Raw genomic sequence first — 144,179 nt, 5'->3', positions numbered from 1 at the left:
GTCCTCATCATCTCCATCCTCAGTATCCCACAAGTCACCTGTGTCTGATTCCTGTAGGACCATCACTGGGTCCGTCGTGTTGCACAGCTTCTTAATGTGACGCACCTTCCTGGACAGCTTGCTCTTCTTTTTTTCCAGCTTCTGGATCACGTCAAGAAACGAGAGGGAGACCTGCTCTGCCTGCCCATGGATCTTATCCAGGACTCTCTGCTGCAGGTCTTTCAGCTTTTTCCTGAGGTCTCTGAACAGGGCAATGACCCTCTTTCTTTCCCCAGCTGCTTTCCCTTGTACTTTCTTCCTTTGTTCCTGCAGGTTCTGGACTGTTCTTTTGAGCATTTCTGACCTTGTCATCAGTTTTGGCAGACCTTTTCTCAGTTTCTTCTTCATCATCTCGGAAGCCTCATCCAGAGCCTCCACCTGGTGTCCCCGATGTTCTCCAACCAAAATACAGGAGCCACAGATACAGGTGGAGTCCACAGCGCAGTAATACTTCAGTAGTTCCCTATGGACGGAACATTTTCGGCTCTGCAGGGAAGTGGTGGGGTCACACAAGACGTGTTCTGCTGACTTGCTGTGGACTCTCAGGTGGTTGTCACACAGAGAAGCTTCACACATCAGACAGGATTTCACAGCCGGTACAGGAGTGTGAATACAGTAGGTACAGGAGATCCCGATGTCCTGGTCTGGATGGGTAGACTGGAAGTTCTCCACTATGTTACGTAGTTTCTCCTGATCTGGCTGAGCTTCCTGTATGTTATCCACTAGATGACCCAGTGTTATGTTCTCCTGCACTGCAGGCCGCTCATGGAACTCTTCTCTGCATTCAGGACAGGAATAACCTCCAGTCTCCGCCGGAGTATCCAACACACGGCCAATACAGTCCCGGCAGAAGTTGTGTCCACATTTCAGGGTTACCGGATCCGTAGAAATGTTCAGACAGACGGAACATTCCAGCTCATTCCTCACGTCAGTAGACGCCATCGCTGAAAGCAGAAGAGAGATATTTGAAAGTTAAACTCTGACAACCGGGAACCAGGATGGCCAGTTCTGTACATGAGGCGGAGACTTGTATTCATGAGAATCCTCATACGGAGGTACTGAAGTAACCCTTCGCTCACCGCTAGACACGCCATTACCTGATTCTAACAAACGTTTCCCAGGAAGCCTCTAGGGTGGTCACATGACAATACAATACGGTAAAAGCTTCTCAGAGGCTCCCAATCCTCAGTACTGACAAATGGTGAACTGAGAGGCCTGAGAAGCAATATTCCCAGGGGGGGGGTCCTTCTGGAGGAGTTACCAGATAACTTGTGTTTCCCCAAGTCACCCTCCAGGACAGTCACGTGGCAGATAAAGATGTATACCTAGAGAGGGGACACTCTTGGAAGGATGGAAGGTCAACTTTAATCTTTAGCAGAGGTGCTTGGACGTGACCAGGTGGCTTCTTTGCTGGATAGTGGCCATTTGTCCTCTCAGCCGAGGAGATAGAAACCGACCACGTGGAATAAGCAGGTGTAGGGCAGGTGTAATCTGCTTGCTCCATTGTAGGTTTCGCTCAACTGGTGCGGTGTCACAGCTGGAGAGGAAGTCAGGAGAAACCTGGTTTATGGGCAGCGTTCCAGTTGGCTAAGCTGCAAACAGGTGCGAGGGTACCTGGCTTCGCACTGGAGCTCCACTTTAGATGGGAAATGTGAGCTCCACTCTAGATGGGAAAGGCGCCCTACCCGGCCAACTGCGTCAAAGCCAACCCTTCCCCGGCCAACTGCGTCAAAGCCATCCCTTCCACGGCCGACTGCGCCAAGGCCAGCCCTTCCCCGGCTGACTGCGCCACGGCCAGCCCTTCCCCGGCCAACCTCGCCAAAGCCAGCCCTCCCCCGGCCAAGTGCGACAGCCCTTCCCGGCCGACTGCGTCAAAGCCAACCCTCCCCCAGCCGACCGTGCCAAAGCCAGCCCTCCCCGGCCAAGTACGCCAGCGCCAGCCCTTCCCGGCTGACTGCGTCAAAGCCAACCCTCCCCCAGCCAAGTGCGCCAGCCCTTCCTGGCCGACTGCGTCAAAGCCAACCCTCCCCCGGCCGACCGTGCCAAAGCCAGCCCTCCCCGGCCAAGTACGCCAGCGCCAGCCCTTCCCGGCTGACTGCGTCAAAGCCAACCCTCCCCCGGCCAAATGCGCCAGCCCTTTCCGGCCGACTGCGTCAAAGCCAACCCTCCCCCGGCCAAGTGCGCCAGCCCTTCCCGGCCGACTGCGTCAAAGCCAACCCTCCCCCGGCCGACCGTGCCAAAGCCAGCCCTCCCCGGCCAAGTACGCCAGCGCCAGCCCTTCCCGGCTGACTGCGTCAAAGCCAACCCTCCCCCGGCCAACCAAGCCAAAGCCAGCCCTCCCCGGCCAAGTACGCCAGCGCCAGCCCTTCCCGGCTGACTGCGTCAAAGCCAACCCTCCCCCAGCCAAGTGCGCCAGCCCTTCCTGGCCGACTGCGTCAAAGCCAACCCTCCCCCGGCCGACCGTGCCAAAGCCAGCCCTCCCCGGCCAAGTATGCCAGCGCCAGCCCTTCCCGGCTGACTGCGTCAAAGCCAACCCTCCCCCGGCCAAGTGCGCCAGCCCTTCCCGGCCGACCGTGCCAAAGCCAGCCCTCCCCCAGCCAAGTACGCCAGCGCCAGCCCTTCCCGGCCGACTGCGTCAAAGCCAACCCTCCCCCGGCCAACCAAGCCAAAGCCAGCCCTCCCCCGGCCGACTGCGTCAAAGCCAACCCTCCCTGGCCAACCAAGCCAAAGCCAGCTCTCCTGACTCGAGTGTTTCCCTTACCAACGTGATTAAAAAAATCAACTACATAATAAAGACAAAATTAAAGCCTCCCCATCCCTCCCCCCCCGTGCTCATGCGCAAATGCGAACACGCATGTAGGTTGTGCACACATATGTAAATGGCGATCGCACCACACGTGAGGTATCGCCGTCAGAGATCAATCATTCTAACAGCAGCCTTCCCGTGTAACTCTGAACGGGTAACTCAGGTGTATATAGCGCCCCCTACAGAGAATTCTAAATGCCGTAGTTTGTCACCATCCCACGGGCGTAGGCAGCTTTAAACACGTTTGGCGCCTATTTTCTCGCCGTAAAAATCATCTTTTATATTTTATCAAAAATATTGGGTATTCTGCGGTGTTTTGGTGCACTAAAATTCATGAAAGTGCATTTGAAAAACCGCCACGCAAATACCGTACGACAAACACACGTGGAACACCCACCCTTTTATTCTCCAGGGCCTCTGCTAAGCCACCAATTCTGTCCTCTCTCTCCTACGGGGAAAAATTATTTTTTTGCTACAATATTATTTAGAACCCCCAAACACTAGAACATTCTTTTTTTTGACCCCTCCTGAGGATTTACCGCCCCCTGTTAATGACCACGCCTTTTTTTGCTATTTGGCGCTGCACTATTTCAACTGACAATTGCTGCGCCCAAACAAAATGTATGTCCTTTCTTTCACACAAATAGAGCTTTCTTTCCATGGCATTTGATCACCTGTGGTTGCATAAGTGTTCACACCCTTGCACTCATTCTTTGGTGAAGCCCCTTTTGATGTGATTCTGGCACTCAGTCCTTTTGGGGAGGAGCCTATCAGCACAGCACATCCTGACTCGGCAATATTTGCCCGCTCTTCCAAATCTGTCAGATTGTGTGTCATCTCCTGCGCACAGCCCTCTTCAGATCCCCCCCACAGATCTTCCATCGGGTTCAGGTCTGAGCTCTGGCTGGACCATTCCAGAACTTTCCTCTTTTTCTGGTGAAGCCATCCCTTTGTGGATTTGGATGGATGCTTTGGGTGGTGGTCATGCTGGAAGGTGAAGCTCCTCTATGTTCAGCTTTCTAGCAGAAGCCGGAAGGTTTTGTGCCGATATTGACTGGGATTTGGGACCGTTCAGAATTCCCTCCACCTTGACTAAGGCCCCAGTTCCAGCTGAAGGAAAACAGACCCAATGCATGATGCTGCCACCACCATGCTTCACAGTGGGTATGGTGTTCTGGTGATGGGCAGTGTTGTTTTTGCGCCAAACATATCTTTTGAAATTATGGCCACAAAGTCCATCCTTGGTGTCCTCAGACCAGAACATTTCCCTCATGCTTCTGGGAGACTTCAGATGGGTTTCTGCAGAATGTAGCCGGGCTTGGATGGTTTCCTTCATAAGAAAAGTCTTCCACTCTCCCCCATCGCCCAACATATGAAGAACACGGAGATTGGAGTCACATGGACCACACAGCCAGAACTTGCCAGATATTCCTGCAGCTCCTTTCATGTTGCTGTAGGCCTCTTGGCCGCCTTCCAGACCAGTTTTTTTCTCGACTTTTCATCCATTTTGGAGGGACGTCCAGTTCTTGGTGATGTCACTGTTGGTGAGGTCCCTGTCGGTGATGTCACTGTTGGTGAGGTCCCTGTCGGTGATGTCACTGTCGGTGAGGTCCCTGTCGGTGAGGTCCCTGTCGGTGAGGTCCCTGTTGGTGATGTCACTGTTGGTGAGGTCCCTGTTGGTGATGTCACTGTCGGTGAGGTCCCTGTCGGTGAGGTCCCTGTCGGTGATGTCACTGTTGGTGAGGTCCCTGTCGGTGATGTCACTGTCGGTGAGGTCCCTGTCGGTGATGTCACTGTTGGTGAGGTCCCTGTTGGTGAGGTCCCTGTCGGTGATGTCACTGTTGGTGAGGTCCCTGTTGGTGAGGTCCCTGTCGGTGATGTCACTGTTGGTGAGGTCCCTGTTGGTGAGGTCCCTGTCGGTGATGTCCCTGTCGGTGAGGTCCCTGTTGGTGAGGTCCCTGTCGGTGAGGTCCCTGTCGGTGATGTCACTGTCGGTGAGGTCCCTGTCGGTGATGTCACTGTCGGTGAGGTCCCTGTCGGTGATGTCACTGTTGGTGAGGTCCCTGTTGGTGAGGTCCCTGTCGGTGATGTCACTGTTGGTGAGGTCCCTGTCGGTGATGTCACTGTTGGTGAGGTCCCTGTTGGTGAGGTCCTTGTTGGTGAGGTCCCTGTCGGTGATGTCACTGTCGGTGAGGTCCCTGTCGGTGAGGTCCCTGTCGGTGAGGTCCCTGTTGGTGAGGTCCCTGTCGGTGAGGTCACTGTCGGTGAGGTCCCTGTTGCGCCATATTTCCTCACGTTGATGATGACGGTCCTCACCGTGTTCCATGGGACATCTAATGCCTTGGCCATTCTTCTCCCCGTCTCCTGACTGATACTTTGTAACAATGAAATCCCTCTGATGCTTTGGAAGCTCTCTGCAGACCATGGCTTTTGCTGTAGGATGCGACTAAGAAAATGTCAGGAAAAACCACCAATATGGAAGAAAAATATATTCGAAATATATTTTTAAAATATCCTTCCCAAATATATGGTAATATAAATTTTTAAAATATATTTCAAGTATTTAATATAAAACTATTTTGGCCATATTCAATATAGTTAAAAATAAATACAATTTATATATAAATAATATTTTTCAGATATTTTGGAATAAAAAATCGTATTTCAACATTATATATATAAAATATATATAATATAGATCACGTCGAAATGTGTTTTTTATTACAAAATATATGAAAAATAATGTTAAATACATTTCAAATATACTGCATGTCCTTAAAAATACAAATCGACATTTTTGGAACGTATTTACTAATAGATGTAGAAATGATTCTTTTTATATGTTAAAAAAAAAAATCTGAAGAATATATTTTAAAAAAATATATTTAAAAAAATATTTTTCATATATTTTATAATATATAAAAAAACGCATTTCCACATGCAGTATATATATATATATATTGTAGAATTTCAAATATATTTTTCTTCCATGTGGGCGACGAGAACAGCTGAACTGTATTTGGGGTCACATGATGGCGGGCGAGTACTGACTCCTATGTCACATGATTGTGGATGTGATTGCTTCATTCTGAACACAGTGACATCCCCAGTTATAGGAGGGTGTGAACACTTATGCAACCACACTATTTTAGTTTTTAGGTTTACAGTTTGTTGTTCAGCCGAGTTGTACAATTTCTGGGTCACATTAAAGGTGAAAAGAGTTCTGAAATGATTTATCTTTGTCTCAGATTTTTACATCGCAGAAACCTGCCAGTTTACTGGGGGGGGGGGGGGGTGAAGACTTTTTATATCCACAGTAGATACTGCGATTTATGCCATTTTTTTTGCTATATGGCGCTGCGCTAGTTTCACTGACAATTGCGCGGTCGTGCAGCGCTGTACATAACATTTACATCCTTTTTTTCGCACAAATAGATATTTCTTTCGGGGGGTATTTGATCGCGGTGCGCTTTTTAGTTTTCCTGATCCTGCCAACACTGCGGCTTTGTGTGCCAGGTACAAGTGATGGCGACCTACTGACACTGCACGTGCTGGGGGAGGGGGGGTAAGCGTAGGGGCTAAACGCAGGTGCCGGGGTTGATCCCGCGAACGCTGCGTTTCTGGGGACGCTATACTAATGTGAACACTGGATCTGATGACAGATATTGGTCCGTTCAGACACTATACTAGCAATGGAGGATTATTGTATGAGCGTCTTCCTGGCAATCAAGGGGTTAAATGTGAGGAGTGGTGTACTGACGGGCAATCTGACGCTAATACAGAGATCAGCAAAAAATCTGTACATTGTACTAGTGACACCGAGGACAGGGCAGTGAGGGGGGATAACAAGGGGGGGGGGGGGTCAAGGGGTTAAATGTGACGGCGGGTGTCCTGTGTCTGTGGGCTGCTTTGTACTCACATCTGTGTTGACTCTTCTCTCCCCGGGACGGAACGTGCGCAGGGAGATTTCATCATTTCCTGTCCTGTGTAACTGCCAACCCAGGACCGATCGTCTGACTTGGGCCGGACCGGGACCGATCCTCCGACTTGGGCCGGACCGGGACCGATCCTCCGACTTGGGCCGGACCGGGACCGATCCTCCGACTTGGGCCGGACCGGGACCGATCCTCCGACTTGGGCCGGACCGGGACCGATCCTCCGACTTGGGCCGGACCGGGACCGATCCTCCGACTTGGGCCGGACCGGGACCGATCCTCCGACTTGGGCCGGACCGGGACCGATCCTCCGACTTGGGCCGGACCGGGACCGATCCTCCGACTTGGGCCGGACCGGGACCGATCCTCCGACTTAAGCCGGACCGGGACCGATCCTCCGACTTGGGCCGGACATCACTGTCCTAAATCGGATGATCGATCCCTCGGGGATCAGATCGGGGCACTTGTGGGTCGATGTGGCGCTCCCCCCACCAATACCGCAGCAGCGTGAATCACTTCTATATACACAATTTTGCACACAGGGGGGCGCCATGCAGCAGTAAATGTACTGTGGGCGGTCCTTAGGCCCTAGAGAATAAAATGGCGGCTGTTGCGACTTTTGTTTTTTGTGCGGCAGTTTTTTCAAACAATTATTTTTTTTGTTAAATAAAAAAAACGACACGAATGAATTTTAATGCACAAAAACCATCAGAATCCCCAAATGTCCGGGAAGATATAAGAAGATGACGTCACGCCGAGTACACAGACACCAAACATGTCACGCTGCCAATAAATTACGCACACCCGTGGAATGGTGGCAAACTGCGGCACCTCAAAGTCTCCACCGGCCTTGCTTTAAGGGCCTTTATGGGTTACCAGGTTTGAGTCACATGAGACGTGTGTGTGGGGGGGGGGGGAAATCACATGAGAGGTGTGGGGGGGATCACACGAGAGGTGTGGGGGGGGGGGGGGAAATCACACGGGGGTGTGGGGGGGGGGCTAAATCACATGAGAGGTGTGTGTGTGGGGGGGGGTCACACGAGAGGTGTAGGGGAAAAAAAAAAAACACAGGGGGTGTGGGGGGGGGTAAATCACGCGGGAGGTGCGGGGGGGGGGGGGGAGAATCACGCGGGAGGTGTGGGGGGGGAGGAAAATCACACGGGAGGTGTGTGGGGGGGGGGAAAAAATCACACAAGAGGTGTGGGGGGATCACACGGGAGGTGTGGGGGGGAGAAAGCAAAAAAAAAAAAAAATCACACGGGAGGTGTGGTGGGGAAAATCACACGGGAGGTGTGGGGGGGGGGGGGAAATCACACGGGAGGTGTGGGGGGGGGGAAAATCACACGGGAGGTGTGGGGGGGGGGGGGAAATCACACGGGAGGTGTGGGGGGGGGGGAAAATCACACGGGAGGTGTGTGGGGGGGAAAATCACACGGGAGGTTGTGGGGGGGGGGAAAAAATAAAAACACACGGGAGGTGTGGGGGGGGGGGGAAATCACACGGGAGGTGTGGGGGGGGGGGGGGAAAAAATCACACGGGAGGTGTGGGGGGGGGGAAAAAAAATCACACGGGAGGTGTGGGGGGGGGGGAAAAAAATCACACGGGAGGTGTGGGGGGGGGGAAATCACACGGGAGGTGTGGGGGGGGGGGAAATCACACGGGAGGTGTGGGGGGGGGAAATCACACGGGAGGTGTGGGGGGGGGAAATCACACGGGAGGTGCGGGGGGGGGGGAGAATCACGCGGGAGGTGTGGGGGGGGGAGGAAAATCACACGGGAGGTGTGTGGGGGGGGGGGGAAAATCACACAAGAGGTGTGGGGGGATCACACGGGAGGTGTGGGGGGGAGAAAGCAAAAAAAAAAAAATCACACGGGAGGTGTGGTGGGGAAAATCACACGGGAGGTGTGGGGGGGGGGGGAAATCACACGGGAGGTGTGGGGGGGGGGGAAATCACACGGGAGGTGTGGGGGGGGGGGGGAAATCACACGGGAGGTGTGGGGGGGGGGAAATCACACGGGAGGTTGTGGGGGGGGGGAAAAAAAACAAAAACACACGGGAGGTGTGGGGGGGGGGAAATCACACGGGAGGTGTGGGGGGGGGGGGGAAAAACAAAATCACACGGGAGGTGTGTGGGGGGGGGGATCACACGGGAGGTGTGGGGGGGAAAAAAAAAATCACACGGGAGGTGTGGGGAGAAAAAAAAAAAAATCACACGGGAGGTGTGGGGGGGGGGGGGGGAATCACACGGGAGGTGTGGGGGGGGGGGGGAAATCACACGGGAGGTGTGGGGGGGGGGAAATCACACGGGAGGTGTGGGGGGGGGGAAATCACACGGGAGGTGTAAGGGGATCACATGGGAGGTGTGGGGGGATTACCACTCTCATGTTCGCGATGATACCTCACGCGTGATGTGATCTCTGCTGACATACATGTGCGCAACCTACGTATGCGTTCGCCTCTGCGATGGGACGGGGGAGGGGCTTTACTTGTTTTTGTTTTTACGCTGCCCTTTAATTTTTTTGATCACTTTTATTGTGAAGACGGAAGCAGCCGGATGAATTCTGCAGAGTTTACAGATCTACTGTCAGCCCAGATTCAGCCAAATGCAGCAAAGCTGATTGGACGGCTTCACAGTACAGATGGATAATGATCCAAACACACTGCAAGAGCAACCCAGGAGGAAGGAAAAGAAGTGGAATATTCTGCAATGGCCAAGTCACCTGACCCCAACCCCACTGAGCAAAACTAGAGGCAGAAACACCCACAAAGAACAACTGAAGACACCGGCAGGTAGAGCCTGACAGAGAATCAGACAGGAGGAAACCCAGACTTTGGTCATGTCCATGGGTGCCAGACTTCAGGCAAAGCATCCATCCATGTCTCCATCCATCCATCCATCCATGTCTCCATCCATCCCTCCATCCATCCATGTCTCCATCCATCCACGTCTCCATCCATCCACGTCTCCATCCATCCATCCACGTCTCCATCCATCCCTCCATCCCCGTCTCCATCCCCCCACATCTCCCTCCATCCATCCACGTCTCCCTCCATCCATCCATGTCTCCATCCATCCCTCCATCCCTGTCTCCATCCATCCATGTCTCCATCCATCTATCCACATCTCCATCCATCCATGTCTCCATCCATCCATCCATGTCTCCATCCATCCATCCATGTCTCCATCACCGTCTCCATCCCCCCATCCATGTCTCCATCCGTCCACGTCTCCCTCCATCCGTCCACGTCTCCCTCCATCCATCCACGTCTCCATCCATCCATCCACGTCTCCATCCATCCACGTCTCCATCCATCCACGTCTCCATCCATCCATCCACGTCTCCATCCATCCACGTCTCCATCCATCCACGTCTCCATCCATCCATCCACGTCTCCATCCATCCCTCCATCCACGTCTCCATCCAGGTCTCCATTCATCCATGTGCTTAGCTGGAAAGCCCCTCCTCTTCCCATGTAGACTCCTAGGATGGATGACATCATTTTGGCCTAGACCAGACACCAGGAAGTGACTGAAGAAATGTAAAGACCAGGAAATGCCCCCCTCCCCCATTGATGAGGGCAGGATGGGGATCCCCGGAGTTCATGATGAGGGAGGAACAAAGTTCACAGGCGCTGGGACCACCACCAGGGCCACAGATGGCGGACTGAGGGACCCCCTGCGTGTTCTGTCCTCCCCGACAGCAGCTAAACCTCCCCTCCCCCCAAAATTTTACTGGGATAACCCATCCCCCGACCCATCCGCAGGGCCACACTGAGTGCAGCACATCCCAGAACTTACAACCTCCTCCATCCGAGGTCCCAGCAGGACCAACACATGGGGAACATTACCAGGACCCCCAAAGAAGAAGGGGGCACCCCGATATTACTGTCCGGAACATGGAGCATCGGGGCAAAGAAACCAGAACAATGGACTGGACCCAAATTATCTGCTGGTTCAACTGGGTGGACCATCCAACCAGAAGGACCGGACCCGACCATCCAACCAGAAGGACCCGACCCGACCATCCAACCAGAAGGACCGAACCCGGCCATCCAACCAGAAGGACCCGACCATCCAACCAGAAGGACCCGACCATCCAACCAGAAGGACCCGGCCATCCAATCAGAAGGACCGGACCCGACCCGGCCATCCAACCAGAAGGACCGGACCCGACCCGGCCATCCAAGCAGAAGGACCGGACCCGACCCGGCCATCCAAGCAGAAGGACCGGACCCGACCCGGCCATCCAACCAGAAGGACCGGACCCGACCCGGCCATCCAACCAGAAGGACCGGACCCGACCCGGCCATCCAACCAGAAGGACCGGACCCGACCCGGCCATCCAACCAGAAGGACCGGACCCGACCCGGCCATCCAACCAGAAGGACCGGACCCGACCCGGCCATCCAACCAGAAGGATCGGACCCGACCCGGCCATCCAACCAGAAGGACCGGACCCGACCCGGCCATCCAACCAGAAGGACCGGACCCGACCCGGCCATCCAACCAGAAGGACCGGACCCGACCCGGCCATCCAACCAGAAGGACCGGACCCGACCCGGCCATCCAACCAGAAGGACCGGACCCGACCCGGCCATCCAACCAGAAGGACCGGACCCGACCCGGCCATCCAACCAGAAGGACCGGACCCGACCCGGCCATCCAACCAGAAGGACCGGACCCGACCCGACCATCCAACCAGAAGGACCGGACCCGACCCGGCCATCCAACCAGAAGGACCGGACCCGACCCGGCCATCCAACCAGAAGGACCGGACCCGACCCGGCCATCCAACCAGAAGGACCGGACCCGACCCGGCCATCCAACCAGAAGGACCGGACCCGACCCGACCATCCAACCAGAAGGACCGGACCCGACCCGGCCATCCAACCAGAAGGACCGGACCCGACCCGGCCATCCAACCAGAAGGACCGGACCCGACCCGACCATCCAACCAGAAGGACCGGACCCGACCCGGCCATCCAACCAGAAGGACCGGACCCGACCCGGCCATCCAACCAGAAGGACCGGACCCGACCCGACCATCCAACCAGAAGGACCGGACCCGACCCGACCATCCAGCCAGAAGACCGGACCCGACCCGGCCATCCAGCCAGAAGGACCCGACCCGACCATCCAGCCAGAAGGACCCGACCCGACCATCCACCCAGAAGGACCCGACCCGACCATCCAGCCAGAAGGACCCGACCCGACCATCCAGCCAGAAGGACCCGACCCAACCATCCAGCCAGAAGGACCCGACCCGACCATCCAACCAGAAAGACCCGACCCGACCATCCAACCAGAAGGACCCGACCATCCAACCAGAAGGACCCGACCCGACCATCCAACCAGAAGGACCCGGCTATCCAACCAGAAGGACCCGGCCATCCAAGCAGAAGGACCGGACCCGACCCGGCCATCCAAGCAGAAGGACCGGACCCGACCCGGCCATCCAAGCAGAAGGACCGGACCCGACCCGGCCATCCAAGCAGAAGGACCGGACCCGACCCGGCCATCCAAGCAGAAGGACCGGACCCGACCCGGCCATCCAACCAGAAGGACCGGACCCGACCCGGCCATCCAACCAGAAGGACCGGACCCGACCCGGCCATCCAACCAGAAGGACCGGACCCGACCCGGCCATCCAACCAGAAGGATCGGACCCGACCCGGCCATCCAACCAGAAGGACCGGACCCGACCCGGCCATCCAACCAGAAGGACCGGACCCGACCCGGCCATCCAACCAGAAGGACCGGACCCGACCCGGCCATCCAACCAGAAGGACCGGACCCGACCCGGCCATCCAACCAGAAGGACCGGACCCGACCCGGCCATCCAACCAGAAGGACCGGACCCGACCCGGCCATCCAACCAGAAGGACCGGACCCGACCCGGCCATCCAACCAGAAGGACCGGACCCGACCCGACCATCCAACCAGAAGGACCGGACCCGACCCGGCCATCCAACCAGAAGGACCGGACCCGACCCGGCCATCCAACCAGAAGGACCGGACCCGACCCGACCATCCAACCAGAAGGACCGGACCCGACCCGACCATCCAGCCAGAAGACCGGACCCGACCCGGCCATCCAACCAGAAGGACCGGACCCGACCCGGCCATCCAGCCAGAAGGACCCGACCCGACCATCCAGCCAGAAGGACCCGACCCGACCATCCACCCAGAAGGACCCGACCCGACCATCCAGCCAGAAGGACCCGACCCGACCATCCAGCCAGAAGGACCCGACCCGACCATCCAGCCAGATGGACCCGACCCGACCATCCAGCCAGAAAGACCCGACCCGACCATCCAACCAGAAGGACCCGACCATCCAACCAGAAGGACCCGACCCGACCATCCAACCAGAAGGACCCGGCTATCCAACCAGAAGGACCCGGCCATCCAACCAGAAGGACCGGACCCGACCATCCAACCAGAAGGACCGCACCCGACCATCCAACCAGAAGGACCGCACCCGACCATCCAACCAGAAGGACCGCACCCGACCATTCAACCAGAAGGACCGCACCCGACCATCCAACCAGAAGGACCCAGCCATCCAACCAGAAGGACCCGGCCATCCAACCAGAAGGACCCGACCATCCAACCAGAAGGACCGGACCCGACCATCCAACCAGAAGGACCCGACCATCCAACCAGAAGGACCCGACCATCCAACCAGAAGGACCCGACCATCCAACCAGAAGGACCCGGCCATCCAACCAGAAGGACCCGGCCATCCAACCAGAAGGACCGAACCCGGCCATCAAACCAGAAGGACCGAACCCGGCCATCCAACCAGAAGGACCGAACCCGGCCATCCAACCAGAAGGACCGAACCCGGCCATCCAACCAGAAGGACCCAACCAGACCATCCAACCAGAAAGGCCCAACCAGACCATCCAACCAGAAGGACCCAACCAGACCATCCAACCAGAAAGGCCCAACCAGACCATCCAACCAGAAGGACCCAACCAGACCATCCAAACAGAAGGACCCGGCCATCCAACCAGAAGGATCCAACCAGAAGGACCGGACCCGGTCATCCAACCAGAAAGACCCGACCCGGCCATCCAACCAGAAGGACCAGACCCGACCATCCAACCAGAAGGACCAGACCCGACCATCCAACCAGAAGGACCTGGCCATCCAACCAGAAGGATCATGTGACTGTGCGGGAAAAGTTCAAACCTCAGAAGCTGGAATTGTCCTCCATAATACCCACCTATCAGAAGAAGAGGCCAGCCTCCTATCAATGTTCCTCCTCACACGTGCTCCTCAAAATGGAGTCTGACCTCCCACAATGAACCTGTGACTCCAGAGTGAGGCATGATGGGAGGACAGGAGCCTGACATGGGACAAAACACCGGAGAGGAGGAATCTGCAGAGCGGACACTAGAGGGAGCTCAACACACCAAAAATGACCACAGAGCCTCAGTCATTCCCCATACTGGAGGCCGGAGATATTATATACTGGAGGCCGGAGATATCATATACTGGAGGCCGGAGATATTATATATTATATACTGGAGGCCGGAGATATTATATACTGGAGGCCGGACCCTCCTGCGATGATCGGGTGGGTCGCTGCAAATCGTTGGACACTAAATACGTTCGTCCACAAAATCGCTGCTTCTGATTGAGTCTCATCACAACCTCGGCGTTTTCTGTCCCTCGCAGTGCTGGAGACGCACTTTGTCCTCCATCACAGACCCAGAATAAAGAGGCCACTGAGCTCAGCTACACTCACAGCGACTGCAACACGCATGACAGCGACTTCAACACGCATGACAGCGACTTCAACACGCATGACAGCGACTGCAACACGCATGACAGTGACTTCAACACGCATGACAGCGACTGCAACACGCATGACAGCGACTTCAACACGCATGACAGCGACTTCAACGTGCATGACAGCGACTTCCACCTCCACAGGCTTGTTCCCGTGTTTCTTATGGTTCCTTGAAGCTCAGCAGACGCCCCGAATGTGAATCCTCTACTTGTTCTAAAGAGGCCCATTAGATCCCCCGCTCAGTATTACCCCCCCCCCGGGCTCTGCTGATCCCCCGCTCAGTATTAACCCCCCGGCTCTGCTGATCCCCGGCTCAGTATTACCCCCCCCCCCCCGGGCTCTGCTGATCCCCTGCTCGGTATTACCCCCCGCTCTGCTGATCCCCCGCTCAGTATTACCCCCCTAGGCTCTGCTGATCCCCCGCTCAGTATTACCCCCCCGGGCTCTGCTGATCCCCCCCTCAGTATTACCCCCCCCGACTCTGCTGATCCCCCGCTCAGTATTACCCTCCCAGGCTCTGCTGATCCCCCGCTCAGTATTACCCCCCCCCGGGCTCTGCTGATCCCCCACTCAGTATAACCCCCCCGGGCTCTGCTGATTCCCCGCTCAGTATTTCCCCCCCCCGGGCTCTGCTGATCCCCCGCTCAGTATTACCCCCCCCCCGGGCTCTGCTGATCCCCCGCTCAGTATTACCACCCCGGGCTCTGCTGATCCCCTGCTCAGTATTACCACCCCGGGCTCTGCTGATCCCCCGCTCAGTATTACCCCCCCGGGCTCTGCTGATCCCCCGCTCAGTATTACCACCCCGGGCTCTGCTGATCCCCCGCTCAGTATTACCCCCCTAGGCTCTGCTGATCCCCCGCTCAGTATTACCCCCCCGGGCTCTGCTGATCCCCCCCTCAGTATTACCCCCCCGACTCTGCTGATCCCCCGCTCAGTATTACCCTCCCAGGCTCTGCTGATCCCCCGCTCAGTATTACCCCCCGGGCTCTGCTGATCCCCCGCTCAGTATTACCTCCCCAGGGCTCTGCTTATTCCCCGCTCAGTATTACCCCCCAGCTCTCCTGATCCCCCGCTCAGTATTACCCCCCGCTCTGCTGATTCCTCGATCAGTATTACCCCCCGCTCTGCTGATCCCCCGCTCAGTATTACCCCCAGCTCTGCTGATTCCCCGATTAGTATTACCCCCACTCTGCTGATCCCCGGCTCAGTATTACCCCCCCCCCCCGGGCTCTGCTGATCCCCCGCTCAGTATTACCCCCGGGCTCTGCTGATCCCCTGCTCAGTATAACCCCCCCGGCTCTGCTGATCCCCCACTCAGTATTACCCCCCCAGCTCTGCTGATCCCCCACTCAGGATTACCCCCCCGACTCCTCTGATCCCCCGCTCAGTATTACCCCCACCGGTCTCTGCTGATCCCCCGCTCAGTATTACCTCCCCGGACATTGTTGATACCCCGCTCAGTATTACCCCCCCGGGCTCTGCTGATCCCCTGCTCAGTATTACCCCCCCCAGCTCTGCTGATCCCCCGCTCAGTATTACCCCCCCCCTGGGCTCTGCTGATCCCCTGCTCAGTATTACCCCCCCAAGCTCTGCTGATACCCCGCTCAGTATTACCCCCCCGGGCTCTGCTGATCCCCCGCTCAGTATTACCCTCGGCTCTGCTAATCCCCCGCTCAGTATTACCCCCCCCCCAGGCTCTGCTGATCCCCAGCTTAGTATTACCCCCAGCTCTGCTTATTCCCCGCTCAGTATTACCCCCCCGCTCTCCTAATCCCCCGCTCAGTATTACCCCCCGCTCTGCTGATTCCCCGATCAGTATTAACCCCCGCTCTACTGATCCCCCGCTCAGTATTACCCCCAGCTCTGCTGATTCCCCGATTAGTATTACCCCCACTCTGCTGTTCCCACGCTCAGTATTACCCCCCCGGGCTCTGCTGATCCCCCGCTCAGTATTACCCCCCAGGGCTCTGCTGATCCCCCGCTCAGTATTACCCCCACTCTGCTGATCCCCTGCTCAGTATTATTCCCCTGGCTCTGCTGATCCCCCGCTCAGCATTACCCCCCGGCTCTGCTGATCCCCCGCTCTGTATTACCCCCCCGGTTCTGCTGATCCCCCACTCAGTATTACCCCCTCGACTCCTCTGATCCCCCGCTCAGTATTACCCCCGGCTCTGCTTATCCCCCGCTCAGTATTACCCCCCCGGCTCTGCTGATCCCCCACTCAGTATTACCTCCCCCGGGCTCTGCTGATCCCCCACTCAGTATTACCCCCCTGGGCTCTGCTTATCCCCCGCTCAGTATTCCCTCCCCCCCGGGGTCTGCTGATCCCCCGCTCAGTATTACCCCCCTGGGCTCTGCTGATCCCTCGCTCAGTATTACCCCCCCAGGCTCTGCTGATCCCCCGCTCAGTATTACCTCCCCCCGGGCTCTGCTGATCCCCCGCTCAGTATTACCCCCCCGGGCTCTGCCGATCCTCCACTCAGTATTACCCACCGCTCTGCTGATCCCCCACTCAGTATAACCTCTGGCTCTGCAGACCACTCGCTCAGTATCACCCCCCGCTCTGCTTATCCCCCGCTCTGTATTTCCCCCGACTCTGCTGCTCCCCCATTCAGTATTACCCCCGGCTCTGCTGATCCCCGCTCAGTATTACCCCTGGCTCTGCTGATCCCCCGCTCAGTATTACCCCCGCTCTGCTTATCCCCTGCTCAGTATTTCCCCTGACTCTGCTGCTCCCCCACTCTGTATTACCCCCGGCTCTGCTGATCCTCCGCTCAGTATTACCCTCGGCTCTGCTGATCCCAAGCTCAGTATTAACCTCAGCTCTGCTGACCCCTCACTCAGTATTACCCCCCGCTCTGCTGATCCCCCGCTCAGTATTACCCCCAGCTCTGCAGACCCCTCGCTCAGTATTACCCCCCGCTCTGCTCATTCCTCCACTCAGTATTTCCCCTGACTCTGCTGCTCCCCCATTCAGTATTACCCCCGGCTCTGCTGATCCCCCGCTCAGTATTACCCTTGGCCCTGCTGATCCGCCGCTCAGTATTACCCCCGGTTCTGCTGATCCCAAGCTCAGTATTAACCCCGACTCTGCTAACCCCTCGCTCAGTATTACCCCCCGCTCTGCTGATCCCCCGCTCAGTATTATCCCCCGCTCTGCTGATCCCCCGCTCAGTATTACCCCCGGCTCTGTCGATCCCCCGCTCAGTATTACCCTCACCTCTGCTGATCCCTCGCTCAGTATTACCCCATGCTCTGCTGATCCCTCGCTCTGTATTACCCCCGGCTCTGCTGCTATTCCCCCGTTCAGTAGTCCCCCCTGCTCTGCTGATCCACCGCTCAGTATTACTTCTGGCTCTGCTGATCCCCTGCTCAGTATTACCCCCTGCTCTGCTGATTCCCCGCTCAGTATTACCCCTGGCTCTGCTGATCCCTCGCTCAGTATTACTCCCCGCTCAGTATTACCCCTGGCTCTGCTGCTCCCCCGCTCAGTATTACCCCCGGCTCTGCTGATCCCCCGCTCAGTATTACTCCCGGCTCTGCTGATCCCCCGCTCAGTATTACCCCCGGCTCTGCTGATCCCCCGCTCAGTATTAACCCCGGCTCTGCTGATCCCAAGCTCAGTATTAACCCCGACTCTGCTGACCCCTCGCTCAGTATTACCCCCCACTCTGCTTATTCCCTGCTCAGTATTACCCCCCGCTCTGCTGATCTCCCGCTCAGTATTACTTCCGGCTCTGCTGATCCCCCGCTCAGGATTACCCCCGGCTCTGCTGATCCCTCACTCAGTATTACCCCCGGCTCTGCTCATCCCCCTTTCAGTATTACCCCCCGCTCTGCTGATCCCCCACTCAGTAGTAGTGACCCCCAGCTCTGCTGATCCCCCGCTCAGTAGTAACCCCCAGCTCTGGTGATCCCCCACTCAGTAGTAATCCCCAGCTTTGCTAATTCCCCACTCAGTAATAATCCCCAGCTCTGCAGATCCCTAGCTCAGTATTAACCCCCAGCTCTGCTGATGTACCACTGAGTAGTACCCTCAGCTCCACAGATCCTCAGCTCAGTAGTAACCCCAGCTTTGCTGATCCCCCACTCAGTAGTAACCTCAGCTTTGTAGATCCCCAGATCAGTATTACCCCTACCTCTGCAGATCCCCAGCTCAGTAGTACGCTCAGCTTTGCTGATGTCCCACTGAGTAGTACCACCAGCTCTGCACTCTGCAGATCCCCCGCTCAGTAGTACCACCGGCTGTGCAGATCCCCAGCTCAATAGTTACCCCCAGCTTTGTTTATTCCCCACTCAGTAGTAATCCCCAGTTCTGCTGATCCCCCACTCAGTAGTAACCCCAGCTCTGCTGATCCCCCACTCAGTAGTACCCTCAGCTCTGCAGATCCTCAGCTCAGTAGTACCCCCAGCTTTTCTAATCCCCCTCTCAGTAGTAACCCCCAGCTATGTTGATCCCCCGCTCAGTAGTAACCCCAGCTCTGCTGATCAACCACTCAGTAGTACCCCCAAGTTTGCTAATCCCCCACTCAGTAGTAACCTCAGCTCTGTAGATCCCCAGATCAGTATTACCCCCACCTCTGCAGATCCCCAGCTCAGTAGTACCCCCAGCTTTGCTGATGCCCCACTGAGTAGTACCCCCAGCTCTGCTGATCCCCCGCTCAGTAGTACCACCAGCTGTGCAGATCCCCAGTTCAATAGTAACCCCCAGTTTTGCTAGTGCCCCACCAAGAAAGCGACACTGGGGGTCATTTATGAAGCAAAGCAAACACAGCGTGTGAACAGCACTTTATTTAGTGACGAGGGGCTGCGATTGGCATTCAGAGCTTTAAAAAAGCGCATCCAATGCCAAATGTAAACAAAGCCTCACTGCGCTCAGTACAACCCCATGGAATGGAATTAGCTTCGTTTTTCCAGCTCCGCCCCAACACGTTGCGTCTCTAGTCACGTGACTTCTTCAGGGATCCCATCAGTCGTTGCAAGGAGGGGGGGTAACAAGGCACATCTTGTACCGAGCACTTTATCTCCAAGGACGATGTTTTGGTGGATGATGGACAGTTCCAGACCCTGTTTTATTTATTTCTATATGGATACAGGAGATGATGGTTGTTACCTCTTTAATTATCATCGGTGATCATTGCTGTCTGATGGTTTAGATACTTTTTACACTTTGGGGTCTATTCATTGGACGAATGTCGCCAGCATTCCCCCGCCCACCACCAACACCGACTGTATTTGACCTAATAGGTTGATTTCCTTGGATCTCCACCTCCATCTAGTGGCCATAATGTGCTATTTCCCTTAATTGAGGTATTTCGGGGAAGCAAAACAAATTTGTGAGCAAACAGGTCACTTTCCAGATGGTTTGACCCCACCATCCAGCCCCGAACCCCCTTGTTTTTATCCCTATAGCAACGTCAATCCGCTGACACTGACCTCCAGGAATTGGGACCCCCGAAACAACGACTCCGGTATCAGCCGAGGAGTCCGCACAGCAAGCCGCAATCACACAAAGGAAAAGATCTCCAAAGTGCACGAACCCTTAAAAATGTATGAAATCACAGACAACGCAATTACATGGCAGTGACGTCATCGCGCATGGCCGCAGTCTGGAGGGTCGTGTGCCATTTGAGCGCACACACAGCGCAATTACATGGGAATGGATATACATAGAGCTCAAATGGCACACACCGCTTCGGAGTTTTGCTGTGCGTGATGACGTCACGCTGGATGGTTGAACTGGATGGACATTTGTCTTTTTTCAGCCAGACTAACTATGTAACTGTGCGCGATGGCGTCACCCTGGGTGTTACTTCCTGGACAGCTTGGTGCTCAGGATCCTGTTATGTGCCATGGTGGGTAATCTTATACAAAGCCTCATAATGACATCTCTGCCATTTCCACTTTGACATGAAGACGCAAGTGTGCAAAACATCAGGTCGGCGTCTAGGCAGTGATGTCATTGTGCATGGCCGCAGTCTGGAGGGGTGTGTGCCACTTCAGCACACACACAGCACAATTACATGGGAATGGATATACATAGAGCTTAAAAAGCACACTTGGAGTTTTGCTGTGCGCGATGACGTCACCCTGGGTGGTTGAACTGGATGGACATTTGTCTTTTTTCAGCCAGACTATGTAACTTCCTGGACAGCTTGCTGCTCAGGATCCTGTTATTTGCCATGGCGGGTAATCTTCTACAAAGCCCTCATAAGATGTCTCTGCCATTTCCACTTTCCCCTGGAGATGCAAGTGTGCAAAACATCAGGCCGGTGTCCAGGCAGTGACGTCATTACGCATGGCCGCAGACTGGAGGGGTGTGCGCCATTTGAGCACACACAGAGAGTAATTACATGGGAATGGATATACATAGAGCTCAAATGGCACACTCTGCTTCTGACTTTTGCTGTGCACGATGACGTCACCCTGGGTGTTACTTCCTGGACAGCTTGCTGCTCAGGATCTTTTTATGTGTCATGGTGGGTAATCTTATACAAAGCCTCCATAAGGCGTCTCTGCCATTTCCGCTTTCCTCTGAAGACGCAAGTGTGCAAACACCAGGTTGGCATCCAGACAGTGACGTCATCGCGCATGGCCGCAGTCTGGAGAGGTGTGTGCCATTTGAGCACACACACAGCGCAATTACATGGGAATGGATATACATAGAGCTCAAATGACACACTCGGAGTTTTGCTGTGCGCGATGACGTCACGTTGGGTTGTTGAACTGGATGGACCTTTTTCAACCAGACTAACTATGTAACTTCGTGGACAGCTTGGTGCTCAGGATCCTTTTATGTGTCATGGCGGGTAATTTTCTACAAAGCCTCATAATGATGTCTCTGCCATTTCCGCTTTCCCCTGAAGACGCAAGTGTGCAAACACCAGGTCGGCGTCCAGGCAGTGACGTCATCGTGCATGGCCGCAGTCTGGAGGGGTGTGTGCCATTTGAGCTCCATGTATATCCATCCCCCTGCAGGAACACAATAGCACAGCGGGGGAGATCGCAGCAGCAACATCACTTGCGTTGGTATGGCGATCTGTCAGTTTTTTGTTCCCCTCAGCCCGTTTGGGTGTGAATACCCACCTTTGCACCACTGAATGTTCACAAGCCGAACGTTTGAGGACTTACTGAGGTGCCTTCATTATTACTCACCACACCAACATCATATATGGTGGGGGGCGGTGGACATGAGCTATGGGGGATGGAGGACCCCGGTTATGGAGGATGGATGACCTCGATTATGGGGATGGAGGAGCTCAATTATGGAGGATGGACGACCTCGGTTATGGAGGATGGAGGACCTCAGTTATGGGGGATGGAGGAGCTCAATTATAGGAGATGGAGGACCTCAGTTATGGGGAATGGAGGACCCCAGTTATGGGGGATGGAGAACCTCAGTTATAGAAGATGGAGGACCTCAGTTATGGGGGATGAAAGACCCCAGTTTGGGGGGATGGAGGACCTCAGTTATGGGGGATAGAGGACCCCAGTTATGGGGGATGGAGAACCTCAGTTATAGGAGATGGAGAACCTCAGATATGGGGTATGGAGGACCTCAGTTATGGGAGATGGAGGACCTCAGTTATGGGAGTTGGAGGACCCCAGTTATGGGGGATGGAGAACCTCAGTTATAGGAGATGGAGAACCTCAGATATGGGGTATGGAGGACCTCAGTTATGGGAGATGGAGGACCTCAGTTATGGGAGATGGAGGACCTCAGTTATGGGAGATGGAGGACCCCAGTTATGGGGGATGGAGAACCTCAGTTATAGGAGATGGAGGACCTCAGTTATGGGGGATGGAGAACCCCAGTTTTAGGGGATGGAGGACCTCAGTTATAGGAGATGGAGGACTTCAGTTATGGTGGATGGAGAACCTCAGTTATAGGAGATGGAGGACCTCAGTTATGGGTAATGGAGGACTCCAGTTATGGGGGATGGAGAACCTCAGTTATGGGGGATGGAGGACCCCAGTTATGGGGGCTGGAGAACCTCAGTTATGAGAGATGGAGGACCTCAGTTAAGGGGGATGGAGGACCCCAGTTATGGGGGATGGAGGACCTCAGTTATGGGGGATGGAGGACCTCAGTTATAGGAGATGGAGGACCTCAGTTATGGGGGATGGAGGACCCCAGTTATGAGGGATAGAGAACCTCAGTTATAGGAGATGGAGGACTTCAGTTATGGGGGATGGAGAACCTCAGTTATAGGAGATGGAGGACCTCAGTTATGGGGAATGGAGGACCCCAGTTATGGGGGATGGAGAACCTCAGTTATAGAAGATGGAGGACCTCAGTTATGGGGGATGAAAGACCCCAGTTTGGGGGGATGGAGGACCTCAGTTATGGGGGATAGAGGACCCCAGTTATGGGGGATGGAGAACCTCAGTTATAGGAGATGGAGAACCTCAGATATGGGGTATGGAGGACCTCAGTTATGGGAGATGGAGGACCTCAGTTATGGGAGATGGAGGACCCCAGTTATGGGGGATGGAGAACCTCAGTTATAGGAGATGGAGGACCTCAGTTATGGGGGATGGAGGACCTCAGTTATAGGAGATGGAGGACTTCAGTTATGGTGGATGGAGAACCTCAGTTATAGGAGATGGAGGACCTCAGTTATGGGTAATGGAGGACTCCAGTTATGGGGGATGGAGAACCTCAGTTATGGGGGATGGAGGACCCCAGTTATGGGGGCTGGAGAACCTCAGTTATGAGAGATGGAGGACCTCAGTTAAGGGGGATGGAGGACCTCAGTTATAGGAGATGGAGGACCTCAGTTATAGGAGATGGAGGACCTCAGTTATGGGGGATGGAGGACCCCAGTTATGAGGGATAGAGAACCTCAGTTATAGGAGATGGAGGACTTCAGTTATGGGGGAAGGAGAACCTCAGTTATAGGAGATGGAGGACCTCAGTTATGGGGGATGGAGGACTCCAGTTATGGGGGATGGAGAACCTCAGTTATGGGGGATGGAGGACCTCAGTTATGGGAGATGGAGGACCCCAGTTATGGGGGATGAAGGACCTCAGTTATGAGGGATGGAGGACCTCAGTTATGGGAGATGGAGGACCTCAGTTATGGGAGATGGAGGACCTCAGTTATGGGGGATGGAGGACCTCAGTTATGAGGGATGGAGGACCTCAGTTATGGGAGATGGAGGACCTCAGTTATGGGAGATTGAGGACCCCAGTTATGGGGGATGGAGAACCTCAGTTATGGGAGATGGAGGACCCCAGTTATGTGGTGATGGAGGACACCAGTTATGTGGTGATGGAGGACACCAGTTATGTGGTGATGGAGGACACCAGTTATGTGGTGATGGAGGACCCCAGTTATGTGGTGATGGAGGACCCTAGTCGGGTGGTGATGGAGGACCCCAGTTATTTGGTGATGGAGGACCCCAGTTATGTGGTGATGGAGGACCCAAGTTGGGTGGTGATGGAGGACCCCAGTTATGTGGTGATGGAGGACACCAGTTATGTGGTGATGGAGGACACCAGTTATGTGGTGTTGGAGGACCCCAGTTATGTGGTGATGGAGGACCCCAGTTGGGTGGTGATGGAGGACCCCAGTTATGTGGTGATGGAGGACCCCAGTTATGTGGTGATGGAGGACCCCAGTTATTTGGTGATGGAGGACCCCAGTTGGGTGGTGATGGAGGACCCCAGTTATGAGGAAGGACTATAAACATTGAACTTGTTCCCGCTGGAGGAGAGAAGCGTATGAGGAGACACGGTCACAGTCTACAAATACTTGAATGGTGACTCCGGCATCGGAAGGCTACTATTCAGTCTCCAGGACAGGGTCACCCAGCGCCCGCGGCAAGAATCCAGAATTGCCCCCCCCCCCTCCCCCACCAGAGTATGGGTGTACCACCCTGAATGCTTCTCTGCACCTGGGGCAGCTGCCCCTCCTGCCCACCCCTTGTCCCTGCTGATCATTAGGACCTTGCACTGGGTTGGTGACAGAGTGGGGTGTCATGTGATCTCTGACATGTGACTGGTGCTGCATCGGGTGTCCTTCACATGGTTGGTCAGCGTGTGCGCCTGTCCCGTGTCCGAGAACTTCCTCGGGTTACTTTGTTGCAGACGTGACAACACGCGTGTGCATCCTCCAGCGGGCAGGTCAGTGATTGGAGATGTTACAATGTGATTGTAGAAGGTGAATGGAGCTCACATGAACCCTCCGACACCATCAGTGACACCATCTGTGACCTGAAATCCCCGACATGAGGGGGAGGAGGAGGAGGCGGAGCTTGGCAATAAAGATTTATTATCACATTATAATACTCTGTTAGTGATGATTATCATAAAGCTTTAACTCTCTCACTGCCGGGAGCCAATGGAACGTGGCCCCTCCCCTGAGGATGCCAGTCTGCACAGGACTGCGGGGGTTGTGTTGTTCTGTACGCTGCATCAGGCCCTGCCAATGGGGTGTACCACCCTACAGGGGGAGGGGCAGACCTCATACCCTATAGTCACCCTGCGGGGGAAGGGGCAGACCTCATACCCTATAGTCACCCTGCGGGGGAAGGGGCAGACCTCATACCCTATAGTCACCCTGCGGGGGAAGGGGCAGACCTCATACCCTATAGTCACCCTATGGGGGGGAGGGGCAGACCTCATACCCTATAGTCACCCTGCGGGGGGAGGGGCAGACCTCATACCCTACAGTCACCCTGCGGGGGGAGGGGCAGACCTCATACCCTATAGTCACCCTGCGGGGGAAGGGGCAGACCTCATACCCTATAGTCACCCTGCGGGGGGAGGGGCAGACCTCATACCCTATAGTCACCCTGCGGGGGGAGGGGCAGACCTCATACCCTATAGTCACCCTGCGGGGGGAGGGGCAGACCTCATACCCTATAGTCACCCTCTGGGGGGGGAGGGGCAGACCTCATACCCTATAGTCACCCTGCGGGGGGAGGGGCAGACCTCATACCCTATAGTCACCCTGCGGGGGGAGGGGCAGACCTCATACCCTATAGTCACCCTACGGGGGGGGAGGGGCAGACCTCATACCCTATAGTCACCCTGCGGGGGGAGGGGCAGACCTCATACCCTATAGTCACCCTGCAGGGGGAGTGGCGGACCCCATACCCTATAGTCACCCTGCGGGGGGAGGGGCAGACCTCATACCCTATAGTCACCCTGCGGGGGGAGGGGCAGACCTCATACCCTATAGTCACCCTGCAGGGGGAGTGGCGGACCCCATACCCTATAGTCACCCTGCAGAGGGAGGGGCAAACCTCATACCCTATAGTCACCCTGCGGGGGGAGGGGCAGACCCCATACCCTATAGTCACCCTGCAGGGGGAGGGGCAGACCTCATACCCTATAGTCACCCTGCGGGGGGAGGGGCAGACCTCATACCCTATAGTCACCCTACAGGGGGAGGGGCAGACCTCATAACCTATAGTCACCCTGCAGGGGGGGAGGGGCAGACCTCATACCTTATAGTCACCCTGCAGGGGGAGTGGCGGACCCCATACCCTATAGTCACCCAGCGGGGGGAGGGGCGGACCCCATACCCTATTGTCACCCTGCAGAGGGAGGGGCAAACCTCATACCCTATAGTCACCCTGCGGGGGGAGGGACAGACCCCATACCCTATAGTCACCCTGCGGGGGGAGGGGCGGACCTCATACCTTATAGTCACCCTACAGGGGGAGGGGCAGACCTCATAACCTATAGTCACCCTGCAGGGGGGGAGGGGCAGACCTCATACCCTATAGCACCCTGCAGGGGGAGGGGCAGTCCCCACAAACTATGGTCACCCTGGAGAGTGAGGGTCAGACCCAACATATTATAGTCACCCTGCAAGGGGAGGGACAGAACCCTCATACTATGGTTGCCTTGCAGGGGGAGGGGCATATTCCCAGTCTCACAGTTCCCACCACTCACCCTGCAGTAGGAGGGGCATATTCCCAGTCTCACAGCTCCCATCAGTCACCCTGCAGTAGGAGGGGCATATCCCCTGTCTCAGAGTTCCCACCACTCACCCTGCAGTAGGAGGGGCATATTCCCAGTCTCAAAGCTCCCATTAGTCACCCTGCAGTAGGAGGGGCATATTCCCTGTCTCCTAGCTCCCAGCAGTCACCCTGAAGTAGGAGGGGCATATTCCCTGTCTCACAGCTCCCACCACTCACCCTGCAGTAGGAGGGGCATATTCCCTGTCTCATAGCTCCCATTAGTCACCCTGCAGTAGGAGGGGCATATTCCCAGTCTCATAGCTCCCATTAGTCACCCTGCAGTAGGAGGGGCATATTCCCTGTCTCCTAGCTCCCAGCAGTCACCCTGCAGTAGGAGGAGCATATCCCATCTCATAGCTCCCACCTGTCACCCTGCAGTAGGAGGGGCATATCCCATCTCATAGCTCCCATCAGTCACCCTGCAGTAGGAGGGGCATGTCCCGTCTCATAGCTCCCACCACTCACCCTGCAGTAGGAGGGGCATATTCCCAGTCTCATAGCTCCCATTAGTCACCCTGCAGTAGGAGGGGCATATTCCCTGTCTCCTAGCTCCCAGCAGTCATCCTGCAGTAGGAGGGGCATATTCCCAGTCTCATAGCTCCCATTAGTCACCCTGCAGTAGGAGGGGCATATTCCCTGTCTCATAGCTCCCAGCAGTCACCCTGCAGTAGGAGGTACTGGAAGGTCATATAAGGTCATGTGCAGTCATGACACCTTTCAGAGGGAGGGGCTTCAAGTCTGGGTGTCATTGGTGCCCAGCAGTGGATGGCACAATAATATTTTAGGGTTTTCATCGCCCTTCAGTGGGATAAGGAGGGACTCGGTATCAATGGAGATACGATCTCCGCTTCCACTCTCCCATGTGAAGGAAGACTCGTCCACATCTGGCCGTTCAGTCTGTAGGTTACCCTGAGGTGGGTGGAGTGCTGGGTGTGTCCGTGTTACCTGGAGGATGAGGTGAATTCGGTATGTGAAGAAGTAGGGTGCCCATGTTTGGATATGGGGCGTCCACAGTACATACCAACCAGAGCCAAGGCCGGTCACATGGGTGACCGTTGGACACTTGGTTCTGGCCTCTCACCCCGTCCAGGACTCTGGTCATGTGAGCAGAGGGGTCACACCTGACTCTGCAGCCAGTTTCGGGGGTCCAGTTTGGTTCTGAGGCTCTTAATGTTCTTGCGGTTTTTACACCCCTTCTCAGAGTCAGGGGTGCTGCGCCCGCTGCTGCTCGAGTTCCTGGCCTCCGGATGAGGACTGTCATCTCCTCCGGAAGACTCTTGGCCGGTAGACTGTTGGTCGGCCATCCTCAGCCCCCGGTTCTTCAGGGACGTCAGCTTAGCATCCAGGGAGAGGGTGCGGGGACGAAGTCTGGAGGTCTGACCTGGAGGACTGTCACAATCGGAGGACGAGGAACAGGAAGGTCGTCCAATCTTGGGGCTGTTGAAAAAAGACGTCCAGGGAGGTGGATCCAGACCCCTCTGTATCTCAAACTCCTTCATCCGCTGGGAGAGGAGGTCGGGAATCGGGCCCAGACCCTCAATAGCTGCAAGATAAGAAGAGGACAATGTGAGGAGCAAAACCTAGAAGTCACATCGAGGACCTTCACTAGGACAGGGCCAGAGGATGAGCCCACCAGGGCTAGAACAGGGCCAGAGGATGAGCCCACCAGGGCTAGGTCAGGGCCCAAGGGTGAGCCCACCAGGGCTAGGACAGGGCCAGAGGATGACCCCACCAGGGCTAGAACAGGGCCAGAGGATGACCCCACCAGGACTAGGACAGGGCCAGAGCATGAGCCAACCAGGGCTAGGACAGGGCCAGAGGATGACCCCACCAGGGCTAGGACAGGGCCAGAGGATGACCCCACCAGGGCTAGGACAGGGCCAGAGGATGACCCCACCAGGACTAGGACAGGGCCAGAGGATGAGCCCACCAGGGCTAGGACAGGGCCAGAGGATGAGCCCACCAGGGCTAGGACAGGGCCAGAGGATGACTCCACCAGGGCTAGAACAGGGCCAGAGGATGAGCCCACCAGGGCTAGAACAGGGCCAGAGGATGACCCAACCAGGGCTAGAACAGGGCCAGAGGATGACCCAACCAGGGCTAGGACAGGGCCAGAGGATGACCCCACCAGGGCTAGGACAGGGCCAGAGGATGACCCCACCAGGGCTAGGACAGGGCCAGAGGATGAACCCATGAGGGCTAGGACAGGGCCAGAGGATGACCCCACCAGGGCTAGGACAGGGCCAGAGGATGAGCCCACGAGGGCTAGGACAGGGCCAGAGGATGACTCCACCAGGGCTAGAACAGGGCCAGAGGATGAGCCCACCAGGGCTAGAACAGGGCCAGAGGATGACCCAACCAGGGCTAGAACAGGGCCAGAGGATGACCCAACCAGGGCTAGGACAGGGCCAGAGGATGACCCCACCAGGGCTAGGACAGGGCCAGAGGATGACCCCACCAGGGCTAGGACAGGGCCAGAGGATGAGCCCACCAGGGCTAGGACAGGGCCAGAGGATGAGCCCACCAGGGCTAGGACAGGGCCAGAGGATGAGCCCACCAGGGCTAGGACAGGGCCAGAGGATGACCCCACCAGGGCTAGGACAGGGCCAGAGGATGACCCCACCAGGGCTAGGACAGGGCCAGAGGATGAGCCGACCAGGGCTAGGACAGGGCCAGAGGATGAGCCGACCAGGGCTAGGACAGGGCCAGAGGATGAGCCCACCAGGGCTAGGACAGGGCCAGAGGATGACCCCCCAGGGCTAGGACAGGGCCAGAGGATGAGCCCACCAGGGCTAGGACAGGGCCAGAGGATGAGCCCACCAGTGACTCCCACCAGAACCCACACAAACCTTGGGCGTCCCGGGAAGTACAAATATATTCTGATCATTGGATTGTCCTTCAGAATGTTCTAGAGGAGTCCCAATTCACCCAGCAGCTACATGGAGTCAGCAGAACTTCGGAAGGTGGTAGACCAGGTAGCAGCATTATTCTGCCAGCAATGATGGTGGCGTTAGAAGGATCCATGGAGCTCCAGGAGGTCCATTTCCTCACTAAGACACAACCAACCAATGCCGAGCCTCGGCTTCTACAGGGTGCAAGATACTCGGCTGTAGAGATGTGCAGGACGAGAAAATGTGGTTCCTTTCCGATTCGTTCATTAGGTCTCTCATTTCATTCCGTCGTATTCATTATGTTACAATAGCTTGTTTCAGAATTCGTTTTGTATACTCAATATTTTCAAATTCATTAAAATTTTGACAATCGTAATTTGAATATCGGAAGACAGCTATATTCATTCTATCCTATTCTAGTCTATCCTATTCTTTTTTCTATTCTGTTTTATTCTATCCTTTTCTATTCTTTTTTTTATTTTATTCCTTTATTTTCTAATCTATTTTTGTCTATTCTTTTTTCAATTTTATTCCATACAATTCCTTTATCTTCTATTCTGTTTTATTCTATTCTTTTTCTATTTTATGCTATTCATTTATTTTCTATTCTATTTTATTCTATCCTTTTATTCCTTTCTATTCTAGTCTATTATTTTCTATTTTATTCTATAAAATTCCTTTATCTTCTATTTTATTCTATTCTATTCATTTATTTTCTATTAAGTTTTATCATATTCCTCTATTTTCTTTTTGACAATTTTATTTTCTATTCTGTTCCATTCCTTTATTTTCTATTCTATTTTATTATATTCCTTTATTTTCTATTGTATTCTTTTATTTTCTATCCTTTTCTATTCTTCTTTCTATTTTATTATATTCACTTATTTTCTATTCTGTTTTATTCAATTCTTTTATTTCCTAATCTATTCATGTTTTATTCTTTTCTATTTCTTTATTTTCTATACTATTTTATTCAATTCTATTCTTTTATTCAATTCTTTTATATTCTGTTCATTTTTTTTCTAGTTTATTCTATTCTATAAAGCAGCCTAAGTAGGAATCATCATCGTATTTCACTTTCATGTCTTACTGTATTTATTTCAATATGTTTCATTTTTTTATTTTCGAATTCAGATAATTCTTTTGCTAGAATTATTTTCGGATTTGTTGAGATTTGTTACTATTGTGATGTGGAAATGCAGAAAGAGGTCTGGACTCTGAAGGACTCTGAAAAGAGACTTCATCTGCCCGTCATGAGTAGGACCTGATCTGGAATGTGTGCTTCAGTTTTGGACTCCGGATATCGGGGAACTGGAGACGGTGCAGAGAAGGGCGCCTGGATGGTCCTCCTTTCATGGCCTCATGTGGACAATCCTGATCCAAAAGACATGGCCAGGGGCAAGACCCCCCCAACCCAGAGCAGCCAATCAGAGAGAAGGTCACATCTCCAGGAGATGACTGCTGACACCTGAAAGCTCACCTAGCAGCCTCATATAGTTGGGAGGACTTCCCCTGACTTCCTGTCCCAGTGACACCCTTTGACAAGGTGTCATCAGAAGAGGAAGTCAGGGGACGCAGACAGGAAGGAGAATCTCATCTTTCTCCGTTTGGCTGGAGCTCCACCTGAATGTAAACCCCCAACATAGAAGGTGCTGGAGCCGACCCCGAGATTCCACCCCTAGGGCCCGAGGCCATGTGATGTGTGGGACTCTCTGTGTATACTACATTCCGGGTGCGGGTGACCTTGTGATACAAACCTGTCGCTGTAATAGGTGCAGAGCAGGGAGCGGATCTCCGCAGAGACTGCATTGTCCTGCAGCAGGAGGCCCTCCGCACTGGGCATGGCCGGAACAGATAAGGCTGAGTGGGGGAGGGGAGCAGAGACATGCAGACAAAGGAAAGAGAAGAGAAATGGTTAGAGTGCATAGAAGAGACAGAGACTGTTAGAGATCATGGAGGAGACCAGAGAGTGTTAGAGATCATGGAGGAGACCACCGCAGAGTGTTAGAGATCATGGAGGAGACTGCAGGGTGTTAGAGATCATGGAGGAGACCAGAGAGTGTTAGAGATCATGGAGGAGACTGCAGGGTGTTAGAGATCATGGAGGAGACCACTGCAGAGTGTTAGAGATCATGGAGGAGACCAGAGAGTGTTAGAGATCATGGAGGAGACCACCGCAGAGTGTTAGAGATCATGGAGGAGACTGCAGGGTGTTAGAGATCATGGAGGAGACCACAGAGTGTTAGAGATCATGGAGGAGACTGCAGGGTGTTAGAGATCATGGAGGAGACTGCAGAGTGTTAGAGATCATGGAGGAGACCACCGCAGAGTGTTAGAGATCATGGAGGAGACCACAGAGTGTTAGAGATCATGGAGGAGACCACAGCAGAGTGTTAGAGATCATGGAGGAGACCACAGCAGAGTGTTAGAGATCATGGAGGAGACCACAGCAGAGTGTTAGAGATCATGGAGGAGACCACAGAGTGTTAGAGATCATGGAGGAGACCACAGTGTGTTAGAGATCATGGAGGAGACCACCGCAGAGTGTTAGAGATCATGGAGGAGACCAAAGAGTGTTAGAGATCATGGAGGAGACCAGAGAGTGTTAGAGATAATGGAGGAGACCACCGCAGAGTGTTAGAGATCATGGAGGAGACCAAAGAGTGTTAGAGACAATGGAGGAGACCACAGTGTGTTAGAGATCATGGAGGAGACCAAAGAGTGTTAGAGATCATGGAGGAGACCGCAGAGTGTTAGAGATCATGGAGGAGACCACAGAGTGTTAGAGATCATGGAGGAGACTGCAGGGTGTTAGAGATCATGGAGGAGACTGCAGAGTGTTAGAGATCATGGAGGAGACCACTGCAGAGTGTTAGAGATCATGGAGGAGACCAGAGAGTGTTAGAGATCATGGAGGAGACCACCGCAGAGTGTTAGAGATCATGGAGGAGACTGCAGGGTGTTAGAGATCATGGAGGAGACCACAGAGTGTTAGAGATCATGGAGGAGACTGCAGGGTGTTAGAGATCATGGAGGAGACTGCAGAGTGTTAGAGATCATGGAGGAGACCACCGCAGAGTGTTAGAGATCATGGAGGAGACCACAGAGTGTTAGAGATCATGGAGGAGACCACAGCAGAGTGTTAGAGATCATGGAGGAGACCACAGCAGAGTGTTAGAGATCATGGAGGAGACCACAGAGTGTTAGAGATCATGGAGGAGACCACAGTGTGTTAGAGATCATGGAGGAGACCACCGCAGAGTGTTAGAGATCATGGAGGAGACCAAAGAGTGTTAGAGATCATGGAGGAGACCAGAGAGTGTTAGAGATAATGGAGGAGACCACCGCAGAGTGTTAGAGATCATGGAGGAGACCAAAGAGTGTTAGAGATCATGGAGGAGACCACAGTGTGTTAGAGATCATGGAGGAGACCAAAGAGTGTTAGAGATCATGGAGGAGACCACCGCAGTGTGTTAGAGATCATGGAGGAGACCGCAGAGTGTTAGAGATCATGGAGGAGACTGCAGGGTGTTAGAGATCATGGAGGAGACCGCAGAGTGTTAGAGATCATGGAGGAGACCACAGAGTGTTAGAGATCATGGAGGAGACCGCAGAGTGTTAGAGATCATGGAGGAGACCACTGCAGAGTGTTAGAGATCATGGAGGAGACCGCAGAGTGTTAGAGATCATGGAGGAGACAGAGACTGTTAGAGATCATGGAGGAGGCCGCAGAGTGTTAGGGATCATGGAGGAGACAGAGACTGTTAGAGATCATGGAGGAGGCCGCAGAGTGTTAGGGATCATGGAGGAGACTGCAGAGTGTTAGAGATCATGGAGGAGACCGCAGAGTGTTAGAGATCATGGAGGAGACCACCGCAGAGTGTTAGAGATCATGGAGGAGACCGCAGAGTGTTAGAGATCATGGAGGAGACCAAAGAGTGTTAGAGATCATGGAGGAGACCGCAGTGTGTTAGAGATCATGGAGGAGACCGCAGAGTGTTAGAGATCATGGAGGAGACTGCAGGGTGTTAGAGATCATGGAGGAGACCACAGAGTGTTAGAGATCATGGAGGAGACCACAGCAGAGTGTTAGAGATCATGGAGGAGACCGCAGAGTGTTAGAGATCATGGAGGAGACCGTAGAGTGTTAGAGATCATGGAGGAGACCGCAGAGTGTTAGAGATCATGGAGGAGACCACCGCAGTGTGTTAGAGATCATGGAGGAGACCAAAGAGTGTTAGAGATCATGGAGGAGACTGCAGACTGTTAGAGATCATGGAGGAGACCGCAGAGTGTTAGAGATCATGGAGGAGACTGCAGGGTGTTAGAGATCATGGAGGAGACCGCAGAGTGTTAGAGATCATGGAGGAGACCACAGCAGAGTGTTAGAGATCATGGAGGAGACCGCAGAGTGTTAGAGATCATGGAGGAGACCACAGCAGAGTGTTAGAGATCATGGAGGAGACCACCGCAGAGTGTTAGAGATCATGGAGGAGACCAAAGAGTGTTAGAGATCATGGAGGAGACCAAAGAGTGTTAGAGATCATGGAGGAGACCACAGAGTGTTAGAGATCATGGAGGAGACCAAAGAGTGTTAGAGATCATGGAGGAGACCACAGTGTGTTAGAGATCATGGAGGAGACCACCGCAGTGTGTTAGAGATCATGGAGGAGACCAAAGAGTGTTAGAGATCATGGAGGAGACCACTGCAGAGTGTTAGAGATCATGGAGGAGACAGAGACTGTTAGAGATCATGGAGGAGACCACAGTGTGTTAGAGATCATGGAGGAGACAGAGACTGTTAGAGATCATGGAGGAGACCACAGAGTGTTAGAGATCATGGAGGAGACCGCAGAGTGTTAGAGATCATGGAGGAGACCACCGCAGTGTGTTAGAGATCATGGAGGAGACCACAGAGTGTTAGAGATCATGGAGGAGACAGAGACTGTTAGAGATCATGGAGGAGACCACAGAGTGTTAGAGATCATGGAGGAGACCGCAGAGTGTTAGAGATCATGGAGGAGACCACCGCAGTGTGTTAGAGAACATGGAGGAGACCAAAGAGTGTTAGAGATCATGGAGGAGACAGAGACTGTTAGAGATCATGGAGGAGACCACAGAGTGTTAGGGATCATGGAGGAGACCGTAGAGTGTTAGAGATCATGGAGGAGACCGCAGAGTGTTAGAGATCATGGAGGAGACCGCAGAGTGTTAGAGATCATGGAGGAGACCGCAGAGTGTTAGAGATCATGGAGGAGACCGTAGAGTGTTAGAGATCATGGAGGAGACTGCAGAGTGTTAGAGATCATGGAGGAGACCGCAGAGTGTTAGAGATCATGGAGGAGACCGCAGAGTGTTAGAGATCATGGAGGAGACAGAGACTGTTAGAGATCATGGAGGAGGCCGCAGAGTGTTAGGGATCATGGAGGAGACAGAGACTGTTAGAGATCATGGAGGAGACCGCAGAGTGTTAGAGATCATGGAGGAGACAGAGACTGTTAGAGATCATGGAGGAGGCCGCAGAGTGTTAGGGATCATGGAGGAGACAGAGACTGTTAGGGATCATGGAGGAGACTGCAGAGTGTTAGAGATCATGGAGGAGACCGCAGAGTGTTAGGGATCATGGAGGAGACCGCAGAGTGATAGAGATCATGGAGGAGACCGCAGAGTGTTAGAGATCATGGAGGAGACCGCAGAGTGATAGAGATCATGGAGGAGACCGCAGAGTGTTAGAGATCATGGAGGAGACCGCAGAGTGTTAGAGATCATGGAGGAGACAGAGACTGTTAGAGATCATGGAGGAGACCGCAGAGTGTTAGAGATCATGGAGGAGACCGCAGAGTGTTAGAGATCATGGAGGAGACAGAGACTGTTAGAGATCATGGAGGAGACAGAGACTGTTAGAGATCATGGAGGAGACAGAGACTGTTAGAGATCATGGAGGAGACAGAGACTGTTAGAGATCATGGAGGAGACAGAGACTGTTAGAGATCATGGAGGAGACCGCAGAGTGTTAGAGATCATGGAGGAGACAGAGACTGTTAGAGATCATGGAGGAGACCGCAGAGTGTTAGAGATCATGGAGGAGACCGCAGAGTGTTAGAGATCATGGAGGAGACAGAGACTGTTAGAGATCATGGAGGAGACAGAGACTGTTAGAGATCATGGAGGAGACAGAGACTGTTAGAGATCATGGAGGAGACAGAGACTGTTAGAGATCATGGAGGAGACAGAGACTGTTAGAGATCATGGAGGAGACAGAGACTGTTAGAGATCATGGAGGAGACCGCAGAGTGTTAGAGATCATGGAGGAGACCGCAGAGTGTTAGAGATCATGGAGGAGACAGAGACTGTTAGAGATCATGGAGGAGACCGCAGAGTGTTAGAGATCATGGAGGAGACAGAGACTGTTAGAGATCATGGAGGAGACCACAGAGTGTTAGAGATCATGGAGGAGACTGCAGAGTGTTAGAGATCATGGAGGAGACTGCAGACCAGGGGCGGACTGAAACTCATGGGGCCCCCGGGCAATAGGGGATCATGGGGCCCCTGTGTCCTTGCCCAAACTCAAAAAGCCTATGAAAAAGGTACCAGGGGCATCTCATGGGGCCCCCTACTGACCCCGGGCCCTCGGGCAGTGCCCGAGTTTCCAAATGGTCAGTCCGCCCCTGCCGCAGACTGTTAGAGATCATGGAGGAGACTTGAGAGGGTTAGAGACTGTTACAGTGAATGGAAGAGACACAGAGTGTTAGGGACTATTAGAGTGCATGGAGGAGACCACAGGGTGTTAGGGGTGCATGGAGGAGACCACAGGGTGTTAGGGGTGCATGGAGGAGACCACAGGGTGTTGGGGGTGTATGGAGGAGACCACAGGGTGTTGGGGGTGCATGGAGGAGACCACAGGGTGTTGGGGGTGTATGGAGGAGACCACAGGGTTTTGGGGTGTATGGAGAAGTCCACAGGGTGTTGGGGTGTATGGAGGAGACCACAGGGTGTTGGGGGTGCATGGAGGAGACCACAGGGTGTTGGGGGTGCATGGAGGAGACCACAGGGTGTTGGGGGTGTATGGAGGAGACCACAGGGGTTGGGGGTGTATGGAGGAGACCACAGGGTTTTGGGGTGTATGGAGAAGACCACAGGGTGTTGGGGTGTATGGAGAAGACCACAGGGTGTTGGGGTGTATGGAGAAGGCCACAGGGTGTTGGGGGTGCATGGAGGAGACCACAGGGTTTTGGGGTGTATGGAAGAGACCACAGGGTGTTGGGGGTGCATGGAGGAGACCACAGGGTGTTGGGGGTGCATGGAGAAGACCACAGGGTGTTGGGGGTGTATGGAGGAGACCACAGGGTGTTGGGGTCTATGGAGGAGACCACAGGGTGTTGGAGTGTATGGAAGAGACCACAGGGTGTTGGGGGTGCATGAAGGAGACCACAGGGTGTTGGGGGTGTATGGAGGAGACCACAGGGTGTTGGGGGTGTATGGAGGAGACCACAGGGTATTGGGGGTGTATGGAGGAGACCACAGGGTGTTGAAGGTGTATGGAGGAGACCACAGGGTGTTGGGGGTGCATGGAGGAGACCACAGGGTGTTGGGGGTGCATGGAGGAGACCACAGGGTGTTGGGGGTGCATGGAGGAGATCACAGGGTGTTGGGGGAACAAGGAAAACGTGATTGGAAGGAAAACCAGGGAAAATATTATACAGAGATGCCATATTGAGGAGAAATGTAGTGAGTGCAGCCTATGACCCGGGATCAGGATGGGGTGCAGCCAGGAGGAGGCGCTGTGGATTCTTACCTAAAAACCACGGAGGGGGCGGAGGACGGGGAGGAGGGGGAGGAGGCAGAGGCAGAGGAGGAGGAGGAAGACGCCTTTTTTATTTCATCCCCTTCACTGATACAACTCCAGTCTACAGATTTCATCAATGAGATTACAGCACCGTATGGTGGCCCATAGCAAGACCACCCATAACAAGACCTCCCATAACAAGACCTCCAATAACAAGACCTCCCATAACAAGACCTCCCATAACAAGACCATGACCTCCCATAGCAAGACCTCCCATAGCAAGACCTCCCATAACAAGACCTCCCATAACAAGACCATGACCTCCCATAGCAAGACCTCCCATAGCAAGACCTCCCATAACAAGACCATGACCTTCCATAACAGGACCTCCCATAACATGACCTTTCATAACAGGACTTCCCATAACATGACCTTTCATAACAGGAACTCCCATAACAGGAACTTCCATAACAAGACCATGACCTCCCACAGAAAGACCTCCCATAGCAAGACCTCCCATAACAAGACCATGACCTCCCATAGCAAGACCTCCCATAACAGAACCTCCCATAACAAGACCATGACCTCCCATAGCAAGAACTCCCATAGCAAGACCTCCCATAACAAGACCATGACCTCCCATAGCAAGACCTCCCATAACAAGACCTCCCATAACAAGACCTCCCATAGCAAGACCATGACCTCCCATAGCAAGACCTCCCATAACAAGACCATGACCTCCCATAGCAAGACCTCCCATAACAAGACCTCCCATAACATGACCTCCCATAAGACCTCCCATAACAGGACCTCCCATAACAAGACCTTCTATTTTAAGACTTCTCAAAGTAAGAGGTCCCATAATAGGACATCTAATAAGACGTTCCATCAGGTCTATGAGAATAGTGGACTACCTAAACCATGGAATGGAATATGTGGGCTCTATAGGAAGGTCTATGAGATTGGCAGACAGACCATCATGTGTGGGCTCTATAGGAAGGTCTATGAGATTGGCAGACAGACCATCATGTGTGGGCTCCATATGAAGGTCTATGAGATTGGCAGACAGACCATCATGTGTGGGCTCCATATGAAGGTCTATGAGATTGGCAGACAGACCATCATGTGTGGGCTTCATAGGAAGGTCTATGAGATTGGCAGACAGACCATCATGTGTGGGCTCCATAGGAAGGTCTATGAGATTGGCAGACAGACCATCATGTGTGGGCTCCATATGAAGGTCTATGAGATTGGCAGACAGACCATCATGTGTGGGCTCCATAGGAAGGTCTATGAGATTGGTAGACCATCAGAGGGGATGCTCAGTTGTCAGGTGTAGCATACGGAAAGTGTTGATGTCTGTGTGGGATGGTGATTCCCATAATGCCTCCATCAATCTCTAGAGGCAATGAATATTACCCAGAAGGCTTTCCTGCTCACCCATTTCATGGTAGAGGGAGCCCTGCTTGGCCAAAGCGAGGGTGGTTCTCTTGGGTGGTGGTGTCTCGATCTTCATGAGGTCATCACAGCACTGCTTCCACTGACCTGGGAGGAGCCACACAGAGAGGTTGGTTCAGTTGTGTATAGCTGATGGTACATGTATGTAATACACAGCATTGTGAGGACCGGTGTAGAGTGTTGTCATGCTGCACTCCATGCAGAACAGGTCCATCTGGGGTATGTCACATACAGCACAGTGTATAGAGAGCAGTGGGCACCCTACGTACTCATGTCATAGAAGTGCTGCCAGAAGGCCTCCATCCATCGCCGTAGCTCTTCCCGGCTCTCCGCCCTGGCGTTGTGCGTCACCTCCTCGCAGCCGTACCGGTTGGTGATGGACAGGCTGTGCACCTGGTTCTGTCCTTCCCGGTCCGAGCACCGGATTCTGGTCTCCTGAGGAAGACAAAGACAACTTCACATCCAGATCTCCCCTCTACACCCCCTCCCCCTCCATGATTGACAGGCCACACGTGACCTCTGACCTTATTGACAAAGACGGTGAGTTCTGGTTCCGGTGCCGAGCCTTTCTCGCAGGGCTGCGTGTAACACAGCAAGCGGCATCCTCGCAGCACGCAGTACATCCGCTGCCAGCCCGTCTGTCCCCGCGCCTGTCCACACCAATACCACACAGTCAGGAGGAATGAACCAATCAGAGCACGAGGACCACTATTCTCTGTCCCTCCCACCAACCCCACCCTGGAATTGTGTCTGCTACCAATCTGTAACTGGAAGTCGGAGAGTATCATCACCCCAGAGGAGAGTACCTTCACCCCAGAGGAGAGTACCTTCACCCCAGAGGAGAGTACCTTCACCCCAGAGGAGAGTATCATCACCCCAGAGGAGAGTATCATTACCCCAGAGGAGAGTATCATCACCCCAGAGGAGAGTACCTTCACCCCAGAGGAGAGTACCATCACCCCAGAGGAGAGTACCTTCACCCCAGAGGAGAGTATCATCACCCCAGAGGAGAGTACCATCACCCCAGAGGAGAGTACCATCACCCCAGAGGAGAGTACCTTCACCCCAGAGGAGAGTACCTTCACCCCAGAGGAGAGTACCTTCACCCCAGAGGAGAGTACCATCACCCCAGAGGAGAGTACCATCACCCCAGAGGAGAGTACCATCACCCCAGAGGAGAGTACCATCACCCCAGAGGAGAGTACCTTCACCCCAGAGGAGAGTACCATCACCCCAGAGGAGAGTACCTTCACCCCAGAGGAGAGTACCTTCACCCCAGAGGAGAGTATCATCACCACAGAGGAGAGTACCATCACCCCAGAGGAGAGTACCATCACCCCAGAGGACAGTATCATCACCCCAGAGGACAGTATCATCACCCCAGAGGACAGTATCATCACCCCAGAGGAGAGTACCATCACCCCAGTGGAGAGTACCTTCACCCTCAGAGTAGAGTACCCTAATCCTCAGAGTAGAGTACCTTCACCCTCAGAGTAGAGTACCTTCATCCTCAGAGTAGAGTACCCTCATCCTCAGAGTAGAGTACCCTCATCCTCAGAGTAGAGTACCCTCATCCTCAGAGTAGAGTACCCTCATCCTCAGAGTAGAGTACCCTCATCCTCAGAGTAGAGTACCCTCATCCTCAGAGTTGAGTACCTTCATCATCAGAGTAGAGTACCCTCATCCTCAGAGTAGAGTACCCTCATCCTCAGAATAGAGTACCCTCACCCTCAGAGTAGAGTACCCTCATCCTCAGAGTAGAGTGCCTTCACCCTCAGAGTAGAGTACCTTCACCCTCAGAGTAGAGTACCTTCACCCTCAGAGTAGAGTACCTTCACTTGTGGATCTCTTACCTGGATCTGCAGGTAGCCGGATATCATGTCTTGATTCATGCAGTCAGGCTGTGCAGTCAGGCGGCAGCACACACTCCCGTACAGCGGCAGCCAACAGGAGCTCTCATCTACAACATGGACACAGAGGAATCTAGAATGTACCGTGTGCATTGTATGTGTAGTACACACTAAAATAGTGAAGCGCTAAAATAAATCCCTATATACACATAATAAATACCATCTAAACCTATAATAATGATAAAATATCATCATCCATGGTACTTTATGACTTATTGGTTAAGGCAGAGTGATAGCAGCTGTTAGGATAGGGACGTATTCATATTAAGCGCAGGAGGATATTCCCATTTTTTAATTGTATGTGTAGTACCATCATCCCCCACAGGGTGGAGCCCTTCACTGTTTTCCAAATACCCATCATTCCCCACGGGGGGGGGGGGGGGGCGCTCTCATCATTCCCCACGGGGGGGCGCTCTCATCATTCCCCACAGGGGGGGGCGCTCTCATCATTCCCCAACTAACCATCATTCTCATCATTTCCCATACGAGGGCGCTCTCATCATTCCCCAAATACCCAACACTCTTATCATTCCCCAAATACCCATCACTCTTATCATTCCCCAAATACCCATCACTCTCATCATTCCCCAAATACCCATCACTCTCATCATTCCCCACAAGGGGGCGCTCTCATCATTCCCCAAATACCCATCACTCTCATCATTCCCCACAGGGGGGCGCTCTCATCATTCCCCAAATACCCATCACTCTCGTCATTTCCCATAGGAGGGCGCTCTCATTATTCCTCACAAGGGGGCGCTCTCATTATTCCTCATACGAGGGCGCTCTCATTATTCCTCATACCAGGGCGCACTCTTCATTCCTCATACGAGGGCGCACTCTTCATTCCTCATACGAGGGCGCACTCTTCATTCCTCATATACCCATCATATACGATGAAGATACACATCCAGTATGGGATGGTTGTGCTGAAATCTGCTGGTTTGTGGTGCGTCTGTTTTACACGTTTGTTGCTTTTATCGAGGGTTACATCCATTTTTACCTCCACCCTCAATCATACGTTCCGCTTGGCAGGTTCGGTGATTTACCTGAACTGTTCATGGTGAGGTCGTGAGTGCGGAAGCCGTCCTGGACGTCGGACAGAGTCAGCTTGGTGTGGGCCAGCAGCAGGAACTTCGGACCCCTGAAACCATAGAGAGGGACATACAGAACATTCCGGATATATAGGTGAGACCACATGACCCGCCTCCTATCACTCATCATGAAACACGTCCCACCAATGAGATCCTACAGGAGATCCACCTACACATTTCCCTCTGCACCCAGCTGCTGGAATTCATGAGGCTTCCCAATGAGATGTCCTTCTGTAGATTGGTGTGACCCAAATCGAGCGTAGTGCCACCATCACCCCAATACACCCACAATGAGCCCATTATGGGTCACATGGAGAAGGCAACGGTTCAAGGTTGCTATGGTAATAGAGAGGGCCTATTAAAGACTCCGAAATATTGCCTTCTGCAGGTGACGTGTGCAGGGAGGTGGTGGTCAGAATGTGTCTTTGGTATCGGAGATCATTGGGTTTCTCCTAGGCCAAGGATATTATTTCCTTCTGCCTCCTATTGGGTGACGTCTTCCAGTAGAAGGAGAAGATTCCATGTATAGCGTCAGTTACATTGTCAGGGAAAAAAAGGACATAAGTCCATCTAGTTCACCCAAGAGGAGAAAAACAAACAAATGGAAACGCTCCAGATAGAAGGGTCCTTGGATCACAGGCTTTGCCTGGAGACAAGTCTAGAGACCCTTCCTTCCCAGGCCTTGCATTGTCATCATTTTGTCCCAGGATTGGGTCAGAGCTGAGGATGTGTGATAGTCCCACCTCCTCCATAGGAATAAACATGCCCCCAGTGCAGATCGGACCCTGTGTACTAACGAGACAATACATGAGCATCTTGTATTATGAGGTCACTCCCTGTCCATGTAGGGCTCATTATGGTCTGATGGCGGCCTCAGGTCTGGCCAGTGCTGGTCACTCACGGGACACTGGGGACAGGCAGAAGAATGGGGCTTCCTCCTCCATTGCTAGACGCTCCGTCCATGGCGGCTCGAACCCTCCGACCCGATGAGCGACCCAGGGAGCTGCTCAGCTTGGTGGACAGTCTTCTGGGGGTCCCAGACAGAGAGAAATCCTCATCCACAGCACAGCTGTATAGCTGGAGACTGAGCTCAAAACTGGGCTCCACGTCCGAGCTGCAGAGAAAAGGCAAAATACAATGATAAATAGGGGGGGGGGGGGGGGGCAGGCGAATGTCTGAATGGGACTCTATGAATGTGAGGCAAGACTGGTGATTGGTGAGTAATACAGGCAGGATTGGTGATAGGTTGGGCAGTAATACGGGAGGGATTGGTGATAGGTTGGGCAGTAATAGAGGAGGGATTAGTGATAGGATGGGCAGTAATACAGGAGGGGTTGGTGATAGGTTGGGCAGTAATACAGGAAGGATTGGTGATAGGTTGGGCAGTAATACAGGAGGGACTGGTGATAGGTTGGGCAGTAATACAGGAGGGACTGGTGATAGGTTGGGCAGTAATACGGGAGGGATTGGTGATAGGTTGGGCAGTAATACGGGATGGATTGGTGATAGGTTGGGCAGTGATACAGGAGGGATTGGTGATAGGTTGGGCAGTAATAATGGATGGATTGGTGATAGGTTGGGCAGTAATACAGGAAGGATTGGTGATAGGTTGGGCAGTAATACAGGAAGGATTGGTGATAGGTTGGGCAGTAATACGGGATGGATTGGTGATAGGTTGGGCAGTAATACAGGAAGGATTGGTGATAGGTTGGGCAGTAATGCGGGATGGATTGGTGATAGGTTGGGCAGTAATACAGGAGGGATTGGTGATAGGTTGGGCAGTAATGCGGGATGGATTGGTGATAGGTTGGGCAGTAATACAGGATGGATTGGTGATAGGTTGGGCAGTAATACGGGATGGATTGCTGATAGGTTGGGCAGTAATACAGGAGGGATTGGTGATAGATTGGGCAGTGATACAGGAGGGATGGTGACAGGTTGGGCAGTAATAATGGATGGATTGGTGATAGGTTGGGCAGTAATACAGGAGGGATTGGTGATAGGTTGGGCAGTAATACAGGAAGGATTGGTGATAGGTTGGGCAGTAATAATGGATGGATTAGTGATAGGTTGGGCAGTAATATGGGATGGATTGGCGATAGGTTGGGAAGTAATACGGGATGGATTGGTGAAAGGTTGGGCAGTAATACAGGATGGATTGGTGATAGGTTGGGCAGTAATACGGGATGGATTGGTAAAAGGTTGGGCAGTAATACGGGATGGATTGGTGAAAGGTTGGGCAGTAATACAGGAAGGATTGGTGATAGGTTGGGCAGTAATACAGGATGGATTGGTGATAGGTTGGGCAGTGATACAGGATGGATTGGTGATAGGTTGGGCAGTAATAAAGGCAGGATTGGTGATAGGATGGGTAGTAATACAGGAAGGATTGGTGATAGGTTGGGCAGTAATACAGAAAGGATTGGTGATAGGTTGGGCAGTAATGCGGGATGGATTGGTGATAGGTTGGGCAGTAATACAGGAGGGATTGGTGATAGGTTGGGCAGTAATACGGGAGGGATTGGTGATAGGTTGGGCAGTAATACGGGATGGATTGGTGATAGGTTGGGCAGTAATGCGGGATGGATTGGTGATAGGTTGGGCAGTAATACAGGAGGGATTGGTGATAGGTTGGGTAGTAATACAGGAGGGATTGGTAATAGGTTGGGCAGTAATACGGGAAGGATTGGTGATAGGTTGGGCAGTAATACAGGATGGATTGGTGATAGGTTGGGCAGTAATACAGGAAGGATTGGTGATAGGTTGGGCAGTAATACAGGATGGATTGGTGATAGGTTGGGCAGTAATACGGGAAGGATTGGTGATAGGTTGGGCAGTAATACGGGAAGGATTGGTGATAGGTTGGGCAGTAATACAGGATGGATTGGTGATAGGTTGGGCAGTAATACGGGAAGGATTGGTGATAGGTTGGGCAGTAATACGGGAAGGATTGGCGATAGGTTGGGCAGTAATACAGGATGGATTGGTGATAGGTTGGGCAGTAATACAGGATGGATTGGTGATAGGTTGGGCAGTAATACGGGAAGGATTGGTGATAGGTTGGGCAGTAATACAGGATGGATTGGTGATAGGTTGGGCAGTAATACAGGATGGATTGGTGATAGGTTGGGCAGTAATACGGGAAGGATTGGTGATAGGTTGGGCAGTAATACGGGATGGATTGGTGATAGGTTGGGCAGTAATACGGGATGGATTGCTGATAGGTTGGGCAGTAATACAGGAAGGATTGGTGATAGGTTGGGCAGTAATACAGGATGGATTGGTGATAGGTTGGGCAGTAATACAGGATGGATTGGTGATAGGTTGGGCAGTAATACGGGATGGATTGGTGATAGGTTGGGCAGTAATACGGGATGGATTGCTGATAGGTTGGGCAGTAATACAGGAAGGATTGGTGATAGGTTGGGCAGTAATACAGGAGGGATTGGTGATAGGTTGGGCAGTAATACGGGATGGATTGGTGATAGGTTGGGCAGTAATACAGGAGGGATTGGTGATAGGTTGGGCAGTAATACGGGATGGATTGGTGATAGGTTGGGCAGTAATACGGGATGGATTGGTGATAGGATGGGCAGTAATAGAGGATGGATTGGTGATAGGTTGGGCAGTAATACGGGAGGGATTGGTGATAGGTTGGGCAGTAATACAGGAGGGATTGGTGAAAGGTTGGGCAGTAATACGGGATGGATTGGTGATAGGTTGGGCAGTAATACAGGAAGGATTGGTGATAGGTTGGGCAGTAATACAGGAGGGATTGGTGATAGGTTGGGCAGTAATACAGGAAGGATTGGTGATAGGTTGGGCAGTAATACAGGAAGGATTGGTGAAAGGTTGGGCAGTAATACGGGATGGATTGGTGACAGGTTGGGCAGTAATACAGGAGGGATTGGTGATAGGTTGGGCAGTAATACAGGAGGGATTGGTGATAGGTTGGGCAGTAATACGGGATGGATTGGTGATAGGTTGGGCAGTAATACAGGAAGGATTGGTGAAAGGTTGGGCAGTAATACGGGATGGATTGGTGACAGGTTGGGCAGTAATACGGGATGGATTGGTGATAGGTTGGGCAGTAATACAGGAAGGATTGGTGATAGGTTGGGCAGTAATACGGGATGGATTGGTGATAGGTTGGGCAGTAATACGGGATGGATTGGTGATAGGTTGGGCAGTAATACGGGATGGATTGGTGATAGGTTGGGCAGTAATACGGGATGGATTGGTGATAGGTTGGGCAGTAATACGGGATGGATTGGTGATAGGTTGGGCAGTAATACGGGATGGATTGGTGATAGGTTGGGCAGTAATACAGGATGGATTGGTGAAAGGTTGATCGGCATTTCAGTAGGGATTGGCTTTCATTCCTATTACGATACGATGTACTAGATACTCACAAGACAATGGGGTTCTCGAAGCAGATATCTGTGGCTGTTCGATCCACGAAGACCATTTCTGTGTCACAGACCTCCCCTCGGATCTGCAGAGCACAGAACACGGCACAGCGATGGAGCTCTGCAACACACAGAGAGGTGGGAGGTGAGATTGGTGACATGTCTGATTACACCATTTATTGGACACGGATCATAGAGTGACCAGTTTCCGAATCTGCTTGATTAAGATGTTCTAACGTGTGACCAAGAGGGACAATGCTGAGCACACGCCACACACGTGACAACTTTATCTGGCAATAACAAGAATTCATGAGAGACATTCCATTCCATGTGACAGAGGACACCACCATGCACTCATCGAATTATCTGATGTAAAGTTCTGACACTTCGAGGAGGGCAGGGAATATTGGGTGGAGTGCTGTGATTGGGTGTTGGGGGCGTGGCCTATACAGAATGCATTGAACACTGCTATGGGCTCACCTCCTTTATTCTTGAAGTATTCGCTGTCCTTCCACATGAGGGGAATCCGGAGATCTGCAGAGAGACAAATACACTCAGATATGTATATAGAATTGTACACATAATTCAGCTTCAAGAATCGGTTTCACTAAGGTGGTATTTCAGTTATGGGCGGGGCCTGGTGGGAGAAGTTGCCCCCCCACCCCCCAGGCTTCTTAAATCTCTTGGATACCCCAGCAGCAAGATCTCCCTGCTATAATTCCTGACTGTGTTCCTGTCCCCCTGGGATTTTTGGGTGTTCCTGCGGGTGGTTTTCCCTGGGAAATGTCCACAAAACAATGGCCCTGGACCTGGACTTCAGTAAAACATCCAGAACAGGTCCGGGAAGAAGGTTGGGAAGACAAGATGGAAAGGCCAAGGGCCAAGCCACCCCAGGAAAAAAAGTTGAAACAGCAATATGATGGGGCCCTGAACTATCCAAAATGGGTCTGGGAGAAGTATCCCCAGAGAAAAGTGAAGAAGACAAGATGGTGGGTACTTCAATAACATACCCAAAACAGGTCTGGGGAGATGTTTTCCCTGAGGAAAGCACAAGAAGATAGGATGGTGGGGCCCTGTACTTTGGTAACGTATCCAGAGCAGGTCTGGGGAAAAGTATCCACCAAGGAAAGGTCCAAAAAGACAAGATGGTAGGACCCTGAACTTCAAGAATGTATCCAGAAATGGTCTGAAGAAAGGTTTCCCTTAGGGTAAGGTTGAAAAGAGAAGATGGTGGGGCCTTGTACTATGAGTATCCAGAACAGGCCAGGGAAGAAGTTTCCTCCAACGAAACGTCAAGAAGACAAGTTGGTGGGGCCCTGTACTTTGGTAACGGATTCAGAACATGTCTAGGGAGCAATGTCCACCAGGAAAGGTTAAAATGACAAAATGGTGGGGTCCTGGACTTCAATAAAGTATCTAGAACAGGTCTGAGGAGAGATTTCCCTCAGAGAAAGGTTGAGAAGAGAAGATGGGACCTTTTACTTTGATAACTCCCTCCTCACCGGCCTACCTCACCACAGGCTATCCCCGCTTCAGTCTATCCTGAATACTGCGGTCAGACTCATCCACCTTACTAACCGCTCTGTATCCGTCACCCCCCTCTGCCAATCCCTCCACTGGCCTCCACTCAGTGTCCTCCACCCCCCTGTGCCAATCCCTCCACTGGCCTCCATTCAGTGTCCTCCACCCCTCTCTGCCAATCCCTCCACTGGCCTCCACTCAGTGTCCTCCACTCCCCTCTGCCAATCCCTCCACTGGCCTCCACTCAGTGTCCTCCACCCATCTCTGCCAATCCCTCCACTGGCCTCCACTCAGTGTCCTCCACCCCCCTCTGCCAATCCCTCCACTGGCCTCCACTCAGTGTCCTCCACCCCTCTCTGCCAATCCCTCCACTGGCCTCCACTCAGTGTCCTCCACCCCCCTCTGCCAATCCCTCCACTGGCTTCCGATTGCCCAATGGATAAAATTCAAAATGCTAACATTGACGTACAAAGCCGTCCACCATACTGCCCCGAACTACATCACTGACCTAATATCCAAATACCATCCAAAACGTACTCTCCGCTCCTCATAAGACCTCCTCCTCTCTAGTTCCCTGGTCTCCTCCTCCCATGCCCGCCTCCAGGACTTCTCCAGGACTTCCCCCATCCTCTCGAACTCCCTACCCCAATCTATCAGACTATCACCTACTTTCCTCTCCTTTAGGTGCTCCCTGAAAACCCATCTCTTTAGGGAAGCCTAGCCTGCCCTCAGCTAATTGCCGATCTCCTCCACTCTTCCTACCACCCCATCCCCCACAGCTATTCCTCCTGTACCACCATCCCCTCCCTCCTAGATTGTAAGCTCCAAGGATCAGGGCCCTCGCCCCCCTCATGTATCACATTGTATTGGTATTGTTCTGTCACATGTTCTGTCCCCTCTGTAATGTACAGCGCTGAGCGAACTATTGGAGCTTTATAAATACTGTATAATTATAATAATGTATCCAGAACAGGTCTGGGGAGAGGTTTCCTCCAGTGAAAGGTCAAGAAGACAAAAAGATGGGGCTCTGTATTTTGGTATTGTATCAATAACAGGTTTGAGGAGAAGCCTTACCAAGGTGAAAGTGAGGCCCTATCCATATGACCATATCCAGCACAGGTCTAGGGGAAGGTCTCTCCCAGGTAAAGGCTGAGAGGACAAGATGGTGGTGCCCAAGAGTTTGTTGACATATCTAGAATGGGTTTGAAGATTCCTACAATATAGGAGAGGTGAGCCTACATAGTGTAAACCAGGACCATGGACTACATCCCGGGAACAGGAGCTTCGTGTTCAGAAGATGAGAGCGCCAACAAGTCTACAAAGAGTTCACTAATGGTGGGGCTCTTAGAAGAAGCCAACATCTTTCTGGGGTACTAAAGGGGCCTCCTTCATCAAGGCTACAAATACCCCAACCTCTGGAGGAGGAATATACAGTGACAACCAGAAACACATAAAGCAGTTATTTCACCACTTCTTATAAATAGTTCTCATATATATCATTACAGTACATTATTAGTAGTAGTAGTAATAATAATAATAATAATAATAATAATAATAAACATGCACAAAAATTATTATCTATTTATACACAATTATTATTATCTATTTATACACAATTATTATTATTTATTTATACACAATTATTATTATCTATTTATACACAATTATTATTATTTATTTATACACAATTATTATTATTATCATTGGTGTTATTATTTTGCATTTTTATTATTACTATTATTAGTAGTAGCAGTATTTATAATAATAATAATAAAAATACACAATAATTATTATCTATTTATACACAATTATTATTATTTATTTATTCACAATTATTATTATATTGCATTTTTATTATTATTAGTAGTAATAATGATAATACATACACTCTATTATTTATTTATACACACATTTATTATTATTATTATTATTATTATTATTATATTGCAGTTATTATTACTATTTTGCAATTATTATTATTATTATTATTATTATTATTATCATTGATGTTATTATTTTGCATTTTTATTATTATTATTAGTAGTAGTAGCAGTATTTATAATAATAATAAAAATACACAATTATTATTATTATTAGTAGTAGTAGTAATAATAATAATAATAATAATAATAATAATACATACACTCTATTATTTATTTATTTATACACACATTTATTATTATTATTATTATTATTATTATTATATTGCAGTTATTATTACTATTTTGCAATTATTATTATTATTATCATTGATGTTATTATTTTGCATTTTTATTATTATTATTAGTAGTAGTAGTAGCAGTATTTATAATAATAATAAAAATACACAATGATTATTATTTATGTATACACAATTATTATTATTATTATTATTATTAGTAGTAGTAGTAATAATAATAATAATAATAATAATACATACATACACTCTATTATTTATTTATTTATACACACATTTATTATTATTATTATTATTATTATATTGCAGTTATTATTACTATTTTGCAATTATTATTATTATTATCATTGATGTTATTATTTTGCATTTTTATTATTATTATTATTATTAGTAGTAGTAGTAGTGGTTGTAGTAATAATAATAATAATAATAATCATTGTGTATACATAAATAATAATAATAATAATAATAATACATACACTCTATTATTTATTTATACACACATTTATGATTATTTATTATTAGTATATTGGAGTTATTACTATTTTGCAATTATTATGAATATGATTTTGCTCTTTTTCTTCTTCTTAGTATTTATAATAATATTATACAGTATAATTAGGTTTTATTACACGTTATTATTATTATTATTATTATTAGTAATATACGGGATATTGTTATTATTTATGAATATATTACTGTATATATGTTATTGTAAGATACGGGACATACAGACCTGAGATGGAGAGTTTCCCCTTACAGGGGAGCCGGTCATCCACCGATCCTCCGTCTGACGGCCTGGAAGACACCAGAGGACAGAGATGACATACTGGAGTCAGGAAGATGGCGTCACATTTAGCACCTTGGAAACATGGCAGCCTCTCAGGTCATCCTATATCCAGCACAGGGGGGTTGTATACGGGTAGTGCATTACACTGAGCATTGAAAACATTCCATTCAAACTCCATGCAGCTGATCAGCACGAATGTACACCCCCCTCCCCCCCCTCCCGGACTGGTGCTGCAGCTTTAAGGAGAAGGGGCTTCCTCAGGGGTGGGCCCTGCACTTTGTAGGGGAGGCGTGGCTTCACACGTATGTGCGTACAACAATTACCTCTGTTCATAACCTTTCATATCTCCATCTTTTCAAATTCCCACCATGATGGTCCTTGTTCCAGCACTTCCTGTTACAGGGTGACAACGCTCTGAACCCATCCCACATTTGTTCTCCTGCGTTGTCACCCTGTCACAGGGGCTTCTGATGGAGACTACAAGTGGCTGTTTCTACACACATTACGCAGACATGGTCCACTGTTGTCACCGTCAGGGAACTCGCCCTGAGAAATGTCAGTCATCGATGGATTGCATAGTGATAGGAAGTGGCTGCAAAGAGGCAGCAGGAGATCAGCAGTGCTGAGATGGGATAAAGGAGGAAAAAAGGTGAAGGAGGATTATTTAATAAACGGCAACAATAGGATAGGAGCCGAGAGCGAACTATGGCCGGCCATACACGGGTTGAGATTCGACTGATTTTTCTTCCGAAAGTCGGACCCAAGACTAATTGGATGATTTTCTCTCTCTTAGCAGGTCAATGGCACCGGCCGATTTTCGTGGTTCCTCCCGTTTTCGGTGATCAGGCATGTTGGAAAATTCATGAAAAACGACCGATTTTGGACTCAATGATGGTACGAGGAGAGGAGGGGGAGAGAGGAGGAGAGAGGAAGAGGAGAGGAGAGAGGAGGGGAGAGGAGAGAAGAGGGGAGGGGAGGGAGAGGAGAGGAGAGGAGAGGGGAGGGAGAGGAGAGGGGAGAGAGGAGAGGAGGGGGAGAGAGGAGGAGAGAGGAAGAGGAGAGGAGAGAGGAGGGGAGAGGAGAGAAGAGGGGAGGGGAGGGAGAGGAGAGGAGAGGAGAGGGGAGGGAGAGGAGAGGGGAGAGAGGAGGAGAGAGGAGAGGAGGGGGAGAGAGGAGGAGAGAGGAAGAGGAGAGGAGAGAGGAGGGGAGAGGAGAGAAGAGGGGAGGGGAGGGAGAGGAGAGGGGAGGGAGAGGAGAGGGGAGAGAGGAGGAGAGAGGAGAGGAGGGGGAGAGAGGAGGAGAGAGGAAGAGGAGAGGAGAGAGGAGGGGAGAGGAGAGGAGAGAGGAGGGGAGAGGAGAGAAGAGGGGAGGGAGAGGAGAGGGGAGGGGAGGGGAGGGAGAGGAGAGGGGAGGGGAGGGGAGGGAGAGGAGAGGGGAGAGAGGAGGAGAGAGGAGAGGAGGGGAGGGAGAGGAGAGGGGAGAGAGGAGGAGAGAGGAGAGGAGGGGGAGAGAGGAGGAGAGAGGAAGAGGAGAGGAGAGAGGAGGGGAGAGGAGAGAAGAGGGGAGGGAGAGGAGAGGAGAGGAGAGGAGAGGGGAGGGAGAGGAGAGGGGAGGGGAGAGAGGAGGAGAGAGGAGAGGAGGGGGAGAGGAGAGGAAGAGGAGAAGAGAGGAAGAGGAGAGGGAGAGGAGAGGAGTGGAGAGGGGAAGGGAGAGAGGAGAGGAAGAGGAGAGGAGAGAGGAGAGGAGAGAGGGAGAGGAGAGGGGAGGGAGAGGAGAGGAAGAGGAGAGGGGAGGGAGAGGAGAGGAAGAGGAGAGGTGAGGAGAGGGGAGGGGAGGGGAGGTGAGGTGAGGGGAGGGGGGAGAGGAGAGAGGAGAGGAGAGGAGAGGGGAGGGGAGGGGAGAGGAAAAGGGAGGAGAAGGGAGAGGAGTGGAGAGGGGAGGGGAGAGGAGAGGGGAGAGGAGGAGGGAGGGGAGGGGAGAGGAAAGGAGAGGGGAGGGGAGAGGAGAGGAGAGGGGAGGGGAGTGGAGAGGGGAGGGGAGAGAAAAAGGGAGAGGAGAGGGGAGCAGAGAGGTGAGGGGAGAGGAGAGGGGAGGAGAGAGGTGAGGGGAGAGGAGAGGGGAGGAGAGAGGAGAGGAGAGGAGAGGGGAGGGGAGTGGGGAGGGGAGGGGAGAGGGGAGGGGGGAGGGGAGGGGAGAGGGGAGGGGAGAGGGAAGGGGAGCGGAGAGGGGAAGAGAGGGGAGAGGAGAGGAGAGGGGAGGTCTTACATGTCCTAGTTGTCCAGAAATGACATCTTCAGAAGACATTCTAACGATCTCTAGCAGTCTATAGTGAGGTATTTCAGATGTTGGGGGGAAGTGTTTCCCTGCGCACCGCTCACTTCCTGCCTGCTAATCCTACAACATCGAGCTGAGAGCCTGAGAACGTCCAATGAGGGGAGGTATTTCCCTGCACACAAGGCACTTCCTGCCTTTGTCCCCACTGAAGAGATACATCCTGTCTATTTGTCATGGTGTCACGGAGACAGGAAGTGATGGGAAATCAAAAAATGTCACAGCTACCAGCAGGACGGGACTAGAGTGGAACCCTTCCAATGGAGACCCCTGTTCTGGTGAGAACGGTATAAGAGGGGATTTCCCTCCACAGTCACTTCAGGAGAAATCTCCCCCGTGGAACACAGACGGCAAACAAACCCGAGAGGAGCTTCAGCCCTTCAGTACTCCAGGATTTAGGTAAACTGTACATCTGCTGACCCTTTAAGGCACCCTAAGGCCTCGCTAAGGTGTCAGACATGATGACCATACTGTCCAAGCACTGGACGCCATGTGCCAATACAGGAGCTCTTCTCCATAGAAAGGTGAAGGATTGGGCAGATCAGGACTTGGGAAAAGATGCGTCTCTCAGAACACCACCAATCCAGAGCTCTGATCATTCCCAAAACATGTATGGACAGCCAACGCCCAACCAAATCATTGTGGCCTACATCCCAACCCGGGAATACAAACACTCCAAACATCAAGGACCGGCCATGGCCACGTGTCCCATATCCTGAGCTGGGAAAACGAATATTCCATACATGGAAGACCGGCCATGGCCACGTGTCCCATATCCTGAGCTGGGAAAACGAATATTCCATACATGGAAGACGGGCCATGGCCACGTGTCCCATATCCTGAGCTGGGAAAACGAATATTCCATACATGGAAGACCAGCCATGGCCACGTGTCCCATATCCTGAGCTGGGAAAACGAATATTCCATACATGGAAGACCAGCCATGGCCACGTGTCCCATATCCTGAGCTGGGAAAACGAATATTCCATACATGGAAGACCAGCCATGGCCACGTGTCCCATATCCTGAGCTGGGAAAACGAATATTCCATACATGGAAGACCAGCCATGGCCACGTGTCCCATATACTGAGCTTTCAGATCCTTTGTTGCTCATAGTTTCCTGTGATCTTCCTGGGTCATTTTGTCCCTCCCAGATCCCTCTCCCCCTTGTAATTCCCTCTCTACCTCCCAAATCCCTCTGACCTTTCCAGATCCCAATATCTTTCCAGCATACCTCTGTTGTTCTTCGATCCATCTGCACTTACTGGACTCCTTGGTCCTCCTGAGATCCCTTTATGTTTTGTCCCTCCTTGATTACTTATTACTCCTCAGATCCTTTGTCTCTCTGACCTCTCGGTCCTCCTGAGATCCCTTTATGTTTTGTCCCTCCTTGATTACTTATTACTCCTCAGATCCTTTGTCTCTCTGATCTCTCGGTCCTCCTGAGATCCCGCCCTGTTTTGTCCCTCCTTGATTACTTATTACTCCTCAGATCCTTTGTCTCTCTGACCTCTCGGTCCTCCTGAGATCCCTTTATGTTTTGTCCCTCCTTGATTACTTATTACTCCTCAGATCCTTTGTCTCTCTGACCTCTCGGTCCTCCTGAGATCCCGCTCTGTTTTGTCCCTCCTTGATTACTTATTACTCCTCAGATCCTTTGTCTCTGATCTCTCGGTCCTCCTGAGATTCCTTTATGTTTTGTCCCTCCTTGATTTCTTATTACTCCTCAGATCCTTTGTCTCTCTGACCTCTCGGTCCTCCTGAGATCTCGCTCTGTTTTATCCCTCCTTGATTACTTATTACTTCTCAGATCCTTTGTCTCTCTGACCCCTCCGTCCTCCTGAGATTCCTTTATGTTTTGTCCCTCCTTGATTTCTTCTTACTTCTCAGATCCTTTGTCTCTCTGACCTCTCGGTCCTCCTGAGATTCCTTTATGTTTTGTCCCTCCTTGGTTACTTATTACTCCTCAGATCCTTTGTCTCTCTGACCTCTCGGTCCTCCTGAGATTCCTTTATGTTTTGTCCCTCCTTGATTACTTATTACTCCTCAGATCCTTTGTCTCTCTGACCTCTCCGTCCTCCTGAGATTCCTTTATGTTTTGTCCCTCCTTGATTACTTATTACTCCTCAGATCCTTTGTCTCTCTGACCTCTCGGTCCTCCTGAGATCCCTTTATGTTTTGTCCCTCCTTGATTTCTTCTTACTTCTCAGATCCTTTGTCTCTCTGACCTCTCGGTCCTCCTGAGATTCCTTTATGTTTTGTCCCTCCTTGGTTACTTATTACTCCTCAGATCCTTTGTCTCTCTGACCCCTCCGTCCTCCTGAGATCCCTTTATGTTTTGTCCCTCCTTGATTACTTATTACTCCTCAGATCCTTTGTCTCTCTGACCTCTCGGTCCTCCTGAGATCCCTTTATGTTTTGTCCCTCCTTGATTACTTATTACTCCTCAGATCCTTTGTCTCTGATCTCTCGGTCCTCCTGAGATTCCTTTATGTTTTGTCCCTCCTTGATTTCTTATTACTCCTCAGATCCTTTGTCTCTCTGACCTCTCGGTCCTCCTGAGATCTCGCTCTGTTTTATCCCTCCTTGATTACTTATTACTTCTCAGATCCTTTGTCTCTCTGACCTCTCGGTCCTCCTGAGATCTCGCTCTGTTTTATCCCTCCTTGATTACTTATTACTTCTCAGATCCTTTGTCTCTCTGACCCCTCCGTCCTCCTGAGATTCCTTTATGTTTTGTCCCTCCTTGATTTCTTCTTACTTCTCAGATCCTTTGTCTCTCTGACCTCTCGGTCCTCCTGAGATTCCTTTATGTTTTGTCCCTCCTTGGTTACTTATTACTCCTCAGATCCTTTGTCTCTCTGACCTCTCGGTCCTCCTGAGATTCCTTTATGTTTTGTCCCTCCTTGATTACTTATTACTCCTCAGATCCTTTGTCTCTCTGACCTCTCCGTCCTCCTGAGATTCCTTTATGTTTTGTCCCTCCTTGATTACTTATTACTCCTCAGATCCTTTGTCTCTCTGACCTCTCGGTCCTCCTGAGATCCCTTTATGTTTTGTCCCTCCTTGATTTCTTCTTACTTCTCAGATCCTTTGTCTCTCTGACCTCTCGGTCCTCCTGAGATTCCTTTATGTTTTGTCCCTCCTTGGTTACTTATTACTCCTCAGATCCTTTGTCTCTCTGACCTCTCGGTCCTCCTGAGATTCCTTTATGTTTTGTCCCTCCTTGATTACTTATTACTTCTCAGATCCTTTGTCTCTCTGACCCCTCCGTCCTCCTGAGATCCCTTTATGTTTTGTCCCTCCTTGATTACTTATTACTCCTCAGATCCTTTGTCTCTCTGACCTCTCGGTCCTCCTGAGATCCCTTTATGTTTTGTTCCTCCTTGATTACTTATTACTCCTCAGATCCTTTCTCTCTCTGACCTCTCGGTCCTCCTGAGATCCCTTTATGTTTTGTCCCTCCTTGATTACTTATTACACCTCAGATCCTTTGTCTCTCTGACCTCTCGGTCCTCCTGAGATCCCGCTCTGTTTTGTCCCTCCTTGATTACTTATTACACCTCAGATCCTTTGTCTCTCTGATCTCTCGGTCCTCCTGAGATTCCTTTATGTTTTGTCCCTCCTTGATTACTTATTACTCCTCAGATCCTTTGTCTCTCTGACCCCTCCGTCCTCCTGAGATTCCTTTATGTTTTGTTCCTCCTTGATTACTTATTACTCCTCAGATCCTTTCTCTCTGACCTCTCGGTCCTCCTGAGATCCCTTTATGTTTTGTTCCTCCTTGATTACTTATTACTCCTCAGATCCTTTGTCTCTCTGACCCCTCCGTCCTCCTGAGATCCCGCTCTGTTTTGTCTCTCCTTGATTACTTATTACTCCTCAGATCCTTTGTCTCTCTGACCCCTCTGTCCCCCGGGGATCCCCATCTCTCCGATCCCTCTGAACCCTCCAAGCCTACTTCCCCTTATGTGATGTAGATGAGGAGAGGGGTCGGAGTTATAAGTGGCATATGGCATCATAGTAGAGTCAGTGAGCCGCTGAACGCCATTGTTGGGACTTACCTGCGTGCGCTGTGCTGCAGGACTTGCTCCTCCTTGCGGTGCTGCAGCTCGGACATGTAGGTCATTATACGACTGTTGCACACCAGGAGACTCTTGGCAGCTTCCAGCGCCTGTTCCTTCTGAGTACAGGCCCCCAGAAGCTTCATCGCCCCGTCCCGGATCCGCACCTCGTGGTCAATCCGCTTCTGGATGTCCGTGTCCTGCAAGACAGCGATGCGCACATTACTGATTTTTTTTTTCCAACACAAGTTGTTAAATGTCCTGAAAATGACTTAAACCCCCAAAACAAGTTACACTTCATGAAAGCCGAAAGCCGAGAACCTAAAGATCCTGATGCCTCTCACAGTAACCATCAGAAGCTACAGCAAGGTAGGTAGATCCATCGTCAGACACGTCATCCAGCAATGCCGATCCATGTCAGTTGTGATGCCCAACACCAACCAACCAACCCAACGAAGAAAAAAGCATGCGCCGCCACCGACACACATCTAGGGCGTTCCCTGGTCACCCGCCAAATGACTGGTCCTCTGGATTACAGTTGTCATATACAAGGGGTTGGGGTCTCCTAAGTGGTGGATTGACATTGTGGGCTATGCTTTTTTTTTTTGGTGAATCAGTTATTACTTCTTGATTCATGTAAGGAAGGTGGATATCTGCCCCCCCCCCCCTTATTATAAAGAGACCTTCCAGATGATAAGTTCTCCCCCTCCCCCATAGATTCTCATAACCAATGGGCTAGGGTTGAGGGGAAGATGCCCTTGTGCTCATCAATATAGGGGCAAGGTGCCTCACCAGAAGGGTTTCCTCTAGCAAGGCACCCTCCCCCATGTTGAAGACACGTGGTCAGGTATGTTGCAGGAGGGCAGGGGGTATATGCTTGGTCTGGATTTTGGGGGGGGAGAACCCAAACCACTTTTCTTTTGCATGGGCTCCCCCATAAAATCCATACCAGACCCTTATTCAGTCTCTCTCAACCTTTTCAACGCAGAGGAACCTTTGAAATAACTTTCCAGTCTCAGGGAACCCCTGCTGAAAATTCCTATGTCTACAATTCATGATACATCGGTGGTCGGTGGGAAGATTGCTCCTCACACTTGAGGCCACTGGGAAGAATTCCCCCCTTACAGACAGAAAAATAGGTCCAATACTGTCAGTGGGACCTTATCTGAGAGGCAGAAATTGCTCAAGGAACCCCTAGGAACCTTTGGAGGAACCCTAAAGTCCCAGGGAACCCTGGTGGAGAAACCCTTCCATTATCAATGATAAGGACCTAGCAAGTCATTTTAGGAGAAACCACACACTTCTGTTTTTTGTTTTGTTTTTAAGAGTGCCATTGGCTGTTATGGTCCATCATAACAACCAATGAATGTGCGGTCGCTAATGTAGTAACCAGTAATGTCACTGGTTGCTAGGACGCAGGCAGCACAGCGGGAAGTTGTCATTTAGTAGCAATACCACCACTAAATGAATGCCTTCTGCTGCAGTAGCACACAGGTTTACACAGGAAAAACAGGCCGACTGTCCGGAGATGATGGCCCAGGACAACCTGGACCCATGTATAAATCCTGCAGACGGTCCATAGATGACAGCCTTGGACAGCCTGAACCCATCTATAAACCCTGCAAACTGCCCATAGATGACGGTCCTGGACAACCTGAACCCATTTATAAACCCTGCAAACTGCCCATAAATGGTGGCCCTGGACAGCCTGAACCCATCCTGCAGACTGCCCATAGATGACGGCCCTGGACAGCCTGAACCCATCCTGCAGACTGCCCATAGATGATGGCCCAGGACAATCACCTCCACAAACAAGTCAACGATGGTGGCCCCTACCTATCCATTCTAGCAGGTTCCCTTTTAGAGTGGAATCCCCCATCCAGTGAGAGATGGAGATACTCACAGTTCTGTGCTCATCCATACTGGAGATGTTCTGCATGTATCATGTGTGGGGCTCTGACACCACCACGGCCTATGGCAGCCCCTTGTACATGAATGTGTTCAGGTGTGTCAGTGCAACAACTGAGTGAGGAGACATTCCCTCATGCTGGGTCATGTATGAGCGTACTGACCAACCGCCACGTTCTGTCCGTGTCCGGAGTGTCAGTGTGTCTATGTTGTATCGGTATGTATGCGGTGTCAGTGTGCTTCTAGAAGGTGTCAGTGTCTCTGCGGTGTCAGTGTGTTTCTAGAAGGTGTCAGTGTCTCTGCGGTGTCAGTGTGTTTCTAGAAGGTGTCAGTGTGTCTGCAGTGTGTCAGTTTGTTTCTAGAAGGTGTCAGTGTGTCTGCAGTGTGTCAGTGTGTTTCTAGAAGGTGTCAGTGTGTCTGCAGTGTGTCAGTGTGTTTCTAGAAGGTGTCAGTGTGTCTGCAGTGTGTCAGTGTGCTTCTAGAAGATGTCAGTGTCTCTGCAGTGTGTTTCTAGAAGGTGTCAGTGTCTCTGAGGTGTCAGTGTGTCTCTGCGATGTCAGTGTGTCTGCAGTGTGTTTCTAGGAGGTGTCAGTGTGTTTCTAGGTGTCAGTGTCTCTGCGGTGTCAGTGTCTCTGCGGTGTCAGTGTCCCTGCGGTGTCAGTGTCTCTGCGGTGTCAGTGTCTCTGCGGTGTCAGTGTCCCTGCGGTGTCAGTGTCTCTGCGGTGTCAGTGTGTCTGCGGTGTCAGTGTCCCTGCGGTGTCAGTGTCCCTGCGGTGTCAGTGTCTCTGCGGTGTCAGTGTCCCTGCGGTGTCAGTGTCTCTGCGGTGTCAGTGTCCCTGCGGTGTCAGTGTCCCTGCGGTGTCAGTGTCTCTGCGGTGTCAGTGTGTCTGCGGTGTCAGTGTGTCTCTGCGGTGTCAGTGTCCCTGCGGTGTCAGTGTCTCTGCGGTGTCAGTGTCTCTGCGGTGTCAGTGTGTCTGCGGTGTCAGTGTCTCTGCGGTGTCAGTGTGCTCCTAGGAGGTGTCAGTCAGTGACTGTCTGTAGTGTCAGTGCGTCTCGGGGAATCCTCCCAGGATCGGTGAATGAGGCCTCCATGGTCTGCAGTGACAGTGCGGAGGGTGGGGGGATGTGCTGGTGTCAGTGGGCAGTATAGAGGAAGATGGGGGGAGGGGAGGGGGGAGGGGGGGGGGCGTACAGAGAGGAGAAGACACAACTGCAGCTGCTAAAAATACACCCAGACCAGGGGGGGGAGGGGGAGGGGGGGCAGGGCTGACATCCCCCCACCTCTGTGTGCATTGTACATATGTATGTGACCCCCAATGTGTCCTGGCCTGTCACCCAGCACCCCAATATTCTCATACCCAGCACCCCAATATTCTCATACTCGCCCAGCACCCCATATTCTCATACCCAGCACCCCAATATTCTCACACTCACCCAGCACCCCAATATTCTCATACTCGCCCAGCACCCCATATTCTCATACCCAGCACCCCAATATTCTCAGTCACCCAGCACCCCAATATTCTTATACCCAGCACCCCAATATTCTCATACTCACCCAGCACCCCAATATTCTCATACTCACCCAGCACCCCAATATTCTCAGTCACCCAGCACCCAAATATTCTCACACTCACCCAGCACCCCAATATTCTCATACTCGCCCAGCACCCCATATTCTCATACCCAGCACCCCAATATTCTCAGTCACCCAGCACCCCAATATTCTCAGTCACCCAGCACCCCAATATTCTTATACCCAGCACCCCAATATTCTCATACTCACCCAGCACCCCAATATTCTCATACTCACCCAGCACCCCAATATTCTTATACCCAGCACCCCAATATTCTCAGTCACCCAGCACCCCAATATTCTCATACTCACCCAGCACCCCAATATTCTCAGTCACCCAGCACCCCAGTATGCTCACACTCACCCAGCACCCCAGTATGTTCACACTCACCCAGCACCCCAATATTCGCACACTTACCCAGCACCCCAGTATTCTCATACCCAGCACCCCAATATTCTCATACTCACCCAGCACCCCAATATTCTCATACTCACCCAGCACCCCAATATTCTCATACCCAGCACCCCAATATTCTCACACTGACCCAGCACCCCAATATTCTCATACTCACCCAGCACCCCAATATTCTCACACTCACCCAGCACCCCAATATTCTCAGTCACCCAGCACCCCATTATATTGCCAGTCACCCAGCACCCCAATTTTCTCACAGTCACCAGTACCCCAATACTGTCAGTCACCCAGGACCCCAATATTCTCACTCATCCAGTACACCAATATTATCACAGTCACCCAGTACCCCAGTACTGTCACAGTCCCCAAGCACCCCAATAATGTCAAAGTCACCCAGCACCCCAATATTCTCATACTCATCCAATACCTACTCTAATACTGTCACAGTCACCCAGCACCCCAACACTGTCATCCAGCACCCCAATACTGTCATCCAGTACCCCAATATTGTCACAGCCACTTAGCACCCCAATATTGTCAGTGACTCAGCACCCCAATAGTGTCACAGACACTCAGCACCCCAATACTGCCAGTGCCATTCAGCATCCCAGTATTATCACAGTCACCCTGCACCTCAATATTTTCAGTCACCCAGCACCCCAGTATCAGTCACCCAGCACCCCAATATTGTCAGTCACCCAGCACCCCAACATTGGCACAGTCACATAGCACCCAAATATTCTCAGTCACCAAGCACCCCAATATTGCCACAGTCACCCAGCACCCCAATATTGTCAGAATCACCCAGCACCCCAATGTTTCAGTCACCATGCCCCGCACTCTCTACATGTATCCCACCACCCTACACCACTCACATGTAGAAGACCATGCAAAGCTCCCCCCACCCGTGGGCGAGGTGTCGGGCATTCCATCCCCTTGCTGCCACCTATATGTGGACTCACCCCATGCAGGCCAGAGATTTCCTCCCACTGGGGCCACAGAGTCCCAGCAGGCACAGGAGACTTCTCCTCACATGCCAGAGGTGAAGAATTGAGGTGCCTGGATGTGGGATTGGACCCTGGCCTAGCTATAAATTCCTGAGTAGAGGTCAGGGGGGAAGGAGATCCTTTCTGACACCTTACTGCCTGGACCTGGTTGGACCTGAAGCTAGGCCTGTATTTCCCCTCTGTCCACCTTGCCCCCAAAACTTTCTAATCCTTGGCCCTTGCTTGTTGCCGTATGGTGGACATGAAGCCAGGACCCTCACTCCTCGAGGATTTAGTGATCCACAGAGTACTGCTGGCCCCTCACTCTGATGACCATCCTGTGTGGACCCCTCATTCTGCTGACCATCCTGTGTGGACCCCTCACTCTGCTGACCATCCTGTGTGGACCCCTCACTCTGCTGACCATCCTGTGTGGACCCCTCACTCTGCTGACCATCCTGTGTGGACCCCTCACTCTGATGACCATCCTGTGTGGACCCCTCACTCTGATGACCATCCTGTGTGGACCCCTCACTCTGATGACCATCCTGTGTGGACCCCTCACTCTGCTGACCATCCTGTGTGGACCCCTCACTCTGATGACCATCCTGTGTGGACCCCTCACTCTGATGACCATCCTGTGTGGACCCCTCACTCTGCTGACCATCCTGTGTGGACCCCTCACTCTGATGACCATCCTGTGTGGACCCCTCACTCTGCTGACCATCCTGTGTGGACCCCTCACTCTGATGACCATCCTGTGTGGACCCCTCATTCTGCTGACCATCCTGTGTGGACCCCTCACTCTGATGACCATCCTGTGTGGACCCCTCACTCTGCTGACCATCCTGTGTGGACCCCTCACTCTGCTGACCATCCTGTGTGGACCCCTCACTCTGCTGACCATCCTGTGTGGACCCCTCACTCTGCTGACCATCCTGTGTGGACCCCTCACTCTGCTGACCATCCTGTGTGGACCCTTCTGCCCAGCCCGACACAGCCAGTGGGTGACAATATTTCTGCCACTTCCTCCTCGCCTCTGTTCCATGGATTGGGCCAAACACCAGGGCCAATCCCCCCTCATATTTCTGCCCCCTACAGGTCTTAAGGACTACTACAGAAAGATTCTGCCTTTGCTGTGGACTACCCGACTAAAGGGAAGATCAATGAGTCCAGTCCCCAAGAGCTGGCACACCATGTGGACCTGAACCAAGCTCCTGAAGGCCTACCACCCTCTGCTACTGATTGAGGTACCGTTGATTCTGATTTGGGTGCAGGTCCCGGGGGTCTTCAGTCCACAGCCTATAACAGGCTCTACTTTGGTAACCCAGGAGAAGCATTTACAAAAATGTATGGATAAAGGGTAATGGGAATTTTGGGGTTCAGGGGCATTATTCATGATTGTGAGCCCACAAATTGTGCACCCAGGAGCAATTAGACCCCGTCCTGGTGTAGTGATACCGTTAGCCAGGGGCACCAAGCGCCTCTGGTTACCATCAACCTCGACTATGGGCTTGGGCCTAAATGCTGCACCGTGCGAGTGATGGAAGGACTGCCAGAGGACATGTGGATCCAAGCTCACCAGGAATCCACTAGAAGAATATTGGGCACCCTACCAGCGGGTGAAACCTCGTACCACCTTCTATTTCTTCCACTAGAGAGGTAACCTGGGAAAAGGACTGGTTTAAGAAGGACTCGGCCACTGACCCCACGCTGTCTGGGTAGGGACAGGCAACCAGAAAGCTAACGAAAGAATAGTGCCGGAAAATGGATTGCTGTACAGCTGAGACCATTTCGGAGGGGTGACTCCGGACAGCTAAACAGCTGAGTGTCCCACAGTGGTTTTTGGCCTAACTCTTGCACCTCGCCCACAACATTCCGGAGATTAGAACAGCCCTTCTACTGACCTAGAATGTCTCAGTCTGCTGCCCACTTCTGTTGAAACTGACACCTGTTACTGACAGAAAGCTGGGGACCATCCCAAATCCTCACTGCAGCCATTGCCTGCTATTGGGAATCTATTCACAGAACCCAAAGTTGCCAAAGCCATGGTCACAGTCTTCACAAGGGAAGGCTTCCAGCTGAACCTTTGTCAGATCCGGGGAATACTCCCTACCATCTTCAACTGTACTTTGAAGGCTATGTTTTATGTGGACACGGAGCCAAACTGGAGACTAAACCTGCCACATCTCCTCCTTACCATTACGTACCGCAGGAATCCACGGGTTTCTGGCCTTTTGTACTGTATGGGAGGAAGGTCCAGGGATCATTGACCCTTCTGAAGGAGTCCTGAGAGGTGCAGCAGCCGGACGCTGGGATCCCCTTGGTGCCCTTTGTACTGTATGGGAGGAAGGTCCAGGGATCATTGACCCTTCTGAAGGAGTCCTGAGAGGTGCAGCAGCCGGACGCTGGGATCCCCTTGGTGCCCTTTGTACTGTATGGGAGGAAGGTCCAGGGATCATTGACCCTTCTGAAGGAGTCCTGAGAGGTGCAGCAGCCGGACGCTGGGATCCCCATGGTGCCCTTTGTACTGTATGGGAGGAAGGTCCAGGGATCATTGACCCTTCTGAAGGAGTCCTGAGAGGTGCAGCAGCCGGACGCTGGGATCCCCTTGGTGCCCTTTGTCTTAGACGTATGTGAATAGATAAGCAAACTAAAACCTCAGAACTGCCCAAATGTGCCAAAAGACTTGGTATGGCCAGGCGGGCCGAACCAGAGACTTCACAGAATCCCAACAAGGGCTTCTGATTTACCAACCCCCAAACAAGCTGCAGTCTATCTGGGAAGGGCCCTTTCGGATTCCTTGAGTTACTAAAAGCAACTACATCCTTACATTAAACAAGGAATACTATGGTCCTAATCTGCCCACCTTTGCCACCTGCCCCCTTACTCCCCGAGGAAGAAGAGGATGCTTTACTGGACCTTCTGGAAGCAACTCACCACCAAACCAATGTGAGCCAAGCCCTGCTGAAACCACAAAAAAAGGGGAAATGGGAAGGCTGCCATCTAACAGCAGGGCCCTGTTTTTGCCACCCTGCCAGTAGAACATTGACCACCCACCAGGGGAAGACCTTGGGGACCTCAGCTATCCCACAGGCACCCTATCAGGATCCTGAACTAGTCCAAAATACCAATAAAATATGAGGTACAGGAATATCAGGAGCGTGTAGTGCTCCTGCTCCATCACATCTGCTGGTCTCATTCCAGCATCCTGGTTTTGGCTGTGACACGTTCCTCCTGTCTGTCCACCTGAAAGGTGATTGATGTGGTCAGTCTCTGGGTGGAGACCAAACCTGCAGTCTCATGCTTGTGATATTGTCTTCCATGATCCAAGCTCCCCGTTTGTCTTCTCTGCTAGATAGGATTGGCTCATTGACGACCTTGGATTGGATATGGACTTAGCTCTGAACTCTGCCTGCCTTTTGACTACAGATCTGACCCTGAATATTCTGATCCTTGCCCCCGGACTCTCATTGAACCACTCTGCCAACCGCAAGTACCTTTTTGCTGTGTCAAGTTCATTCCTGCCCCGGTGTGATGGCCAGGCACTATAGCATTGTTTATGAGACCTGGGGGCAACCGAGTACTGGTAGGCCTGCTTGCCTCATGAGAAAGGGGGCTGCTATAGGTGAAGAACACAGAAGCCAGCTATACTGTCCAACCGCCTGCGTAGGGGCCAGCGTGACAAGGAAATGCTAAAATCCGATCATCATAGATTTCGTGTGGAATGTTGGTGCTTCAGTGATCACATTGTCAGCAATGCCTATCCCTCACCCACGATGCCCTCACCCATGGTGCCCTCACCCAAGATTTCCTCACCCACAATGCCCTCACCCACAATGCCCTCACCCACAATGCCCTCACCCACGATGCCCTCACCCATGATGCCCTCACCCATGATGCCCTCACCCATGATGCCCTCACCCATGATGCCCTCACCCACGCACCCACTGTGTCACCCATGATACCCACGGTGCCTTCACCCACAATGCCCTCACCCACGGTGCCCTCACCCACAATGCCCTCACCCATGGTGTCCTCACCCATGATGCCCTCACCCATGCACCCACAATGTTCTCACCCACGGTGCCCTCACCCATGCACCCACGATGCCCACACCCACAATGCCCTCACCCATGGTGCCCTCCCTTGGAAAACTCCAAAAGAAGATTTCTTGTGCACACCTCTACACATGGACTGGGGGTCCTTCTCAGCCAGGTTGGGATGAGGACATAGAAGAACACCCTATTGCCTTCCGTAGGAGAAGCACCTCTAGGTATCACTGGTCTCTGGGGGTAATGGCCTCTGGGTATCGCCGGTCTTTGGGGGTAATGGCCTCTGGGTTTCGCCGGTCTCTGGGGGTAATGGCCTCCGGGTATCGCCGGTCTCTGGGGGTAATGGCCTCCGGGTATCGCCGGTCTCTGGGGGTAATGGCCTCCGGGTATCGCCGGTCTCTGGGGGTAATGGCCTCCGGGTATCGCCGGTCTCTGGGGGTAATGGCCGCCGGTCTCTGGGGGTAATGGCCGCCGGTCTCTGGGGGTAATGGCCGCCGGTCTCTGGGGGTAATGGCCGCCGGGGGTCGCCGGTCTCTGGGGGTAATGGCCGCCGGGGGTCGCCGGTCTCTGGGGGTAATGGCCGCCGGGTATCGCCGGTCTCTGGGGGTAATGGCCGCCGGGTATCGCCGGTCTCTGGGGGTAATGGCCGCCGGGTATCGCCGGTCTCTGGGGGTAATGGCCGCCGGGTATCGCCGGTCTCTGGGGGTAATGGCCGCCGGGTATCGCCGGTCTCTGGGGGTAATGGCCGCCGGTCTCTGGGGGTAATGGCCGCCGGTCTCTGGGGGTAATGGCCGCCGGTCTCTGGGGGTAATGGCCGCCGGTCTCTGGGGGTAATGGCCGCCGGGGGTCGCCGGTCTCTGGGGGTAATGGCCGCCGGGTATCGCCGGTCTCTGGGGGTAATGGCCACCGGGTATCGCCGGTCTCTGGGGGTAATGGCCGCCGGGTATCGCCGGTCTCTGGGGGTAATGGCCGCCGGGTATCGCCGGTCTCTGGGGGTAATGGCCGCCGGTCTCTGGGGGTAATGGCCGCCGGTCTCTGGGGGTAATGGCCGCCGGTCTCTGGGGGTAATGGCCGCCGGTCTCTGGGGGTAATGGCCGCCGGTCTCTGGGGGTAATGGCCGCCGGTCTCTGGGGGTAATGGCCGCCGGGTATCGCCGGTCTCTGGGGGTAATGGCCGCCGGGTATCGCCGGTCTCTGGGGGTAATGGCCGCCGGTCTCTGGGGGTAATGGCCGCCGGTCTCTGGGGGTAATGGTCGCCGGTCTCTGGGGGTAATGGTCGCCGGTCTCTGGGGGTAATGGTCGTCGGTCTCTGGGGGTAATGGTCGTCGGTCTCTGGGGGTAATGGTCGCCGGGTATCGCCGGTCTCTGGGGGTAATGGCCGCCGGGTATCGCCGGTCTCTGGGGGTAATGGCCGCCGGTCTCTGGGGGTAATGGCCGCCGGTCTCTGGGGGTAATGGTCGCCGGTCTCTGGGGGTAATGGCCTCTGGGTATCACTGGTCTCTGGGGGTAATGGTCGCCGGTTTCTGGGGGTAATGGTCGCCGGTCTCTGGGGGTAATGGTCGCCGGTCTCTGGGGGTAATGGTCGCCGGGTATCGCCGGTCTCTGGGGGTAATGGCCGCCGGTCTCTGGGGGTAATGGTCGCCGGTCTCTGGGGGTAATGGCCTCTGGGTATCACTGGTCTCTGGGGGTAATGGCCGCCGGTCTCTGGGGGTAATGGTCACCGGTCTCTGGGGGTAATGGTCGCCGGGTATCGCCGGTCTCTGGGGGTAATGGTCGCCGGTCTCTGGGGGTAATGGTCGCCGGTCTCTGGGGGTAATGGTCGTCGGTCTCTGGGGGTAATGGTCGTCGGTCTCTGGGGGTAATGGTCGCCGGGTATCGCCGGTCTCTGGGGGTAATGGTCGCCGGTCTCTGGGGGTAATGGCCTCTGGGTATCACTGGTCTCTGGGGGTAATGGCCGCCGGTATCTGGGGGTAATGGTCGCCGGTCTCTGGGGGTAATGGTCGCCGGTCTCTGGGGGTAATGGTCGCCGGTCTCTGGGGGTAATGGTCGCCGGTCTCTGGGGGTAATGGTCGCCGGTCTCTGGGGGTAATGGTCGCCGGTCTCTGGGGGTAATGGCCGCCGGTCTCTGGGGGTAATGGTCGCCGGTCTCTGGGGGTAATGGTCGCCTGGCCCTACAACGGATTCAGCCTTATCATCCAGTAATAATGGGCTGTTCAGAGGAGCCCCCATGATGGATGCACAATCCAAAAGTGTCTAAAGGGGAACCCATTAAGATTTCCCTGTTGGCATCTGAGAGGGAAGAAGTTGGGGTCCCACAGGTTGGGGTTCCACAAGCTCTCTATCCCCCAAGAGTAGCTCACTAACCCGCGCCCCTTACATATGAGACCCTCCAGTAGGTGGCACCATTCCTTCACGCTGCTCCCTCCACACCACCTGTGGATGAGGTGCCGGTCAGCCCAACCCCCTTCTACAACCTGTATGTAGATTCCCCACCTGCCAGCCGTGGATCTCCTCCCACAGGTGCCACATAGTCCCGGCTGGAGACACAAGGTTCCCCTCTAGTCCTGCTCCTGATGCAGCCGGGCAGAAGTGGGTGGAGCCTTTCACTTTGCCAGCCTGAAATGAAGCATCTGGCTGTATGGCCGCAGGACTATGCCCCATCGTGGCCCTAAATACCCGGGCAGGGGCCACTACAGGGGCGGACTGACAACTCATGGGGCCCCCATGCAGGGGCCACTAGCATTTCTTCATCTTTGTCCAACTCTGTGTTACTGGTCCCCCATAACACAGCACTCTACTGGTCCCCCATAACACAGCACTCTACTGGTCCCCCATAACACAGCACTCTACTGGTCCCCCATAACACAGCACTCTACTGGTCCCCCATAACACAGCTCTCTACTGGTCCCCCATAACACAGCTCTCTACTGGTCCCCCATAACACAGCTCTCTACTGGTCCCCCATAACACAGCACTCTACTGGTCCCCCATAACACAGCTCTCTACTGGTCCCCCATAACACAGCACTCTAGTGGTCCCCCATAACACAGCACTCTAGTGGTCCCCCATAACACAGCACTCTAGTGGTCCCCCATAACACAGCGCTCTACTGGTCCCCCATAACACAGCGCTCTACTGGTCCCCCATAACACAGCGCTCTACTGGTCCCCCATAACACAGCACTCTCTACTGGTCCCCCATAACACAGCACTCTACTGGTCCCCCATAACACAGCACTCTAGTGGTCCCCCATAACACAGCGCTCTACTGGTCCCCCATAACACAGCGCTCTACTGGTCCCCCATAACACAGCGCTCTACTGGTCCCCCATAACACAGCACTCTAGTGGTCCCCCATAACACAGCGCTCTACTGGTCCCCCATAACACAGCACTCTCTACTGGTCCCCCATAACACAGCGCTCTACTGGTCCCCCATAACACAGCACTCTCTACTGGTCCCCCATAACACAGCGCTCTACTGGTCCCCCATAACACAGCACTCTAGTGGTCCCCCATAACACAGCACTCTAGTGGTCCCCCATAACACAGCACTCTACATCGGTCCCCCATAACACGGCAGTCTCTATCGGTCCCCCGTAACACGGCAGTCTCTATCGGTCCCCCGTAACACGGCAGTCTCTATCGGTCCCCCGTAACACGGCAGTCTCTATCGGTCCCCCATAACACAGCAGTCTCTATCAGTCCCCCATAACACAGCAGTCTCTATCGGTCCCCCGTAACACGGCAGTCTCTATCAGTCCCCCGTAACACGGCAGTCTCTATCAGTCCCCCATAACACGGCAGTCTCTATCGGTCCCCCGTAACACGGCAGTCTCTATCTGTCCCCCGTAACACGGCAGTCTCTATCGGTCCCCCGTAACACGGCAGTCTCTATCGGTCCCTTATAACAGGGATCTCCAGCAATGGTGTGATTTAGGGTCTCTGCACCATGACTGTCTCTGGCAGCACACAGCCCTCCCTCATATATATATATATATAGCAGATCCCATTCTGCAGCCTGCGACAATGAAGAGGTTCAGTGTGATGTCATCGGCGTGGGGGGGCTGTGTGACCCACGCTGTCCTCTGGAAAATGTCAGGGGGGGGGGGGGGGAGTACAGAGCGAGCATTGTGTGATGTCCCCTCCGCTATGTCCGCTATGTCCGCTATGTCCCCGGACCCCCCACCAATATACAGGACCGGGGGGGCCGTGCTACGTACTGTGTGTATACACCGCTATATACCCCGACACCCTATATACTGTGTATACACCGCCGTATACCATGACACCCTATATACTGTGTGTATACACCGCCGTATACCATGACACCCTATATACTGTGTATACACCGCCGTATACCATGACACCCTATATACTGTGTATACACCGCCGTATACCATGACACCCTATATACTGTGTGTACACCGCCGTATACCATGACACCCTATATACTGTGTATACACCGCCGTATACCATGACACCCTATATACTGTGTATACACCGCTATATACCCCGACACCCTATATACTGTGTGTACACCGCCGTATACCATGACACCCTATATACTGTGTGTACACCGCCGTATACCATGACACCCTATATACTGTGTGTACACCGCCGTATACCATGACACCCTATATACTGTGTATACACCGCCGTATACCATGACACCCTATATACTGTGTATACACCGCCGTATACCATGACACCCTATATACTGTGTATACACCGCCGTATACCATGACACCCTATATACTGTGTGTATACACCGCCGTATACCATGACACCCTATATACTGTGTATATACACCGCCGTATACCATGACACCCTATATACTGTGTGTATACACCGCCGTATACCATGACACCCTATATACTGTGTATACACCGCCGTATACCATGACACCCTATATACTGTGTATACACCGCCGTATACCATGACACCCTATATACTGTGTATACACCGCCGTATACCATGACACCCTATATACTGTGTGTACACCGCCGTATACCATGACACCCTATATACTGTGTGTATACACCGCCGTATACCATGACACCCTATATACTGTGTGTATACACCGCCGTATACCATGACACCCTATATACTGTGTATACACCACCGTATACCATGACACCCTATATACTGTGTGTATACACCGCCGTATACCATGACACCCTATATACTGTGTGTATACACCGCCGTATACCATGACACCCTATATACTGTGTGTATACACCGCCGTATACCATGACACCCTATATACTGTGTATACACCGCCGTATACCATGACACCCTATATACTGTGTATACACCGCCGTATACCATGACACCCTATATACTGTGTATACACCGCCGTATACCATGACACCCTATATACTGTGTATACACCGCCGTATACCATGACACCCTATATACTGTGTGTATACACCGCCGTATACCATGACACCCTATATACTGTGTATACACCGCCGTATACCCCGACACCCTATATACTGTGTATACACCGCCGTATACCATGACACCCTATATACTGTGTATACACCGCCGTATACCATGACACCCTATATACTGTGTATACACCGCCGTATACCATGACACCCTATATACTGTGTATACACCGCCGTATACCATGACACCCTATATACTGTGTATACACCGCCGTATACCATGACACCCTATATACTGTGTATACACCGCCGTATACCATGACACCCTATATACTGTGTGTACACCGCCGTATACCATGACACCCTATATACTGTGTGTACACCGCCGTATACCATGACACCCTATATACTGTGTGTATACACCGCCGTATACCATGACACCCTATATACTGTGTGTACACCGCCGTATACCATGACACCCTATATACTGTGTATACACCGCCGTATACCATGACACCCTATATACTGTGTGTATACACCGCCGTATACCATGACACCCTATATACTGTGTGTATACACCGCCGTATACCATGACACCCTATATACTGTGTATACACCGCCGTATACCATGACACCCTATATACTGTGTGTATACACCGCCGTATACCATGACACCCTATATACTGTGTATACACCGCCGTATACCATGACACCCTATATACTGTGTATACACCGCCGTATACCATGACACCCTATATACTGTGTGTATACACCGCCGTATACCCCGACACCCTATATACTGTGTATACACCGCCATATACCATGACACCCTATATACTGTGTATACACCGCCGTATACCATGACACCCTATATACTGTGTGTATACACCGCCGTATACCATGACACCCTATATACTGTGTATACACCGCCGTATACCATGACACCCTATATACTGTGTATACACCGCCGTATACCATGACACCCTATATACTGTGTATACACCGCCGTATACCATGACACCCTATATACTGTGTATACACCGCCGTATACCATGACACCCTATATACTGTGTGTATACACCGCCGTATACCATGACACCCTATATACTGTGTGTATACACCGCCGTATACCATGACACCCTATATACTGTGTATACACCGCCGTATACCATGACACCCTATATACTGTGTATACACCGCCGTATACCATGACACCCTATATACTGTGTATACACCGCCGTATACCATGACACCCTATATACTGTGTATACACCGCCGTATACCATGACACCCTATATACTGTGTATACACCGCCGTATACCATGACACCCTATATACTGTGTGTATACACCGCCGTATACCATGACACCCTATATACTGTGTATACACCGCCGTATACCCCGACACCCTATATACTGTGTATACACCGCCGTATACCATGACACCCTATATACTGTGTATACACCGCCGTATACCATGACACCCTATATACTGTGTATATACACCGCCGTATACCATGACACCCTATATACTGTGTATATACACCGCCGTATACCATGACACCCTATATACTGTGTATACACCGCCGTATACCATGACACCCTATATACTGTGTATACACCGCCGTATACCATGACACCCTATATACTGTGTGTATACACCGCCGTATACCATGACACCCTATATACTGTGTATATACACCGCCGTATACCATGACACCCTATATACTGTGTGTATACACCGCCGTATACCATGACACCCTATATACTGTGTATATACACCGCCGTATACCCCGACACCCTATATACTGTGTGTATACACCGCCGTATACCCCGACACCCTATATACTGTGTGTATACACCGCCGTATACCATGACACCCTATATACTGTGTATACACCGCCGTATACCATGACACCCTATATACTGTGTATATACACCGCCGTATACCATGACACCCTATATACTGTGTGTATACACCGCCGTATACCATGACACCCTATATACTGTGTGTATACACCGCCGTATACCATGACACCCTGTATACTGTGTATACACCGCCGTATACCATGACACCCTATATACTGTGTATACACCGCCGTATACCATGACACCCTATATACTGTGTGTATACACCGCCGTATACCATGACACCCTATATACTGTGTATACACCGCCGTATACCATGACACCCTATATACTGTGTATACACCGCCGTATACCATGACACCCTATATACTGTGTGTATACACCGCCGTATACCATGACACCCTATATACTGTGTATACACCGCCGTATACCATGACACCCTATATACTGTGTGTATACACCGCCGTATACCATGACACCCTATATACTGTGTATATACACCGCCGTATACCATGACACCCTATATACTGTGTGTATACACCGCCGTATACCATGACACCCTATATACTGTGTATACACCGCCGTATACCATGACACCCTATATACTGTGTATACACCGCCGTATACCATGACACCCTATATACTGTGTATACACCGCCGTATACCATGACACCCTATATACTGTGTATACACCGCCGTATACCATGACACCCTATATACTGTGTATATACACCGCCGTATACCATGACACCCTATATACTGTGTGTATACACCGCCGTATACCATGACACCCTATATACTGTGTATATACACCGCCGTATACCATGACACCCTATATACTGTGTATACACCGCCGTATACCATGACACCCTATATACTGTGTGTATACACCGCCGTATACCATGACACCCTATATACTGTGTATACACCGCCGTATACCGTATAAGGGGCGGGGCAATATAGTGTATATCACGGCATTCCCAAAACACATTTCTGTGAGGATCGGATACATTTGGCGCATTCACGCCATTTCTTCTGCGTCTCTGTAATTATTAGGGATTTTTGTACTTGAGGTAAAATCCGAGTCTTGAAGTTCATTGAGGGACGCAGGATTCAGGTAATCCGAGTCTTGAAGTTCATTGAGGGACGCAGGATTCAGGTAATCCGAGTCTTGAAGTTCATTGAGGGACGCAGGATTCAGGTAATCCGAGTCTTGAAGTTCATTGAGGGACGCAGGATTCAGGTAATCCGAGTCTTGAAGTTCATTGAGGGACGCAGGATTCAGGTAATCCGAGTCTTGAAGTTCATTGAGGGACGCAGGATTCAGGTAATCCGAGTCTTGAAGTTCATTGAGGGACGCAGGATTCAGGTAATCCGAGTCTTGAAGTTCATTGAGGGACGCAGGATTCAGATAATCCGAGTCTTGAAGTTCATTGAGGGACGCAGGATTCAGATAATCCGAGTCTTGAAGTTCATTGAGGGACGCAGGATTCAGGTAATCCGAGTCTTGAAGTTCATTGAGGGACGCAGGATTCAGGTAATCCGAGTCTTGAAGTTCATTGAGGGACGCAGGATTCAGATAATCCGAGTCTTGAAGTTCATTGAGGGACGCAGGATTCAGGTAATCCGAGTTCTTGAAGGTCATTGAGGGACGCAGGATTCAGGTAATCCGAGTTCTTGAAGTTCATTGAGGGACGCAGGATTCAGGTAATCCGAGTCTTGAAGTTCATTGAGGGACGCAGGATTCAGGTAATCCGAGTTCTTGAAGTTCATTGAGGGACGCAGGATTCAGGTAATCCGAGTCTTGAAGTTCATTGAGGGACGCAGGATTCAGGTAATCCGAGTCTTGAAGTTCATTGAGGGACGCAGGATTCAGGTAATCCGAGTTCTTGAAGTTCATTGAGGGACGCAGGATTCAGGTAATCCGAGTCTTGAAGTTCATTGAGGGACGCAGGATTCAGATAATCCGAGTCTTGAAGTTCATTGAGGGACGCAGGATTCAGGTAATCCGAGTCTTGAAGTTCATTGAGGGACGCAGGATTCAGGTAATCCGAGTCTTGAAGTTCATTGAGGGACGCAGGATTCAGATAATCCGAGTCTTGAAGTTCATTGAGGGACGCAGGATTCAGGTAATCCGAGACAATCAGCTTTTACTGCCTTAACAGGGCCAACAGAACTAAACTGAGATCTTGTAGGGTCACAGGAGGCACTACATGGGGGATTCTCATACAAAGGTCTTCACCAAGAAATGGCAGACTAGCATATTTGGAATGAGATTTCGAGGGTCAAGGTTTGCCCTTTGAGGATACGAGAGGGCCATGTTGATCCAGACCCAATTGCAAAATGGTCGGCATTCGTGTCGTAGTATGTCCTCAGGTGAAACCATCTTTCTTCACACCAGGCAGAGCAAGCCTTCCATGGACAATGGTAAACCTTGCAAGAAGTAGATTTCCAAGTTTTACACACAGTGGGAACTACTGACTCCCCGTGTCTCTGAAGACCTGGACTTCACCACCCATGCTGTTAACGCCAGCGACTGTGAAGCGGGATGGTAGACCCAACCTTGACAAAAGAGATATTTTCAATCTGGAAAAGACCATGGAGTAGGGGCGGACTGACAACTCATGGGGCCCCCGGGCATAGGGGATCATGAGGCCCCTGTGTCCTTGCCCAAACTCAAAAAAGCCTATGAAAAAGGTACCAGGGGCATCTCATGGGGCCCCCTACTGACCCTGGGCCCTCGGGCAGTACCCGAGTTTCCAAATGGTCAGTCCGCCCCTGCCAAGGAGTGTCCAAAAGATGTTCGTTCGGGTTGGAGTACCACAGCCAACTGGGCCAGTTGGACAGTATGAGCAGCACAGAAATGCCCTCCATCTCCATCTTTCAGAGAAGTCATTAGATAAGGCTGCCCTGATCCCGCTGAGCCACTAGAGCATCCACCGATTCCACCAGAGGAGACAAACCTGCTCAGTTTTAGGCTGAACCTGTAGCCACAGGGACCACATTTGGCAACCCCACCTGTGATACAGGTCCTGAAACATTTCCAGGTGTAGAAACCATTCTTCTGGTTGCCCACCAATTGTCTACACCTGGAGTGCTGATGGCAGAAAAGACTGGAACATGGAGTTCTGTCCAGGATAGAATATTTGCTATCTTACTTGAAGCAGCAAGAGGTCTGGTTCCTCCCTGTTGATCAAAGTATGCCACCGCCATGGCTATGTCCAAATGGACCCTGATCAGATGACCCTCCAGGTGAGGCTTCCACAGTCACAGAGACAGCCAAATAGCTCCACAATGGTGACTGGAAAACGTAATTACTCCATCAACCAAGTACCCTGCAGTAACAAGCTGTCTAGTAGTGTCCACCATCCAGTCAGGAGGCCATCCAGTGCCAAGATCTTCCAAGACAGTGATTTTCCCAGCTCCACGACTGGATTTCTGAGCCCCCAGACCAGAGGTAGTCTGTTCCTGAGTGTTAGTGGAGTCACATTGTCTGTCCCAGAAAGACAGATGGCCGTGTTGTAGAGGTCTGAGTGCAGCGATTGGCACTGCCTTCAAGGAGACCATCCTGAAGGCCAGAACTCTAATGCAGACTTGCGGAGTCGGATGACTCCTACAATGCAGAGCCCGAATCTTGGAGCAGAGAGTCAGAAGGTTGAAAGACTAGGAAAAAAAGGTTGTTCCTCGGACTGGACCTAAACATTCCAAGTGTCCAGTGTCAGCGCCGATAGCTGAAGGGTCAAAATCCAACTCAACCACTTCAGGGTCTATTTAGGGTTGAAGTTGACTGTTCCCTCAACAGAAGGCCATCTACGTATCCCATAGTAGGAGGCTAGAACTGGGGATAGGACCTTGGTAGACACTCGTAGTGAGGATCATAGGCTACAATCTGGTAGTATTGTTACCACTGCAAAACATAGACAATGAAAGATCAATTCTGGAGATAAATGAGGATTCTGGAGATAAATGAGGATTCTGGAGGATTCAGGAGATAAATGAGGATTCTGGAGGATTCTGGAGATAAATGATGATTCAGAAAATAAATGACAATTCTGGAGGATTCAGGAGATAAAGGAGGATTCAGGAAATAAATGACGATTCAGGAAATAAATGACAATTCAGGAAATAAATGACGATTCAGGAGATAAATGATGATTCAGGAGATAAATGGCAATTCTGGAGATAAATGGGAGATAAACTCACTAAATCCAAAGGTCTGGAGAGCACCCTGTGGATAACTCACTGAACCTGAAGGTCTAGAAAGAGCTCTACAGATAAGCCAAACCTGAAGGTCTGATGAGTGCTCTGTAGATACCTCAACAAACCTGAAGATCCGGAAATGAGGATTCAGGAGGATTTAGGATATAAATGAAGATTCAGGAGATAAATGAGGATTAAGGAGATAAATGGGGATTCAGGAGATAAATGGGGATTCAGGAGATAAATGGGGATTCTGGAGATAAATGGGGATTCTGGAGATAAATGGGGATTCAGGAGATAAATGAGGATTCTGGAGATAAATGGGGATTCAGGAGGATTTAGGAGATAAATGGGGATTCTGGAGATAAATGATAAAATCCCTCTACAGCCCCCCAGCAGGGTGACCCCAGTAGGAGAGGGGACCCCTCCCGGGGTGATCCGGATTACCTGCAGGCTGAGGGCGATCTGTCTGATGTACATCATGTTCATGTCCTGCAGGATCCACAGCTTGTCCTCCATGTCAGACCAGATATCGGGGGGCTCCCAGGGTCGCCCCTTGTCCTGCGCCATGGCTGCACCCCACTACCCCCCAACACTAACATCTGACACAACCTCCTAACCAACACCCCCCACTGTCACCTCCAACCCATCCCCCCCCCCACTGTCCCCGTCCCGGAGCGCCCCCCACAGCACTGACTGACCAACTGTGTGAGAGCTGCAGACACTCGGGAATAGGAAGCGCAGTGTTTACACCGAGCGCGAGGTCCTGCACACAGTCCCCGGTCACAGACCAAAGTCCCAGCTGTACTCAGTCCTGTACTCAGTCCCCGGTCACTCACAGACTATAGTCCCAGCTGTACTCAGTCCTGTACTCAGTCCCCGGGCACTCACAGACCACAGTCCCAGCTGTACTCAGTCCTGTACTCAGTCCCCGGTCACTCACAGACTATAGTCCCAGCTGTACTCAGTCCTGTACTCAGTCCCCGGTCACTCACAGACCACAGTCCCAGCTGTACTCAGTCCTGTACTCAGTCCCTGGTCACTCACAGACTATAGTCCCAGCTGTACTCAGTCCCCGGGCACACACACACACCACAGTCCCAGCTGTACTTGGTCCTGTACTCAGTCCTGTACTCAGTCCTCAGTCACACACAGACCATAGTCCCAGCTGTACTCAGTCCCCCCTCCCGGCTTCCTCTCTCCCCTCCTGTCCACGTCTCTCCCTCCGTCTTCCTCTCTCTCCTGTTCCTTCCGCCTCTCCCGGCTCAGCCTCCCTCTGAAAGACCCCCATTCATGGCAGCAGCCGGCCCTCCTCCCTGACTCACCACACACACCGCTTCCAGTGCACAGCCGGGGCCACACATGACACCACGGGGCCCCCAATACTCAATTTACAGAAAAGGAGAGAGTATGACCAGATGGGTCATGGTGGGGAGGACTCAAAGGAGACCAGCTGGGGCCACACATGACACCACGGGGCCCCCAATACTTCATATACAGACAATGAGGGAGGACTCAGAGAGGACCAGCCAGGGCCACACTTGACACTACGGGGCCCCCAGTACTTCATATACAGACAAGGAGAGAGTATGACCAGACGGGTCATGGTGAGGAGGACTCAAAGGAGGCCAGCCGGGGCCACACAAGACACCACGGGGCCCCCAATACTTCATATACAGATGGAGAGAGTATGACCAAACAGATGGGGACACAGCATCCCCAGGCAGCCTCTAGCTGGGCTCTGGGGCCACAGGGGCCCTAAACTGGCATACAGTGAGGTGCAGCATAACCAGTAAGTGATAGGAGGATTGCCAGAAAGAAACTGAGCAGAGTCATAGAGAGTGGAGGGAGGAGGTATAGGGAGTGAGGAGGGAGGAGGTATAGGGAGTGAGGAGGTATAGGGAGTGAGGAGGGAGGAGGTATAGGGAGTGAGGAGGGAGGAGGTATAGGGAGGGAGGAGGTATAGGGAGCAGAGGGAGGAGGTATAGGGAGTGAGGAGTGAGGAGGTATAGGGAGTGAGGAGGGAGGAGGTATAGGGAGTGAGGAGTGAGGAGGTATAGGGAGTGAGGAGGTATAGGGAGTGAGGAGGTATAGGGAGCAGAGGGAGGAGGTATAGGGAGTGAGGAGGTATAGGGAGTGAGGAGGGAGGAGGTATAGGGAGCAGAGGGAGGAGGTATAGGGAGTGAGGAGGGAGGAGGTATAGGGAGTGAGGAGGTATAGGGAGTGAGGAGGTATAGGGAGCAGAGGGAGGAGGTATAGGGAGTGAGGAGGTATAGGGAGTGAGGAGGGAGGAGGTATAGGGAGCAGAGGGAGGAGGTATAGGGAGTGAGGAGGGAGGAGGTATAGGGAGTGAGGAGGGAGGAGGTATAGGGAGTGAGGAGGTATAGGGAGCAGAGGGAGGAGGTATAGGGAGTGAGGAGGTATAGGGATTGAGGAGGGAGGAGGTATAGGGAGCAGAGGGAGGAGGTATAGGGAGTGAGGAGGGAGGAGGTATAGGGAGGGAGGAGGTATAGGGAGGGAGGAGGTATAGGGAGGGAGGAGGTATAGGGAGTGAGGAGGTATAGGGAGGGAGGAGGTATAGGGAGTGAGGAGGGAGGAGGTATAGGGAGTGAGGAGGTATAGGGAGGGAGGAGGTATAGGGAGGGAAGAGGTATAGGGAGTGAGGAGGGAGGAGGTATAGGGAGTGAGGAGGTATAGGGAGGGAGGAGGTATAGAGAGCAGAGGGAGGAGGGAGGAGGTATAAGGAGGGAAGAGGTATAGGGAGTGAGAAGGTAAAGGGAGTGAGGAGGGAGGATATATAGGGAACGGGGGGGGGGGGGGTATGGGGAGGGAGGAGGTGTGGGGAGGGAGGAGGTGTAGGGAGTGAGGAGGGAGGAGGTGTAGGGAGGGAGGAGGTATAGGGAGTGAGGAGGGAGGAGGTATAGGGAGGGAGGAGGTATAGGGAGCAGAGGGAGGAGGTATAGGGAGTGAGGAGTGAGGAGGTATAGGGAGTGAGGAGGGAGGAGGTATAGGGAGTGAGGAGGTATAGGGAGCAGAGGGAGGAGGTATAGGGAGTGAGGAGGGAGGAGGTATAGGGAGCAGAGGGAGGAGGTATAGGGAGTGAGGAGGGAGGAGGTATAGGCAGTGAGGAGGGAGGAGGTATAGGGAGTGAGGAGGTATAGGGAGTGAGGAGGTATAGGGAGTGAGGAGGTATAGGGAGCAGAGGGAGGAGGTATAGGGAGTGAGGAGGTATAGGGAGTGAGGAGGGAGGAGGTATAGGGAGCAGAGGGAGGAGGTATAGGGAGTGAGGAGGGAGGAGGTATAGGGAGTGAGGAGGGAGGAGGTATAGGGAGTGAGGAGGTATAGGGAGTGAGGAGGTATAGGGAGCAGAGGGAGGAGGTATAGGGAGTGAGGAGGTATAGGGAGTGAGGAGGGAGGAGGTATAGGGAGGGAGGTGGTATAGGGAGGGAGGAGGTATAGGGAGTGAGGAGGGAGGAGGTATAGGGAGTGAGGAGGTATAGGGAGGGAGGAGGTATAGGGAGGGAGGAGGTATAGGGAGTGAGGAGGGAGGAGGTATAGGGAGTGAGGAGGTATAGGGAGGGAGGAGGTATAGGGAGGGAGGAGGTATAGGGAGTGAGGAGGGAGGAGGTATAGGGAGTGAGAAGGTAAAGGGAGTGAGGAGGTATAGGGAGTGAGGATATATAGGGAACGGGGGGGGGGGGGGGTATGGGGAGGGAGGAGGTGTGGGGAGGGAGGAGGTGTAGGGAGTGAGGAGGGAGGAGGTGTAGGGAGGGAGGAGGTATAGGGAGTGAGGAGGGAGGAGGTATAGGGAGTGAGGAGGGAGGAGGTATAGGGAGCAGAGGGAGGATGTATAGGGAGTGAGGAGGGAGGATATATAGGGAACGGGGGGGGGTATGGGGAGTGAGGAGGTATAGGGAGCAGAGGGAGCAGGTATAGGGAGCAGAGGGAGGAGGTATAGGGAGCAGAGGGAGGAGGTATAAGGAGCAGAGTGAGGAGGTATAGGGAGTGAGGCGGGAGGAGGTATAGGGAGTGAGGAGGTATAGGGAGTGAGGAGGGAGGAGGTATAGGGAGTGAGGCGGGAGGAGGTATAGGGAGCAGAGGGAGGATGTATAGGGAGTGAGGAGGGAGGATATATAGGGAACGGGGGGGGGGGGGGTATGGGGAGTGAGGAGGTATAGGGAGCAGAGGGAGGAAGAATAGGGAGTGAGGAGGGAGGAGGTATAGGGAGTGAGGAGGGAGGAGGTATAGGGAGGGAGGAGGTATAGGGAGGGAAGAGGTATAGGGAGTGAGGAGGGAGGAGGTATAGGGAGTGAGGAGGTATAGAGAGCAGAGGGAGGAGGGAGGAGGTATAAGGAGGGAAGAGGTATAGGGAGTGAGAAGGTAAAGGGAGTGAGGAGGGAGGATATATAGGGAACGGGGGGGGGGGGGGGGTATGGGGAGGGAGGAGGTGTGGGGAGGGAGGAGGTGTAGGGAGTGAGGAGGGAGGAGGTGTAGGGAGGGAGGAGGTATAGGGAGTGAGGAGGGAGGAGGTATAGGGAGGGAGGAGGTATAGGGAGGGAGGAGGTATAGGGAGCAGAGGGAGGAGGTATAGGGAGTGAGGAGTGAGGAGGTATAGGGAGTGAGGAGGGAGGAGGTATAGGGAGTGAGGAGGTATAGGGAGCAGAGGGAGGAGGTATAGGGAGGGAGGAGGTATAGGGAGTGAGGAGGGAGGAGGTATAGGCAGTGAGGAGGGAGGAGGTATAGGGAGTGAGGAGGTATAGGGAGTGAGGAGGTATAGGGAGTGAGGAGGGAGGAGGTATAGGGAGCAGAGGGAGGAGGTATAGGGAGTGAGGAGGGAGGAGGTATAGGGAGTGAGGAGGGAGGAGGTATAGGGAGTGAGGAGGTATAGGGAGTGAGGAGGTATAGGGAGCAGAGGGAGGAGGTATAGGGAGTGAGGAGGTATAGGGAGTGAGGAGGGAGGAGGTATAGGGAGCAGAGGGAGGAGGTATAGGGAGTGAGGAGGTATAGGGAGGGAGGAGGTATAGGGAGTGAGGAGGTATAGGGAGGGAGGAGGTATAGGGAGTGAGGAGGGAGGAGGTATAGGGAGGGAGGAGGTATAGGGAGGGAGGAGGTATAGGGAGGGAAGAGGTATAGGGAGTGAGGAGGGAGGAGGTATAGGGAGTGAGGAGGTATAGAGAGCAGAGGGAGGAGGTATAAGGAGGGAAGAGGTATAGGGAGTGAGGAGGGAGGAGGTATAGGGAGTGAGAAGGTATAGGGAGTGAGGAGGGAGGATACAGTTGTGGCCAAAATTATTCAACCCCCAATGCTGTAAAGGGGTTTAGGGACTATAGTGTACATTTGGAATTGTATTCAGAATCAAATCCTACAAGGACGTTGTAACTACCCAAATGCAACTAAAATGACATCAATTGTTTATGTAATACAGTAGTAAATGGTTCTTATGTGGTTTCTTCATTGCCACAATTATTCAACCCCTTAAAGACTACCACTCTGAAGAACAGAGGTTCATACAGGTGCTTTCCATCAGGTATTGAAAACACCTGTGGATGTCACCGAGCAGCAATCAAGCATAATAAGCACCAATTAGGCAGCTTTAAAATGACTGTGATACTCAGCTCCTTCTAGACATTTACTGGTGTGGTTACAAACATGGTGAAGGCAAGAGAATGGTCCAGGAAGACAAGAGAAGAGGTGATTTCTCTTCACAGGAAGGGCAATGGCTATAAGAAGATTGCAAAGATGTTAAACATACCAAGAGACACCTTAGGAAGCATCATTCGCAAATTCAAGGCAAAGGGCACTGTTGAAACGCTACCTGGTCGTGGCAGAAAGAAGATGCTGACTTCGACTGCTGTGCGCTACCTGAAGCGTAGAGTGGAGAGAAGTCCCCGTGTGACTGCTGAGGAACTGAGAAAAGATTTGTCAGATGTGGGTACAGAAGTTTCAGCCCAGACAATAAGACGCACACTGCGTAATGAAGGCCTCCGTGCCAGAACTCCCAGGCGTACCCCCTTGCTGTCTCCAAAGAATAAGAAGAGTCGACTGCAGTATGCCAAAAGCCATGTGGACAAACCACAAAAGTTGTGGGATAGTGTTCTGTGGACTGATGAAACAAAATTAGAACTGTTTGGGCCCATGGATCAACGCTATGTTTGGAGGAGGAAGAACAAGGCCTATGATGAAAAGAACACCTTGCCTACTGTGAAGCATGGTGGAGGGTCAATCATGCTTTGGGGCTGTTTTGCTTCTGCAGGTACAGGGAAGCTTCAGCGTGTGCAAGGTACCATGAATTCTCTTCAGTACCAGGAGATATTGGATGGAAACGTGATGCAGTCCGTCACACACCTGAGGCTTGGGAGACGTTGGACCTTTCAACAGGACAATGATCCCAAGCATACCTCCAAGTCCACTAGAGCATGGTTGCAGAGGAAAGGCTGGAACATTTTGGAGTGGCCATCGCAGTCACCAGACTTAAATCCGATTGAGAACCTCTGGTGGGACTTAAAGAAAGCAGTTGCAGTGCGCAAGCCTAAGAATGTGACTGAACTGGAGGCCTTTGCCCATGAAGAATGGGCGAAGATACCCGTAGATCGCTGCAAGACACTTGTGTCAAGCTATGCTTCACGTTTAAAAGCTGTTATAACTGTAAAAGGATGCTGTACTAAGTACTAAGATTGAATGTCACTTGGGGGTTGAATAAAACTGATAATGCTGTGAGCACAGAAAAGACATTTGTGGTTATTTCATTATAACTGTTATGTTATATTTGTCTGACCTACAAGTGCCTCTTTAATGTAAATGTAAGCAAGATGACTGAATGATCAAAAGCAATGTCAAACTGGCCAAAACACTCAATTTCAGTGGGGGTTGAATAATTTTGGACACAACTGTATATAGGGAACGGGGGGGGGGTATGGGGAGGGAGGAGGTGTGGGGAGGGAGGAGGTGTAGGGAGTGAGGAGGGAGGAGGTGTAGGGAGGGAGGAGGTATAGGGAGTGAGGAGGGAGGAGGTATAGGGAGTGAGGAGGGAGGAGGTATAGGGAGTGAGGAGGGAGGAGGTATAGGGAGCAGAGGGAGGATGTATAGGGAGTGAGGAGGGAGGATATATAGGGAACGGGGGGGGTATGGGGAGTGAGGAGGTATAGGGAGCAGAGGGAGCAGGTATAGGGAGCAGAGGGAGGAGGTATAGGGAGCAGAGGGAGGAGGTATAGGGAGCAGAGGGAGGAGGTATAGGGAGCAGAGGGAGGAGGTATAGGGAGCAGAGGGAGGAGGTATAGGGAGTGAGGCGGGAGGAGGTATAGGGAGTGAGGAGGTATAGGGAGTGAGGAGGGAGGAGGTATAGGGAGTGAGGAGGGAGGATATATAGGGAACGGGGGGGGGTATGGGGAGTGAGGAGGTATAGGGAGCAGAGGGAGGAAGAATAGGGAGTGAGGAGGGAGGAGGTATAGGGAGTGAGGAGGGAGGAGGTATAGGGAGCAGAGGGAGGAAGAATAGGGAGTGAGGAGGGAGGAGGTATAGGGAGGGAGGAGGTATAGGGAGGGAGGAGGTATAGGGAGTAGAGGGAGGAGGTATAGGGAGTACAGGGAGGAGTTATGGGAAGAGGAGGGAGGAGTTATGGGAAGAGGAGGGAGGAGTTATAGGGACTGGTGATTATAGAACATCTCAGTCCTGTATCCTATCCCACCGACAGCGCCCCCTACTGCCAGCACAGCGCATCTATTCCAGTGACACCCACTGAGGAGCCAATGTACAGCGAGCTGCAGGGGGCGGAGCTCAGCCACGTGTATATACTGAACATATATATACAGTCATGGCCGAAATTGTTGGCACCCTTGATATTTTTCCTGAAAATCAAGTATTTCACACAAAAAAGGTATTGCATTAACACATGTTTTGCTATACACATGTTTATTCCCTTTGTATGTATTGGAACAAATATAAAACAGAGGCAGAAAAGCAAATATGACATAATGTCACACAAAACCCCAAAAATGGGCTGGACAAAAGTATTGGCACCCTTAACTTAATATTTGGTTGCACACCCTTTGGAAAACATAACTGAAATCAGTCGCTTCCTATAACCATCAATAAGCTTCTGACACCTCTCACCCGGAATTTTGGACCACTCTTCCTTTGCAAACAGCTCCAGGTCTCTCTTATTGGAAGGACACCTTTTCCCAACAGCAATTTTAAGATCTCTCCACAGGTGTTCAATGGGATTTAGATCTGGGCTCATTGCTGGCCACTTCAGAACTCTCCAGCGCTTCTTTGCCATCCATTTCTGAGTGCTTTTTGACGTATGTTTGGGGTCATTGTCCTGCTGGAAGACCCAGGATCTTGGACGCAAACCCAGCTTTCTGACACTGGGCCCTACAGTGCGACCCAAAATCCTTTGGTAATCCTCAGATTTCATGATGCCTTGCACACAGTCAAGGCACCCAGTGCCAGAGGCAGCAAAACAACCCCAAAACATCATTGAACCTCCACCATATTTTACCGTAGGTACTGTGTTTTGTTCTTTGTAGGCCTCATTCCGTTTTCGGTAAACAGTAGAATGATGTGCTTTACCGAAAAGCTCTATCTTGGTCTCATCTGTCCACAAGACGTTTTCCCAGAAGGCTTTTGGCTTACTCAAGTACATTTTGGCAAACTGTAGTCTTGCTTTTTTATGTCTCTGTGTCAGCAGTGGGGTCCTCCTGGGTCTCCTGCCATAGCGTTTCATTTCATTTAAATGTCGACGGATAGTTCGCGCTGACACTGATGCTCCCTGAGCCTGCAGGACAGCTTGAATGTCTTTGGAACATGTTTGGGGCTGCTTATCCACCATCCGGACTATTCTGCGTTGCAATCTTTCATCAATTTTCCTCATCCGTCCACGACCAGGGAGATTAGCTACAGTGCCATGGGTTGCAAACTTCTTGATAATGTTGCGCACTGTGGACAAAGGCAAATCTAGTTCTCTGGAGATGGACTTGTAACCTTGAGATTGTTGATATTTTGCCACAATTTTGGTTCTCAGGTCCTCAGACAGTTCTCGTCTCCTCTTTCTGTTGTCCATGCTTAGTGTGGCACAGACAGACACACAATGCAAAGGTTAAGTGAACGTCTCTCCTTTTTATCTGCTTTCAGGTGTGATTTCTATATTGCCCACACCTGTTACTTGCCCCAGGTGAGTTTACAGGAGCATCACATGCTTGTAACATTCTTATTTATCCGCAGTTGTGAAAGGGTGCCAATACTTTTGTCCAGCCCATTTTTGGAGGTTTGTGTGACATTATGTCGAATTTGCTTTCTTTCCTCCCTTTTTTTGTTTTGTCCCAATACACACAAAGGGAATAAACATGTGTATAGCAAAACATGTGTTAATGCAATACGTTTCGTGAGAAATACATGATTTCCTGGAGAAATATCAAGGGTGCCAACAATTTCGGCCATGACTGTATATAGACAGGAAGGAGGAAAGTGAACGCTGAGTGCGGGAGACATGAAGACCCTCCGTATTGGGACAAATTCATTCATTTACATAGTGGAGATAATTTATGCAGCTCAATACATCCGGTACATTCCCGTCAGTCCCTATCCCCAGGAGTTTACAATCTAAAGTCTCATCACATCCAGTACATTCCGATCAATTCACCTACCAGCAATAATTGCATAATCTGACCTTCCAAGGCCAGCAGAGGGCGCCACTGACACACATTCCCCATCACTGAACACTGACACTCCAGGGCCACCAGAGGGCGCCACTGACACACATTCCGCATCACTGAACACTGACACTCCAGGGCCACCAGAGGGCGCCACTGACACACACTCCCCAGCACTGAACACTGACGACACTCCAGGGCCACCAGAGGGCGCCACTGTCACACATTCCCCATCACTGAACACTGACACTCCAGGGCCACCAGAGGGCGCCACTGTCACACATTCCCCAGCACTGAACACTGACACTCCAGGGCCACCAGAGGGCGCCACTGACACACATTCCCCATCACTGAACACTGACACTCCAGGGCCACCAGAGGGCGCCACTGTCACACATTCCCCATCACTGAACACTGACACTCCAGGGCCACCAGAGGGCGCCACTGACACACATTCCCCATCACTGAACACTGACACTCCAGGGCCACCAGAGGGCGCCACTGTCACACATTCCCCATCACTGAACACTGACACTCCAGGGCCACCAGAGGGCGCCACTGACACACATTCCCCATCACTGAACACTGACCTTCCAGGGCCACCAGAGGGCGCCACTGACACACATTCCCCAGCACTGAACACTGACACTCCAGGGCCAGCAGAGGGCGCCACTGTCACACATTCCCCATCACTGAACACTGACACTCCAGGGCCACCAGAGGGCGCCACTGACTCACATTCCCCAGCACTGAACACTGACACTCCAGGGCCACCAGACGGCGCCACTGACAAACATTCCCCATCACTGAACACTGACACTCCAGGGCCACCAGAGGGCGCCACTGTCACACATTCCCCATCACTGAACACTGACACTCCAGGGCCACCAGAGGGCGCCACTGACACACACTCCCCAGCACTGAACACTGACGACACTCCAGGGCCACCAGAGGGTGCCACTGTCACACATTCCGCATCACTGAACACTGACACTCCAGGGCCACCAGAGGGCGCCACTGACACACACTCCCCAGCACTGAACACTGACGACACTCCAGGGCCACCAGAGGGCGCCACTGTCACACACTCCCCATCACTGAACACTGACACTCCAGGGCCACCAGAGGGCGCCACTGACACACAGTCCCCATCACTGAACGCTGACACTCCAGGGCCACCAGAGGGCGCCACTGACACACATTCCCCATCACTGAACGCTGACACTCCAGGGCCACCAGAGGGCGCCACTGTCACACATTCCCCATCACTGAACGCTGACACTCCAGGGCCACCAGAGGGCGCCACTGACACACATTCCCCATCACTGAACACTGACACTCCAGGGCCACCAGAGGGCGCCACTGACACACATTCCCCATCACTGAACACTGACACTCCAGGGCCACCAGAGGGCGCCACTGACACACATTCCCCATCACTGAACACTGACACTCCAGGGCCACCAGAGGGCGCCACTGACACACATTCCCCATCACTGAACACTGACACTCCAGGGCCACCAGAGGGCGCCACTGTCACACATTCCCCATCACTGAACACTGACACTCCAGGGCCACCAGAGGGCGCCACTGTCACACATTCCCCATCACTGACACCTGTCCTTATTCTGTATTTATGGATATTTTTATTTGTAAAAACAAACAATACAAAGTAACAAACCTGTAACCATCATACAAATACACATGACAATAACAACAATGTAACAACTGCTTACATATGCTTCAGGTCAGAAACTCAGCAGTTTAACCCCTCCCGCTCCAGAGGATTTCCCCCCTCCCCCCGACCATGCCATTTTTTGTGATACGGCGCTGTTTCTTTAACAATTGCGCGGTCATGCAACAACACATCTGTTTAAAAAAGACAATTTTGAGGGGAAAAAAAACAATATTTTTGACATTTTGCTATAAATAATATCCAGTAAAAAAATAAAAATAAGAAATCACATTTCGTCATAAATTTCGTCATGTCTCCGGCTCCGTGTCTTCGCTGGGAAATCCCGGAATGAATCGGTTTACGTGAAAGTTATAGCGCTTACAAATGGCGTCAGAGATACTGGGATGTTTTCTTTCTACTGGCGGCGATCAGCGACTTATAGCGGGACTGTGGTGGCATTCTGACACTGGGGGGGGGGGGGGACTGACTTGGTGTCACTGACATCTCCAGTGACACCAATGCAGGAATGGGTGCTAATAAGCCCTGACACTGTACTAGTGGCACTGGGCAGGAAGGGGTTAACATCTGGGGTGATCAAAGGGTTACCTGTGTGCTGGGAGTGTTTCACTGTGAGCATGCTGCTATGCAGAGCCATACAAAGCAGTGCGCAGGGGAGAGATCTGTGTTGTTTACATACAGTTCTCCCCTCCATTGGACAACCTCGGCAATCACCAGGTGCCAGCAAGTAATCACCGAATGGTGGTGTGGGAAGGGCGCACGTGCTCCCCCTACTGGAGATGCAAACTCATGTATATATATATGTGATTTATACACCCGTGTCGCCCTGCAGCACTTCTACTATAGGGGGGATGGGAAGCAGGAAACTCTTCATCCACCTCAGCTCTGAGAGGACTACGTCTGCGATCTTCCTGGCCAGGAACAGCTCGTTGTGCATGGCTACCTTGGTCCTCCGAGAGGACTACGTCTGCGACTTTCCTGGCCAGGAACAGCTCGTTGTGCATGGCTACCTTGGTCCTCCGAGAGGACTACGTCTACGACTTTCCTGGCCAGGAACAGCTCGTTGTGCATGGCTACCTTGGTCCTCCGAGAGGACTACGTCTACGACTTTCCTGGCCAGGAACAGCTCGTTGTACATGGCTACCTTGGTCCTCCGAGAGGACTACGTCTACGACTTTCCTGGCCAGGAACAGCTCGTTGTGCATGGCTACCTTGGTCCTCCGAGAGGACTACGTCTGCGACTTTCCTGGCCAGGAACAGCTCGTTGTGCATGGCTACCTTGGCCCTCTGAGAGGACTACGTCTACGATCTTCCTGGCCGGGAACAGCTCGTTGTGCATGGCTACCTTGGCCCTCTGAGAGGACTACATCTACGATCTTCCTGGCCAGGAACAGCTCGTTGTGCCTGGCTACCTTGGTCCTCTGAGAGGACTACATCTGCGACTTTCCTGGCCAGGAACAGCTCGTTGTGCATGGCTACCTTGGCCCTCTGAGAGGACTACATCTACGATCTTCCTGGCCGGGAACAGCTCGTTGTGCATGGCTACCTTGGCCCTCTGAGAGGACTACGTCTGCGACTCTCCTGGCCAGGAACAGCTCGTTGTGCATGGCTACCTTGGCCCTCTGAGAGGACTACGTCTGCGACTCTCCTGGCCAGGAACAGCTCGTTGTGCATGGCTACCTTGGTCCTCAGAGGACTACGTCTGCGACTCTCCTGGACAGGAACAGCTTGTTGTGCATGGCTACCTTGGTCCTCCGAGAGGACTACGTCTGCGACTCTCCTGGACAGGAACAGCTTGTTGTGCATGGCTACCTTGGTCCTCCGAGAGGACTACGTCTGCGATCTTCCTGGCCAGGAACAGCTCGTTGTGCATGGCTACCTTGGTCCTCCGAGAGGACTACGTCTACGACTTTCCTGGCCAGGAACAGCTCGTTGTGCATGGCTACCTTGGTCCTCCGAGAGGACTACGTCTGCGACTTTCCTGGCCAGGAACAGCTCGTTGTGCATGGCTACCTTGGTCCTCTGAGAGGACTACGTCTGCGACTTTCCTGGTCAGGAACAGCTCGTTGTGCATGGCTACCTTGGCCCTCTGAGAGGACTACGTCTACGATCTTCCTGGCCGGGAACAGCTCGTTGTGCATGGCTACCTTGGCCCTCTGAGAGGACTACATCTACGATCTTCCTGGCCAGGAACAGCTCGTTGTGCATGGCTACCTTGGTCCTCTGAGAGGACTACATCTGCGACTTTCCTGGCCAGGAACAGCTCGTTGTGCATGGCTACCTTGGCCCTCTGAGAGGACTACGTCTGCGACTCTCCTGGCCAGGAACAGCTCGTTGTGCATGGCTACCTTGGTCCTCAGAGGACTACGTCTGCGACTCTCCTGGACAGGAACAGCTTGTTGTGCATGGCTACCTTGGTCCTCCGAGAGGACTACGTCTGCGACTCTCCTGGACAGGAACAGCTCGTTGTGCATGGCTACCTTGGTCCTCCGAGAGGACTACGTCTGCGACTCTCCTGGACAGGAACAGCTTTTTGTGCATGGCTACCTTGGTCCTCCGAGAGGACTACGTCTACGACTTTCCTGGCCAGGAACAGCTCGTTGTGCATGGCTACCTTGGTCCTCCGAGAGGACTACGTCTGCGACTTTCCTGGCCAGGAACAGCTCGTTGTGCATGGCTACCTTGGTCCTCTGAGAGGACTACGTCTGCGACTTTCCTGGTCAGGAACAGCTCGTTGTGCATGGCTACCTTGGCCCTCTGAGAGGACTACGTCTACGATCTTCCTGGCCGGGAACAGCTCGTTGTGCATGGCTACCTTGGCCCTCTGAGAGGACTACATCTACGATCTTCCTGGCCAGGAACAGCTCGTTGTGCATGGCTACCTTGGTCCTCTGAGAGGACTACATCTGCGACTTTCCTGGCCAGGAACAGCTCGTTGTGCATGGCTACCTTGGCCCTCTGAGAGGACTACGTCTGCGACTCTCCTGGCCAGGAACAGCTCGTTGTGCATGGCTACCTTGGTCCTCAGAGGACTACGTCTGCGACTCTCCTGGACAGGAACAGCTTGTTGTGCATGGCTACCTTGGTCCTCCGAGAGGACTACGTCTGCGACTCTCCTGGACAGGAACAGCTCGTTGTGCATGGCTACCTTGGTCCTCCGAGAGGACTACGTCTGCGACTCTCCTGGACAGGAACAGCTTGTTGTGCATGGCTACCTTGGTCCTCCGAGAGGACTACGTCTACGACTTTCCTGGCCAGGAACAGCTCGTTGTGCATGGCTACCTTGGTCCTCCGAGAGGACTACGTCTGCGACTTTCCTGGCCAGGAACAGCTCGTTGTGCATGGCTACCTTGGTCCTCTGAGAGGACTACGTCTGCGACTTTCCTGGTCAGGAACAGCTCGTTGTGCATGGCTACCTTGGCCCTCTGAGAGGACTACGTCTACGATCTTCCTGGCCGGGAACAGCTCGTTGTGCATGGCTACCTTGGCCCTCTGAGAGGACTACATCTACGATCTTCCTGGCCAGGAACAGCTCGTTGTGCCTGGCTACCTTGGTCCTCTGAGAGGACTACATCTGCGACTTTCCTGGCCAGGAACAGCTCGTTGTGCATGGCTACCTTGGCCCTCTGAGAGGACTACGTCTGCGACTCTCCTGGCCAGGAACAGCTCGTTGTGCATGGCTACCTTGGCCCTCCGAGAGGACTACGTCTGCGATCTTCCTGGCCAGGAACAGCTCGTTGTGCATGGCTACCTTGGTCCATGCGTGCCAGTGATAGTCCTTGATCACAGTGATAACGATGTACATGGTTCCTCTGTCTATGTTGTGTATGTATGGACTCTGCACAGTCCCACTTCTCCTGTCCCGGATGCCGGGTGTCATTCTCGGTATCTGTCCCCATTCTGTATGTATGGATTCTGCTCAGTCCCACTTCTCCTGTCCCGGATGCCGGGTGTCATTCTCGGTATCTGTCCCCATTCTGTATGTATGGATTCTGCTCAGTCCCACTTCCCTGTCCCGGATGCCGGGTGTCATTCTCGGTATCTGTCCCCATTCTGTATGTATGGACTCTGCACAGTCCCACTTCTCCTGTCCCGGATGCCGGGTGTCATTCTCGGTATCTGTCCCCATTCTGTATGTATGGATTCTGCTCAGTCCCACTTCCCTGTCCCGGATGCCGGGTGTCATTCTCGGTATCTGTCCCCATTCTGTATGTATGGACTCTGCACAGTCCCACTTCTCCTGTCCCGGATGCCGGGTGTCATTCTCGGTATCTGACCCCATTCTGTATGTATGGACTCTGCACAGTCCCACTTCTCCTGTCCCGGATGCCGGGTGTCATTCTCGGTATCTGCAGGTGGTGTGTACACAGGTGTGTTGGGGGAGGGGAGGTGGTGGGTCAGGTGATGTCATAGGCAGGTAGTAACAGAGTGTAGTCACAGCCAGGTAGGGTGAGGTGTCGGGGGGGGGGGGGGGGAATTCCGAGCAGCAAGTACAGACTGGCAGAGCCTTATCTCACCCAATGGGGGGGGGGGGGATAAGAAGCCTATTGTGTGAAAGTTGTGGGTGGAGGAGGTCCTGGTGGAGGAGGGGGTCCTGGGCGAGGAGGGGGTCCTAGGCTGGAGGGGGGCCCTGGGCGAGGAGGAGGTCCTGGGCGAGGAGGGGGTCCTGGGGGGAGGGGGTCCTGGGCGAGGAAAGGGGCCTGGGGGGAGGGGGTCCTGGGCGAGGGGATCCTGGTGGAGGAGGGGGTCCTGGGCGAGGAGAGGGTCCTGGGCGAAGAGGGGGGCCTGGGGGGAAGGGGTCCTGGTGGAGGAGGGGGGCCCTGGGGTGAGGAGGGGGGCCCTGGGTGGGGGGAGGGGGTCCTGGGTGAGGGGGTCGTGGGGGGAGGGGGTCCTGGTGGAGGAGGGGGGCCTGGGCGAGGAGGGGGTCCTGGGGTGGAGGAGGTCCTGGGGGGAGGGGGTCCTGGTGGAGGAGGGGGTCCTGGGGGGAGGGGGTCCTGGGCGAGGAGGGGGCCCTGGGGGGAGGTGGTCCGGGGGGAGGTGGTCCTGGTGGAGGGGGTCCTGGGTGAGGAGAGGGGGTCCTGGTGGAGGAGGGGGTCCTGGGTGAGGAGAGGGGGTCCTGGTGGAGGAGGGGGTCCTGGGGGGAGGGGGTCCTGGGTGAGGAGAAGGGGTCCTGGTGGCGGAGGGGGTCCTGGGGGGAGGGGGACCTGGGCGAGGAGGGGGCCCTGGGGGGAGGTGGTCCTGGGTGAGGAGAGGGGGTCCTGGTGGAGGAGGGGGTCCTGGGTGAGGAGAGGGGGTCCTGGTGGAGGAGGGGGTCCTGGGGGGAGGGGGTCCTGGGTGAGGAGAGGGGGTCCTGGTGGAGGAGGGGGACCTGGGCGAGGAGGGGGACCTGGGTGAGGAGAGAGGGTCCTGGTGGAGGAGGGGGTCCTGGGGGGAGGGGGTCCTGGGTGAGGAGAGGGGGTCCTGGTGGAGGAGGGGGACCTGGGCGAGGAGGGGGACCTGGGTGAGGAGAGGGGGTCCTGGTGGAGGAGGGGGTCCTGGGGGGAGGGGGGACCTGGGCGAGGAGGTGGCCCTGGGGGGAGGTGGTCCTGGTGGAGGGGGTCCTGGTGGAGGAGGGGGTCCTGGGGGGAGGGGGAATTAGGAGTTAACTATGAAAGGATTCCTGGTGTATCACACCAAGTGGGGCCGCAACACCATCACCCCACCTCTGGGGGCAGCTGTGCCCAATCCCACCTCCCCGGGGTGACTCCTCCCACCCTGTCATCTATGATCAGTTCCCGTCCTGTATGGAAATCCCAGTATTGATGTTGCAGACAATTCCACACTCCTATAGTGCTCTTACCATAAAGAGCCCCTCCCTATACTGATAGGAAATCTCCGTTCTCTCAGTTCATATCTGATGCTTCCTATGGGTTTTATTGGGGCAAAGCTACAAGACTCTTACTGTAAAGAGCCCTTACTTATATCAATTGAAAATCTCTGATGATAAGTCTCTTTTCCTCCATAGACAGCTGATATCCTCTTCGTATCGTCATTGGGACCTTGGCTACACCACTGTTACCCTAAAGAACCCCTCCAAATACGGATGGGCGCTCTTTCTTCCTGACACATCTGGTGTCCTCTTTGTATTATTGCTGCTACCGCACTGTTACTGTAAAGAGCTCCTCCCCCTATTTTGATAGGAAATCTCCTTCGTATGGTCATTGGAACAGCTACAGTGCACTTACCGTAAAGAGCCCCACTCTATACTGATGGGAAATCTCATTTCCTCCATACACATCTGATGCCCCCTTTGTATGGTCATTGGGACTACAGCTATAGTGCTCTTACAGTAAACAGCCCCTCCACCAATGGTAAATCTTCTTTCTGATGACCCAATCGTATCATCATTGGGGCCACAGTACTCCTTCCCTCTATAAATATCTGATGCCCCCCTTTGTGTCATCATTGGGACCACAGCTAAAACACTTTTACCATAAAGAGCCCCTCCCTATATTGATTGAAATCTTTCCTCTATACAAATCTGAAGTCCCTTTTTGTATTGTCTTTGGGAACACAGCTACAGTGCTCTTACCAAAAAGAGCACCTCCTCATACTGATGGGAAATCCCTTTTGCTCCATACACATCTGATGCCTCCTTTGTATTTTCACTGGGGCTCTTACAATAAAGAACCCCTCCCTATAGCAATGGGAAATCCCCTTTCCTTCATGCATATCCCCTTCTTAATCACATTAAGGCAACAACTACAGTGCTATTACTATAAAGAATCCCTCCATAAAGCAAAGATAAATCTTCTTACTGCCAATAACATCTGATGTCTTTTCGTATCACCATTAAGACCACAGATACAGCGCTCTTACAGTAAAGAACCTCTCTCTGATGTCCCCTTTGAATGTCTTTAGGACCACAGCTACAGTACTCTTACCATGAAGAGCCCCTCCCTATACTGATGGGAAATCTTTCCTCCATACACATCTGATGTCCCCTTTGTAATGTCATTAGGACCACACATACAGCGCTCTTACCATAATGAACCCCTCCCTATACTGATGGAAAATCTCCTTTCTTCCATGTATATGTGATATCCCCTTCATAATGACATTGCTACAGTGCTTTTACTGTAAAGAACCCTCCGTAAAGCAATGGGAACCTTCTTATCTTCAATATAATCTGATGTCCTTTCATATCATCATTAGGACCACAGTTACAGAGCTCTTACTGTGAAGAATCTCTCCCTATACTGATGGGAAATCTTCATTCCTCCATACACATCTGATGTTCCCTTCATATGGTCATTAGGAGAACAACTATAGTGCACTTACTGTAAAGAGCCCCTCCCTATACTGATGGGAAATCCCCGATCCTACATACACATCTGATGTCTCCTTTGTTAGTTCACTGAGACAACAGCTATAATGCTCTTACTGTAAAAAGCCCCTCCACTGATGATTAATCTTCCTTCTATACACATCTGATGTCATCGTCTTATCATTACTGGGACCACAACTACAGTGCTCTTACTACAAAGAGCCCCTCCCTTTCCTCCTTGAACACCTGATGTCCTCTTCATATTGTTTAGGATTATAGCTACACCACGTTTACTGTGAAGATCCCCTCCCTATACTGATGGGAAATCTTTCCTCCAATCACATCTGATGTCCCCTTTGTATCATCATTAGGACCACACATGCAGCACTCTTACCGTAATGAACCCCTCCCTATTCCAATGGGAAAACTCCTTTTTTCTATACATGTGATATCCCCTTTGTAATTACATTGGGACCACAGATACAGCGCTCTTACTGTAGAGAACCCCTCCTTAAATCGATGAGAAATCTCCAAGCCTCCATTAAAATGACATGTCCCCCTTGTATCATCATACAGCGCTCTTACTGTAATGAACCCCTCCCTATACTGACAGGAAATCTCCCTCTCCTCCATGTACACCTGATCTCTTCATATTGTCTTTAGGATTATAGCTGCAGCACTTTTACTGTGAAGAGCCCCTCCCTATACTGATGGGAAATCTTTCCTCCAATCACATCTGATGTCCCCTTTGTATCATCATTAGGACCACACATACAGCGCTCTTACCGTAATGAACCCCTCCCTATCCCAATGGGAGATCTCTTTTTCCCATACATGTGATATCCCCTTTGTAATGACATTGGGGCCGCAGATACAGCGCTCTTACTGTAGAGAACCCCTCCCTATACCGATGGGAGACCTCCTTTCCTCCCGTAGGGGGAGGGGCCACATTTGTAATTTTATCCAACTACCAAAAATCGTTCCCGTATTCCCGGCTACCACGGCAACAAGTGCGGGCGGACATCCCAGGATCCTCCTTGCCTGCACAGAGCTGGGATTCAAGTGAGACTCCTCCCCCGCCAGGGGGAGCGTCATCTACTCTGGCGGGTCATGTGATCGGCATGAAGGGCACACCGGTAACTACGAGACCCATGTGGATCCCGAGCCACCAACGGAGCCGATGCTGCAACCTGCCCAGTGCAAGCCAAACTCCATATAGACGTGTGAGTGGAGTCATGGAGACGTCCCGGCACCGATCTGTAGAAGTGTGAGTGGAGTCATGGAGACGTCCCGGCACCGATATGTAGAAGCGTGAGTGGAGTCATGGAGACGTCCCGGCACCGATATGTAGAAGTGTGAGTGGAGTCATGGAGACGTCCCGGCACCGATATGTAGAAGCGTGAGTGGAGTCATGGAGACGTCCCGGCACCGATATGTAGAAGTGTGAGTGGAGTCATGGAGACGTCCCGGCACCGACATGTAGAAGTGTGAGTGGAGTCATGGAGACGTCCCGGCACCGATATGTAGAAGTGTGAGTGGAGTCTTGAGACGTCCCGGCACCGATATGTAGAAGTGTGAGTGGAGTCTTGAGACGTCCCGGCACCGATATGTAGAAGTGTGAGTGGAGTCATGGAGACGTCCCGGCACCGATATGTAGAAGTGTGAGTGGAGTCATGGAGACGTCCCGGCACCGATATGTAGAAGCGTGAGTGGAGTCATGGAGACGTCCCGGCACCGATATGTAGACGTGTGAGTGGAGTCATGGAGACGTCCCGGCACCGATATGTTGAAGTGTGAGTGGAGTCATGGAGACGTCCCGGCACCGATATGTTGAAGTGTGAGTGGAGTCATGGAGACGTCCCGGCACCGATATGTTGAAGTGTGAGTGGAGTCATGGAGACGTCCCGGCACCGATATGTAGAAGTGTGAGTGGAGTCATGGAGACGTCCCGGCACCGATATGTAGAAGTGTGAGTGGAGTCATGGAGACGTCCCGGCACCGATATGTAGAAGCGTGAGTGGAGTCATGGAGACGTCCCGGCACCGATATGTAGAAGCGTGAGTGGAGTCATGGAGACGTCCCGGCACCGATATGTAGACGTGTGAGTGGAGTCATGGAGACGTCCCGGCACCGATATGTAGAAGCGTGAGTGGAGTCATGGAGACGTCCCGGCACCGATATGTAGACGTGTGAGTGGAGTCATGGAGACGTCCCGGCACCGATATGTAGACGTGTGAGTGGAGTCATGGAGACGTCCCGGCACCGATATGTAGAAGCGTGAGTGGAGTCATGGAGACGTCCCGGCACCGATATGTAGAAGCGTGAGTGGAGTCATGGAGACGTCCCGGCACCGATATGTAGAAGCGTGAGTGGAGTCATGGAGACGTCCCGGCACCGATATATAGACGTGTGAGTGGAGTCATGGAGATGTCCCGGCACCGACAGAACCTCCTAGAGCTCCTCACCCCCCCCCCCACCCCCTGAGGCACGAGGCATCTAATCCAGGTTACATCACAGCTGGCCCAGCTCCAGAAACAATCCCGGGCCGGTGTTATTAGTTACACCCGGATAATGACGGCTCTAGGAGGAAACATTTCCCAATGTGGGATCGTCTCCGGAGGACAACATACCGTCACCAACCTCAGCCACCGCACTCAACCCCCCCCCCCCCCCCCCGGAATCACATACCGTCACCACCAACCTCAGCCCCACCGCACTCCCACACCCCCCCCCCCCCGGAATCACATACCGTCACCAACCTCAGCCACAGCACTCCCCCCCTCCCCCGGAATCACACGCCGTCACCAACCTCAGCTACCACACTTCCCCCCCCCCCCCCCCCCGGATGGAATCACACTCCGTCACCAACCTCAACCACCACGCCGAATGAGGGGTACCATTAATACCACATCATACAAAGACATTGTAGACAAGTGTGATCTTCCAACCTCCTGGTAACAGTTTGGTGAAGACCCTTTTCTGTTCCCCCATGACTGTCCCCCGTGTACAAAGCCAGATTTGGACCAGCTCCATAAAGACATGAGTTAACTAGATTAGACCAGCTCCATAAAGATACGGGTTGACCAGTTTGGACCGGCTCCATTTAGACATGGGTTGATTAGATTGGACCAGCTCCATAAAGACATGGGTTGACCAGTTTGGACCAGCTCCATAAAGACATGGGTTGATTAGATTGGACCAGCTCCATAAAGACATGGGTTGACCAGTTTGGACCAGCTCCATAAAGACATGGGTTGATTAGATTGGACCAGCTCCATAAAGACATGGGTTGACCAGTTTGGACAGGCTCCATAAAGACATGGGTTGATTAGATTGGACCAGCTCCATAAAGACATGGGTTGACCAGTTTGGACCAGCTCCATAAAGACATGGGTTGACCAGTTTGGACCAGCTCCATAAAGACATGGGTTGACCAGTTTGGACCAGTTCCATAAAGACATGGGTTGACCAGTTTGGACCAGTTCCATAAAGACATGGGTTTACTAGATTAGATCAGCTCCATAAAGATACGGGTTGACCAGTTTGGACCGGCTCCATTTAGACATGGGTTGACCAGTTCAGAGCTCAACCCTACCGAACGCTTTTGGAATTAATTGGAACACCGATGGTGAGCCAGGTCTTCTCGTCAGTATCTGGCCTCGCAAAATGCCACAAATTCCCATAGACACCCTCCAAAATCTTGTGGGAAGCCTTCCCAGAAGAGTGGAGGATATTATGGTCACAAAGCGGGCAACTCCACATCCTTATGGAGTGAGCTCCCTCTACTGCCTGACAACAAACGCAAGAGCAGCATGCCTCTTGGTGTGAGAGTGTGCTCCCTCTAGCCCCTGGGACCACCAACCTCAGTCACTACACTCACGCACTGCTCACTGGAATCACCGACCACCAGCTTCAGTCTTCACACTCATTGCCTGCTGGTATCACCAACTTCAAACCTCAGCTACTGCACTCATCTACCACCCTGTGGGATCAACAACCACGATCCTCAGCCACCGCCACCTGGGATCACCAACTGTCAACCACACCCTCCACCCGCTGGGATCACTAACCTTAGCCACCACAATCATCCACTACCCCCTGGAATCACCAACCACCAACCTCAACCACTGGGATCACATCTCCATAAAGACATGGTTCAACCAGTTTGGCATGGAGGAGCTGGTGTACTCTTCACAGAAGCCCAATCTCAACTCTACTGAACAGCTTCATAAAGACATGGTTTGACCAGATTGATGGTGAGGGACTCAAGTGTTCCGCACAGAGCCCTGGCCTCAATCGTACTGAACAGCTCCATAAAGACATGGATGAACGGGTTTGGGGTGGAGGAACTCCAGTGTCCTGTACAGAGCCCTGACCTCAACCCTACTGATCACCTTTGGGATGAATCTCTGAACACCAGCCTGACCAACGTCTTCTCCCAGAGATCGATCTCACAGATCAGATCACAAATTGTATGGAGGAATCTCTGAACACCAGCCAGACCAATGTCTTCTCCCAGAGATCGATCTCACAGATCAGATCCCAGATTGTATGGAGGAATCTCTGAACACCAGGCTGACCAATGTCTTCTCCTGGAGACTGATCTCAAAGATCAGATCCCAGATTGCTCTGGACATTACCCTGAGTAACGTCTTCTCCTGCAGATCGATCCCACAGATCAGATCCCATGCTGTATGAAGGAATCTCTAGACATCAGCATAATGCCTTCACCCACAGATCAATTTCATAGCTCAGATCCCATGCTGTATGGAGGAATCTCTAGACACCAGCCTGACCAACGCCCTCTCCCGGAGATCGATCTCACAGATCAGATCCCAGATTATATGGAGGAATCTCTGGATACCAGCCTGACCAACGCCCTCTCCCGGAGATCGATCTCACAGATCAGATCCCAGATTGTATGGAGGAATCTCTGGATACCAGCCTGACCAACGCCCTCTCCCGGAGATCGATCTCACAGATCAGATCCCAGATTGTATGGAGGAATCTCTGGATACCAGCCTTACCAACGTCTTCTCTCAGAGATTGATCTCACAGATCAGATCAGAGGCTGTATGGAGGAATTTTGGGACACCAGCCTGTCTTCTCCCGGAGGTCAATCTCACAGATCAGATCACAAATTGTATGGAGGAATCTCTGAACACCAGCCAGACCAATGTCTTCTCCCAGAGATCGATCTCACAGATCAGATCCCAGATTGTATGGAGGAATCTCTGAACACCAGGCTGACCAATGTCTTCTCCTGGAGACTGATCTCAAAGATCAGATCCCAGATTGCTCTGGACATTACCCTGAGTAACGTCTTCTCCTGCAGATCGATCCCACAGATCAGATCCCATGCTGTATGAAGGAATCTCTAGACATCAGCATAATGCCTTCACCCACAGATCAATTTCATAGATCAGATCCCATGCTGTATGGAGGAATCTCTAGACACCAGCCTGACCAACGCCCTCTCCCGGAGATCGATCTCACAGATCAGATCCCATGCTGTATGGAGAAATCTCTAGACACCAGCCTGACCAACGCCCTCTCCCGGAGATCGATCTCACAGATCAGATCCCAGATTGTATGGAGGAATCTCTGGATACCAGCCTGACCAACGTCTTCTCTCAGAGATTGATCTCACAGATCAGATCAGAAGCTGTATGGAGGAATTTTGGGACACCAGCCTGTCTTCTCCCGGAGGTCAATCTCACAGATCAGTATGGAGGAATCATTGAAAACACCGGCCTGAGTAACGTCTTTTCCAGAGATTTGTTCCAGTTTCAGTAAAAAAAAAACGTATTAAGCATCTCTAATCCGGAACACATGACCTGAGAGAGCTCGGCTCATCCTTAGATCTCCAAGTCACAAGTCCGGAGGCCTTGGGGGGTGAGGAATGTTTACAAGCAGGCCATATACACAGAGATCTTTCACCGAGACCCCATCTGGTCGTCTCGGCATGGAATTGTCACAAAATTGCCGGAATGCTGACAATGTACATCTGAGCAGCTGTGGCCATCTGTGCACACACCCCAAATCCCCCCCTTTACTTCTCCAAAATGTTCCGATAAATGAATAAGGTACGTTCTGGGCTCTCCTGTGTGAGAAGGCTGTGATGGAAGCAGACATCCCCTGACAGATTGGGCGGGAGAGTTCACTGATCTGCACCCCTGTTGCTTCGACCATCATGATGGTCCCACTCTGCATGTTGGACCTTGACATTATGAAGAACCAGTAAATGAAAGGACCCCCTGTAGCGGCAGGAGAACCCAAAGGTGGGCAGAACCAGGAACTGTGGTAGAGGACAACCGACAGAAGAGCGATAGCCCACCAGACTCCCAATGTCCTGATCCTACTCCTCAACCACAAATGTCAGGGCTATCCAGCTACAACCAAAATATCACTTCTGGGTGGACTGACCCTTTAAATCAAACTTGTCATCTACACAGTTGAGTATCTGATGAAGGAGCTTCTCAACAATCCGTTATATGGAAATCTCAACTATTCCTTGACCCCGCCCCCTCACCTCCTGATCATCCTTATTGGATCTTTAATGTGGTGAACGCCCTCGCTTGACCTGTAAAAAGGGGGTGGGGCTAAAATGGACCTTCACAGAAAAGGTGGAGATTTGCAGGTAACTAGCCGCTTATATCCCCGGATCTACTGATCAGGGCTCACAGGACAATGCACTTTTCAACACTCAATTTCCGGGATTAGGGACAGGTTCACTTTAAGAGAAAAGCATCTGCATACAGCTGTTTGGGAAAGGAGCCGTTTTCCCAGCATACATTGCATGGGAGCGAGGGGTCCAACAACACCACAATGGTATTGAAGCAGGCAGACAACGACTAAGTGTTCATGTACATGGGGGGTATACAACCAGCTGTTGGAGAGCTGGGATGGGGCCCATGGCTTTTATTTTTTAATAGAAGGGGGTTACATATTTGGAGACCTGGGATTGGGTCCGGGTCTGCCCAAGTAGATGGCGCTTATATAGCTGGTTCCTGGAGAGCTGGCAAAGGGCCCAGAGCTTGTTCATGGGGTTATATAGTCAGCTCTCGGACAGCTGAGATAGGATCTAGGTCTGCTCATGTAGAAGGGGGTTATATAGCTGGCCCCTGGAGAGCTGGGATGGGACCTGAAGCCTGTTCATGTAGAAGGGGGTTATATAGTCAGGCCTCAGGGAGCTGGGATTGGGTTCGGGTCTGCTCATGTAGGTGGAGGCTATATAGCTTGCCCTCGGAGAGCTGAGATAGGATCTAGGTCTGCTCATGTAGGTGGAGGCTATATAGCTTGCCCTCGGAGAGCTGAGATAGGATCTAGGTCTGCTCATGTAGGTGGAGGCTATATAGCTTGCCCTCGGAGAGCTGAGAAAGGATATAGGTCTGTTCATGTAGAAGGGGGTTATATAGCTGGCCCCTGGAAGCTGGAATGGGGCGCAGAGCTTGTTTATGTAGAAGAGGGGTTGTATAGTCAGCCCTCAGAGAGCTGGGATTGGGTTCGGGTCTGCTCATGTAGGTGGAGGTTATATAGCTTGCCCTCAGAGAGCTGAGATGGGGCCTGGAGCCTGTTCATTTAGAAGGGGGTACAAAGCCAGCCCTTGTGGAGAGTTGGAATGGGGCCTAGAATTTGATCATGTAGAAGAGGGTACAAAGCCATCTCTTGGGGAGAGATGGAATGGGGCCTAGAACTTGATCATGTAGAAGGGGGTATAAAGCCAGCCCTTGGGGAGAGATGGAATGGGGCCTAGAACCTTTAGAAGGGGGTACAAAGCCAGCCTTTGAGGAGAGTTGGAATGGGGACTAGAACCTGATCATGTAGAAGGGGGTACAAAGCTAGCCCTTGGAGAGAGTTGGAATGGGGCCTAGAACCTGACCATGTAGATGGGGGTACAAAGCTAGCCCTTGGGGAGAGTTGGAATGGGGCCTAGAACCTGACCATGTAGAAGGGGGTACAAAGCCAACCCTTGGGAGAGTTGGAATGGGGCCTAGAACCTGATCATGTAGAAGGGGGTACAAAGCCAGACCTTGGGAGAGTTGGAATGGGGCCTAGAACCTGATCATGTAGAAGGGGGTTTTATAGCCTGCCCTCGGAGAACTGGTATGTGGCCTGGGGGATTGCTCATGTAAATGGCAGTTACAGGGGTGGCCCCTGAACAGAGCTTAGCCCTCAAGACATCTTAACTAGGATGGAGGTTAAATAGCTAGCCCTTCTGGTCCAGGGGATCAAGGACAGGAGATATAAGAGGTATGGGGTCCAGGAGAAAAGTGATCTAAAAAAAAAGAGGTATGAGATCCGGGGGACCAGTAACATGTTATAAAAGTCTGAGATCCAAGGGATCAGGAACAGTTCTTTATAGAAGGTCTGGAATCCAGGGGTTATAGAAGAGGTATGGAATTTAAGTAGATCAAGGACATGTTATAGAAGAAGTCTGGGATCCAGGGGATCAGTGACACATTGTACTGTAGAAGAGGTAAGGGATCCAGTGGATCAGTCACATATAATATAAGAGGGGGGATCTGGGGTACCAATCATATGTTATAGAAGAAGCCTGGGATCCAGAGGATCGGAGACACAGAAGAGGTCTGGGATCCAGAGGATCGGAGACACAGAAGAGGTCTGGGATCCCGAGGATCGGAGACACAGAAGAGGTCTGGGATCCCGAGGATCGGAGACACAGAAGAGGTCTGGGATCCAGAGGATCGGAGACACAGAAGAGGTCTGGGATCCAGAGGATCGGAGACACAGAAGAGGTCTGGGATCCAGAGGATCGGAGACACAGAAGAGGTCTGGGATCCAGAGGATCGGAGACACAGAAGAGGTCTGGGATCCAGAGGATCGGAGACACAGAAGAGGTCTGGGATCCAGAGGATCGGAGACACAGAAGAGGTCTGGGATCCAGAGGATCGGAGACACAGAAGAGGTCTGGGATCCAGAGGATCGGAGACACAGAAGAGGTCTGGGATCCCGAGGATCGGAGACACAGAAGAGGTCTGGGATCCCGAGGATCGGAGACACAGAAGAGGTCTGGGATCCCGAGGATCGGAGACACAGAAGAGGTCTGGGATCCCGAGGATCGGAGACACAGAAGAGGTCTGGGATCCCGAGGATCGGAGACACAGAAGAGGTCTGGGATCCCGAGGATCGGAGACACAGAAGAGGTCTGGGATCCAGAGGATCAGGGTCATGGTATAGAAGAAATCTGAGATCAAGGGGGGAAGGATCACATTTTAGAAGTGGTATGGGGTCCTTAGTGTTTATTAACACAATTCTAGAAGACGTTTGGAATCCAGGGATGGTCATGTTATAGAGGTCTAGAATCCAGAGGACCGGGTACATAAACAGAGGATAACAACAAAAAATATAAAACCCGGGATGCCCTAATCCATGAATAATAAAGTATCAAAAACAGAGTTCCAAAAAAGGAATTCCCAAGTGATCGTACATGGAGCTAACCGACTCACTGAGGAGTGCCCAAGGTGGTGTCCTCAGAACCAAACATAGCTTAAGAAAGGAGAAAGAAAGACCAAGGAAAGAGGTCCAAAGGTCAGGGGGTCCCAATGAGGACAAACTGCGGCTTAGAACATAAGTAAATCATTTATTGCAAAATATTAAATAGAAAAATAACACGAAACTGAATGAAGTTCAGACCCGACCACCACCAGAGGTACATGAAGGTCAGAGATGACGTAGGTATCCAGGGTGACAACCCCCGCTGAGAAGTCCCAGAACATGACAGCGGGGACCATAGGTGAGTACAGCAGGAAGCAGCAAACGTAGTCTGGATGGAAGACATAAATATGAACATGAAGAGCAAACAGCAATCTGATGATTAACAACATTATTCCAGCGGCCCCCACCGGCCCCCACCTCCCATATAGATGCCCTGATGGAGGGGGATGTTCAGCACCAGAATGTGCTCTGTAGGGGAGGCAGGGAGCCACTGAAATATGGAATTACCTGAAAGATTTCCACTACAATGTATAATACGGTGTAATCTCACATATATGACACCGTGGGTGTAATCTCACATATGTGACGCCGTGGGTGTAATCTCACATATGTGACGCCGTGAGTGTAATGTCACATATGTGACGCCGTGGGTGTAATGTCACATATGTGACGCCGTGGGTGTAATCTCACATATGTGACGCCGTGGGTGTAATGTCACATATGTGACGCCGTGGGTGTAATGTCACATACGTGACGCCGTGGGTGTAATCTCACATACGTGACGCCGTGGGTGTAATGTCACATACGTGACGCCGTGGGTGTAATGTCACATACGTGACGCCGTGGGTGTAATGTCACATACGTGACGCCGTGGGTGTAATCTCACATACGTGACGCCGTGGGTGTAATCTCACATACGTGACGCCGTGGGTGTAATCTCACATACGTGACGCCGTGGGTGTAATCTCACATATATGACGCCGTGAGATGAATTGCGTGATGAATAGATGGCGGGGAAACCCCTCATAGGAATGATATCATCACTAAAGTCCTTCCAGAATCTGAGATTGAAGAATCTGCCAGTCATCTGGATCTCAATGGAGTCATCCGGCCGTATGGCTATCTGGATAGAAATGATATCCCCGAAATTGTCCCGTGACTCAGGCGAAACGCGTTACGTCACAATTGGGTGACGCCCACGCTTGCGCAGTTCCGGCTGTTTGGCGCCGGTCCTCCTCCCGGCACACTCTGCATGGATACCAGGATGGTCCTTCCTGGTCCCCTCTGATCTCCGGACTTGAGACACTTACCCGTCCGCATCCCTGCCAAGCTCTGCACACAAAGTTTGATTCCCAGATGTGGGACGTTTACCTGACCGCACCGCTGCAAACTCTGCACGCTTCCACAACACCCTACACTGACCTGACCGCACCGCTGCAAACTCTGCACGCTTCCACAACACCCTACACTGACCTGACCGCACCGCTGCAAACTCTGCACGCTTCCACAACACCCTACACTGACCTGACCGCACCGCTGCATGCTCTGCACGCTTCCACAACACCCCAGACTGACCTGACCGCACCGCTGCATGCTCTGCACGCTTCCACAACACCCTAGGCTGACCTGACCGCACCGCTGCATGCTCTGCACGCTTCCACAACACCCTAGGCTGACCTGACCGCACCGCTGCATGCTCTGCACGCTTCCACAACACCCTACACTGACCTGACCGCACCGCTGCATGCTCTGCACGCTTCCACAACACCCTACACTGACCTGACCGCACCGCTGCATGCTCTTCACGCTTCCACAACACCCTACACTGACCTGACCGCACCGCTGCAAACTCTGCACGCTTCCACAACACCCTAGGCTGACCTGACCGCACCGCTGCATGCTCTGCACGCTTCCACAACACCCTAGGCTGACCTGACCGCACCGCTGCATGCTCTGCACGCTTCCACAACACCCTAGGCTGACCTGACCGCACCGCTGCATGCTCTGCACGCTTCCACAACACCCTAGGCTGACCGCACCGCTTCATGCTCTGCGCGCTTCCACAACACCCTAGGCTGACCTGCCTCAATGCGGCGTGGCATGGAAGCTATCAGCCTGTGGCACTGCTGAGGTGTTATGGAAGACCAGGATGCTTCAATAGCGGCCTTCAGCTCTTCTGCATTGTTCGGTCTCATGTCTCTCATCTTTCTCTTGGCAATGCCCCATAGATTCTCTATGGGGTTCAGGTTAGGCGAGTTTGCTGGCCAATCAAGCACAGTAATCCCACGGTCATTGAACCAGGTTTTGGTGCTTTTGGCAGTGTGGGCGGAGCCAAGTCCTGCTGGAAAATGAAGTCATCATCCCCATAAAGCTGGTCTGCGGAAGGAAGCATGAAGTGCTCCAAAATCTCCTGGTAGACGGCTGCGGTGACCCTGGACTTAATGAAGCACAGTGGGCCAACACCAGCAGATGACATGGCTCCCCAAATCAACACAGACTGTGGAAACTTCACACTGGACTTCAAGCATCTTGCAGTGTGTGCCTCTCCATTCTTCCTCCATACTCGGGGCCCTTGGGCCTCTCCATTCTTCCCCCATACTCGGGGTCCTTGGGCCTCTCCATTCTTCCTCCATACTCGGGGTCCTTGTGCCTCTCCATTCTTCCTCCATACTCTGGGCCCTTGAGCCTCTCCATTCTTCCTCCATACTCGGGGTCCTTGTGCCTCTCCATTCTTCCTCCATACTCGGGGTCCTTGAGCCTCTCCATTCTTCCTCCATACTCGGGGTCCTTGGGCCTCTCCATTCTTCCTCCATACTCGGGGTCCTTGGGCCTCTCCGTTCTTCCTCCGTACTCGGGGTCCTCGGGCCTCTCCGTTCTTCCTCCGTACTCGGGGTCCTCGGGCCTCTCCGTTCTTCCTCCGTACTCGGGGTCCTCGGGCCTCTCCATTCTTCCTCCGTACTCGGGGTCCTCGGGCCTCTCCATTCTTCCTCCGTACTCGGGGTCCTCGGGCCTCTCCATTCTTCCTCCGTACTCGGGGTCCTCGGGCCTCTCCATTCTTCCTCCGTACTCGGGGTCCTCGGGCCTCTCCATTCTTCCTCCGTACTCGGGGTCCTCGGGCCTCTCCATTCTTCCTCCGTACTCGGGGTCCTCGGGCCTCTCCATTCTTCCTCCGTACTCGGGGTCCTCGGGCCTCTCCATTCTTCCTCCGTACTCGGGGTCCTCGGGCCTCTCCATTCTTCCTCCGTACTCGGGGTCCTCGGGCCTCTCCATTCTTCCTCCGTACTCGGGGTCCTCGGGCCTCTCCATTCTTCCTCCGTACTCGGGGTCCTCGGGCCTCTCCATTCTTCCTCCGTACTCGGGGTCCTCGGGCCTCTCCATTCTTCCTCCGTACTCGGGGTCCTCGGGCCTCTCCGTTCTTCCTCCGTACTCGGGGTCCTCGGGCCTCTCCGTTCTTCCTCCGTACTCGGGGTCCTCGGGCCTCTCCGTTCTTCCTCCGTACTCGGGGTCCTCGGGCCTCTCCGTTCTTCCTCCGTACTCGGGGTCCTCGGGCCTCTCCGTTCTTCCTCCGTACTCGGGGTCCTCGGGCCTCTCCATTCTTCCTCCGTACTCGGGGTCCTCGGGCCTCTCCATTCTTCCTCCGTACTCGGGGTCCTCGGGCCTCTCCATTCTTCCTCCGTACTCGGGGTCCTTGGGCCTCTCCATTCTTCCTCCATACTCGGGGTCCTTGGGCCTCTCCATTCTTCCTCCATACTCGGGGTCCTTAGTTTCCAAATGAGATGCAAAAGTTGCTCTCATCAGAAAAGAGGACTTTGGACCACTGAGGACAGACCAGGTCTGTTTTTCTTTAGCCCAGGTAAGATGCTTCTGACGTTCTTTGTTGTTCAGGAGCGGCTTGACAAGAGGAATACGACATTTGAAGCCCATGTCCAGGATCCGTCTGTGTGTGGTGGCTCTTGATGCACTGACTCCAGCCCCAGTCCACTCCTTGTGAAAGTCCCCAACACTTTTGAATGGCCTTTTCCTGACAATCCTCTCCAGGCTGCGGTCATCCCTGCTGCTTGTGCACCTTTTTCTTCCACACTTTTCCCTTCCACATAACTTTCTATTAATGTGCTTTGATACAGCACTTTGGGAACATCCAACTTCTTCTGCAATTCCCTTTTGAGGCTTTCCCTCCTTATGGAGGGTGTCAGTGATGGTGTCAGGTCAGCAGTCTTTCCCATGATTGGGATTCCTACTGAACCAGACTGAGAGACCATTTAAAGGTTCAGGAACCCTTTGCAGGTGTTATGGCTGAATGAGCTGATTAGAGTGGGACACTGAGCCGAGTTTATTCCACCTTTTCACAATATTCTCATTTTCTGAGATTGTGGATTTGGGGTTTTCATGAGCTGTAAGCCATAATCATCACAATGATGACAAATCACGGCTGGAACTATCTTGCTTTGCATGGAATGAGTCTCATATATTAGTGTCACCTTTTAAGTTGCTGCACTGAAATCAATGAATGAATGAATGAATGAATGCACCAGATTCTCATTGTTCCACTTTCACCTGTATATTTCTGAATGGACATCATCATTTGATACAACTCAGCTGATCTACAGGTGACATTCAATCCTTTATTCACCAATATACCAGGAATACACTGCATGTATTTGCTGTACACTCTGCAGGGCATTGCAGTCACGGGACAATTTCGGGGATATCATTTCTATCCAGATAGCCATACGGCAGGATGACTCCATTGAGATCCAGATGACTGGCAGATTCTTCAATCTCATATTCTGGAAGGACTTTAGTGATGATATCATTCCTATGAGGGGTTTCCCCGCCATCTATTCATCACGCAATTCATCTCACGGCGTCATATATGTGAGATCACACCCACGGCGTCATATATGTGAGATTACACCCACGGCGGCACGTATGTGAGATTACACCCACGGCGTCACGTATGTGAGATCACACCCACGGCGTCACGTATGTGAGATCACACCCACGGCGTCACGTATGTGAGATCACACCCACGGCGTCACGTATGTGAGATCACACCCACGGCGTCACACATGTGAGATTACACCCACGGCGTCATATATGTGAGATTACACCGTATTATACTTTGTAGTGGGAAATCTTTCAGGTAATTCCAGATTTTAGTGGCTCCCTGCCTCCCCTACAGAGCTCCATGATGGTGCTGAACATCCCCCTCCATTAGGACACCGATATGGGAGATGGTGGCCGGTGGGGGCCGCTGGAATAATGTTGTTAATCATCAGATTGCTGTTTGTTCTTCATGTTCATATTCAAGTCTTCCATCCAGACTACGTTTGCTGCTTCCTGCTGTACTCACCTATGGTCCCCGCTGTTATTTTCTGGGACTTCTCAGCGGGGGTTGTCACCCTGGATAACTACGTCATCTCTGACCTTCATGTACCTCTGTTGGTCGTCGGGTCTGAATTTCATTCAGTTTCGTGTTATTTTTCTATTTAATATTTTGCAATAAACGATTTAATTATTTTCTAAGCCGCAGTTTGTCCTCATTGGGGCCCCTTGACCTTTGGATCTCTTTCCTTGGTCTTTTTTTCTCCTTTCATATTACATAAACAGAGGAGGTATGGGATCCATAGGGTTTAGTAACACTTTATAGAAGACATTTAGAATCCAAGGGACCAAGTACAGATAGAAGAAGAAGTCTGAGATCCGGGGGGTGAGGAACATGTTATGGAAAAGGTATAATATCCAGGGGATCGGGTCATCCTATAGAAGAAGACTTGGATCCAGGGGGTGAGGAACATGTTATGGAAAAGGTATAATATCCAGGGGATCGGGTCATCCTATAGAAGAAGACTTGGATCCAGGGGGTGAGGAACATGTTATGGAAAAGGTATAATATCCAGGGGATCGGGTCATCCTATAGAAGAAGACTTGGATCCAGGGGGTGAGGAACATGTTATGGAAAAGGTATAATATCCAGGGGATCGGGTCATCCTATAGAAGAAGACTTTGATCCAGGGGGTGAGGAACATGTTATGGAAAAGGTATAATATCCAGGGATCGAGTCATCCTATAGAAGAAGACTTGGATCCAGGGGGTGAGGAACATGTTATGGAAAAGGTATAATATCCAGGGGATCGGGTCATCCTATAGAAGAAGACTTGGATCCAGGGGGTGAGGAACATGTTATGGAAAAGGTATAATATCCAGGGGATCGGGTCATCCTATAGAAGAAGACTTGGATCCAGGGGGTGAGGAACATGTTATGGAAAAGGTATAATATCCAGGGGATCGGGTCATCCTATAGAAGAAGACTTGGATCCAGGGGATGAGGAACATGTTATGGAAAAGGTATAATATCCAGGGGATCGGGTCATCCTATAGAAGAAGACTTGGATCCAGGGGGTGAGGAACATGTTATGGAAAAGGTATAATATCCAGGGATCGAGTCATCCTATAGAAGAAGACTTGGATCCAGGGGGTGAGGAACATGTTATGGAAAAGGTATAATATCCAGGGGATCGGGTCATCCTATAGAAGAAGACTTGGATCCAGGGGATGAGGAACATGTTATGGAAAAGGTATAATATCCAGGGGATCGGGTCATCCTATAGAAGAAGACTTGGATCCAGGGGGTGAGGAACATGTTATGGAAAAGGTATAATATCCAGGGGATCGGGTCATCCTATAGAAGAAGACTTGGATCCAGGGGGTGAGGAACATGTTATGGAAAAGGTATAATATCCAGGGGATCGGGTCATCCTATAGAAGAAGACTTGGATCCAGGGGGTGAGGAACATGTTATGGAAAAGGTATAATATCCAGGGGATCGGGTCATCCTATAGAAGAAGACTTTGATCCAGGGGGTGAGGAACATGTTATGGAAAAGGTATAATATCCAGGGGATCGGGTCATCCTATAGAAGAAGACTTTGATCCAGGGGATGAGGAAATTGTTATAGAAGAGGCATGATGTCCAGGGGATCGGGTCATTTTATAGAAGTCTGGGATACTGGGCAAGAGGAACATTTTATAGAAGACTTATGATATTCAGGGGATTGGGTCATGTTATAGAAGAGGTATCATATTCAGGGGATTGGGTCATGCTCAGGGGCGGACTGACCATTTGAGCACTCGGGCACTGCCAGAGGGCCCGGGGTCAGTAAGGGGGCCCCATGAAATGCCCCTGGTACCTTTTTATAGGCTTTTTTGGGTGTGCTTTGAGTGTGGGCAAGGACACAGGGGCCCCATGATCCCCTATTGCCCGGGGGCCCCATGAGTTGTCAGTCCGCCCCTGGTCATGCTATAGATGAAGTCTAGATCCAGGGGATGAGGAGCATGTTATAGAAGAGGTATGATAGCTAGGGGGTCAAGGTCATGTAATAGAAGAAGTCTGGGATCTGGGGGGTGAGGAATATATTATAGAAGTCTGGAATCCAGGAGATAAGGATCATGTCATAGAAGAGGTACGATATCCAGGGGATTGGGTCATATTATAGAAGAAGTCTGGGATTTGGGGGGTAAGGAATACAGTGCAGGAAATGCGTATTTGCTCCCCTGCTGATGGTGAATGTTCGCCCCTCACACAGAAACGATCGGTCTAACAATGGAATGTTCGCCCCTCACACAGAAACGATCGGTCTAACAATGGAATGTTCGCCCCTCACACAGAAACGATCGGTCTAACAATGGAATGTTCGCCCCTTACACAGAAACGATCGGTCTAACAATGGAATGTTTGCCCCTCACACAGAAATGATCGGTCTAACAATGGAATGTTCCCCCTCACACAGAAATGATCGGTCTAACAATGGAATGTTCGCCCCTCACACAGAAATGATCGGTCTAACAATGGAATGTTCGCCCCTCACACAGAAACGATCGGTCTAACAATGGAACGTTCGCCCCTCACACAGAAACGATCGGTCTAACAATGGAATGTTCGGTGTAACACTGAGAGACAGAATACAACAACAAATTCAGCAGAAATGCGTCTAACAAATGATGACGGATCTGCATGTTCATGAGGGAAAGAAGGATTTGATCCCCTTCACAAAACATGACTTAGTACTTGGTGGCCAATCCCTTGTTGGTCATCACAGAGGTCAGACGTTTCCTGGAGTTGGCCCCCAGGTTCGCACACATCTCAGGAGGGATTTTGGCCCACTCCTCTTGGCAGATCCTCTCCAAGTCATTAAGGTTTGGTGGCTGATGTTTGGCAACTCGAACTTTCAGCTCCTCCACAGATTTTCCATCGGATGAAGATGTGGAGACTGGCTAGGCCACTCCAGGACCTTAATGTGCTTCTTCTTGAGCCGCTCCTTTGTTGCCTTGGCCGTGTGTTTTGGGTCATTGTCATGCTGGAACACCCATCCACCACCCATTTTCAATGCCCTGGCTGAGGGAAGAAGGTTCTCACCCAAGATTTGAGGGTACATTGCCCCGTCCATCGTCCCTTTGATGTGCTGCAGTTGTCTGGTCCCCTTAGCAGAAACCCCCCCCAAAGCAGAATGTTTCCCCCACCATGTTTCACAGTTGGGATGGTGTTCTTGGGGTCATAGGCAGCATTCCTCCTCCTCCAAACACGGCGAGTTGAGTTGATTCCAAAGAGCTGGATTTTGGTCTCCTCTGACCACAACACTTCCCACCAGTCCTCCTCGGCATCATTCAGATGTTCAGTGGCAGACTTCAGACGGGCCTGGACATGGGCTTTCTTGAGCAGAGGGACCTTGCGGGCACTGCAGGATTTCAGTCCTTGTCGGCGTAGTGTGTTACCAATTGTTTTCTTGGTGACTGTGGTCCCAGCTACCTGGAGATCATTGACAAGATCCTCACATGTAGTTCTGGGATGATTCCTCACTGTTCTCATGATCATTGACACTCCACGAGGGGAGATCTTGCATGGTGCACCAGACCTAGGGAGACTGACACTTGTTTTGTGTTTCTTCCATTTGTGAATGATTGCACCAACTGTTGTCACCTTCTCACCAAGCTGCTTGGCCATAGTTTGGTAGCCCAGTCCAGCCTTGTGTAGGTCTACCATCTTGTCCCTGACCTCCTTGGACAGCTCTTTGGTCTTTGCCATGGTGGAGAGTTTGGAATCTGATGGTTTGATGGCTCCTGTGGACAGGTGTCTGTTATACAGGGAACACAATGAGATTAGCAGCACTCCCTTTAAGAGACTGCTTCTAATCTCAGCTTGTTACCTGTATGAGAGACACCTGGGAGCCAGAAATCCTGCTGAATGATAGGGGATCAAATCCTTCTTTCCCTCATGAACATGCAGATCCGTCATCATTTGTTAGACGCATTTCTGCTGAATTTGTTGTTGTATTCTGTCTCTCAGTGTTACACCGAACATTCCATTGTTAGACCGATCGTTTCTGTGTGAGGGGAGAACATTCCATTGTTAGACCGATCATTTCTGTGTGAGGGGCGAACATTCCATTGTTAGACCGATCATTTCTGTGTGAGGGGCGAACGTTCAACATCAGCCGGGGAGCAAATACGCATTTCCTTCACTGTATGTTATAGAAGAAATCTAGGATCCAGGGGATGAGGAACATGTTACAGAAGAAGTATCATATCCAGGGGATCAGGTCATGTTATAGAAGAAGTCTGGAATTTGAGGGATCAGGGGCACATTACATACAGGATCTGGAATGAACCCGTTGTCCTGGAACAGAGATATCTTGGGCTGGTGATCCATAATCGCAGTGCTTAGCAGTTCTGGATTATAGAAGACAAATGAGCCATTGATAGAGATTGTATTATTCACCCAGCTGGGGCTTTGTACCATCACCCAGTCACAGCCTCCTGATACGGGGGCGGACATGCTGGGACAGGAATACGCCAGGAACACGGACGTCATATGAGTCAGAGCAAAGATCCCACCAAGTGGAAATCCTCTATGACCGGAATCATGACTGCTCCCACACACCCCGGGGGGTGACAACAACTTCCTCCATGTTGACATGTAGAGTGCAGCTCATTGCAGAGGGAGGAGGAATGGAGAGTTCAGGGGATTTACCATTCCGGCTCCTGAATGACCTGTTAATGATTGCTGCTACCTCCTGCCAGGAATGCAGATACAGATTACAAATCTGCTCCGGCCTTTTCTGATCACTGCGGCCGCTTTATACGAGCCGGAAATTGTTGGCAGATATCAACTTCTATTTATCAAACCGTTCTCAGAAATGTCTCCACTCATTGACGTGTTCCAGATAAACACGGAGTATGTCAGCATTCTACCACACAGTCTGTTCATACCTACACCTGATGGCCACATGTCTCCATACACCTAACCCTCACATCTACATCACCTCATTGGACATCCCATTATAAAAGCATGGCCATTAATGTGGAGGTGGCCCCTTTGTGGATATCCCACCATCACATCTACAGTATATGGGCTCCTTGGAAGTCCCATTGTAAGACCGCAGACATTCATAGGGAGAGGCTCCTCTTTGTAGACACCTGACCATCACATCTACATCACCTCATTGGACATCCCGTTATAAAAGCATGGCCATTAATGTGGAGGTGGCCCCTTTGTGGATATCCCACCATCACATCTACAGTATATGGGCTCCTTGGAAGTCCCATTGTAAGACCGCAGACATTCACAGGGAGAGGCTCCTCTTTGTAGACACCTGACCATCACACCTATATGGGCTCATTAGTCATCCCCTAAAAACCATGAACATTAATATGGACTTGGCTTTTTTTTTAAGGACACCTGACTTTGACACCTATGTGAACTCATTGGATGTCCCATTCCAAAACCATGGTCACTGATATGGGGTTGGCCCCCTTTATAGACACCTGACCATCACACCTACAGTATATAGGCTCATTAGAAATCCCATTAAAAACCGTGGACATTAATATGGAATTTGCCCTTCTTGGTGGAAACCTGGCCATCACACTTGTATGAACTCATTGGATGTTTCATTCCAAAACCATGGTCACTGATATGGGGTTGACCACCTTTGTACACACCTATATGGGCTCGTTAGACATCCTGTTAAAAACCACGAACATTAATATGGAATTGTCCCTTCTTTGAGGACATCTGACTTTGACACCTATGTGAACTCATTGGATGTCCCATTCCAAAACCATAGTCACTAATATGGGGTTCCTCCCGTTGTCGACACCTGACCATCAAACCTATATACAGTCGGCTCAGTAGAAATCCCACTAAAAACCATGACCATTAATATGGAGTTGGTCCTTCTTTGTGGATACCTGACCTTGACACCTATATTAACTCATTGGATGTCCCATTCCAAAACCATGGCCAATTAATATGAAGTTGGTCCTTCTTTGAGGATAGCAGACCATGACACCTATATGAACTGATGTTCCATTCCAAAACCATTGTTGTTAATATGGTGTTGCCCCCTTTTGTAGACACCGGACCATCACACCTACATGGGCTCATTAGACGTCCCATTAAAAAACATGAATAATAATATGGTGTTGGCCCTTCTTTGAGGAAACCCAGCCATCACACCGATGTGAAACCAATGGGCATGCCATCCCAAAATCATGACCCTTATCATGGAGTTGGCCCCATCCCTTTGTGGACACCTGACCACCATACCTATATGGGCTTATCTGTCATCCCGTTATAAAACCAGAGACATTAATATGTCATTGGCCCCTCTTTTGTGAACATCTTGCCATCACACCCAAATGAAATCATTGGACTTCCAACTCCAAAACCATGGCTATTAACATGGAGTTGGGCTCCTTTTGTAGACACCTGACCATCACACCTAAATGAACTCATCAGACATCCCATTATAAAGCCATGGCCATTAATATGAAGTTGCCCTCTCTTTGCTGACATCTGACTATTACACTTTTATGAGCCCATTGGACCTCCCATTCCAAAACAATGGACATTAATTTAGAGTTGGGCCCCTTTTGTGGACACCCAGTCATCAAACCTTTGCGTGCTTGTAGGATATCCCTATTCTTAACCAAGATCATCAATAGGGAGCTGCCCCATTCCCCAACCCACTGTGGTTTTACCATTCACCACTCTCCTGAGAAGACTTTCCACAAGATTTTGGAAGGTGTCTGTGGGAATTTTTCCCATTTCTGAGGTCAGGTGCTGATGTTGGATGAGAAGACCTGGCTCACCACTGGCATTCCAATTCATCCCAAAGGTGTTCAGGAAGGTTGAGGTCAGGGTTCTGTGCAGGACACTCGAGTCTCTTCATGACCTCAAACCTACTGAACACCTTTGGGATGAGAAGACCTCATACCAAAGCTGTTCCATTAGGTTAAGGTCAGGTACTGATGTTGGATGAGAAGACCTCATACGGAAGGTGTTCCATAGGGTTAAGGTCAGGCACTGATGTTGGATGAGAAGACCTCATACCAAAGCTGTTCCATTAGGTTAAGGTCAGGTACTGATGTTGGTTGAGAAGACCTCATACAGAAGGTGTTCCATAGGGTTAAGGTCAGGCACTGATGTTGGATGAGAAGATCTCATACCGAAGGTGTTCCATAGGGTTAAGGTCAGGCACTGATGTTGGATGAGAAGACCTCATACGGAAGGTGATCCATAGGGTTAAGGTCAGGCACTGATGTTGGATGAGAAGACCTCATACCAAAGCTGTTCCATTAGGTTAAGGTCAGGTACTGATGTTGGTTGAGAAGACCTCATACAGAAGGTGTTCCATAGGGTTAAGGTCAGGCACTGATGTTGGATGAGAAGACCTCATACGGAAGGTGTTCCATAGGGTTAAGGTCAGGCACTGATGTTGGATGAGAAGACCTCATACCAAAGCTGTTCCATTAGGTTAAGGTCAGGTACTGATGTTGGATGAGAAGACCTCATACGGAAGGTGATCCATAGGGTTAAGGTCAGGCACTGATGTTGGATGAGAAGACCTCATACCGAAAGTGTTCCATAGGGTTAAGGTCAGGTACTGATGCTGGATGAGAAGACCTCATACCGAAGGTGTTCCATAGGGTTAAGGTCAGGCACTGATGTTGGATGAGAAGACCTCATACGGAAGGTGTTCCATAGGGTTAAGGTCAGGTACTGATGTTGGATGAGAAGGCCTCATACCGAAGGTGTTCCATAGGGTTAAGGTCAGGCACTGATGTTGGATGAGAAGACCTCATACCATAGGTGTTCCATAGGGTTAAGGTCAGGTACTGATGCTGGATGAGAAGACCTCATACCGAAGGTATTCCATAGGGTTAAGGTCAGGTACTGATGCTGGATGAGAAGACCTCATACCATAGGTGTTCCATAGGGTTAAGGTCGGGCACTGATGCTGGATGAGAAGACCTCATACCGAAGGTGTTCCATAGGGTTAAGGTCAGGCACTGATGTTGGATGAGAAGACCTCATACGGAAGGTGTTCCACAGGGTTAAGGTCAGGCACTGATGTTGGATGAGAAGACCTCATACAGAAGGTGTTCCATAGGGTTAAGGTCAGGCACTGATGTTAGTTGAGAAGACCTCATACGGAAGGTGTTCCACAGGGTTAAGGTCAGGCACTGATGTTGGATTAGAAGACCTCATACGGAAGGTGTTCCACAGGGTTAAGGTCAGGTACTGATGTTGGATTAGAAGACCTCATACGGAAGGTGTTCCACAGGGTTAAGGTCAGGTACTGATGTTGGTTGAGAAGACCTCATACAGAAGGTGTTCCACAGGGTTAAGGTCAGGTACTGATGTTGGTTGAGATGACCTCATACGGAAGGTGTTCCATAGGGTTAAGGTCGGGCACTGATGTTGGATGAGAAGACCTCATACCGAAGGTGTTCCATAGGGTTAAGGTCAGGCACTGATGCTGGATGAGAAGACCTCATACCGAAGGTGTTCCATAGGGTTAAGGTCGGGCACTGATGTTGGATGAGAAGACCTCATACCGAAGGTGTTCCATAGGGTTAAGGTCGGGCACTGATGCTGGATGAGAAGACCTCATACCGAAGGTGTTCCATAGGGCTAAGGTCGGGCACTGATGTTGGATGAGAAGACCTCATACGGAAGGTGTTCCATAGGGTTAAGGTCGGGCACTGATGCTGGATGAGAAGACCTCATACGGAAGGTGTTCCATAGGGTTAAGGTCAGGCACTGATGCTGGATGAGAAGACCTCATACCGAAGGTGTTCCATAGGGTTAAGGTCAGGCACTGATGTTGGATGAGAAGACCTCATACCGAAGGTGTTCCATAGGGCTAAGGTCAGGCACTGATGTTGGATGAGAAGACCTCATACGGAAGGTGTTCCATAGGGCTAAGGTCAGGTACTGATGTTGGATGAGAAGACCTCATACCGAAAGTGTTCCATAGGGTTAAGGTCAGGCACTGATGTTGGATGAGAAGACCTCATACGGAAGGTGTTCCATAGGGTTAAGATCAGGCACTGATGTTGGATGAGAAGACCTCATACGGAAGGTGTTCCATAGGGTTAAGGTCAGGCACTGATGTTGGATGAGAAGACCTCATACGGAAGGTGTTCCATAGGGTTAAGATCAGGCACTGATGTTGGATGAGAAGACCTCATACGGAAGGTGTTCCATAGGGTTAAGGTCGGGCACTGATGTTGGATGAGAAGACCTCATACGGAAGGTGTTCCATAGGGCTAAGGTCAGGCACTGATGTTGGATGAGAAGACCTCATACGGAAGGTGTTCCATAGGGTTAAGGTCAGGTACTGATGTTGGATGAGAAGACCTCATACGGAAGGTGTTCCATAGGGCTAAGGTCGGGCACTGATGTTGGATGAGAAGACCTCATACGGAAGGTGTTCCATAGGGTTAAGGTCAGGCACTGATGCTGGATGAGAAGACCTCATACGGAAGGTGTTCCATAGGGTTAAGGTCAGGTACTGATGTTGGATGAGAAGACCTCATACGGAAGGTGTTCCATAGGGTTAAGGTCGGGCACTGATGTTGGATGAGAAGACCTCAAACCAGAGAAGACCTCATACCTCATACAACAGGTCAGGACTCCACCACTCCTGTAGTTTTCTGTAGTGGGTGTGGAGCCTGTTGGATCCCTCCCACAGCTCTCAGCACAGGCTATGTACAGCACAGTGATGATGTCAGCACTACGTTTACAAGGTAATAGCTAGATTTGCGACAACATTTAGTGCACACAATGCAGATTTGTATCTCTTGTAGCTATTGATTATTTAAATGTAAGGTTTTGCCCCCCGGAGTTCCACTTTAAATGCACATAAACACTTCATTGTCCCGTGTTTTGCAGACACTCGAGGCTGCAGCGAATGAATGTGAACAATTCAGATAGTAATGAATGAGATTCCACAAAAACACTGACAAGTGTGAACAAGTCCTAATCCAACCAATAATAACAAAAAAACAAGCGCCAGTCACACCCCTGCCCTCCATCGCACCCAGGACCCGGTGACGTCATCACGTATGATGTGTGCCGCGATGATTGGGGATGGAAGACGAATCAAAGGTTCCCGCTGTCCTATACCGACCCTGGAAAGGGAAGATTTTACTGAAGAGTCCAACTGCCCAGTTCCTGCAATCTGCACCACACCTGAACAGCACCACACATGAACAGCACCACACCTGAACAGCACCACACCTGAACGGCACCACACATGAATGGCACCACACATGAACGGCACCACACCTGAACGGCACCACACATGAACGGCACCACACCTGAACGGCACCACACATGAACGGCACCACACATGAACGGCACCACACCTGAACGGCACCACACATGAACGGCACCACACATGAACGGCACCACACCTGAACGGCACCACACATGAACGGCACCACACCTGAACGGCACCACACATGAACGGCACCACACATGAACGGCACCACACATGAACGGCACCACACCTGAACGGCACCACACATGAACGGCACCACACATGAACGGCACCACACCTGAACAGCACCACACCTGAACAGCACCACACCTGAACAGCAGTAAGACCTGAACGGCACCACACCTGAACAGCACCACACCTGAACGGCACCACACCTGAACGGCACCACACCTGAACGGCACCACACCTGAACAGCACCACACATGAACGGCACCACACCTGAACAGCACCACACATGAACGGCACCACACATGAATGGCACCACACATGAACAGCACCACACATGAACAGCACCACACATGAACGGCAGTAAGACCTGAACATACCGACCATTATCCCCCAATGGGTATACAGATGAGGTGGGAGATTCTGTCCCCAGAGAGGAGTACTAACCTGCTGAAGGGGTTCATGTAGTGTTAGGGTTCAGGGGGAGTAAGTGTATGAGACAGGTAAAGATCAGAGGACAGAGAGATGTTCCAGCTTGCTTATGAGGGGTTCCCACCATCCCTGTGCTGAGTTCCCGGGTCTGTACACCCGATGTGCCCTTTATGAGGGGTTCCCACCATCCCTGTGCTGAGTTCCCGGGTCTGTACACCCGCTGTGCCCATTGTGAGGGGTTCCCACCATCCCTGTACCAAGTTCCCGGGTCTGTACACCCGCTGTGCCCATTATGAGGGGTTCCCACCATCCCTGTGCCAAGTTCCCGGGTCTGTACGCCCGCTGTGCCCATTATGAGGGGTTCCCACCATCCCTGTGCCAAGTTCCTGGTTCTGTACACCCGCTGTGCCCATTGTGAGGAGTTCCCACCGTCCCTGTGCTGAGTTCCCGGGTCTGTACACCCGCTGTGCCCATTATGAGGGGTTCCCACCATCCCCCTGTGCTGAGTTCCCGGATCTGTACACCCGATGTGCCCTTTATGAGGGGTTCCCACCATCCCTGTGCCGAGTTCCCGGGTCTGTACAACATCTGTGCCCGTTTTGAGGGGTTCCCACCATCCCTGTGCTGAGTTCCTGGGTCTGCACACCCGATGTGCCCTTTATGAGGGGTTCCCACCATCCCTGTGCCGAGTTCCCGGGTCTGTACAACATCTGTGCCCGTTTTGAGGGGTTCCCACCGTCCCTGTCCTGAGTTCCCGGGTCTGTACACCCGCTGTGCCCATTATGAGGGGTTCCCACCATCCCTGTGCCGAGTTCCCGGGTCTGTACACCTGCTGTGCCCATTATGAGGGTTTCCAGCATCCCTACACTGATTATTTTGCTGTGTATTCCTGTAGGATCTTCTACAAGGTAGGAGTAACTAGCAGATCAGGGATATCTTGGTGCCTAGAAACGTGCATGTAACTCAGCAGACTCCACCTATAACTGATAAACCCCCAATTTGTGTGGACTTGCCCTTTAAGGTGATTCTACTAACCAAGTAACTCCATGAAGGTAACATGTCAGCCTTGGCCCCACGTTATGGATGAAGGTAACATGTCAGCCTTGGCCCCACGTTATGGATGAAGGTAACATGTCAGCCTTGGCCCCACGTTATGGATGAAGGTAACATGTCAGCCTTGGCCCCACGTTATGGATGAAGGTAACATGTCAGCCTTGGCCCCACGTTATGGATGAAGGTAACATGTCAGCCTTGGCCCCACGTTATGGATGAAGGTAACATGTCAGCCTTGGCCCCACGTTATGGATGAAGGTAACATGTCAGCCTTGGCCCCACGATATGGATGAAGGTAACATGTCAGCCTTGGTCCCACGTTATGGATGAAGGTAACATGTCAGCCTTGGCCCCACGTTATGGATGAAGGTAACAGGTCAGCCTTGGCCCCACGTTATGGATGAAGGTAACATGTCAGCCTTGGCCCCACGTTATGGATGAAGGTAACAGGTCAGCCTTGGCCCCACGTTATGGATGAAGGTAACAGGTCAGCCTTGGCCCCACGTTATGGATGAAGGTAACATGTCAGCCTTGGCCCCACGTTATGGATGAAGGTAACAGGTCAGCCTTGGCCCCACGTTATGGATGAAGGTAACATGTCAGCCTTGGCCCCACGTTATGGATGAAGGTAACATGTCAGCCTTGGCCCCACGTTAAGGATGAGGGTAACATGTCAGCCTTGGCCCCACGTTATGGATGAAGGTAACATGTCAGCCTTGGCCCCACGTTATGGATGAAGGTAACATGTCAGCCTTGGCCCCACGTTATGGATGAAGGTAACATGTCAGCCTTGGCCCCACGTTATGGATGAAGGTAACAGGTCAGCCTTGGCCCCACGTTATGGATGAAGGTAACAGGTCAGCCTTGGCCCCACGTTATGGATGAAGGTAACAGGTCAGCCTTGGCCCCACGTTATGGATGAAGGTAACATGTCAGCCTTGGTCCCACGTTATGGATGAAGGTAACATGTCAGCCTTGGCCCCACGTTATGGATGAAGGTAACATGTCAGCCTTGGCCCCACGTTATGGATGAAGGTAACATGTCAGCCTTGGCCCCACGTTATGGCTCTTCATAAGACATACATAACGAGGAGTGTGAGAAGCTCTATGGGTTCATACCTGGGGGGTATCGATGAGCATACTCCTCCGGAATCGCCCCCTCCGGATCTCCATCTCCATAGCAGAACATCGGGCCACAGTGACACGGCTGCGGTGGTTCCGGCAAAACATGGTCACAATAGGAAAAGATGTAATCCAGAGCAGGAAATGGATCCAGAATCTGGAGTGGCTCCAAACTCCAGTAATCTGTTCATTCAAGACCAAAACCGACCTCTCCCGCGTCCACCAAAGTCTCAGATCTCCAAAAATCTGATGCTTCCAAGTATATGTTCATTCAGAACCAGATCCAAACTCTCCCACGTCCACCAAGGTCCTGGATCTCCAGAATCCAGCTTCTTCCGGGAATCTTCTCAATCAAAACCAGATCCAAACTCTTCTGTATCCACCAAAGTAGCAGACATTATGCAATCTGGCTCTTCCAGGAATCCGCTCATTCAGAACCAAGCCAGGACTCTCCTATATCCACCAAGGGCTAGGATCTCCTGGAAATCTGAAACTTCCAAGAATTTGATCATATTGGACAAGATCAGAACTGTACTGTGTCCACCAAGGTCCCAGATCAGAACTGTACTGTGTCCACCAAGGTCCCAGATCAGAACTGTACTGTGTCCACCAAGGTCCCAGATCAGAACTGTACTGTGTCCACCAAGGTCCCAGATCAGAACTGTACTGTGTCCACCAAGGTCCCAGATCAGAACTGTACTGTGTCCACCAAGGTCCCAGATCAGAACTGTACTGTGTCCACCAAGGTCCCAGATCAGAACTGTACTGTGTCCACCAAGGTCCCAGATCAGAACTCTCCCGTGTCCATCAAAGTCTCAGATCACCAGAAATCCAACTCTTCCAAGAATGTGCTCATTTGGAACCAGATCAGAACTAGACTGTGTCCACCAACGTCTTGGATCTCGGACGCTTCCAAGAATCTTCTCATCCAAAACCAGATCCAAACTTTTCTGTGTCCTCCAAAGTAGCAAATGTTCAGCAATTCTATTCCTCCAGAAATCCACTCATGCAGAACCAGATCAGAACTTTCCTCTGCCCACCAAGGTGGCAGATCTCCAGAATCTCTTCAAAGAAGCTCCTCATTCAGAACCAGATCCAATCTCCTCCTCGTTCACCAAGGTGTCGGATCTCAAGAAACAAGACTCTTTCAGGAGTCGGCTCATTCCGATCCAGATCTACATCCACAGCCTCCCTGATCCTTCTACAATCCCCACTCCCAGCCCCCGCCTCTCCGCTCTGACTTGTTCATTCTTGATGTCTCTCAGCAGGATGCCAAGAACTCTCAGAATCCCTCCCCATTCATCTCTAACCCAACCTACGACTGTCACTTCTCCTCCAAACCCCTTCTGGAAGAGGTCTCCCCACTCTCTGACTGTCACTTCTCCTCCAAACCCCTTCTGGAAGAGGTCTCCCCACTCTCTGACTGTCACTTCTCCTCCAAACCCTTCTCCGAAAGGTCTCCCACTCTCTCCCACTGTCTCATGGATTGCCCCTGGCTGTCGCTCCTTCTATACAAACCAACACCATAGACAGCCGGACCCTACTTCCTGTCTATCAACTGTCACTGAGTACCTGTCCCTGACTGTGTATATGGAGGTGAGGTGACCTCTCTATAGACTCTACCTGTCCCTGACTGTCTGTATATAGAGGTGAGGTGTCCCCGTCCCTGTCTGTATATAGAGGTGAGGTGTCCCCGTCCCTGTCTGTATATAGAGGTGAGGTGTCCCCAACTGTCTGTATATAGAGGTGAGGTGTCCCTGTCTGTATATAGAGGTGAGGTGTCCCTGTCTGTATATAGAGGTGAGGTGTCCCCGACTGTATATAGAGGTGAGGTGTCCCCGTCCCTGTCTGTATATAGAGGTGAGGTGTCCCCGACTGTCTGTATATAGAGGTGAGGTGTCCCCGTCCCTGTCTGTATATAGAGGTGAGGTGTCCCCGTCCCTGTCTGTATATAGAGGTGAGGTGTCCCCAACTGTCTGTATATAGAGGTGAGGTGTCCCTGTCTGTATATAGAGGTGAGGTGTCCCTGTCTGTATATAGAGGTGAGGTGTCCCCGACTGTATATAGAGGTGAGGTGTCCCCGTCCCTGTCTGTATATAGAGGTGAGGTGTCCCCGACTGTCTGTATATAGAGGTGAGGTGTCCCCGACTGTCTGTATATAGAGGTGAGGTGTCCCCGTCCCTGTCTGTATATAGAGGTGAGGTGTCCCCGACTGTCTGTATATAGAGGTGAGGGGTCCCTGTCTGTATATAGAGGTGAGGTGTCCCTGTCTGTATATAGAGGTGAGGTGTCCCCGACTGTCTGTATATAGAGGTGAGGTGTCCCCGACTGTCTGTATATAGAGGTGAGGTGTCCCCGTCCCTGTCTGTATATAGAGGTGAGGTGTCCCCAACTGTCTGTATATAGAGGTGAGGTGTCCCCGACTGTCTGTATATAGAGGTGAGGTGTCCCCGACTGTCTGTATATAGAGGTGAGGTGTCCCCGACTGTCTGTATATAGAGGTGAGGTGTCCCCAACTGTCTGTATATAGAGGTGAGGTGTCCCCGACTGTCTGTATATAGAGGTGAGGTGTCCCTGTCTGTATATAGAGGTGAGGTGTCCCTGTCTGTATATAGAGGTGAGGTGTCCCCATCCCCGACTGTCTGTATATAGAGGTGAGGTGTCCCCGACTGTCTGTATATAGAGGTGAGGGGTCCCTGTCTGTATATAGAGGTGAGGTGTCCCCGACTGTCTGTATATAGAGGTGAGGTGTCCCCGACTGTATATAGAGGTGAGGGGTCCCCGACTGTCTGTATATAGAGGTGAGGTGTCCCCGACTGTCTGTATATAGAGGTGAGGTGTCCCTGTCTGTATATAGAGGTGAGGTGTCCCCGACTGTCTGTATATAGAGGTGAGGTGTCCCCGACTGTCTGTATATAGAGGTGAGGTGTCCCCGACTGTCTGTATATAGAGGTGAGGTGTCCCCGTCCCTGTCTGTATATAGAGGTGAGGGGTCCCTGTCTGTATATAGAGGTGAGGGGTCCCTGTCTGTATATAGAGGTGAGGTGTCCCCGACTGTCTGTATATAGAGGTGAGGTGTCCCTGTCTGTATATAGAGGTGAGGGGTCCCTGTCTGTATATAGAGGTGAGGTGTCCCCGACTGTCTGTATATAGAGGTGAGGGGTCCCTGTCTGTATATAGAGGTGAGGTGTCCCCGTCCCTGTCTGTATATAGAGGTGAGGTGTCCCTGTCTGTATATAGAGGTGAGGGGTCCCTGTCTGTATATAGAGGTGAGGTGTCCCCGACTGTCTGTATATAGAGGTGAGGTGTCCCTGTCTGTATATAGAGGTGAGGGGTCCCTGTCTGTATATAGAGGTGAGGTGTCCCCGACTGTATATAGAGGTGAGGGGTCCCCGACTGTCTGTATATAGAGGTGAGGTGTCCCCGACTGTCTGTATATAGAGGTGAGGTGTCCCTGTCTGTATATAGAGGTGAGGTGTCCCTGTCTGTATATAGAGGTGAGGTGTCCCCGACTGTCTGTATATAGAGGTGAGGTGTCCCCGACTGTCTGTATATAGAGGTGAGGTGTCCCCGACTGTCTGTATATAGAGGTGAGGTGTCCCCGACTGTCTGTATATAGAGGTGAGGTGTCCCCGACTGTCTGTATATAGAGGTGAGGTGTCCCCGTCCCTGTCTGTATATAGAGGTGAGGTGTCCCCGACTGTCTGTATATAGAGGTGAGGTGTCCCCGACTGTCTGTATATAGAGGTGAGGTGTCCCCGACTGTCTGTATATAGAGGTGAGGTGTCCCCGACTGTCTGTATATAGAGGTGAGGTGTCCCCAACTGTATATAGAGGTGAGGTGTCCCCGACTGTATATAGAGGTGAGGTGTCCCCGACTGTCTGTATATAGAGGTGAGGTGTCCCTGTCTGTATATAGAGGTGAGGTGTCCCCGACTGTCTGTATATAGAGGTGAGGTGTCCCCGACTGTCTGTATATAGAGGTGAGGTGTCCCTGTCTGTATATAGAGGTGAGGTGTCCCCGTCCCTGTCTGTATATAGAGGTGAGGTGTCCCTGTCTGTATATAGAGGTGAGGTGTCCCCGACTGTCTGTATATAGAGGTGAGGTGTCCCCGAATGTCTGTATATAGAGGTGAGGTGTCCCCGACTGTCTGTATATAGAGGTGAGGTGTCCCCGACTGTCTGTATATAGAGGTGAGGTCTCTCCATAGACTGTCTGTATATAGAGGTGAGGTCTCTCCATAGACTGTCTGTATATAGAGGTGAGGTGTCCCCGACTGTCTGTATATAGAGGTGAGGTCTCTCCATAGACTGTCTGTATATAGAGGTGAGGTGTCCCCGACTGTCTGTATATAGAGGCGAGGTCTCTCCATAGACTGTCTGTATATAGAGGTGAGGTCTCTCCATAGACTGTCTGTATATAGAGGTGAGGTCTCTCCATAGACTGTCTGTATATAGAGGGGAGGTCTCTCCATAGACTGTCTGTATATAGAGGTGAGGTGTCCCCGACTGTCTGTATATAGAGGTGAGGTCTCTCCATAGACTGTATATAGAGGTGAGGTCTCTCCATAGACTGTCTGTATATAGAGGTGAGGTCTCTCCATAGACTGTCTGTATATAGAGGGGAGGTCTCTCCATAGACTGTCTCTATACAGAGGTAGGTACTTTTCTCTCTCTCGGGGTCCATATGATGCGGGGGAGGAGTTGTTGGTGAATTGGGACTTGGAATAATTCCGGATGTGAGGAACGCGCTGACAATGTGCGGAAAATGTTCAATATTCAGAACAGACGGAGTCTCTCCCGGAGTCTGGATCCAGTCCATAGACCAGACCACCCGGGACCACCAACACCCAAGGAATCCATGTACCTACCTCACTATAATACCCAGTACATGGCAACGTGCACCTACCTCTGCATACCGTCATTTGTTAGGACTTTCACACACATACAATGCAGGAAATGTGTATTTGCCCCCCCCTGATGCTGAATGTTCGCCCCTCACACAGAAATGATCGGTCTAACAATGGAATGTTCTCCCCTCACACAGAAACGATCGGTCTAACAATGGAATGTTCGCCCCTCACACAGAAATGATCGGTCTAACAATGGAATGTTCGCCCCTCACACAGAAATGATCGGTCTAACAATGGAATGTTCACCCCTCACACAGAAATGATCGGTCTAACAATGGAATGTTCGCCCCTCACACAGAAATGATCGGTCTAACAATGGAATGTTGGCCCCTCACACAGAAATGATCGGTCTAACAATGGAATGTTCTCCCCTCACACAGAAACGATCGGTCTAACAATGGAATGTTCGCCCCTCACACAGAAACGATCAGTCTAACAATGGAATGTTCGCCCCTCACACAGAAACGATCGGTCTAACAATGGAATGTTCGCCCCTCACACAGAAACGATCGGTCTAACAATGGAATGTTCGCCCCTCACACAGAAACGATCAGTCTAACAATGGAATGTTTGCCCCTCACACAGAAACGATCGGTCTAACAATGGAATGTTCGCCCCTCACACAGAAATGATCGGTCTAACAATGGAATGTTCGCCCCTCACACAGAAATGATCGGTCTAACAATGGAATGTTCGCCCCTCACACAGAAATGATCGGTCTAACAATGGAATGTTCGCCCCTCACACAGAAATGATCGGTCTAACAATGGAATGTTCGCCCCTCACACAGAAATGATCGGTCTAACAATGGAATGTTCGGTGTAACACTGAGAGACAAAATACAACAACAAATTCAGCAGAAATGCGTCTAACAAATGATGACGGATCTGCATGTTCATGAGGGAAAGAAGGATTTGATCCCCTTCACAAAACATGACTTAGTACTTGGTGGCAGATCCTTTGTTGGCAATCACAGAGGTCAGACGTTTCCTGGAGTTGGCCCCCAGGTTCGCACACATCTCAGGAGGGATTTTGGCCCACTCCTCTTGGCAGATCCTCTCCAAGTCATTAAGGTTTGGTGGCTGACGTTTGGTAACTCGAACTTTCAGCTCCTCCACAGATTGTCCATCAGATGAAGGTGTGGAGACTGGCTAGGCCACTCCAGGACCTTAATGTGCTTCTTCTTGAGCCGCTCCTTTGTTGCCTTGGCCGTGTGTTTTGGGTCATTGTCATGCTGGAACACCCATCCACCACCCATTTTCAATGCCCTGGCTGAGGGAAGAGGGTTCTCACCCAAGATTTGAGGGTACATTGCCCCGTCCATCGTCCCTTTGATGCGGTGCAGTTGTCCTGTCCCCTTAGCAGAAACCCCCCCCCCCAATCAGAATGTTTCCACCACCATGTTTCACAGTTGGGATGGTGTTCTTGGGGTCATAGGCAGCATTCCTCCTCCTCCAAACACGGCGAGTTGAGTTGATGCCAAAGAGCTGGATTTTGGTCTCCTCTGACCACAACACTTCCCACCAGTCCTCCTCGGCATCATTCAGATGTTCAGTGGCAGACTTCAGACGGGCCTGGACATGGGCTTTCTTGAGCAGAGGGACCGTGCGGGCACTGCAGGATTTCAGTCCTTGTCGGCGTAGTGTGTTACCAATTGTTTTCTTGGTGACTGTGGTCCCAGCTGCCTGGAGATCATTGACAAGATCCTCACGTGTACTTCTGGGATGATTCCTCACTGTTCTCATGATCATTGACACTCCACGAGGTGAGATCTTGCATGGTGCACCAGACCTAGGGAGACTGACACTTGTTTTGTGTTTCTTCCATTTGTGAATGATTGCACCAACTGTTGTCACCTTCTCACCAAGCTGCTTGGCCATAGTTTGGTAGCCCAGTCCAGCCTTGTGTAGGTCTACCATCTTGTCCCTGACATCCTTGGACAGCTCTTTGGTCTTTGCCATGGTGGAGAGTTTGGAATCTGATGGTTTGATGGCTCCTGTGGACAGGTGTCTTTTATACAGGTAACAAAATGAGATTAGCAGCACTCCCTTTAAGAGACTGCTTCTAATCTCAGCTTGTTACCTGTATGAGAGACACCTGGGAGCCAGAAATCCTGCTGAATGATCGGGGATCAAATCCTTCTTTCCCTCATGAACATGCAGATCCGTCATCATTTGTTAGACGCATTTCTGCTGAATTTGTTGTTGTATTCTGTCTCTCAGTGTTACACCGAACATTCCATTGTTAGACCGATCGTTTCTGTGTGAGGGGCGAACATTCCATTGTTAGACCGATCGTTTCTGTGTGAGGGGCGAACATTCCATGGTTAGACCGATCATTTCTGTGTGAGGGGCGAACATTCCATTGTTAGACCGATCGTTTCTGTGTGAGGGGCAAACATTTCATTGTTAGACCGATCGTCTGTGTGAGGAGCGAACATTCCATTGTTAGACCGATCATTTCTGTGTGAGGGGCGAACATTCCATTGTTAGACCGATCATTTCTGTGTGAGGAGCGAACATTCCATTGTTAGACCGATCGTTTCTGTGTGAGGGGCGAACATTCCATTGTTAGACCGATCATTTCTGTGTGAGGGGCGAACATTCCATTGTTAGACCGATCATTTCTGTGTGAGGGGCGAACATTCCATTGTTAGACCGATCGTTTCTGTGTGAGGGGCGAACATTCCATTGTTAGACCGATCCTTTCTGTGTGAGGGGCGAACATTCCATTGTTAGACCGATCATTTCTGTGTGAGGGGCAAACATTCCATTGTTAGACCGATCATTTCTGTGTGAGGGGCGAACATTCCATTGTTAGACCGATCATTTCTGTGTGAGGGGCGAACATTCCATTGTTAGACCGATCATTTCTGTGTGAGGGGCGAACATTCCATTGTTAGACCGATCATTTCTGTGTGAGGGGCGAACATTCACCATCAGCCGGGGAGCAAATACGCATTGCCCCCATGTTGTCATGTTACAATGTATCTATCAGGATTGGATGTGATGGACCGACACAAAGTGGCACATAATTGTGAAGTGGAAGGATAATGAGAAATGGTTTCCAACATTTGTGACCAATAAATCTGTGAGAAGTGTGGGGGACATTTGTATTCAGCCCCCCGGAGTCAGTACTTTGTAGGACCCCCTTTGGCTGCCATTCCAGCTGCAAGTCTTTTTGGGGATGTCTCTTTGCACATCTAGAGAGGGACATTTCTGCCCATTTTTCTATGCAGAATCCCTCAAGCTGTCAGATTGGATGGAGGGCGTCTGGGAACAGCAATTTTCAGGTCTGGCCACAGATTCTCCATTGGATTTGGGTCTGGACTGTGATTGGGCCATTCTAACCCATGAAGATGCTTTGATTGGAACCATTCCATTGTAGGTCTGGCTGGATTTTTCGGGTCGTTGTCCTGCTGGAAGGGGAACCTCCGCCTCGGTCTCAAGTCTTCTGCAGACTCTAACAGGTTTTCTTCTAAGATTGCCCTGTATTTGGCTCCATCCATCTTCCCATCAACTCTGACCAGCTTCCCTGTCCCTGCTGAAGAAAAGCATCCCCACCACATGATGCTGCCACCACCATGTTTCACAGTGGGGATGGTGTGTTCAGGGGGATGCTCAGTGTTAGTTTTCCCCCACACATAGAGTTTTGGGTTTAGGCCGTAAAGTCCCATGTTGGTCTCCTCTGACCAGAGCCCCTTCCTCCTCCATGTTTGCTGTGTCCCCCCACATGGCTTCTCACAAACTGCAAACGGGACTTCTTATGGCTTTCCTCCAACAATGGCTTCCTTCTTGTCACTCTTCCATAAAGGCCAGATTTGTGGAGTGACGACTAATAGATTCTCCCCCCTGATCTGTGATCTCTGCAGCTCCTCCAGGGTTCCCATGAGCCTCTTGGCTGCTTCTCTGATGAATGCTCTCCTTGCCCGGCCGGTCAGTTTAGGTGGACGGCCATGTCTTGGTAGGTTGGCAGTTGTGCCGTACTCCTCCCATGTTCGGATGATGGATTGAACACAGTGCTCCGTGAGATGGGCAAAGCTTGGGAGAATTCTTTATAACCTGACCCTGCTTTACACATCTCCACAACTTTATCCCTGACCTGTCTGGTGTGTTCCTTGGCCTTCATGATGCTGTTTGGTCACTAATGTTCTCTAACAATCCTCTGAGGGCTTCACAGAACAGCTGGATTTATACTGAGATCACATGACAGACAGGGGGGCTCTATGTACTAATTAGGTGACTTCTGAAGGCAATTGATTCCACTAGATTTTAGTTAGGGGTATCAGAGCAAAGGGGGCTGAATACAAATGCCACCACACTTCTCACAGATTTATTGGTCACAAATTTTGAAAACCATTTCTCATTTTCCTTCCACTTCACAATTATGGGCCACTTTGTGTCGCTCCATCACATCCAATCCCAATCATATACATTGACGGTTCTGGTTGCAAAATGAAAAAATTTGGAAGATTTCAGGGGGAAAGAAGACTTTTTCAAGGAACTGTATATATTGAACAATTGTTAATGGGTCCACTGCACACCAGCTAATAAAGGGGTCCCAGTGTGGCCCCCAGTACCCCCCCCCCCGGAGCTGTATATTAGTCCAGTGATCCTTATATGCAGTCAGTAAGGAATGAATTGGTGTACCAGCGACCCATTCCACGTTGTGTTCAGGTCTTTGCTCCTTGTGAGGACAGTGGGAGGGAATTGATGGAGTCTGAGAGGTCCAAACCTTCCACCATCCATCCAAATCTGGAGTTCCACTGTAAAGGAGAAGGCTTTCTTTGTGCCCCGTTGCAATGAGGTCTGTAGAGCTCACCAAAGATGGGAATGAGGATCCGGCCCCCATCCTCCATCAGTGAAGGTCCATTTCTGACCATCTCAGGGCTGGGAAGTAGAAGGTCAATGTCAGCAGAGATGGTGTAATAGCAGGAACATGACTGAAAAACAAGATGCATTATAGATGGAGCAGAATGGAAGACGCCTCCACTACAGATACAGGAAACGCACAGAGCAATAAACACTCCGAGTCTGGGAGCCGGCCAGATCCAGATGGTCACAAGACGGTGCAGAGAATCTGGAATCTTCCACACATAGCATAACCCCTTCCTTCCTGGAGAAGGCTGGGGGAATATAGCCAGAGCCTGGCCATTCTGGTACAATCTGGGGTCCGATCAATACCAATGAGCCCACCCACCATGCTACAATTCAGGGCCCAATCAATGTCACCGAGCCCACCCACCATGCTACAATCCAGGGCCCAATCAATGTCACCGAGCCCACCCACCATGCTACAATCCAGGGCCCAATCACTGCCACCGAGCCTGCCCACCATGCTACAATCCAGGGCCCAATCACTGCCACCGAGCCTGCCCACCATGCTACAATCCAGGGCCCAATCACTGCCACCGAGCCTGCCCACCATGCTACAATCCAGGGCCCAATCACTGCCAATGAGCCTGCCCACCATGCTACAATCCAGGGCCCAATCAATGTCACCGAGCCCACAAACCATGCTACAATCCAGGGCCCAATCACTACCACCGAGCCTGCCCACCATGCTACAATCCAGGGCCCAATCACTGCCAATGAGCCCACCCATCATAGTACAATCTAAGACCCAATCAATGCCAATGAGCAAACTATCATGGTACAATCCAAAACCCAATTACTACCACTAAGCCCAACCATCATGGTACAATCCAGGGTCCAATCAAAGCCACCAAGTCCACCCTTTCCTTTACCACCCAGGGTCTGAAGAATGCCACTGAGCTCACCAATCGTGGTACAATCCAGGGCCCAATCACTGCCACCGAGCCTGCCCATCATGGTACAATCCAGGGCCCAATCACTGCCACCGAGCCCACCCATCATGGTACAATCCAGGGCCCAATCACTGCCACCGAGCCCACCCATCATGGTACAATCCAGGGTCCAATCACTGCCACCGAGCCTGCCCATCATGGTACAATCCAGGGCCCAATCACTGCCACCGAGCCTGCCCATCATGGTACAATCCAGGGCCCAATCACTGCCACCGAGCCCACCCATCATGGTACAATCCAGGGCCCAATCACTGCCAATGAGCCTACCCATCATGCTACAATCCAGGGCCCAATCACTGCCACCGAGCCTGCCCACCATGCTACAATCCAGGGCCCAATCACTGCCAATGAGCCTACCCATCATGCTACAATCCAGGGCCCAATCACTGCCACCGAGCCTGCCCACCATGCTACAATCCAGGGCCCAATCACTGCCAATGAGCCTGCCCGCCATGCTACAATCCAGGGCCCAATCACTGCCACCGAGCCTGCCCACCATGCTACAATCCAGGGCCCAATCACTGCCACCGAGCCTGCCCACCATGCTACAATCCAGGGCCCAATCACTGCCACCGAGCCTGCCCACCATGCTACAATCCAGGGCCCAATCACTGCCAATGAGCCTGCCCACCATGCTACAATCCAGGGCCCAATCAATGTCACCGAGCCTGCCCATCATGGTACAATCCAGGGCCCAATCACTGCCAATGAGCCTGCCCACCATGCTACAATCCAGGGCCCAATCAATGTCACCGAGCCCACAAACCATGCTACAATCCAGGGCCCAATCACTACCACCGAGCCTGCCCATCATGGTACAATCCAGGGCCCAATCACTGCCAATGAGCCCACCCATCATGGTACAATCTAAGACCCAATCAATGCCAATGAGCAAACTATCATGGTACAATCCAGGGCCCCATAATTGTAACTATCATGGTACAATCCAAAACCCAATTACTACCACTAAGCCCAACCATCATGGTACAATCCAGGGTCCAATCACTGCCACCGAGCCTGCCCATCATGGTACAATCCAGGGCCCAATCACTACCACCGAGCCTACCCATCATGGTACAATCCAGGGCCCAATCAATGTCACCGAGCCCACCCATCATGGTACAATCCAGGGTCCAATCACTGCCACCGAGCCTGCCCATCATGGTACAATCCAGGGCCCAATCAATGTCACCGAGCCTGCCCATCATGGTACAATCCAGGGCCCAATCACTGCCACCGAGCCTGCCCATCATGGTACAATCCAGGGCCCAATCACTGCCAATGAGCAAACTATCATGGTATCATCCGGCAGCATCCCGCACGGCTTTCCCCTGTGCCGCTGCTGGAGTCGCCTGCCTCCCTGGAAGCTGCTGGGAGGTCTGGGTGGGGCGGGATCGGGCCTCTGCAGCCATCCCCGCTGAGCCCTCTACAATACCCCAGGATTGGGAGTACCCACTGTCCTCTGCTAAATACCCCAGGGTGGGAGGATCCGCTGCCATCCCCCTCATACCCTGGGGCCCGGATTACCCTCTGTGCTGTGGGCTAGGACTGTTTTGCTGTGGGCCCCATGATACCCTGCCTGACCCTCTGGGCTCAGAACCCGCTGTGCTGTGTGCTAGACTGCTTTGCCGTGGGCCCCATGATACCCTACCTAATACTCTGGGGCCCGGGGTATCCGCTCTGCTGTGTGCTGAGGAGGTTCGCCCCCCTTCTTTGTTCCTGCCGCCTGCTGTGAGCCAGAACCTACCTGCCGGAGCTGCGAGTGTCCGCAAGCCACCTACCCCCCTGGGAGCCGCCTGCTGCCGAGCGTCTGCAAGCCACCTACCCCCCTGGGAGCCGCCTGCTGCCGAGCGTCTGCAAGCCACCTACCCCCCTGGGAGCCGCCTGCTGCCGAGCGCCCGCAAGTCGCCTATCGTGAGTGCCCAGACCTCCCTTGTCCTGAACTGTCCCTATTGTGCGCACAGACCACCCTTGTCCTGAACTGTCCCTATTGTGCGCACAGACCGCCCTTGTCATGGACTGTCCCTATTGTGCGCACAGACCGCCCTTGTACTGAACTGTCCCTATTGTGTGCCCAGACCACCCTTGTCCTGAACTGTCCCTATTGTGCGCACAGGCCACCCTTGTCATGGACTGACCCTATTGTGCGCACAGACCGCCCTTGTCCTGAACTGTCCCTATTGTGCGCACAGACCGCCCTTGTCCTGAACTGTCCCTATTGTGCGCACAGACCGCCCTTGTCCTGAACTGTCCCTATTGTGCGCACAGACCGCCCTTGTCCTGAACTGCCCCTATTGTGCGCACAGACCGCCCTTGTCCTGAACTGCCCCTATTGTGCGCACAGACCGCCCTTGTCCTGAACTGCCCCTATTGTGTGCACAGACCGCCCTTGTCCTGAACTGCCCCTATTGTGCGCACAGACCACCCTTGTCATGGACTGACCCTATTGTGCGCACAGACCACCCTTGTCCTGAACTGTCCCTATTGTGCGCACAGACCGCCCTTGTCCTGAACTGTCCCTATTGTGTGCCCAGACCACCCTTGTCCTGAACTGTCCCTATTGTGCGCACAGGCCACCCTTGTCATGGACTGACCCTATTGTGCGCACAGACCGCCCTTGTCCTGAACTGTCCCTATTGTGCGCACAGACCGCCCTTGTCCTGAACTGTCCCTATTGTGCGCACAGACCGCCCTTGTCCTGAACTGTCCCTATTGTGCGCACAGACCGCCCTTGTCCTGAACTGCCCCTATTGTGCGCACAGACCGCCATTGTCCTGAACTGCCCCTATTGTGCGCACAGACCGCCCTTGTCCTGAACTGACCCTATTGTGCGCACAGACCACCCTTGTCCTGAACTGACCCTATTGTGCGCACAGACCACCCTTGTCATGGACTGACCCTATTGTGCGCACAGACCGCCCTTGTCCTGAACTGCCCCTATTGTGCGCACAGATCGCCCTTGTCCTGAACTGACCCTATTGTGCGCACAGACCACCCTTGTCATGGACTGACCCTATTGTGCGCACAGACCGCCCTTGTCCTGAACTGCCCCTATTGTGCGCACAGATCGCCCTTGTCCTGAACTGTCCCTATTGTGCGCTCAGACCGCCCTTGTCCTGAACTGCCCCTATTGTGCGCTCAGACCGCCCTTACTTGAACCGCCCCTATTGTGCGCTCAGACCACCCTTACTTGAACCGCCCCATGGCGTGCCCGGAGTATAGCTACCTGGGATACCCCTGAGTGCTTGAGCCATCGCTACCTGCTGAGTCCCCGTGAGCCTGATGTCCCTAGAAAGCTGGGTGGGAGCTGTGCTGAGGTTAGCCCCCCTAGTCAAGGTCCTGCTGAGCCCCCGTGAGCATGTTGTCCCTAGTAAGCTGTGTGGGAGCTGTGTTGAGGCCAGACTCCACAGCCAAAGTCCCGTTGAGTCCCCGTGAACCTGATGTCGTCCCATGGAATCCCATGACCCCATGGTGAAGGAGATACTACTGACCCCATGGTGAAAGAGATACTACTGATCTCATGGTGAAGGAGATACTACTGACCCCATGGTGAAGGAGATACTACTGACCCCATGGTGAAGGAGATACTACTGATCTCATGGTGAAGGAGATACTACTGACCCCATGGTGAAGGAGATACTACTGACCCCATGGTGAAGGAGATACTACTGACCCCATGGTGAAGGAGATACTACTGATCCCATGGTGAAGGAGATACTACTGATCTCATGGTGAATGAGATACTACTGATCTCATGGTGAATGAGATACTACTGACCCCATGGTGAAGGAGATACTACTGATCTCATGGTGAAAGAGATACTACTGATCTCATGGTGAAGGAGATACTACTGACCCCATGGTGAAGGAGATACTACTGATCTCATGGTGAAGGAGATACTACTGACCCCATGGTGAAAGAGATACTACTGATCTCATGGTGAAGGAGATACTACTGACCCCATGGTGAAGGAGATACTACTGATCCCATGACCCCATGGTGAAGGAGATACTACTGACCCCATGGTGAAGGAGATACTACTGACCCCATGGTGAATGAGATACTACTGATCTCATGGTGAAGGAGATACTACTGACCCCATGGTGAAAGAGATACTACTGATCTCATGGTGAAGGAGATACTACTGACCCCATGGTGAAGGAGATACTACTGATCCCATGACCCCATGGTGAAGGAGATACTACTGACCCCATGGTGAAGGAGATACTACTGATCCCATGGTGAAGGAGATACTACTGATCCCATGGTGAAGGAGATACTACTGATCCCATGGTGAAGGAGATACTACTGATCTCATGGTGAAGGAGATACTACTGACCCCATGGTGAAGGAGATACTACTGATCTCATGGTGAAGGAGATACTACTGACCCCATGGTGAAAGAGATACTACTGATCTCATGGTGAAGGAGATACTACTGACCCCATGGTGAAGGAGATACTACTGATCCCATGACCCCATGGTGAAGGAGATACTACTGACCCCATGGTGAAGGAGATACTACTGACCCCATGGTGAATGAGATACTACTGATCTCATGGTGAAGGAGATACTACTGACCCCATGGTGAAAGAGATACTACTGATCTCATGGTGAAGGAGATACTACTGACCCCATGGTGAAGGAGATACTACTGATCCCATGACCCCATGGTGAAGGAGATACTACTGACCCCATGGTGAAGGAGATACTACTGATCCCATGGTGAAGGAGATACTACTGATCCCATGGTGAAGGAGATACTACTGATCCCATGGTGAAGGAGATACTACTGATCTCATGACTCCATGGTGGCCCCCCAAGGTACACTACGATTCTCATGGCTCCGTGGAGACACCTCTTTGGGACACTACTGATCTCATGACTACATGGTGACAACCCTATGAGATACCACTGATCTAAAGACCCCATGGTGCCCCCCTCAGATCACATGACCCTATGGCGACCCCACTATGGGACACCACTGATCACTTGACCCCATGGTGATATCCCCCACGGGACACCACTGATCACATAATCTCATGGTGACCTCCCTATGGGACACCACTGATCACATGACCCCATGCTGACCCCCCTATACGACACCACTGATCATGTCACCCCGTGGTGATCTACCCTATGGCACTGATCACATGACCCAAGAGAAATGACTGAAATAACTGATCACGTCATCCCATTGTGACCCCCCTATGGGACACCACTGATCACATGACCCCATGGTGACCCCTCTATGGGACACCAATGATCACATGACCCCATGGTGACCCCCCCCATGTGACACCACGGATCACATGACCCCATGGTGACCCCTCTATGGGACACCACTGATCACATGACTCTATGGTGACCCGTCATGGGACCCCACTGATCACATGACCCCATGGTGACCGATCTATGGGACACCACTGATTATATGACCCCATGATGACCTTCCCAATGGGACCCCACTGATCAAATGACCCTATGGTGACCCCCCTCATGGGACCACACTGATCACATGTCCCCATGGTGACCCCCAATGAGACACCACTGATCACCTGACCCCATGGTGACCTCTCATGGGACACCACTGATCACATGACTGCATGGTGACCCCAATATTGGACACCACTGATCACATGACCCATGCTGACCCCTGTATGGGACACTGATCACATGACCCCATTGTGACCCCTCTATGGGACCCCGCTGATCACACTACCCCATGGAGACCCCTCTATGGGACCCCGCTGATCACATGACCCCATTGTGACCCCACTGGTCACATGACCCCATGGTGATCCCTCTATGGGACACCATAGGTCACATGACCCCATGGTGACCCCTCTATGGGACCCCACTGATCACATGACCCCTTGTAACATACATGTGACGTAAATGTACAGATGTGAGTAGATAAGATGCGATCGGTGGCAATATGTAATGGTAACCTTAGGGACATTCCATTGTCAGTAAAGATGTATATTCAGTCAGAGGGACTCAGACAGGAGCTCATCAATTGGCATCTGAAGAGCCCGGCTTCCTGTGGAAGTGACACCTTCTGGGGAAACTGGTTTAGGAGGAAGTGGCTCCAGACATTTCGGGTTCATGACAGCGGGGGTCTCCGATCTGTCTGGGGGGCTAAAAGTGTCTCCATACATCAAAGGAGTATGTTCCATCTCTCATAAAAGCTGAAATATGAGTTGCAGAGAGATGAGAATACTTCCTTCTGATAGGGCGCTCTGTGGGTCACATCTGTATATAAGAATCATATTTGTGGTTTAGGTAGAAGGCCAGGAAAATGCAGGAAATGGTTAGATGGTGCTGGATGGTGACAGTCGGATGGTGTTTGGTACTGTCACGATTGGACTGATGCGCTGGTGTCGGAAATCCAATCCCCGACTTGGTGATTCAAGCCAGTCTTGGCCCGATTGAACTTGGGCGGGTACAGGAACACCCCCCATGGGCAATTGGCTGAGGACTAATGTCCCACCTACATCCATATTCCCATAAATGGAGTACACGGGCATTGGGACATGGTGATTCATAGAGCCGGTTCGATTTGACTGACGCATTGCTGACTTTTCTGACTGGATTAGAGGGATTAGATTGGAGAGAATAGATTGGAGGGATTGGATTGGAGAGATTAGATTGGATTAGATTGGATTGGAGGGATTGGATTGGAGAGATTGGATTGGAGGGATTAGATTGGAGAGATTGGATTGGAGGGATTAGATTGGAGAGATTGGATTGGAGGGATTAGATTGGAGAGATTGGAGAGATTGGATTGGGGGGATTAGATTGGACATATTGGATTGGAGGGATTAGATTGGACAGATTGGATTGGATTAGATTGGAGGGATTGGATTGGAGAGATTAGATTGGAGGGATTGGATTGGAGAGATTAGATTGGATTAGATTGGAGGGATTGGATTGGAGAGATTAGATTGGAGGGATTAGATTGGAGAGATTAGATTGGAGGGATTAGATTGGAGAGATTGGATTGGAGAGATTAGATTGGAGAAATGAGATTGGAGGGATTGGATTGGAGAGATTGGATTGGAGGGATTAGATTGGAGAGATTGGATTGGAGGGATTAGATTGGAGAGATTGGATTGGAGGGATTAGATTGGAGAGATTGGAGAGATTGGATTGGGGGGATTAGATTGGACATATTGGATTGGAGGGATTAGATTGGACAGATTGGATTGGATTAGATTGGAGAGATTAGATTGGAGGGATTGGATTGGAGAGATTAGATTGGATTAGATTGGAGGGATTGGATTGGAGAGATTAGATTGGAGGGATTAGATTGGAGAGATTAGATTGGAGGGATTAGATTGGAGAGATTGGATTGGAGAGATTAGATTGGATTAGATTGGAGGGATTAGATTGGAGAGATTGGATTGGAGAGATTAGATTGGAGAAATGAGATTGGAGGGATTAGATTGGAGGGATTAGATTGGAGGGATTAGATTGGGGAGATTGGATTGGAGAGATGAGATTGGAGAGATTAGATTGGAGAGATTAGATTGGAGAGATTAGATTGGAGAGATTGGATTGGAGGGATTGGATTGGAGGGATTGGATTGGATTAGATTGGAGAGATTAGATTGGAGGGATTCGATTGGAGAGATTGGATTGGAGAGATTAGATTGGAGAGATTGTATTGGAGGGATTAGATTGGAGGGATTAGATTGGAGGGATTAGATTGGAGAGATTGGATTGGAGAGATTAGATTGGAGTGATTAGATTGGAGGGATTAGATTGGACAGATTGGATTGGAGGGATTAGATTGGACAGATTGCATTGGATTAGATTGGAGGGATTGGATTGGAGAGATTAGATTGGAGGGATTAGATTGGACAGATTGGATTGGGGGGATTAGATTGGACATATTGGATTGGAGGGATTAGATTGGACAGATTGGATTGGATTAGATTGGAGAGATTAGATTGGAGGGATTGGATTGGAGAGATTAGATTGGATTAGATTGGAGGGATTGGATTGGAGAGATTAGATTGGAGGGATTAGATTGGAGAGATTAGATTGGAGGGATTAGATTGGAGAGATTGGATTGGAGAGATTAGATTGGATTAGATTGGAGGGATTAGATTGGAGAGATTGGATTGGAGAGATTAGATTGGAGAAATGAGATTGGAGGGATTAGATTGGAGGGATTAGATTGGAGGGATTAGATTGGGGAGATTGGATTGGAGAGATGAGATTGGAGAGATTAGACTGGAGAGATTAGATTGGAGAGATTAGATTGGAGAGATTGGATTGGAGGGATTGGATTGGAGGGATTGGATTGGATTAGATTGGAGAGATTAGATTGGAGGGATTCGATTGGAGAGATTGGATTGGAGAGATTAGATTGGAGAGATTGTATTGGAGGGATTAGATTGGAGAGATTAGATTGGAGGGATTAGATTGGAGAGATTGGATTGGAGAGATTAGATTGGAGTGATTAGATTGGAGGGATTAGATTGGACAGATTGGATTGGAGGGATTAGATTGGACAGATTGCATTGGATTAGATTGGAGGGATTGGATTGGAGAGATTAGATTGGATTAGATTGGAGGGATTAGATTGGAGGGATTGGATTGGAGGGATTAGATTGGACAGATTGGATTGGATTAGATTGGAGGGAGTTTAGATTGGATTAGATTGGAGAGATTAGATTGGATTAGATTGGAGAGATTGGATTGGAGAGATTGGATTGGAGAGATTCGATTGGAGAGATTGGATTGGAGAGATTGGATTGAGAGATTAGATTGGATTAGATTGAAGGGATTAGATTGGAGGGATTGGATTGGAGAGATTAGATTGGATTAGATTGGAGAGATTAGATTGGAGGGATTAGATTGAACGGATTGGATTGGAGGGATTAGATTGGACAGATTGGATTGGAGAGATTAGATTGGAGAGATTGGATTGGAGAGATTGGATTGGAGAGATTAGATTGGAGAGATTAGATTGGTGGGATTAGATTGGAGATATGAGATTGGAGGGATTAGATTGGAGAGATTAGACTGGAGGGATTAGATTGGAGAGATTGGATTGGAGAGATTAGATTGGAGAGATTGGATTGGAGAGATTAGATTGGATTAGATTGGAGGGATTAGATTGGTGGGATTAGATTGGAGATATGAGATTGGAGGGATTAGATTGGAGAGATTGGATTGGAGAGATTAGATTGGAGGGATTAGATTGGAGGGATTAGATTGGAGGGATTAGATTGGAGGGATTAGATTGGAGAGATTGGATTGGAGAGATGAGATTGGAGGGATTAGATTGGATTAGATTGGAGAGATTAGATTGGATTAGATTGGAGAGATTGGATTGGAGGGATTAGATTGGACAGATTGGATTGGATTAGATTGGAGGGATTGGATTGGAGGGATTAGATTGGACAGATTGGATTGGAGAGATTAAATTGGAGAGATGAGATTGGAGGGATTAGATTGGACAGATTGGATTGGAGAGATTGGATTGGAGAGATTAGATTGGAGAGATTGGATTGGAGGGATTATATTGGAGA

At 51.5% G+C, this 144,179-nt stretch overlaps 2 protein-coding genes across 11 annotated transcripts in view; both read right to left on the bottom strand.

The window, feature by feature from the left end:
* LOC149434714 (E3 ubiquitin-protein ligase TRIM11-like) overlaps window positions 1-14,101 on the bottom strand; it is a 19,765-nt gene extending 5,664 nt beyond the window's left edge. Inside the window, exons 1-2 of the mRNA XM_089663479.1 lie at window positions 14,013-14,101; window positions 1-983 (exon numbers count right to left, since the gene is read on the bottom strand). The exon at window positions 1-983 is cut by the window's left edge and continues 1,283 nt beyond it. Coding sequence (XP_089519605.1) covers window positions 1-981 — 981 coding nt within the window. The 5' untranslated portion in view covers window positions 982-983; window positions 14,013-14,101. The remainder of the gene's footprint in view (window positions 984-14,012) is intronic.
* A 10,744-nt stretch (window positions 14,102-24,845) lies between these two features.
* Window positions 24,846-125,107, bottom strand: RTKN (rhotekin). 10 transcript variants are annotated; one of them, XR_016308639.1, is made up of 13 exons: window positions 77,838-78,013; window positions 56,993-57,192; window positions 50,543-50,604; window positions 46,590-46,643; window positions 46,113-46,230; window positions 42,602-42,814; window positions 41,656-41,750; window positions 40,550-40,656; window positions 39,221-39,346; window positions 38,966-39,131; window positions 38,679-38,783; window positions 25,328-28,104; window positions 24,846-25,249 (listed from the first exon to the last, which is right to left on the bottom strand). XR_016308639.1 is itself a non-coding variant. In XM_089663478.1 (13 exons), exons 1-13 carry the CDS (start codon window positions 124,001-124,003, stop codon window positions 28,098-28,100), a joined length of 1,467 nt encoding a protein of 488 aa, XP_089519604.1. In that variant the 5' UTR covers window positions 124,004-125,107; the 3' UTR covers window positions 27,967-28,097. The 10 variants fall into 10 exon arrangements, 5 of the variants coding, with proteins under 5 accessions (XP_089519600.1, XP_089519599.1, XP_089519602.1 ...); XR_016308640.1 differs by having other exon boundaries at window positions 24,846-25,563; window positions 25,605-28,104; XR_016308641.1 differs by having other exon boundaries at window positions 24,846-25,563; window positions 25,644-28,104.
* Window positions 125,108-144,179: the final 19,072 nt, after the last annotated feature.

The sequence above is a fragment of the Staurois parvus genome, unplaced genomic scaffold, assembly GCF_062004578.1.
Source record: "Staurois parvus isolate SC_StPar_1 unplaced genomic scaffold, SC_StPar_1.0 ptg001697l, whole genome shotgun sequence".
Lineage (NCBI taxonomy): Eukaryota > Metazoa > Chordata > Amphibia > Anura > Ranidae > Staurois > Staurois parvus.
This window is presented reverse-complemented; position numbering and strand designations above follow the sequence as displayed.

Excerpts from the sequence above, each read along its gene's own strand:
- RTKN (XM_089663473.1), bottom strand. The coding sequence starts at position 77,960 with ATGGCGCAGGACAAGGGGCGACCCTGGGAGCCCCCCGATATCTGGTCT. Across the intron at positions 57,193-77,837 it reads AGATCGCCCTCAGCCTGCAG|GACACGGACATCCAGAAGCG; the intron begins GTAATCCGGATC and ends GCTGTCTTGCAG. Across the intron at positions 40,657-41,655 it reads CCTCACCATGAACAGTTCAG|ATGAGAGCTCCTGTTGGCTG; the intron begins GTAAATCACCGA and ends TCCATGTTGTAG.